A 144179-nucleotide genomic window follows, 5' to 3' on the forward strand; every position below is an offset into this window, starting at 1 on the left:
TCAACATCAGTCCTTCCAATGAACACCCAGGACTAATCTTTAGGATGGACTGGTTGCAATCTCCTTGTAGTCCAAGGGGCTCTCAAGAGTCTGCTCCAACACCAAAGTTCAAAAGAATCAATTCTTCAGTGCTCAGCTTTCTTTATAGTCCAACTCTCACATCCATACATAACCACTGGAAAAACCATAGCCTTGACTAGACAGACCTTTTTTCACAAAGTAATGTCCCTACTTTTTAATTTGCTGTCTAGGTTGGTTTTAACCTTCCTTCCAAGGAGTAAATGTCTTTTAAATATTGCCTTCAATAACCATCTGCAGTGATTTTGGAGACCAGAAAAATAAAGTCAGCCACTGTTTCCACCATTTCCCCACCTATTTGCCATGAGGTAATAGGATCGATGTTGTGATTTTAGTTTTCTGAACGTTGAGCTTTAACCCAACTTTACCACTAGGCCGTTTTTATAAAGCCCATGGCTCTGCTTTTATTATGATTTGAGATTTAAACCCTGAAAAAAGGAAATCTATTGTAGAGTTTGGATTACTAACCAGTAAATTAGCTGATGGAATAACAAAAGAACTAAAGATGATTACTTAATTGAGCTCAAAATTTTATATATTCATATTCATATACATATGAAGAGAGTTATTCACAAATAATTTTATTCTTGGCCCTTATGGTATTCTGAGAACTTTGATTGAAGTTATATATAAAAGAAATTCCTTTACTATTATAGTTAAACAACTGGCATAATTATGCATGCACATTCAGAATCCATTAGTCCAGTGGCCAAAAAAATGAGTGTCCTCAACCCTTGGGGAAGAAAATGTTAGCATTTCCATTTCTAGTTGTTTTTATCTCACTGTCATTTAGCTTATATTTTGTGTATATTTTTAAAATTTCATAATATATTAGACTAGAAATGCATACAAAATATTTTTACATAATATAATTAGGTCACTGACAGTGTGTTGTAAACTGGAAAATAATTTGGTGATTAGTTCTTCAGGGAACAGAAAATTATCAAAATTTGCTACATAAAATGTTACTTAATTTGGGGCAGTTTACCAAAAATTTGGTTATGAAACTAGTTCAACTGAAGAGAGGCAGAATATTCAGAATATCCATGTTTGCATGAGATTGCATAGAGCCTCAGAGACAGAAACATTTTGAAGTTGGGTAGAAGAAAGACCAAGAGACCTGACTGGACAGGGGAAAACTGGAATCCTGAATGCAAGAAAGGGTGTTTGCTCCCCTCAGTGTGGTCTAAGTTGTTTTTCTTTAAATCACCTACCTTTCTTCACATTCATTCCCTAAACCTCATCCTCTGCTTTACTATTTCTTTTCCCACAGTACAGATCACCTGTTAACATACCATATAATGGATTTGGATTCATGTTTATGGCAGATTATCTGTCTTCCCCCAGCTGTAATATCTGTTCCATGAGTGTAAATGTCTGCCTGCTTTGTTTATTAATGTAAACTAAGCACCTATAAGAGTTTCTGAGTCAAGGAGGAATTAAATCAATGATCATTGGTTAAATGACCAATAGCAGAGTACTGGGCAGGCATATAGGTTTCAAAATTTGTGATTTCAATTAGCTGTTGTAAATAAGCTGTTCTGCAGTTAATGTTACAAGTTTAAGACATGTTTCTGTTTCTTTTATCATCATAAACATAAACTACATATGAAGATAAAGTTTTAGACCCAACATGAGAGCTAAAATGCACATTTGAAAAATATATATATACTAGTTGATTTGATTTCTTTATCCAAAATAGAATTATATTCCTTTCCAAAACTTTTCCTTACATAGGTGTGTGTCCATATATGTTTATATATACAAATACACTTCCACCTAGTCAAAGCTATGGTTTTTCCAGTAGTCAGGATGGATGTGAGAGCTGGACCATAAGGAAACTGAGCACCGAGGAATTGATGCTTTTGAACTGCGGTGTTGGAGAAGACTCTTGAGAGTCTGCTGGACTGAAAGGAGATCAAACTGGTCAATACTAAAGGAAATCAGCCCTGAATATTCATTGAAAGGACTGACCCCGAAGCTGAGGCTCCAATAATTTTTCCACCTGATGCAAACAATTGACTCATTGTTAAAGACCCTGCTGCTGGGAAAGATGAATGTCAGGAGGAGAAGGAGATGGCAGAGGATGAGATGGTTGGATGGCATCACCAACACAATGGACATGAGTTTGAGTAAGCTCCAGAAGAAGTTGGAGGACAGGGGAGCCTGATGTGCTACAGTTCACGGGGTATCAAAGAGTTGGATATCACTGAGTGACAGAACTTGAAGGTATGCATATGTGTTATGTATATAACATAATAATTATATGATCATTATACATAGGTCACATTGACAAATAATGCTATTTTAGTTTCAAGTATCATTATATATAAATCATATTGACATATAAGGTTATTTTGGTTTCAGGGATACAGTGTAAATATTCGATATATATTGCTAAATGATCACCGCAATAAGTCTGGCAAATATCTGTCACTAGAAATTGTTACAATTTTCTTCTTGCGATGAGAACTTCTAAGAACCCTTAGCAGTGTTCAAATAGGCAATGAGTATATTCCAGTTTTGACTTAGTTCATTTGAATGAGACAAGTGGCTTTGAGTCTTAGAATCAAAGAATCATGTTGAAACAGTTGAGTTGAATCAAACTTCTCAGTGCCAACTCATATAGAGCTTTCTTGAAAAATCCATCCCTGATTAGGCCCCATCACACATGGTATGGTGTGCAGGCATAGATCGGTGTTTAAGGCTTCTGCTCTCTTTTCCACTTCTCCATGCAATTCTTTCTCGACAGATTTCTGTGCTTCATCCATCTCCTGTCTTCACTATCCAAACAGGTTATAATTATGGCAGAACATGTCTAAGTAGCTACACTCACAGTTGCTGCCCACTGGGCATTTTGGAAAGAGGCTGGGAAGGAGTCCTTCCAGTATTAGAGTTTTATTTTCAAGGGATTAGAAACCTTTTCAGTTTGAAGAGTCCATCAATACAACTATATTTCAGGAGAGAACACTGTGTAATTATTTATTTGATTAGTTACTAGCTGACCATCTGCTGAGAGTAAGGCAATGAAGGGTTAGTAAACAAGGGAGGATTCAGGCAAAAGGAATGAGGAACTCTTGGAGAAAGGGGACACATGATTAAGGAGACCATTACCTCTATTTTGGTTAGGTTTTAGGTTTTGTTTAGGCTAGCTCTGTAAAGGTATGGGTTGTTTCCAATTTGTTTCCATCCATCCTCTATGCTTTACAATGTATGTCTTATTTAAGTGTTGAAAGTGACTAGAGACTTACTGCTTGTTATCACTGGGTAGTCGTGCTTTGCTTCTGGTATTCCAGAGGGTCCATCAGAGGCTCCATAGAGCACTTATTTCTATCAATTGCTGTAGAACCTTAACATTTTTTGTTGATTTCTGGTACTAAGTTGATGAAATAACAGGAAAATAGAGCTCAGATGCTTTTGGATAAAACCTTAATTTATCTCCTCCCTTCTCTCTGACTTTTCACTGACTGACTCAACTAGTCCCATATTGTTTTATGCCTTTTTGGCTCTTATGTCTGCCTCATTCCTTGCATGTGGTCAAGGTCTATTTCATTTCCTGTATCTCTGACATCCTCTGTGTCTTTTCACTTGGCAAAGCCCTCTTTGATTTTTATTGTCATAATATTCCCAGCGCTTTCTGCTCTCTTTCTTATTGTCTACAAGTCCCAACAGCCACAACTCCTCAATGCACATTAAAGTTTCTCTTTTCTAATTCTGGACATTCTGCTCTCTTGGACTAAATGTTCTTGGTTTCCTGTTGTTTTGTAGAATAAAGACAGAGTCTCCAAATTGGCATATATGATTCTCCCTAATGAAAATTGGCATATGTGATTCTCCCAAAGTAGGTTTTGATAGATTGCTTTGGGGCAAAGTATTCTGTCATGTTCTGGAAGGTTTGGGTCATCCTAGGTAGAGACAGGGGCAGGTCTCAGGCAAGAATAACCCTAGATATGAGGGAAGATGTTGACTTTGCTGGAGAGTGTTCCTGTATGTGCCTAAAAGAACATAATTTGACTGGACTCTGCCCGGACGATTTGTCAGGCTTTGTTACTCTCAAGAAGTATGGCCTTTAGTAACAACATAAGAATACTCCTAATATAAAAGACAATTTAAGAAAAAGAGAGGACAGAAGAGAAAGTGGAAATAAAAGAGAATATGAGATATTTGCTCTTACAATATCATATATATATATATACATATATATGTATTAGGGTCCTTAAAAATACATTTTTCTAACATCTTTTCATCTTTCACTACCTAAGTCCTGGACTCACTTTCCTTTTGCTGCTTTTCCTTCCTTCTGTCTTTCTCTTCCTTCTCTCTAATTTATCCCCCTTTCCCATCTATCTTTTGATTTCCCATTTTCTGTTCACTAGGAATTACTGCTAAAGCCCTAGAGATGCTGCAAAACCAGCCCAGGATCATCACTGACTTCTTAGGAGAGCCAGTCAAGAGACTGGCCCTCATCCCAGGTTGCTGGAGGCTGTTGAACAAGCTGAGCAACCCTAATCCAGTCACACTGCTCCAGTCTCCGTAGAGACTCAGTCTATTGGGAGGATTTTTAAATCAGGGATCTACTAGGGCTTGTGTGGAAGGCCAAATAATTAATGAAAAGGATAGTTACTCCAAAAGGAAGAAAGAATGGTATCTCACTACTCAGATAAATGTGTTTTTAAATCCAGCGCTCTGATCGACTCGGTGTCTATGTGACCAGTTGAACAATTGCCCTCAGAGGACTCAGGTGGGTGCAGATGCACACGTGTGTTTCTGCCATTCAGTGGTTCAGAGTGTTTATGATACATGGGTTTCCTGTAGGTCAGCTAGTAGGCAGCTGACTGTGGGCTACTGAATTTTCTCCAGATGGTGCTTGCAGAGTGAGGGAAACAGAGAGGCTATGGTGACTACTGGAGGTGGTGAGCCATGGGTAACAGAATAATTCCCTGATTAAAAAGGAAACTATGGCGTTAGGGATACCCAACTAGTGAAAGCTCGGGATAATCACAAGGATCCCCCATAAGAGAAACACTTGTCAGTCAGGGAGATTTTCAGATCAGTCTGTCTGGACCAAGAGAAGGCTACAAGAGCACCATGTAAGTCAGTGATGTCAGAACTTTACCATCTCGTTTCCATCTACCCTGTTCTAACATGGCCCAAGGAATGAAGGTCCAGAGAGGGAGAGACAAGGAACCTTGCAGAAATGGACACTTCAGTGCTTCCTGGAAGGTCCTCTGGGCCTCAGCAGGGGACAGGGAAACATTGATTAGGCTGAATATGACATGGAGTTGACACGTGACTGACCTGGCTTTGTGAAACCCAGGGTGATAGAATATATGGAATGGCTGCAAGGTTGCAGAAAATGAGGATGCAGTGGAGTGTTGGTGAAGACAGCCACTGGAGGAGGATGGAGCCAGTTCATGTTTGTATCTGCTATGGTCTCAACATTTTTGTCCCCCAGAAATTTCACATGATGATATCCTGATTCCCATCATTATGGTGATAGAATATTAAGAATGGAGCCTCCTCAATGAGATGAGTGCTTTTATGCATAGAGACACACAGAGGTCCCAAGCCCTTCCCCCCATTTGAGGACACAATAAGAAATGTGTAACCAGAAAGGATCCTGCATGATTATGCTGTGGAAATCCATTTCCCTTGTTTATAAGTCTGTGATATTTTTTATAAAAACCCAGAAGGTTTAAGACAGCATCCTCACATATGTCACACAGTTCAGTAAACCTCATGCTATTTGTACAAAGGTGCGAAGCACTGATCCTGTCTGGTGTAACACTGTGACAGTGGGCTGACAATTCACGGCTGGCTTTCATAAACAGTCCTGAGGATTCAATCTTCTTGGTAGCATGACCAGAACCATGAACAATTGCCTGATACTTTGATTCTCATAACTTGACCCAGAATAATTTTCTGTGATTCTTACGTAATCTCTTAATGGTCTTCTTTGTAAGGCCAGCTTCTGCTATTTGTGACTAATTTTAATAGGAGCTTCATTCTCTCAATTGTAGGGGTGGCTTTTCTTTTGATTTTCAATTCAATGAAAATAAGAAATGTTAACAAATTGTCCTCTTAGATTCGAAATCTCTACAGAGTCTGTGTTTATTTTTTTAAGAGGAGACCCATTTCACAGAGCATGCATGAAAAAGCTGTAATTTCATAGACGCTTGCTATGGGATAACATTAGGACCATCTCACAGCTGGATGCCATAGATGTGGATTTAACACTGGTCGCTGATTCGGCATGCCAGGATCTTGGTGTACATATCAACTTTACAGGAATCCCTGTGCAGGCACTTGAGCAGGTTATAAAGTGCAGAATGACGTGCATCTTCATCCCTGGACAACAGGGATTGGTATCCTGACCAGTACATGTTATCCTCGGACAACTTCTGCCTGAATGGTCGAATCATCTGAATACCGAAAAGATAATGATTTCTTATGTGTTTTATTAGAATTTCCTTATCTTTGTCCCTTGTAATTATCAAATTATGATTTGGGGAACACATACAAAAGTAAAACTCTCTAGATATGCATTTTGGAGCCAGCCTATGAGAAAACAATTAGGAATCTAAAAAGTAGAAACATAACTCAAGTTTAGTTTTAACTTTCTCCTTTCTTCCTTCCCACTCTCATCCTTTGATTTGAGAAGAACAGAGAAAGAAGACAAGTGGACTTCAATAGCAGATGTCCTGGGATACTTCGAGGAAAATGCTGATCTTGGAAATCCTGTTCTCTAGTTCTCTTACTCTTGAAAATATTTCAACCACCAGTGCCCAGGAAGAGGCAAGCTTTTGGTGGAATCGTGTGCAATGTAGGGAAGGTTGTACATGTCAAAAATTGCAGTGAAATTCTGATTTGCTTACAGTGGAATCTATAACTTTAAATGACTGGGCTCCTGTTTTATGTAGTAGCAGTCTAGCATATAGAATTCATGAATCTTTTTCTTATAAAATGAGATATTTCAACACTCCTTATGCATTACAGAGGTCAACTCTGTCATTCATGAACAAAGCAAGAAAGCCCTCTGCAGGATGCTCACCTGGCTGAATCGCCTCTCTAAGATTCTTCGAAGTCTGTATGATTTTTTAATATTCTTTAAGACACTTGATATGATAGTCTTTGAGAGGTCTTTCTTAATTCGATGGTCAGTGCCTAGGTCAAACATAGGAGTAGTCCAGAGGTACTGTAACATGAGTATCCACTTAGTAAGGTCTTCATTCTAAGCAAATATAAGAAACAGTCTCATTGAAATAATCATAATTCAGTGGTTTTGGTTACATGTGATGTTTGCTCAGAGCAGCTGACCTGAAAGACTTTTGGTAATTCCTATGTATATGCAGAGATTTTTAAGGTAGTAAAAGTTGCAAAACTATAAAATGTAAGCTATTAGTTCACACTTCACTGAATTATTAAAAATCTGAGTTATTTTAGGAATTAATCCTTTTGATGAGTTCTAATTTATAACATGAATTTTCTTTTTCCTCTGAAATTCTACCACCCACTCAGTGAGTTCTTTGTTTGTCTATTTGCATTATATAAATCTAAGTATTTTATGACAAGTCAGTATGTGCCTGCAGTACCTGACCCAGGAAAGAGGAATTCTACCTGTGCCCACATCATTGTCACCCAGTGATTCTCTCATATTTATGAATCAGATGAGTCATTTGTATTGATTTTTGATTGGTAATTTGTTTCGTAATGTTACAACAAATAGACAATAAAGAAGACATGCCATTCCTAAACAGGCTTTCTTTCCTCATTTGATCCCAACACCAGCACCCATGCTGGTATCAGAAGAGTCTGACTTGTTGACATGTGTCCAGGCAGAAAATGGCACAGCGTTATCTTTAGTAACAGCGTCCGTGGGATTCACAATGGAGGGTTTCCCCCCCAGGTTCACTACTACTAACAGAATTGAGCATGAAAATCCTGGGGGCTGAAGATCTCTAGTTAATATGCTTGATTTCTTTACAGCCAAGAACTCTTTAGTGGTAAAGAACAGAGAACTGAGTAGGATGAAATATAGTAACGCACATAAAGGGCTTAGTAAAATATATGGCCATGTAGTAATTCTCAATAAACTTTAAATTCAAGCTTATTGAAAAATCCCTCATTCCTTTTTGAATGTTCCCTTTACTTGATCATCCTAATTATTAATGAGCTTAACAGAGGAAAGAATGTTGATATCATTAAGAAAGTTGTAGAGAGAAAAGATAGAATTTTAAGGCGGGATGCATGTGAAAATATTTTAAATAATGTTAGGATTAAGGATAACGCAGGAAATCAGAAAGGAGAGATTATAATGGTGAAAATATGGAGTTGTCATTAATCATTGAGGCTTGATATGTAAACTGTGTTGTCCTCAGAACAGAGCCAATTGTTGCAGCCATGAGAAGCAAAGCAATGTTACATAGGCCTTTGTGGGGGAAACATACAAATTAAAAATAAAAGGTGACGGAGGAGTCATTGAGAGTGACGAATGAAGGAGGTGTCAGAGAAGTAGAAGCAGAATCAGGAGAGCCTTGAAAGGCAGATGCACTGGCTCGAGTGGTGCAGAATAGGACTCCCATGCATGAGTCACTAGTAACAGGAAGTATTCAAAACTGGGGTGTGTTTCTTACCTATTCATGTATTTTGCAGTCTTATATTTTACACATGGAAGCTCCCATTCATTTCCTGTTTTTGTACAGAATAACAGCTGCAATCCTGTGTCTAATGCATTGCTTGAACTAAACTTGTCTGCATGGACAATTTATAGATCTGTTGCTTATTTTGATACTATAAATCTTTAGTTATCCCTTGATTTTGCTCATGTTTCATCAACTGCATAATATAATGTCTCTTCAACTGCTTACAATTCCTCCACAGTTTTCTTCATGTACAGTTTCCATTACCTCTCATAATCTGAAGCCTGTTAAGCTACACACTGCCTCACTTGATCTGGTGAAAAACCCAGGTGAAATACTCACATTCATCTCTGTGGCCATTTCTCTTTCTTCAGGAGCATGGAGGGAACTGGTGTGGCAGTCATTGATGGTATTGATATACTCCAATTTACTCTGGGGATACTTTTCTACCTAAAGGGATCATGCAATTAGTTAGGGTTGTTGGGTATTCAGTAGATGAGCCCATTACCAGAACATTAACATGTTTGAAAGACGTGTAATTTTTTAATGGGGAGGCATCACAAAATTTGAAAGTCATTCTTTTCCTACTTTTTCTATATAATGTCTCTATAAAAATGATTTAAAAAAATGATTTTACATCTAACTTTCCTAAGTTCAAACTTTTCCCTTCTCTATTTTATCATTATCTTTTTCTTTTTTTTTTATTTTTTAGTATTTGAACCAAATATAGTACTTTTGTACCAATACTTGGTGCCTCCCAGGTGACGGTAGTGGTAAAGAACATTCCTGCCAATGCAGGAGATATAAGAAGACTCAGGTTTGATCCCTAGGTGAGGAGAATCCCTTGCACAAGGGTACAGCAGCACACTCCTATACTCTTGCCTGGCAAATCTATAGATAGAGGAGCCTGTTGGGCTACAGTCAGTAGGGTTGCAAAGCGTTGGACACAACTGAAGTGACTTAGAATGCATGCATGCGCCTATATTTAACCATTTAATCTTGTTTACTGTGGGTTAGAGCCAATATATTCCCTTATTAGGAGTAATACAGTAATGACTCTGACCTATCTCTGAACATGCTCACCAAAAAGCTTAGTGTTCATCCCAGTTGCAGAATACAATATTGTTTATGGTGACAAAATGGTACATCAGAAAAACATGACGTACAGTTATAGGAAATACTAAGCAATGGACTGAGAATAATAAGAGTAGAAAAATCTAACTAACACTTTGACAGAGAAAAACTAATCTTTAACGGAAGTTATGAACATTTGAAGAGATTACTTGGAGGAGTTGGAAAAAAATGGACAGTCAAAAATGGAGGATGAAACAAAAACTAGTGAGTACACAGAAGTACTTAAATTTAATAGAAATCTTTAGCACCGCCTTTTATTAGCTGTCTGCTCTATTGTGTGCTGTTTGAATGACCTAAAAGAATTAACGTACAACTTTCATATACCTTCATCAGAAAGAGAATAATTGTTTCCAATTGTAAACTCCGCTTCTATTGTGGCTGGAAACCTATCCACTGCAAATCTTAAAACAATAATTTGTAGCATTAAAGAAACTACCAGTATTCATGTTTGTGACTGGGATCCAGCTTTGTTTAACATGTTCCATCCACCCAGTTCACTGCAGAGCAGTTCTCATTTATTGGCTATTTACACTGAGCCTGGAGAAGAAAGCCCACAGAGACACTGAAGGACCAGAATATCACCATGCTTCATTTTCCCCATTCCCACCCAAAACTGCTTTCTGTCAGGTGGTATTATGGACTGAATGCATGTTCTTCAAATTCATGTGTTAGAGCATGAACTGCCAAAGTACTGTGTTTTGAAAAGGCTTCTGACGTTTTTGGCATGCCATGGTCTATAGCCCACCAGACTCCTCTGTCCATGGGATTTCTCAGGCAAGAATACTGGTGTGGCTTGCCGTTCCCTTCTCCAGGGAATCTTCCAGACCCAGGGATAGAACCCAGGTCTCTCCCATTGCAGGGAGATTCTTTACCATCTGAGCCACGAGCAAAGCCCATTAAGGTTAAATGAGCTCTTAGGGAGCAACACTCATCCAATAGGTTTAGTGTCTCCATTAAGAGAAACACCAGAGAATTTTCTATTCTGTCTCTGTGTCTGTGTGTCCTTTCCTCTGTCTCTCTTCCCCACCCCACACCCTGTGTGAGGACGCACGGAAAACGATCCTGGGAAGAAAGAGTTCTCAGCAGAGCCTCACCTTGCTGGTGCCCTGATTTGGGACTTCTAGCCCCCAGAGCTTGAGGAAATAAATTTCTGGTGTTTATTCCCTGGGTCTGTTGTATTATTTTATGGCACTCCTAGCTGACAAATACAAAATCATTTATTTTGGAAATTTAAAAAAGAAAATGAATGTAAGGAAATTGAAAAAGTTAATGCACTTCTTAGGAATCTTTCAGATTTCACAAAATTGGTCCTTTCTTTGATTTCCACATCTTATGAGCTGACGGCGTCTTTAACCTAGAGAGTGTGTTATTTGAAGTTTGGCTGATGCAGCCCTCATGTTTAAAGGACAGTATGGCCCAGTCATTTATGTGAAGGTACCTTCTGGGAGCCTGGTGGGCTAGAGTCCATGGGGTCGCAAGAATCAAACACAACTAAGCAAATAAACCACCATCACAGTACTTACAAACTTATTTAACATTATTGTGGAAAGGTTACGAATGTCATGGGACAGGCTGGAGGCACGGCTAAACGTTTTTCTAAGGAACTTCAGGGGGACGCCAAACACGTCAGGACCGCAGGACGGGCATACGTTGCCTTGGCACAGGAGCAGATGTGACATGACCAGCAGCAGAAGCAGGCAGGGCCCTGCTAAAATAAAAACATGAGCCATTCTGAGATGATCTAGTCACCTGAGGTTATCGAATCCATCCTGTGGAGGGAAGCCTTCTCTTTCCCTGTTGCTCTGAGCAGGAATTGGAGCTGTAGTAGCTGGGGTGGGGAAGAAGGAGCGCCTTCTGTGTGAATTTAGATGGATGATGATATTTGCACAGATGAATATTTGGAGAAGTAGGTTACTCCCTGCATTTTTTTATTGTTCCCTGAAGTACTTCTGTGCTCTGCAAACATTTGGAACTTAATTCTGAGCCAGAGTATTTAGGCCATTCTTTTAAGACAGTTTAATGTTGGGACTCTGCAGAATTGGAGCAGCGAGGCCCTATAAGAGTGTGTTATTTTTTCACTCTACATTGACTAATGCTTGAATTTTAGACACGGAAATGACAAGAAGTATACAGTTGATCTGTGTGGTTCACCATCATGCTGGGGTAAGAGTAAACACATGACTGACTGACTGCTACTATTGAGTACAGAGAGAATACTATGAGAAAAAGGATACTGTACCTTGGATCTGCTAACTCACCTATGTAACCCCATGCATGTCTTTGACACTTTCCCAAAAGCTTTAAAACATCTTAAAATTTGTGTGTTCACAGTAACCCTGGGAGATACCTTCATCTTCACTATGATCATCAAGTTATGTTAAGGAAGATGCAATGACTTGGAGAGGGCAAGTAATTTCCCCAGGTCCCATTATTAGCAGGTGGAGGAGACTGGGCACCAATACAGTCATTTGTTCACTTCCTGATGTCACATCACACATGCCTGTGGGCTCTCGGTCTGCATGTTTGTAACCAGGACCACATCAGGAGCTGTGATGGCTCTGTTTAAGGTGAAAAATATTTTGTCTTTGACTGCAAAACAGCAGTGACCATTGAACACTGGTTTCATCTACTTGTTCTGCTCTGTCTATAAAACATTCAGTGTTTGACAATTATCAGTGTGGGGGCCTGGTTCTCCTGGTCAGCCTTGCTTCTAGGCAACTTGACAACTCCGCTACTTTTATGCATCCTTAATCTTCTCATTACATTTGTTTCTTCAAGAAAATGGCAGGTAAATCTCCAAATGGTAACAAGAATATTACCTGGTCAGCACCTAAGATAACGTCATTGGCTCTGTGAACAAAGGCCTGACTTTGATGTTTTAGGGAGTAAATTCATCTGTCTGGTCGGGAGTATATCCTGACAACCCATGGGGCTTAGTTTTTGAACCATCTCCAAACATCACCGCTTGATAGGAGAACTAGACCTTCATGTTTCCATTATGTATTTTAATATTTCAGAAATTACTTCTGGCCCTACTTTTGGCCAACAGAAGCATAAAATCATAGACTCTTGCAAGCTTGATTTTAATATTACTTTCCCTGTTCATCCTTTGTAAGTAAGTTAGAATTTAAGACTGAAGTGAGGAAGAATAGAGTTTGGACAAGGAACTGATTAAACAGGAATTCTATCCTTCTGAATGACATCTGAACATGATTCTTTTTCCAATTTACCAGAATAGTGGTAATTTAATGAAGGATAAGATATCAGCATTTACAAGGTTTTCTCTGCTCTTAGTTACTTTAAAGGGGCATGTCTAAAAATAAAATGGCTATTTAAAATTAGATGATGATAATCAAAGAAGTGTTTTGCAAAAAGAAGACATAAGTTGGAGAAATTTGGGATAATCTCTCTCATCAACTAAAGAGCTTATTGTGACAGGCAAGGAGAATAATGACTTGTATAACATAGATGTATTTCTGTGTATATATCTGTGCATGTAAAAATGTGTTATGAATAAATATATGCTTAATTCCTACATGGAACTTTGGACTTTATAAAATTCAATTTTCTAAGTGACATAAATATAACAGAATACCTTAATTCTTAATGTAATTGATCATTTGTTGGTAGATGACTAACTATATAATTTTTTTTCTGCTAAATTGTTATTTGTGTGCTTCCTTTGGTAGCATATATATTAAAAAATTGGAATAATACTGAGAAGATTAGAATGGCCCCAGCCCAAGGATAACACACAAATTTATGAAGCCTTCCATATTTTTCTCTAACAGTTTTGAGGGCTGCGATGGGAAGGACAGTAGGAAGAAGGTTCAAGAACGATTGGACACAGGTTAAAATATGGCGATTTATGTTGATGTTTGGCCAAAAGCAGTACAGTATTGTAAAGCAATTAGCTTTCAATTAAACATCAATAAATTTAATGATTAAAACTGTTATTGGGGATCATATAACAGGTTCAGATGTCCATTCTATGACTAAAGGGGATCTGACTGCAAACTGATGGTGTCAATTATCATTGGTTCATGATTCATTAACTTTATAGTTGAATGAGAAAAGTAAACTAACCAACAATATTGTCAGTGATTCAGTGTGATAGCAAGTTATAATCTTTGTCTGCGATCGCTTTTAGGTGGTATAGTGCACAAACTTTGAAACTAAGGCTGTTCCAGAACTGAACAGTCATGAGTCCTGCCCAGGATTTCTGTTCCTGATGCTGGAGGCTTCTGTTCGCTGGTCCACTATGTCTGAAACTTTCTTTCCTGAGCATTCTCTGGTTCTGTGATGTGCACAAGTCTTTCTATTTTGGTTGTCTAATTTGATTTTCTTATTATTTTGATCAGACTACCAAGTCTCTTTACGATTTACTTTTCAGACCCTTTTGTGCTTTGATTTTTCTGATGCTCATTAGTGTATTTGCTTCCATGTCTACCTCTCTGAGTAGTTTTCAGTATCTACATATACCCTACCCTATTTACTTACCTTCTGGATTTTGACATTCCACATCACCATATTTTATGAACTTCATTTTCCTTCTGGTGAAGTTTCTGGTATACAGTTTAAGCTGGTTGGCTCCCATCTGGCTTGTTCATGTTTTCTCCAAAAAATTAGAGAACTCTGCTTTCTTTCTAGGAAATACTGCCCCTTCATTGGATACCATTGCTAATTTTCTGTGATTTCACCTCCTGCCTCTTAAACTTTGTCTTTCTCAGTCTACTGTAACTTGAGTGCTATGTGTCTCTATGTTGGTGTTACTGTTTTATTTTATATTGTTAATTTTAATTGGAGACTAATTGCTTTATAATATTGTATTGGTTTTGCCATACATTGACAGGAATCCGCCATGGGTATACATGTGTTCCCAATGCTGAACTGTCTTCCCCCCTCTCTCCCCATCCCATACTTCTGGATCATCCCAGTGCACCAACCCCAAGCACCCTGGATCATGCATCAATCCTGGACTGATGATTCATGTCACATGTGATAATATACATGGTTCAATCCCATTCTCCCAAGTCAACCCACCCTCACCCTCTCCCACAGAGTCCAAAAGACTTCTATACATCTTTGTGTCTTTTGCTGTCTCGCATACAGTGTTATCGTTACCATATTTCTAAAGTCCATATATATATATATATATATGTTAGTGTGCTCTATTGGTGTTTTTCTTTCTGGCTTATTTCACTCTGTATAATAAGCTCCAGTTTCATCCACCTCATTAGAACTGGTTCAAATCTATTATTTTTAATGGCTGAGTAATATTCCATTGTGTATATGTACAACAGCTTTCTCATCCATTCATCTGCTGATGGGCATCTAGGTTTCACTTATCAATGTCTTAGGGGAGTCACTCAGTCATGCCCGACTCTTTGGGACCCCATGGACAGTAGCCTGCACAAGCTCCTCCGTCCATGGGATTTTCTAGGCAAGAATACTGGAGTGGGTTGCTGTTTCCTTCTCCAGATCAATGTCTTAAAGGTTTTCCATAAAAAATTTCAACACTTTGCTTAAGTTTATTCAGAAGTGTTTTATCTATTTGTGATGTAATAGTAAATTGGCTTGTTTTATTTCTTCAACTTTCTCATAGTTCATTGTTAATATATATAGGTACACAACAGAGTTTCATATACAGGAATATAGTAAACATAATGTATGCTACATCTTTAAAGAATAGACATTTTCCCACAAATAAGACATATAGATGGTCAAGAGGTATGTGAAAAGATGCTCAACATAGCTAATATCAAAGGGAATGCAGATATAAAGCAAAAGAGATATCACTTCGTGCCTGTTTGAATGGTTAGTACCAAAAATGTAAGAAATGACAAATCTTGTTGAAGATGTGGAGAAAAAGGAGTGCTCATGCTCTGTTGGTATACCAGTGCAAATCCCACAGAAAAATTCAGTGGAGGTTCCTCAAGAAATTTAAAAGAGAACTGTTATGTGATCCATTATCCCCCTTCTGGATATATAGTCAAAGAAAATTAAATCATTTTCTCAAAGAAAGATCTGTATTCCCACGTTCATTGCAGCATTATTCACAATAGCCTTGGTATAGGAACAACCTTAGTATCTTTCAACAGGCATTAAATAATGTGAGGTAACATATATAGGTAAATATTATTTAGCTATTAGAAAAAGAAAGAAATCCTTCCAATTACTGCAACATGGGTGAAACTGGAGGGCATTACACTATGCAAACTAAGTCAGACAAAGAAAAATACAATATGATCTCAATTATAAGGAATCTCAAAAAAAAATAATCTCTGAGAGACTGGACATCATCGACTGGCATACCGACTCAACAGACATGAGTTTGAGTAAGCTCTGGGTGTCGAGGATGGACAGCGAAGCCTGGCGTGCTGCAGTCCATTGGGTCACAAAGATTCAGACACGACTGAATGACTCAACTGAAGAGAGTGGAACTTACCTGTGTTCTCCTCAAAAAGCAAAAGTTAAACATGTGTGGTGATGGCAATGTTACCTAAAAGAAAGGGAAACTCATTTCTAATACATGCACAAATGGGGGTGGACAGGATGATGGAGGGTTAGGTGGAAGTGGGTGCACCTCTCTCCACCGATGCATCAAAAAGGTCTAAAGACGCAGCAGTTCTCACAGAAGATCAGGTGAATACTGGCAGGAATCCCTGACTACTGAGAAGGAATATCTGGATCCACACAGAACTCGGTAGGACAAAGGAAGAACGGGAAAGAAGGAGTGAGCAGGTGGGACCAGCCTGCACCTGGGGCTGAGGGAGCTGAAGCGCAGGGGAGAGATCCCTGCCTCCATGACCGTCCTCTGGAATAGGGGAGTCATTTGAAACTGTTGGGGAGTGAACTAACTAATCAGCGACCGTCTGAATGGAATGAGAACCACATAGACAAGCAGCCTTTCATACCTCGGACAGGGTTGTAAGTCCACTGGTGTCCACGGAAGCTGAGAACTGGAGCCATGGAGATTGCAGAACGATCCCAGGGTGAGGAGTCCTGTTGACCGTGCGGAGTCAGCCGGACGGGATGGGATGGAGAAAATCTGCTTCATCGAATGCTTCTTAAGCAAAACCACGAGGCCATAAAAGTAGGGTTCCACTACCTGTGGAGTAGAGCTATTCTTTCTCCATGCTGGTACCTGTAGGTTGAGCTATAGAGAGACTTCAGTGAGGGTGGTCCTTAAGTGCCTGATATACTAAGCGATGAAGAGTTTTGAATGTCTATATACTACCCTACCTGTTCTCTGTCCAAATTGTGCATATTAACATCGTAATATTTTTATGAACTTAAATTTCTTCTGGTAGAGTTTCTGGTTTACAAATTAAGCTAATTCCTCACATCTGGCTCATTCTTGGTGTTTCAAGAAACTTTGAGAACCTTCCTTCCTCTCAAGGCAATACTTTACTTACTTTACTACCATTGCTGACTTCCCATACTTTCACTTCTTCCTACTATATTCTATGTCTTTCTCTATTCACTATAACTTCAGTACTCTGTGTCCCTATGTTGGTATTAATATTTATAAAAAATTATTAACCTGATGCAGTAGAGAATCAAAAGGACTCCAGTTTCAACACTAGTAATAAATTACCCCCAAATTATAATCCATTAATGCTCCCATTTGAAACTGATTTTCTATCGATATATTAGTGAGGTCTCTGAACTCATTTTCCTTATTAGGTGGCTCAGTTTTAAAACGAAATATAGAAAAAAATGGAAGGGTAAACTCTAGAACTTACCTTCCTTTTGATATGCCTCATTAGTTAGTATGCAAATATTAGTTTTGCTTTTTTATCCCCTGTAAGGGGGAGGGGGGATAGTGCATATTCTAGCTCACTGTGGGGTGATTTCTATTGACTGAAGAATGTACACTGTGGACTGTAATTGTCAAACAAGCGAATGGAGATGAAGAAAGTAATGCCAGGAAGGCACAGGCTTTTGTTGCTCTAGCAGGAAAACCTTGCTGTGTCTCTCATCTACAGTCTAATCTTCAGATTTATTGACACTCCTACTTTTCTTATGCTCCATTAAATTTTGAATTATTTGGGGTTTTTTTGCCCTCGAGTTGTATGTCTCATGTATTTTTGGATATTAAGCCCTTATGAAATATGTGATTTGGTCTTCTTTCAATCTGTAAATTTCCATTTGATTTTGTTGATGTTCCTTTCTTTGGAGTTTGATGTGGTCCCACTTGTTTGTTTTTGCAATTGTTGCCTTTGTTTTTAGTGTGAAACCCAAAGACTCATTGCAAAGACCAATGGCAAGAAGATTACCTCAATGATTTCTTCTAGCTGTTTAATCACTTAAAGTCTTATGTTCAACTTTTTAATCCATTTTTAGTTGACTTTTGTGTATGCTAAAAGACAGGGGCACTGTTTCACTTTTTTTATAACACTATCTAGTTTTTCCAGTACTGTTTTTTGAAAAGCTTCTCCTTTCCCCACTGGATATTCTTGGCTCCTTTTTCATAAGCTAACCAACAATATATGGGTGTGCAGTCCTTTCTGGCTTTGTTGTTCTGCTCTGTTGATCTATGGGTCTGTTTCCATGCCAGTCAATAAATATGAAACATATTTCCTTTTGTGTCTTTTAAACATTTCTTTCATGAATGTCTTGAATATTTTCATACATAGATCTTTCAACACCTTGCTTAAATTTATTTCTAACTACTTTATTTTTTGATGCAATTATAAATGGAATTATTTATATTTCTGTAAGTTTTTTGGTGTATGGAAAGGTACCTGAGTTTTATGTATTCAAATGCAATAAACAAAATGCATGCTACTTTTTACATAATAGACAATTTTTCCCCCAAAAAGACATACAGAATCCCAAGAAGTATATGACAACATCATATATGCTCAACATCATGTCAGGGAAGTGCAAATCAAAAGTATAACACATACTACCTCACTCCTATCTAAATGGCTTTTATCAAAAAGTAGAAATAAATGTGATTGAGGATGTGTAGAAAACGGAGGTCTTAATGGATTCTTGGTAGGAATGCATATTGGTGCAACTCCCATGGAATACCCTCAAGAAGTTTCTCACGAAATTTCACACTTTTGGATATATATTCATTCCTGAATATATATTCTAAGGAAATGAAGTAATTATCTCAAAGAGAAATCTATACTCCCATATTCACTTCATCAATATTGACAGTAGCCTGAGGCTGCTGCTGCTGCTAAGTCACTTCAGTCATGCCCGACTCTGTGCGACCCCATAGACGGCAACTCACCTGGCTCCCCCACCCTGGGATTCTCCAGGCAAGAACACTAGAGTAGGTTGCCATTTCTTTTCATGATGCATGAAAGTGAGAAGTACAAGTGAAGTCCTGTCCAACTTTTAGAGACCCCATGGACTGCAGCCTACCAGGCTCTTCCATCCATGGGATTTTCCAGGCAAGAATACTGGAATGGTTGTCATTTCCTTCTCCATCACATTAGCCTAGAAACAAACTGTTGTAAAAAAAAAAAAAAAAAATTAAGTATCTGTCATCATGTGAAGAGATTAAAGCAATGTAGTGTGTTATATTGCCATTAAAAAAGAAAGAAATTCTTCCATTTGTGGCAGCATGGAGGAAATTGGAGGGTCTTATGCTAAGTGAAATAAGTTAGAGAAAGACAGATACTGTATGAGGTATTTGTAAGAAATCTAAAAAAAAAAAAAAAAAGTGGAACTCAGAAACAGCATAGGAAAGTGATTGCCAGGGCTTGGAGAGTGGAGGAAATAGGAACGGGTTTGTAAAAGGTTATACATTTTAACATATGAAAATTATAAGGTCTGAGGATCTAATGTGTAGCATGATGACTATAACTGATAAAATTGTATTGTATAATTGGAGATGTCTAAGAGAATGGAACTTACCTGTGTTCTCTTCAAAAAATAAAAGGTAAACATGTCAGATGATAACTATGTTCCTTAAGTTAGTAGAAAGGGAAGCTTTTTTCTAATACATATGTAAATGAGAGTCAGCACTATGGCAGAGGTGTAGGGGAAAATGGCATTTGGAGTGGCTTGCCATTTCCTCCTCCAGAGAAGCTTCCTGAACCAAGGATTGAACCATACCCTGTGTCTCCTACATTGCAGGCAGATTCTTTAGCTGCTGAGCCATCAGGGAAGTCCTAACAACTCTACCGTATGACCTAGAAATTCTACTATTGGGCATATACCCTGAGAAAACCATAATTCAAACACACACATGTGCCGGGAGCCAACTCACAAGATCCCACCCATGACAAGGTCATGAGGAGAAAACCTGATGGGCAAAGCGGATCAGGTTTTCAGGGATTCCAAAAAGCTGCCCCTGGCACTCACCTTAAAGATGATCTGTCTTTCTGATGCTTGCTTCAATAGAGTACTCCCTAATTTCTGTGACACAGGCAGAAGGCCTTCCCTGATCTCTTCCCAAATAAGAATCAATTTAGAACTTTAATCAATAAATTTCCTGGGTGGTGGTATCTTATGAGATTATCCAGGATGAAAGGAGTATTTCAATTTAAACTCCTTTGCTGGCATTCTAGTTTGATTAGCAAATGCCTCTATGCCCTTGGTACTAATATGCATGACTGCTTACAATACCCTAATCATAAAACAACATAAAGAACCTGATCATATAAAGGCCCTAATGACATAGAGCCCTTCGGGGAGTGAGGAAGCCCTATTAGAAAACACAAGAAAAATTATTCTAAAAGTGACTATTGGGTTAATATTTGCTTGCTGTGTTTCTGCTCTTAATGTGCTAAGGTTAAGTTATGGAAACCATTGTTAATATAGTTAAAAGATCTAGAAAAATAAGAGCTTAGTCCTAGTGTGGTAACAATGAGATGGTTGTTAATTGTCAGCCAGGAGGGCTAGGCAGAGGCTGCCTCACTGAAGCCACAGAGTGTATGGGGTAATCCTCTTATATAAATTCAACTGACAACTTCTGCAGAGGAATTGATTTTGTGTTAACAAGGTTATACTTCTACTATGTTGTGACATGCTGTACTGTGGCCCTAAGAGACTGAAACTTTTCTGTTAAGATCACCACAGAAATGAAAAATAGGTTTACATTCACCTGACTTGCATAATGTGTCAATAGGCCCGAAGGCCAGAAGATAATGTACAAGACCCTCATAGACAAAGAAGTATGCAGAAAACACCCTGGTTTCGTGAAGGACAAGCTGATGTAATGTTAAACTATCTTCCCCTTAGAAATGTACTAACTTAGGGTATGAACGCTACGATAAAAATAAAGCATTGCCAGACTCTGCTGCACACGCCCAGTCTGGTCTGTCTCTCTTTCTCTCTCTCTTTCTTTCTCTCTCTCCCTCGCCGACGCTGTTCATCCTGAGGGAACCCCTGGTTCTTGTTGGGGCTGGAGCCCGGCACAAGTGTACCCCAAAATTCATTGCAACAGTGTTTACAATAGCTGGGACATGGAAGCAATCTAGATGTGCACTGAGAGAGGAGTGGATAAAGAAGTTGTGGTACATCTATACAAGGGAATTTTAATTAACCTCAAAAAGAAGTGAATTTGGGTCACTTGAGCTGAGGTGGATGAACCTACAGCCTGTTATGGAGAGTGAAGTAAGTCACAAAGAGAAAACCAAATATTGTATGTTAATGTATATATGGAATCCAGAAAAACGGCACTGGTTAACCTATTTTCAGGGCAGGAAGAGAGGCACAGACGGAGAACATGTTTTTGGGCCCAACATGGGAGGAGGAGAGGGCAAGTTGAATTGAGAGAGTAGTATTGAACCATAGTACATTACCATATATAAAATAATAACAGACAGCTGGCGGGCAGTGGCTGTGTGACACAGGAAGCTCACCCCGTCTGTGTGACCACCTGGAGAAGCTGGGCGGGGTGCGAGTGGGGGACTCAGGAGCGGGGGGGGGGGTATGTACACTTCTGGCTGATTCACAGCACTGCACAACACATTTTAAAGACATTATACTCCAATTAAAAAATAAATTAAGAAAATAAGATATATCTTTATCAAATTCTCATTTTATATACTTTAAATTATTGACAGTTTTATGCCAATTCTACTGCGAACAATAATCTGCTTCCTAGTCACTATTCATGACATTTGATTTACGTATCTTGTTGTCTACATAGGAAAAAGAAAAACTTTGCAGTACTACAGAGAAAGGCAAGATGGAGACTTCTTTTGATGCTTAAATATCACTTAATCAAGAGGATTAATAATTAAGTACTTATCAGTGGACGAATAGCCCCTCAGCCTCACAACCAAAAAAATAAAACTGCTAAAAAAAATAGCCCCTCAGCAACACAACCAAAAAAAAAAAAAAAAAAAGACTAAAAAAAGAATTGTTGCTATCTTTCAACTTAGTGGCTTTAAGTATGAACCTTGGAGTCCTCTAGACCTTATACATACTCCCAGTCCACCACTCACTAGCTCTGAATCTTTAGGCAAGCCTTATTTTACTTCTCTCCATTATGCCATTCAAACAAGTGTCTACCTCATGGAGTTGCATTAGAATTAATGACGATAATGCAAGAAATAAAAAATATTCAGAGAAAGATCAGAAGAAGATAAATGCTTGACTGATGTTTGTAACTTCACATTTTCTTATTGTGAAGCTACAACAGGGGAGCCTTCTCAAGCAAAACTACCCATCCACAGGGCTGTGTAGTGAAGGGCTCAGCCTCAGCCAAGTGGAAGTCTGGACTTTGCCCTTGTTTCCTGGGAGCTCCTCTCTAAACCCTTAGGCTGTTTCCTCTGAGAAAGGGTGATTAAAGGTGTCAAAGGTTAATACTGAGAAAAGTGCTTTTGTTTTTGTGAGGGTCTTGGGCCAGCCTGACAGGGATGTCAATGTGACTTAGAGCAAGAAGTTTGACCCACAAGAATGATGTGAATCCTAATGAGGGTTTTAGTCATGCAGTATCAGCTACACCTCTAGAGAGGTTTGAGCCTGAGATCAGCTGTATGGACCCTCAGTCATTCCTCGCCTTGGAGCCCCAGTAAAAACTCTGGACACGGAGCCTGGAGTGAGCTCCCATGTCTGCAAGTGCTCACTGCTGGCACATCGGTGCTGGGAACACAGAGCTGCCCATGACACCCTGGGAAGACGAAACCAAATTTCCATGTTTCACTTTTCCTTTGACTCTGCCCTATATGCCTTTTCCTGGGCAGTTTTTTATCTATATCTTTTAAAAAGCTACAATCCTCTGGGTGTGTACCAAGAGAAAATCATACTTTCTAAAGATACATGCACCTCAGTGTTCCTTGCTTCATCAGGGCTTCCCTGATGGCTCAGATGGTAAAAATTCTGCCTGCAGGATGGGAGACCTGGGTTCAACTCCTGCATTGGGAAGATCCCCTGGAGGAGGGAATGGCAATCCACTTCAATCTTCTTGCGTATTATTGTCCACGGGGTCTACCCCTATGGACAGAGATGCCTGGCAGACTACAATCCATGGGTTCGCAAAGGGTCAGGCACAATTAAGTGACTAAGCATAGCGGTGTTCATTGCAGCACCGTTTATAATAGCCAGAACATGGAAGCAACCTAAATGTCCATCAACAGAGAAATGGGCAAAGAAGATGTAGTGCAGATATAGAATGTGATGTTACTCAGCCATAAGAAGGAATAAAGTAATGCTAACAGTAGCAATATTGATGGACCTCGATATTGTCATACCAAGTGAAGTAAGTCAGACAGAGAAAGACAAAAGAGTATGATATCACTGATATCTGGGATGTTAAAAAATGGTACAAATGAACTTATTTACAAACAGGAAGAGAGTCACAATGTAGAAAATTATTTTATGGTTCCAGGGGAGAAGGGAGGGATGAATTGTGACACTTGGATTGACGTGTACACACTAATATACATAAGATAGATAACTAATAAGGAACTAGTGTATGGAACAGAAAACTCTACTCAACTCTCTGAAATGACCTACTTGAGTTCAGTTCAGTTCAGTCGCTCAGTCGTGTCTGACTCCTTGCAACCCCATGAATCGCAGCACGCCAGGCCTCCCTGTCCATCACCAATTCCCAGAATCTGCCCAAACTCATGTCCACTGAGTCGGTGATGCCAGTAACCATTTTACCCTCTGTCATCCCCCTTCTTCTCCTGCCTTCAATCTTTTGCAACATCAGGGTCTTTTCAAATAAGTCAGCTCTTCTCATCAGGTGGCCAAAATATTGGAGTTTCAGCTTCAACATCAGTTCTTCAATGAACACCCAGGACTGATCTCCTTCAGGGTGGACTAGTTGCATCTCCTTGCAGTCCAACAGACTAAAGAGTAGGCTCCAACACCACAGTTCAAAAGCATCAATTCTTCAGTACTCAGCTTTCTTTATAATCCAAGTGTTACATCCAGGCATGACTACTAGAAAAAATATAGCCTTGACTAGACAGACCTTTGTTGACAAAGTAATGTCTCTGATTCTTAATATGCTATCTAGGTTGGTCATAACTTTCCTTCCAAGGAGTAAGCGTGTTTTAATTTCATGGCTGTAATCACCATCTGCAGTGGTTTTGGAGCCCCAAACAATAAAGTCAGCCACTATCCAGTTTCCCCATGTTCGTGTCATGAAGTGATGGACGGGATGCCGTGACCTTAATTTTCTGAAAGTTGAGCTTAAGCCAAGTTTTTCACTCTCCTCTTTCACTTTCATCAAGAGGCTCTTTAGTTCTTCTTCACTTTCTGCCATAAGGGTGGTGGTGTCTGTATATTTGAGGTTATTGATATTTCTCCCGGCAATCTTGACTGCAGTTTGTGCTTCATCTTGCCCAGCATTTCTCATGATGTATTCTGTATATGAGTTAAATAAGCAGGGCGAGAATATACAATTTTGACATACTCCTATTCCTTTTTGAAACCTGTCTGTTGCTCCATGAGAAAAAAATCTAAACAAAAGTGGATATCCACATATATACATACAAGTTCTTCACTGTTCAACAAAAGCTGACATTTATAGCATTGAAAATAAAAAATGAATTAGAACTAAACAGACATTTCTCCAAAGAAGACACACAGATGGCTAACAAACACATGAAAAGATGCTCCACATCACTCATCATCAGAGAAATGCAAATCAAAACCACAATGAGGTACCATTACACGCCAGTCAGGATGGCTGCTATTCAAAAGTCTACAAGCAATAAATGCTGGAGAGGGTGTGGAGAAAAGGGAACCCTCTTACACTGTTGGTGGGAATGCAAACTAGTACAGCCACTATGGAAAACAGTGTGGAGATTTCTTAAAAAACTGGAAATAGAACTGCCATATGACCCAGCAATACCACTTCTGGGCATACACACTGAGGAATCTAGATCTGAAAGAGACACGTGCACCCCAATGTTCATCGCAGCACTGTTTATAATAGCCAGGACATGGAAACAACCTAGATGCCCATCAGCAGATGAATGGATAAGGAAGCTATGGTACATATACACCATGGAATATTACTCAGCCGTTAAAAAGAATTCATTTGAATCAGTTCTAATGAGATGGATGAAACTGGAGCCCATTATACAGAGTGAGGTGAGCCAGAAAGATAAAGAACATTACAGTATACTAACACATATATACGGAATTTAGAAAGATGGTAACGATGGCCCTATATGCAGGGCAGAAGAAGAGACGCAGAAGTACAGAACAGACTTTTGAACTCTGTGGGAGAAGGGGAGGGTGGGATGTTTCGAAAGAACAGCATGTATATTTTCTGTGGTGAAACAGACCACCAGCCCAGGTGGGAGGCATGAGTCAAGTGCTCGGGCCTGTTGGGCTGGGAAGATCCAGAGGAATCGGGTGGAGAGGGAGGTGGGATGGTAGACCGGGATGGGGAATTCGTGTAACTCTATGGCTGATTCACATCAATGTATAACAAAACCCACTGAAAAATAAAAAAATTTAAAAAAATAAAAATAAAATAAATCAAAGATCTGAAGTAAACCATAACCACGTCTATAACAGCTTTCAGTGAGCTCTTGGAACCCAGCCTGATTAGGAACCCAAGAATGGTCTTGGGAGGTCCCCAAACTTGTAATTGCTACCTGAAGTGAATAAAGTCTTGAGGACTTTCCACTCTGAAATTTGTATCTGTCAAAGGCCCTTTTCTTCATATGTATAGTCATGATGTTATCATGTTGATCCAATGGTACTGTGTCTAGGAACTCAATAATTAACTCATATATCATATAGGAACATGTATAGGAGGGGGGGATTCCTCAATGACTGATGGCCAAGGAAGACGCTGGAGACACTTACATATCATTGTGAAGTCCATCAAGGAGTTTGCCATCTCAGACCCTCCCCCTGGGGCTGCTGGTCCTCACTCAGCTCCCTTAGTCCTCGGCTCCCTATCAGCACACAGAGCATTCAGTGGCATGAGGCACTGGGTCACCTCAGACCAGTCAGTCTCCTCGTTGGGTGCCGTGGTCTAATGCTGTGTTCTTCCAAAATTCATGTGTGGAAAACCTAATCCCCAAAGTGATGATTTCAGGAGGTGGGACCATTGGAAAATGGTTTGGTCATGAGGGCAAAGCCCACATGAATGGGATTAGGGCTCTTGTGAATGAGGCCTGAAATACTGGCTCATCCCTTCTATTCAGTGTTACGTCCTGGAAGAAGCCCACACTCACTCCACCATGCTGGCACCCTGATCTTAGACTTCTAGCCTCCAGAACAGAGATAAATAACATGGTTTATAAACCACCCTGCCCCTGGCATTTTGTAACAGCAGCCTGCATGCACTAAAACACTGGACATGATCAAATGGGAAAAAAAAACTTGTCAATCTTGTTTTCCCTTCCAAGGTCATGAATGTGGAACACATAGCACAGATATTCAATTCTAAATAAAGTGGCACAAGGTAACATATTCCATAGAATTGTACATTTCTTTCAAATTGTAGTTTTTTGACATGCTCACCTGGGAGCATATTTTCTTAGAGGTAATTAACATTTAAACCTATAGATTGTGGATTTTATGTGATCAGTTGAGGGCATTAAGAGCAAAGAAAGAAGTTTCTAAAAATTAGAGAAATTCAGTCTGAAGACAGAACCAATACTGGTAGCCCAACTCCAGCCTGTCACCCTAGAGATGAAGCAACTGAACCGTAAGGCCTGTCACCAGCCTCTCATCAGAATCCTAACATAACTACTCTTTCACTTGGAAAACCTATCTTCAGTGCTCTAGGGCTTGGTTTTCTTCACTGGAAAAGAAAAATTAGAGTAGAAAATCCTTTACCTTTCCAAAGATTATGCAAATCTCTATATAAAACATGATTCTAAACTGAGGTGTGTTCTTTTTTCTGAAAAGAAAATTATCATTTGGTTGAGCAGCTTCCCTGTTTGGATCTCTTATACTTCTCATTATCTGCTCTTTCTCACAATGTATTTTGCTAGGTTAGCTTTAAGAACAAATATTTGATAGAAAAAATTACTTGACTGTTATGGAATATTACTTTTATCTTTGATCTTCCATTGAAAATCAAGAGTTGTAGTTAAGCACACTAGTGAGAGAAACTGTTTCTAAATGTCAGTATGAGAACTTGTGAAGTTTGCTGTGTGTAGTTGCTCCACAGTGTCCAACACTTTACGACCCCATGGACTGATGACCCCTTGGACTGCAGCCCGCAAGGCTCCTCTGTCCATGGGGATTCCCTAAGCAAGAATACTAGAGTGGTTTGACATGCTCTCTTCCAGGGATCTTCCTGGCCATGGATGGAGCCCAGGTCTCCTGTACTGCAGGCGGACTCTTTATTGTCTGAGCTGCCAGCTCCTAATAAAATGGGTCTTAAAATATACAGAAGATGAGTGATTTGTCTACTTTTGTTTCCTGCAACAGTGGGTTTATTTTCCAGCTAACATATAAGTCCCGTTTCTATTTACCTGAACTCTCTGTAGAATGGAAGTTCTATCTAAAGGAAAGACATTAACACAAAGGGAAATTTTATCTGGAATAGCAGTTAACATTTTGTCCAGTTGTCAGTTTATCCTAAATATCAGAGGCTGGCTCTTTGTTTTTAATTATATTTACCTCAAAAAGAACAAATGGCTGGCCAGCTTCTGCCATGCTTGCTGTTGCTGCTGCTGCTGCTAAGTCGCTTCAGTCGTGTCCGACTCTGTGTGACCCCATAGACGGCAGCCCACCAGGCTCCACCGTCCCTGCGATTCTCCAGGCAAGAACACTGGAGTGGGTTGCCGTTTCCTTCTCCAATGCATGAAAGTGAAAAGTGAAAGTGAAGTCGGTCGGCCGTGTCTGACTCTTTGCGACCCCGTGGACTGCAGCCCACCAGGCTCCTCCGTCCATGGGATTTTCCAGGCAAGAGTACTGGAGAGGGGTGCCGGGCAGTTGGCCTACCTATGTAGACCCAGGGGAACTGAATTAAGGAGTGGGGATTGGTGTTGCTCAGATAATTAACTATAAGTCAGAATGTGGTCAGGTAGATAAAAAAGGTGAGAATGAAATTAGGAAGCCCTAAAGAGGAAAACGGTACATTCATCTAGGAAAAGTAGGTGACAATTCATCAAGGAGGTAATTTCATTTGTAACTTCAAACAGAGATTAGGTGTTTGTGTACAATGTAAGAATATTTGATTTGTAGGCTCTCCTTAAATTATTTTTATCTGTCATGATCAGAGAGTACAGCTAAGAAAGTGAACTCCTCTAGTGATGTTAAGAATCCTATGGTAAAAAGTAGACTCAAGTGGCAGGTTCAGAGCACTGTCTCTAGTTCTGTCCTCTTCAGTCTTTTAGTCAGTGACTCAGTTATCACACTATCTGAGGACAGGAAGCTGTGAGGGCGAGTGTGTGTGGGATAAAGACCGGACATCCAGTGCTCTCTGTCTAATGGGGCAAAGACTAAAAGCAAATGCATCCACAGTTCTGTGAAAGAAAGTCGCTCAGTCGTGTCAGACTTGTGACCCATGGACTATACAGTCCATGGAATTCTCCAGGCCAGAATACTGGAGTGGGTAGCCTTTCCTTTCTCCAAGGAATCTTTCCAAACCAGGGATCAAACCCAGATCTCCCACATTGCAGGCAGATATTTTACCAGCTGAGCCACAAGGGAGGCCTCTGCACTTCTACTTCTGTCATTATGTCCAAATAATCAGGATATGAGGGTTTGGGTGGAAGAAAAGACCTCAATGGTTATATGGCTCTCACTGTATGCTGTGAGAGCAGCATGGAAATTCAGTGGAATTTAACTCTGCAAGAATAAAAGTGTTTCATTCACCAAACACCTAATGAAGCCCTGGTGGATGCAAAGAATGGACAATAGTCAAGAGCACATATGTGGACTTTGTAAAGTAGGACTTAAAATTTAATAGAAAAAGAGAAATGAAGAAAATTCAAAGTTAAATATTGAACCATAATTGGGACACGTGTCAAGAGGGAAAAGCACAGAATGCCATATGTCCACATAACAAGGAGACCTGTGTTCTCTTAGAATCACAAAAGGCTGCTTTATGGAAGCGGTTTTTACTGAGACCTGAAAGATGTCGGGAAAGCATGAGGTGAAAGAGCGAGGGTCTTCCAGTGAGAAGAAATGGCATTGATAAAGAGCTTTAGCCATAAGTGAGAATATAGAGTGAGAAGAACAGGCATGCCAGGATTGAAACTTCAAATAATTTAATTTAGTTGGTTAGACTTATGCTAACTGGACAATGAATACAAAGTAGAATATGATTACTTCTGTGAAAGAGATAAGAATCAAGATTTGCAGAGCATAGGAGATATTTCCATTTGCCAGATAATTCGATAAAGAGTTCCCTAAACAGAGAAAACCTGGTTGCTATTGCTACTTTTGCATCGAGTTTTATAAGTTTAGATAAGTGACTTAATCATTCTTGGATTACTTACAGATCCTTAATATGGGAGGAATGTCTAGATAATTTCCAACGTTTCTTCCATTTCTGAATATCCAGTGTATCCCACAGGTTATTATCTGGAATAAAGAAAACCCTTTTACATACCAAGAGTAATGGCTGAAATATCTACAATATTATATAAAAAGCATTAAAATTCTTGGTTTTTTTTTTCCTTTGTTCAGTTTTTTAAAATATAATTTCCAGATAAAATGGCAAGATGTTTAAAATATACATGGCAGTTTAAATGGGTATACATGATTAATGGATTCCCTCATTGATTTAATTAACATATCTATTAATATCACCTCACATATTTACCTTAAAGATTTTCTTGGTGAGAACTTTTAAGTTTTTCTCTCTTACATGTGTGCTAAGTGACTTCAGTCATGTCCAACTCTGTGACACCATGGACTTTATAGCCTGCAAGGGTCCTCTGTCCATGGGGATTCCCCAGGAAAGAATACTAGAGTGGGTTGCCATGCCCTCCTCCAGGGGATCTTCCTGACCTAGGGATTCACCCCATATCTCTTATACATCCTGCACTCGCAGGAGGGTTCTTTACCACTAACATCACCTGGGAAACCCCACAAATGTCAATAACACATTACAAACCATAGTCACCATGTTACACATTAGACCCTGAGATCTCATTCATCATCTTACAGCTTAAAGTTTGTGCACTTTTACCAAATTCATTTTTAAATCATTGATTTCTCAGTGTTTATTTTTACACGACCTGTGACATGTTTTTGTATTTATGATTTTGGATTCAGGAAAAAAGATGCCCCCCTCTTGTTGTAACAGTTTAGCATTAGGTCATTGAGGGACCATCTTTTTCTATCAGCTCCATACCCACCCCTATCATTGTCAGAAATCAAGATGATTTACACAGATAAGGAAAATAAAGGAAACTGGCTTCCCTGGTGGTGCAGATGACAGAGAATCTCCTTGCAATGTGGGAGCCCTGGGTTACTCCCCTGGGTCAGTGAAGATCTATTCAGAAGGGAATGGTTACCCTCTCCACTATTCTTGTCTGAAGAATCCTTTGGACAGAGAAGCCTTGTAGGCTACAGTCCATGGGGATCACAAAATGTCAGACATGCCTGAGTGACTAACACACAATGGGCTTTAAGGATTTGGAAGCTGTAGCAGAGCTAAGGAAAGCTTAAAAGGAAAAGTAAAACTCTTTGAGACATGCAAGAACAGGGGTGCATGAACACTTTTAGGGCCACGGGGCAAAGAAGAGAATGGATATTGCAGTCTCTAAAGTGTCTTGTACATGACTGCAGCTAAAAGCGAGGACCTCTGACTAGACCTCTGGGCTTCAGTGGAGAGATTTGGCCACTGTCCAGGAAGAAAGGAGTCAGAGGAAAGAATCAATCCACGAATCTTTTTCTCCACTGACTCAACAATTTCTTTTGTCAACCACTGGCCAAACTCAAGTCGAAGTCAGAAGCCAAGAGAGCTAAAGGGATAAAGTCTGACCTTCTCAGCCTCTAAAGGTTCATAACATAATAGAAAATGATCAACACAGTTCCAGAGAGACTAATAAAGAATATCAAACACACCCACCATTTCTATGTAGTAGATATGTTTTCTTTATCTTATGAATCTAGTTGCAGTGATTTTTTCTAGACATTTAAAATGACTGGGTCGGATTAACTTTAATGGGAGAGGTCAGTTTCTGATTTGACCTAGACTCGAGGATTTGTCACTGTATTTCTGGTATGATGATATTCTTACTGGGACCCTTACTGTGATGCTGGGAGGGACTGGGGACAGGAGGAGAAGGGGATGACAGAGGATAAGATAGCTGGATGGCATCACCAGCTCGATGGGCATGAGTTTGTGTAAACTCCGGGAGTTTGTGAAGGACAGAGAGGCCTGGTGTGCTGCGATTCATGGGGTCACAAAGAGTCAGACACGACTGTGCGACTGAACTGAACTGAACTGAACTGTCTGTACACTTGATTCACTTAAACACTTTGAAGAGATAGGTAATGTGACCAGACTTAGGAAGGGATCAGAAAATATCAAGAGATGTTTTTATACATAGTTGAATTCATTTGGTTGATTTGTATGTGTGAGAGTGAAAACTTTTAATTCCAAATTTGTCAGAGACGATAGTCTGAAAGTTTCCTTTTGTACTGCCTTTGTGTGTGTTTCATATAGAGTAATACTGGCCCCATTTAATTAGTTGGGAATGTTTTCCTACTCTTTCATTTTCCTGAAGAGATTATGTCAAATTGATCTTAATTTTAAACATATTTGTTAGGATTCTCTGGTCAATCTATCTTGGATTGATGATTTCTTTTTCAAAAGTTTTATGTCACAGTTTCAATCTCAGTGAAGTGTATAGGAGTATTTATATGATGTATCGAATTTTGCTTCAAGTATTTTGAGATTATCTTGTTAGATGTATACATATTTAGGACTACTATGTGTTCCTGCTGGATTGCCTCTTTTTTTCCTCATGTAAGGTCCTTCTACTCTTTGTCCTTAGATATTTTCTTTGCTCTAAAGTCTACTTTATCTAATATTCACATGTGTTTCTATCCTTTTAATTTCCAAATATCCATGCCATTATTAAATTTCTCGGGCTTTCCTGGTGACTCAGACTGGAAAGAATCCACTTGCCTTGTGAAGACCTGGCTTCAATCCCTGAGTTGGGAAGATCCCCTGGAGGAGGACATGGGAATCTGTATTCTTGTCTGGAGAATTCCATGGACAGAGGAACCTGGTGGGTTACCGTCCATGGGGTCACAATGAATCAGACACAGCTTAGCAACTACACCACCACCTGGTGTTCCTTCACATTTACTCCTTGGGAGGAACAGCCCCACTCAGGCTGCCTTCTGATGCCAGGTTGGAGGTCAGGAATGCTGGGCCTGGCTGTCTTCTGTCATGTGCTGCTGTGTTTCTCTTCCTTTCTTCAGGCCCCAAACTAGTTCCCCTTCTTCTTGTCAACTATAAAAGGTCTCCTTTAGTGGTCTCTTCTTATTTTCAGAATAAACAGAGGAGTGGGCACAAAGAGATCAAGTCATCGTGTCTGAACCAGAAGCCCAAAGTGTGTTTTATAACCTGGGGAAGAGATTTTCTGGAGGGAAGTTGAGGAGGGAAAGGAGTCCACAGTGGGCTGGAGATGAATATCATGGAGTCCCTTTCTTTAGAAGTCATCAGAAGCTAAGAAAGTATTTTTTCTATATTATATGTATATTCAGCTCTGAGTGAGTACACTTTCTGTTTCAGCAAACTGTAAGTCTTCTGTATTTTTTCATTAATTTTCTTTACAAATGCATATGTATATATATACATACATATATATATATATATATATATATAATGATATCCATACAACATTTTTTTCGGTTCAATTTGGTTCAGTTGCTCAGTCGCGTCCGACTCTTTGTGACCCCATGAACTGCAGCATGCCAGGCCTCCCTGTCCATCACCAACTCCCGGAGGGCACCTAAATCCATGTCCATTCAGCCGGTGATGCCATCCAACCATCTCATCCTCTGTTGCCCACTTCTCCTGCCCTTAATCTTTCCTAGCATCAGGGTCTTTTCAAATGAGTCATCGCTTCACATCACATGGCCAAAGTATTAGAGTTTTAGCTTCAACATCAGTCCTTCCAATGAATACCCAGCACTGATCTCCTTTAAGCTGGACTGGTTGGATCTCCTTGCAGTCCAAGGGACTCTCTATCCCCATCTACTTGCCATGATATAATAGGACCAGATGCCATGATTTTAGTTTTCTGAATGTTGAACTTTAACTCAACTTTTTCATTAGACCATTTTTTTTCAAGGCCATTGCTCTACTTTTATTATGAAAAAAAAAAAAAATCAATTGTAAAGTTTGAATTATTTACCAGTAGGTGAATTGACGGAATAACAGAGGAACTAAAGATGATTACTTAATTGAACTCAAACTTTTATATATGTATATGAAGAAAGTTATTCAAATATAATTTTATTCTTGCCCCCTTTTGGTATTCTGCAAACTTTGATTGAAGCTATACATAAGAGAAATCAGTTTATTATTATAGTTAAACAAATGGTATAATTATGAGTGTACATTCAGAATCCATTAGTCCAGTGGCCAAAAAATGAGTACCTCATCCACTGGGGAAGAAAATGTTAGCATTTCCATTTCTATTTATTTTTATCTCACTGTCATTTAATTTACATTTTGTATATATTTTTAACTGTCATAACATATTAGAATAGCAATGTATATATAATATTTTTTACATATTATTAGGCCACTGACAGTGTGTTTTAAAATGAAAAATAATTTGGAGATTAGTGCTGGGAGCCGGCACACGAGATTCCACCCATGACAAGGTCATGAGGGAGAAAACCTGACGGGCAAGGCGGATCAGGTTTTCAGGGATTCCGAAAAGCTACCCCTGGCGCTCACCTTAAAGATGATATCTGTCTTTCTGATGCTTGCTTCAGTAGACTACTCCCTAATTTCTGTGACACAGGCAGAAGGCCTTCCCCGATCTCTTTCCAAAGAAGAATCAGTTTAGAACTTTAATCAATAAGTTTCCTGGGTGGTGGTATTTTATGAGATTATCCAGGGTGAAAGGAGTGTTTTAATTTAAACTTCTTTGCTGGTATTTTAATTTGTTTGGCAAGTGGCACCATGAACAGGGAACCCGAAGGTAATCCCCCCCATTGTTCAGTCTTCAGGACGGCTAGAACTCCACTAGAGCGCCTGGGCCCCCCTGCATAAGACAGGTAGGGTGAAGAAAGTGGGTAGGTTTTAGGTTTTAGACCCCACTAGGGCGCTACAGACCCCCCTACATAAGAAAGGTAGGGTGAGAAAGGTGGGTACGTTTCAGGTTCTTTCCTTCTTCTCTAAATTAAGCCTCTTCCTTTCTTCTCTTTTTTTCTTCTTCTAATTAGTAACAAAAATGGGTAACAGTGAGTCAAAAGAAAGTCAGCTTTTTATTGGAATCATAATGCAACTCCTTAACCGCAGAGGAATTAAAGTTTAAAAGACCAGTATTCAGTCCTTTTCTACCTTTGTCCAAGAGCAATGTCCTTGTTTTCCAGAAGAGAGCAGTTCTCCTGGGTTCCCTTCCCCTCCTGCCCTCCACCCCGGTGCTCTTTCCAATGAGATCTCTTGCTATGTCAGCACATGTGTCTCCAACAATTCATTTATAAGAGGTCAGTTTCGAGCCCTGGAAGGGGTCCCCCTTCCTGCAACAAATGGCGACTCTGGTGGGGACTCTTCTTCACTGAGACTGACATCCTGACCACTCGGGGTACTCAGGCGCCAGCTTGCCTGCCAATGGACCAGACCCAGCGGCCGCAACGGGGACCCTTTTGTCCCTGGTCTCCTCCTGACACAGACAACTGGCCAGAGTGCCCCGACCGGTAAGGAACAAGAGACTTTATTGACCTCTCTTCCCTTCCCTCTCTCTGTCCTCTCCTTAGCTCTTCCTATCCTTCCCATTTTTCTAATCCCCCGGTCCTGGACGCAGGAATTTGGTCAAAGGGCCTCAGCTTGAGCTGAGGATTGGAGACTGATCACCTCCTCGTGGCAGAGAACTCAAATTCCGGTAGGGCCGAATTCCAGTCCTCCCTTCTCTAGAAGCCCAGGAAAAAGTCCCGTAACGCCTGGGTGTCTGCAGGTGGCAGGAGACGTCTGTAAGGCCACCCCTTTTGCTCCCCTTTCCTGCCTCTTCCTCCTCCTTCTTTTCCTTTCCTCCTCTTAAAACCTTTGAAGACATCTAAAGTTCTGTGTCTCTATAGAAGGTTTTCTGAGAGACTGTATTCTTGTATTTAAGGGAGTGTCTGATGAGGACTGCCAGGTTTATATGTGTGTGTTTTAACTCTTGTGTTCTGTGTTGTGATTTTTGATGACCATTTTGCTTTTTGTTAGAACCTAATTTTCTTTCCCTGTGCCTTGAGACCAGGGCTCTCAGGAACACTTATCTAGACCATCTCTAAATCCTGAGACTGAAGGGAAAAGGGAAAAAGCCTTTAAATTTTTTATTTATTTCAACTTTTTTATAAACTAGTAAATTTTATATTGTAATATCTAATTCATGACCAAACTTAAAAAATGAAGCTAGATCTTGCACTGTGTCTGTCTAAATATGTTTTGGTATGTCTTTGTCTCTGGGTGATATTTTTTAGGTTAATTGGTAAATGAGCTCTATTTAATTGACTTAAAAGAAAAGGTAAGTGTTTACAAATCAAATAATTCTAAATTAAACAATAAATTCCAGGTTCAGGTAAACTGGAAAATATTCAGTATTAAATACCTGATATTAATGTTTGTTTGTTGACCTATCTAATATAGACATGTCTTAGAGTAATTAACATCAAGTAAAATATTTTCATTATGCTTAGGTTTATTATAAGTTAAATATTGTTATATTGTAATATCTGTTACAAGTTTGTCAACAAGGAAAGTACCTCAAGTAAAGAAACTTCAAAAAAAAAATGTAAATGAGATAGGAGTTTTTAGATAAACTATTAAAAATCATCATACTTTTAAAATGTCTCTCTAAAACAGTCCCTTTAGATTTTGGTAACCTGAATTTCTAGGGTTGTGCTAAATTAAGTGATTGATTTATTGAATAGCTAGATCATTAAAATAATAATAATAATAAGATTCTGAAACATTCACTACTAAACACTGATTTCCCTTTACAGAAAAATTAAAGAGATTTGGGACTACAAATGAATAATGTTTGATGCCATCCTGAGATGTTTGCTAGAATTTTTTTAGAAATTATCACTGGTATTTATGTTCACCAATCTATAGAATGCAAATATAAAGGTAAATTCTTGGTTGCTTAAGGAAAGTAAGATGTGTGTCTTCAGTAAAGAAAGTATGAAAAATGAAGTTACATTTTATTAAAAAAAAGGGGGGGGGGAGTAAGTTTGACTTACAGGTGGTTGTTTCAGGATGGAAGAACAAAGTAATGGGTACAGAAAGTGTTAAAAGATTTGCTGAAAAGTGCAAATATATTATTTCACAGTGATCTATATGATTCTACCTGACAAAGTACTATAAACCCTTTTGATGTTTATTGACAAAACTGCCTAAATAGCTTGACTTCTAGCTGACTTTGGGATGCTTCAGAGGGCCCCTGAGACATCCCAAAGAGCTATTAAACTACCTGAGTTCATTTGACATGCTAATTTCATGGGAATTATTGTTGGAGGAGTGATAAATCTTCTCAGGTTATATTGTATGGTTGATGTTACTTATATAGATATCCTAGGAATTATGTGAAATTCATGAAAATCTGATATGTCCTGATAAAATGTCAGTTATAATTTTAGTTATCACGTTAAAAGTGTTACAAGTCACAACAATGACCAGGCTACTTTGTCAATTACAATTTAATTAGATTTTAAATATGCCTTGTATGGTTTTACTCTCATGGCTTTAAAAAAAATACTGCTAGTTCTTCAAGATTTATAAAAAGACTTTTCTAAGATTAACTGAAAAATTTTGTTTGTTTGCTATCCGGTAAATTGGTAACAGACTGGAATTTAGTCTACTCTCTATGTTAAGAGAACAAAGTTTTCTTAGAATGAATCTTTCAATAACAAATTATGAATTTCTTTGCCTTTAAGTGATTTATATTTGTTTTTAAAATCTTTTGATACTTTAGTAAATAAGTGTTATTTAAGATTATGGCACATATAAAAGCTCATTTTGCTTCTACCAAAAATAACCCCTCACTGTTAGACTTGTGCTATCTTAATGTCTTAAAACTGACAACGCCCCTGCTTACACTTCTAAATCTTTTCAAGGCTTTTGTACAAGGTTTCATATAAAACATAGCACAGGTATCCCTTATAACCCACAGGGACAAGCCATCGTAAAAAGAGCACATCAGACCCTAAAAACTCAAATTTTAAAACTACATAAAGGTGAATTTAAGTATAGTTCCCCTCACCAGATTCTACAACACGCTGTTTTTGTGATATACAATCTAAACACTGATTCATTTGGGGTTACTGCAATGCTCCGACATTGGAGTCCAGAGCAGCAGAGTATAAAACCTCTGGTTAAATGGAAAAACCTTCTTTCAGAACAATGGAGGGGTCCTGACCCATTACTAACCAGCGGCCGAGGGTGTGCTTGTATTTTCCCCCAGGGTGCTGAGTAGCCAATTTGGACCCCGGACAAACTGATTCGCCATGTCGCAGTCCCCCAGACATCCGGTTCCCCCATTGCTTAGACCACAAAAGAAGAAGGACACTCCTCTGCCCCTGCCTCCACCGCCCACCTGGAAGGGCCAGCAGACTCTGAAACAACAGGCAGTGGAGATCCCGGAAGAACAAGTGGAAACCACCAGGACGTCCTGGCAACTCAACAAGCCTCCATAGCCACATGGGGGCAAATTAAGTCACTTTGCCATTTAGCATAGGGAATAGCTTCTCTACAGGGATCCTCAGCCCCTCCTGAAAGGGTTTTTATTGCTATGCTTGCTTTACTGTCTTGCCAGGCAAGTGCTACCTCTTCTACATCAGAAAAATACTGGGCATATTTCCTGATCCCCTGACCTTCCAAGTAGTTACTTGGAACAATGACCCTATACGGGTCAACACAGACCAGCCTCATCTCTTGGGAGGATCTTATACTTCTCATCATAAAGATCACTACCCCATCAATTTTAACTATACTCTTAGGGGATTAACAGACGACCTTCCCCTTTGCTTTAACTTCCCCCATAGTCATACAAGTGATCTTATCACTCCCTCTAAGGAGGGGTGTGTTGGAGCCTCCAAGAAAGCAATTTTGACAGATTCTCCAGCATCAAAATTTTCAGACAAAACAGGAGATCGGCTGGTTTGGATATTACAGGCCCATATGCCCGGGGTCCTTGACCCCTATAAATCCTTGTTCCTTAATGCTCCACCAAAATATCTAAATTGTATTCATGTTGCTCAGTCAGATATCATATAGAAAACTATAGACAACTGGCTTGGATATCCAGTATGGAAATCTTGTACTTATAATTCAAAAATAGATTATAGAATACCGGTAGGTGGAAACTATTTGGTACAAGACTGGAGCAATCCAAATCCAAGTCAGAATCTAGGAGCTGTTTCTGACCATGTCAGTAGGTTTAGCAATTGGAAAAATGATTCCCTCCCTTGGCCATTAGTGCCCAGCAGATGGCATTATAATCAATTTGTTACCACTATGTTGTCCTATACTACTAAGGGCAAAACCTTTTGGCAGCCAGAAATTTGGAGAGCCCTTGCTGCCACCTCCATTGTTACTTTAACTGGGCCAGAAAACGATTCCACCTATTCTGTGCTGGCTTGTTTACCCTCCCCTTACATTTCTTTGTTTACTAATGATTCAAAAAGGCTTCATATACAAATGAATTATTCAGGTGAACCAGATATAGTCTACTGTGAACAATGCATGCTTTCATCCTGTTTAACCCCTCAATATAATATTTGTTCTTTTGTGATGTTGCAACGTCCACCTTATCTTATGGTGCCTGTCACAGTGAATGCCTATTGGTATGACAATTACGGTTTAGCCGTTCTGCAACAACTGCAAGATTTAATGCATTCCGACGGTTTATTGGATTACTTATCTTAGGGATTTCAGTTTTGATAACAGCAATTACCTCTGTCACTATGGCAGCGATATCATTGACTCAACAGGTACATCCTGTTCAATATGTCAATGCTATGTCAAAAAATGTTTCTTTAGCTCTAGCTACGCAAGAATTTATAGAAAAAAATTAGAAGTAAAAATAGACGCCCTAAAAGAAGCAGTCATGCATATTGGAACCGAGTTGCAGGCTTTAAGGGTAAAGTTAGCACTATCCTGTCACGCCGACCATTGATGGATCTGTGTAACGCCCCTGAAAGTAAATGATACAGATTACAATTGGGAAAGGATTAAAAATCATATTTCAGGTGTATGGAATAGCTCCAGCATTAGTTTAGATCTTGGAAAGCTTCACAGTCAGATAAAAACCTTAGAACATTCCCACCTGGACTTTACTGCTGCAGGAGCTGCTAATGAATTTTTTCATACCTTTTCTAACTTTATTACTGGAAAAGATATCCTATCAACTATCTTCAATATGCTGCTGTAGCAGCTCTAATTTTACTTCTCATTATAATCCTTCCTTGCATTGTCAGAACTCTCCAGCAGAGCACTCAAAAGCTCGCGACTGAGATCCATCTGGCTGTCTTAAAAAATAAAAAATGGGGAGATGCCGGGAGCTGGCACACGAGATCCCACCCATGACAAGGTCATGAGGAGAAAGCCTGAAAGGAAGGTGGATCAGGTTTTCAGGGATTCCGAAAAGCTGCCCCCGGTGCTCACCTTAAAGATGATATCTGTCTTTCTGATGCTTGCTTCAATAAGACTACTCCCTAATTTCTGTGACACAGGCAGAAGGCCTTCCCCGATCTCTTTCCAAATAAAAACCAATTTAAAACTTAAATCAATAAGTTTCCCGGGTGGTGATATCTTATGAGATTATCCAGGGTGAAAGGAGTGTTTTAATTTAAACTCCTTTGCTGGTATTTTAGTTTGTTTGGCAAATGTATTTATGCCCTTGGGACTAATATGCATGATTGCTTATAATACCCTAATCATAAAACAGCATAAAGAACCTGATCACATAAAGGCCCTAATAGGCACAGAGCCCTTCGGGGGTGAGGAAGCCCTATTAGAGAACATAGAAATATTATTCTAAAAGGGTTATAGTTAAAGATTTAGAAAAATAAGAGTTTAAAATTGTTAATTTTAACCAGGAATGCTAAACAGGGGCTGCATCATTGGAGCTGCAGAGTCTTTGTGTGGTAAACCTTTTAGATAAATTTAACTGATAACTTCTGCAAAAGGACTGACCTTTGTGTTCATTAAAGAATAGATTACGGAAAACAACTTTGCATTCACCTCGGTCATAAAATGTCAATAGGCCCCAAGGCCAGAAGATAATGTACAAGACCCTCATAAACAAAGAAGTATGCAGAAAACACCCTGGTTTCGTGAAGAACAAGCTGATGTAATGTTAAACTATCTTCCCCTTAGAAATGTACTAACTTAGGGTATAAAAGCCACGGTAAACAATAAAGCATTGCCAGACTCTGCCAGACCCTGAAATCACCCCCGTCTGGTCATTCTCTCTCTCTCTCTCTCTCTCTCTCTCTGTCTCTCTCTTTCTCGCAGACTTGGCCCTATCAAGGCTGGTTTCACGTGTCTTCTCTCTCTCTCTCACCGATGTTGTTCATCCTGAGGGTATCCCCTGGATCCTGCTGAGGCTGGACACTGGCATATTTTTAAATGTCATAATATATTAGAATAGCAATGCATATATAATATTTTTATTATTATTAGGTCACTGACAGTGTGTTTTAAAATGAAAAATATCAATGTATGACAAAACCCACTGAAATGTTGTGAAGTGATTGGCCTCCAACTAATAAAATAATATTTTTAAAAAATGAAAAATAATTTGGAGATTAGTTCTTCAGCAAACAGAAAATTATCAAATTTTGCTTCATAAAACGTTACTTAACATTTTATGTTAAGGGGAGTTTATCAAAAATATTTTTCTGGAACCAGTTCAACTAAAGAGAGGCAGAATGTTCAGAACATCCATGTTTGCATGAGTTTGCATAGAGCCTCAGAGACAGAAACATTTTGAAGCTGGGTAGAGGACCAAGAGACCTGACTGGACAGGGGAAAACTTGAATCTTGAATGAAAGAAAGCATGTTTGCTCCCTTCAGTGTGGTCTAAGTTGTTTTTCTTTAAATCACCTCCCTTTCTTCACATACAATCCCTAAACCCCATCCTCTGCTTTACCATTTCTTTTCCCATAATACAGATCACCTGTTAACATACCATGTTATATACTTGGATTCATGATTATTACAGTTTATCTGTCTTACTCCAGCTCGAATTTCAGTTCCATGAGGACAAATGTCTGCCTGCTTTGATTACTGATATAAACTAAGCACCTATGAGAGTTTCTGAGTCAAGGAGGAATTGAGTCAATGATTGGTTAAATGACCAATACCAGATACTGGGCAGACCTATAGGTTTCAAAATTTTGTGGTTTCGATTAGCTATTGTAAATAAGCTCTTCTGCAGTTGATGTTACAAGATTAAGACATGTTTGTTTCTTTTATCAGCATAAATATAAATTACATTGAAGGTAAGGTTTTAGATCCAACATGAGAGCTAAAATGCACATTAAAAAAAAATAGTTGATTTGTTTTCTTCATCCAAATTAGAATTATATTCCTTTTCAAAACTTTTCTTTACATAGGTGTGTTTACATATATGTTTATATATATATAAATACAATTCCATCTGGTCAATGCCATGGTTTGTGCTTCTTCCAGTCCAGCGTTTCTCATGAATTACTCTGCATATAAGTTAAACAAGCAGGGTTACAATATACAGCCTTGATGTATTCCTTTCCTATTTGGAATCAGTCTGTTGGTCTATGTCCAGTTCTAACTGTTGCTTCCTGACCTGCATATAGGTTTCTCAAGAGGCAGATCAGGTGGTCTGGTATGGCCATCTCAGAATTTTCCACAGTTTATTGTGATCCACACAAAGGCTTTGGCATAGTCAATAAAGTAGAAATAGATGTTCCTGGAATTCTCTTGCTTTTTCGATGATCCTTCAGATGTTGGCAAATTGACCTCTGGTTCCTCTGCCTTTTCTAAAACCAGCTTGAACATCTGGAAGTTCAGGATTCACATATTGCTAAAGCCTGGCTTGGAAAATTTTGAGGATTACTTTACTAGCCTGTGAGATGAGTGCAAATGTGTGATAGTTTGAGATATTTTGGCATTGCCTTTCTTTGGGATTGGAGTGAAAACTGACCTTTTCCAGTCCTGTGGCCACTGTTGAGTTTTCCAAATTTGCTGGCATATTGAGTGCAGCACTTTCACAGCACCATCTTTTAGGATTTGAAATAGCTCAACTGCAATTCCATCAGCTCCATTAACTTTTTTCCTACTGATGCTTTCTAAGGCCCACTTGACTTCACATTCCAGGATGTCTGGCTCTAGGTGAGTGATCGCACCATCATGATTATCTGGGTCGTGAAGATCTTTTTTGTACAGTTCTTCTGTATATTCTTCCCACCGCTTCTAAATATCTTTTACTTCTGTTACGTCCATAAAATTTCTGTCGTTTATCGAAAACATCTTTGCATGAAATGTCCCTTAGTACCTCTAATTTTCCTGAAGAGATCTCTAGTATTTCCCATTCTGTTGTTTTCCTCTATTTCTTTGCATTGTTCGCTGAGGAAGGCTTTCTTATCTCTCCTGACTATTCTTTGGAATTCTGCATTCAAATGGGAATATCTTTGCTTTTCTCCTTTGCTTTTCCCTTCTCTTCTTTTCACAGCTATTTGTAAGGCCTCCTCAGACAGCCATTTTGCTTTTTTGCATTGCTTTTCAAGGGTGATGGTCTTTTTTTTTTTTTTTTTTTTCATTTATTTTTATTAGTTTGAGGCTAATTACTTTACAATATTGTAGTGGCTTTTGCCATACATTGACATGAATCAGCCATGGATTTACATGAGGATGGTCTTGATCTCTGTCTCCTGTACAATGTCACAGACCTCCGTCCATAGTTCATCAGGCACTCTGTCTATCAGATCTAGTCCCTTAAATCTATTTCTCACTTCCACTGTATAATCATAAGGGATTTGATTTAGGTCATACCTGAATGGTCTAGTGGTTTTCCCTACTTTCTTCAATTTAAGTCTGAATTTTGCCATAAGGACTTCATGATCTGAGCCAAAGTCAGCTCCTGGTCTTGGTTTTGCTGACTGTATAGAGTTTCTCCATCTTTGGCTGCAAAGAATGTAATCAATCTGATTTCGGTGTTGACCATCTAGTGATGTCCATGTGTAGAGTCCTCTCTTGTGTTGTTGGAATAGTGTGTTTGCTGTGACGAGTGTGTTTTCTGGGCAAAACTCTATTAACCTTTGTCATGCTTCATTCCGTACTCCAAGGCCATATTTGCCTGTTACTCCAGGTGTTTCTTGACTTCCTACTTTTGCATTCCAGTCCCCTGTAATGAAAAGGACATCTTTTTTGGGTGTTAGTTCTAGAAGGTCTTGCAGGTCTTCATAGAACCTTTCTTTTTATTTTTCAATTTATTTTTATTAGTTGGAGGCTAATTACTTTACAATATTGTAGTGGCTTTTGCCATACACTGACATGAATTAGCCATGGATTTGAATGTGTTTCCTATCCTGATCCCCCCTACAGCCTCCCTCTCCATCCCATCCCTTTGCGTCTACCCCATGCACCAGGCCTGAGCACTTGTCTCATGCATCCAACCTGGGCTGGTGATCTGTTTCACCCTTGATTGTATACTTGTTTCAATGTTATTCTCTCAGAACATTCCACCTTTCAACTTCAGCTTCTTCAGCATTACTGGTTGGGGCATAGGCTTGGATTACCGTGATATTGAATGGCTGCCTTGGAAACAAACTAAGATCATACTGTCATTTTTGCGATTGCATCCAAGTACTGCACGGGTTCTTTCGTTGACCATGATGGCTACTCCATTTCTTCTAAGGGATTCCTGCACACAGTAGTAGATATAATGGTCATCTGAGTTCAATTCACCCATTCCAGTGCATTTTAGTTCACTGATTCCTAGAATGTCAACATTCATCTTTACCATCTCCTGTTTGACCACTTCCAATTTGCCTTGATTCAGGGACCTTACATTCCAGGTTCTTACGCAATATTGCTCTTTACAGTACTGGACCTTGTTTCTATCACCAGTCAAATCTACAACTGGGTATTGTTTTGCATTGGCTCCATCCCTTCATTCTTTCTGGAGTTATTTCTCCACTGATCTCAAGTAGCGTATTGGGCACCTGCCAACCTGGGGAGTTCCTCTTTCAGTATCCTATCATGTTGCCTTCTCATACTGTTCATGGGGTTCTCAAGGCAAGAAAAATGAAGTGGTTTTCCACTCCCTTCTCCAGTGGACCTCATTCTGTCAGACCTCTCCACCATGACCCATCTGTCTTGGGTGGCCCCACACGGCATGGCTAGGTTTCATTGAGTTAGACAAGACTGTGGTCCATGTGATCAGATTGGCTAGTTTTCTGTGATTATGTGATTTCTGTGATTATTTGGTGTGTCTGCCCTTTGAATCCTTCTCAGAACACCTACCATCTTACTTGGGTTTCTCCTACCTTGGCAGTTTCAAATAGCCAATAAGTATATTCCTGTTTTGACTTAGTGCCATTAAATGAGACAAGTGGCTTTGAGTCTTAGAATCAAAGAATCATGTTGAAACAGTTGAGTTGAAACAAACTTCTCAGTGCCAAATCATAGAGAGCTTTCTTGAAAAACCCATCCCTGATTAGGCCCACCTGGCTCCCATCACGCAAGGTATGTTGTGCAGGCATTGATCAGTGTTTAAGCCTTCTGCTCTCTTTTCCACTTGTCCATGCATTTCTTTCTTGACATCTTTAGGTGCTTCATCCATTTCCTGTATTCAATCCAAACATGTTATAATTATGGCAGAACATGGCTAAGTAGCCACACTCACAGCTACTGCCCACTGGGCATTTTGGAAAGAGGCTGGGGAGGAATCCTTCCAGTATTAGAGTTTTACTTTCAGGGGATTAGAAAGCTTTTCAGTTTGAAGAGTCCATCAATACAACTATATTTCAGGAGTGAACACTGTTTAATTATTTATTGTTTTAGTGATTAGCTGACCGTCTACTGAGAGTAAGGCAATGAAGGGTTAGTAAACAAGGGAGGATTCAGCAAAAGGAATGAGGAACTCTTGGAGAAAGTAGGCACATGACTAGGGAGACCATTACTTCTATTCTGTTTAGGTTTTAGGTTTTCTTTAGGCTGGCTCTTAAATTTGTAAGGGATGATTCCATTTTATTTCCATTCATCCTCTATTCTTTACAATGTATGTCTTACTTAGGTGTTGAAAGTGACTAGAGACTTACTGCTTGCTATCACTGGGTAGTTATGCTTTGCTTCTGGTATTCCAGAGAGTCTAGCAGAGGCTCTGTAGAGTACTTACTTCCAAATTTGCTGCAGAACCTTAACGTTTTTTGGTGATTTCTGGTACTAAGTTGATGAAATACAGGAAAATAGAGCTCAGATGCTTTTGGATAAAACCTTAATTTATCTCCTCCCTTCTCTCTGACGTTTCATTGATTGACTCAACTAGTCCCATATTGTTGGATGCCTTTTTTCGCTCTTACGTCTGCCTCATTCCTTGCATATGGTAAGGTCCTTTTCACTTCCTGTATCTCTCACATCCTTTGCGTCTTTTCACTTGGCAGAGCCCTCTTTGATTTTTAGTGTCATAATATTCCCAGCCCTTTCTGGTCTCTCTCTTATTCTCCACCATCACCAACAACCACAACTCATTCCACATTAAAGTTTCTCTTTTCTAATTCTGGACATTCTTCTCTCTTGAACCTAATGTTCTTGGTTTCCTGTTGTTTTGTAGAATAAAGACAAACTCTCCAAATTGGCATATATGATTCTCCCAAATGCATAAAAATCCATACAAGTATTTCTCCATTCTAACTCTACAATAATATATACAGTATATCATGGGAGCATAATCATTACTGATACAACATGAATAGTAAAAAATGAACATTTGTTGTGTTTTCATCAGACTTGATTATTCACTGATACCTTATAATGCTATACGTATTAATATCTCAGTGGTCTAGGATGTTGGAGATCCTTACTTCATAAGATGATCCTAAATGAATTGACAGATATACTGTTTTCCTATTTTTCCACATCAATATCCCAACAACCTTTCAAAAGTCCATCATAAAGTCATCCCATTTGCATCACTCCTATGACACACTCAGATGGCTCCTAGCTTCACCTCAATCTACTGTAGCACCATGTTGGCACAACGTCTTAATGTTCTTCACTCTACCATGCAATATAAGTAATTTATTTGTTTGTAACACCCTCTCCTTTGCCACAACTTGAGGGTCTGCTTCTGGAAAATAGAGACTTTTTCAAACCTCAGTTGAAGTCCTCACTGTACCCATGATATGTGACTTACTAATCTATAAGGTCAGTGAACTTCAAAGGTTCTTCATTTGTTTGTTTCCCTTCAGTAACCACTGCTGCTATCCTTGATATAGCAGGGCCATTTCTTCAAATGTAATCTTACATGAAAATCTGTAAAAGAGGGGAAAATCAATGCTTTCTGGATGGCAAGGGAGTGATTGTTAAATCCTGTCCAAATATCCCCCCTTGGCTATTCCTGACTGACACTATAGAATACCTATGGCTCTGTTCAATATTGTCTGAAATCTACAGGATTCACGTTATATGTCACTGTCAAGCAAGGAGAGCATTCTCAATGTCATCACCTCTGTTCTTGATGTAAAGTCCTAAATTTATGCTTGAAGTAAATTTTATAATAGACAAATACATGAAGATGTGTGTGGTCTATTAATGAGTGTATGATTCCTCCAATTGAATTGGCCCTTCATTGACAAATTTTCCCTCTAAGAGATACCATCCTCCCTTCTGGAAATATCTAGATACTGAAGGAAAGAAAGTAAGCAAGTAACACAATAGAATTAGATATTTTGGGCAGTAAATGACTTAGAAAGTGCTTGCAGGGTTTTTTCAGGGTGTTTTACATTTTGGAAAAAGAAAGTGAAAATAGAAGAAAGCTGACACTTTATATGCATGAAGGAGCCAAAGGAGAGTCGATAGATTGCTTTGTGGTAGAGTATTCTGTTATGTTCTGAAAGGACTGGGTTATCCCAGGTAAAGGGAGGAGCAGGACTCAGTCAAGAATAACCTTGGCTATGAGGGAAGAGGTTGGTTTTGCTGGACAGTGTTCCTGTATGTCGGTGAAAGGTGTCTTTGCCTAAAAGAAGATAATTTGGCTGGATTCTGCCCTGAAGACTTGCCAGGCTTTGTTCATCTCTAGAACTATAGCCTTTAGTGACAACAAAAGAATACTCTTAATATAAAGAACATTTTCAGAAAAAAGAGGAGGGAAGAGAAAATGGAAATAAATGGGAATATGAGATATTTGCTCTTACAATATTAAAAAGAGAACATATATATTTTGGTTCTTAAAAATAAAGTGTTTTAACATCTATTCCCCTTCACTACCCAAGTCTTTGACTCACATTCCTTTTGCTGCTTTTCCTTCCTTCTTTCTCTTTGTTCTCTCTTATTTATCCCCATTTCCCTTCTATCTTTTGATTTCCCAATTTTTGTTTTCTAGGAATTACTGGCAAAGCCCTAAAGATGCTGCACAACCAGCCCAGCAACATCACTGACTTCTTAAGAGAGCCAGTCAAGAGAAGGCCCTCATTCCAGGTTGTCTGAAGGCTGTGGAACAAGCTGAACAACCCTTTTCAGTCACATCGCTCCAGTCTCAGTAGAGACTCAGTCTATTTGGAGGATTTTATAATTCAGAGACCTACTAGGGCATGTTTGTAAGGCCAAATAATTAATGACAAGGATAGTTACTCTAAAAGGAAGAGAGAATGGTCTCACTTCTCAGATAAATGTGATTTGAATCCAGCTTTCAGATATGCCTGGTGTCTATGTGACAAGTTGGACAATTGTCCAGATTCCCCAGGAGGGGGACAGATGCACACCAATATTTCTGCCATTCACTTGTTCAGAGTGTTTATGATACATGGGTTTCCTGTGGGTCAGCTAGTAGGCAGCTGACTGTGGGCTACTGAATTTTCTCCAGATGGTGCTTGCAGAGTGAGGGAAACAGAGAGGCTGTGGTGATGACTGCAGGTGGTGAGCTGTGGGTGCCAGAATATTTCCCCTGATTAAAAAGGAAACTATGATGTTGGGGATCCCCAACTTGTGAATGTCCGGGATAATCACAAGGATCCCACACAAGAGAAGCATTTGTCAGTCAGGGGGTATTATGACCAGTCCGTGTGGACCAAGAGAAGGCTACAAGAGCACCATGTAAGTCAGTGATGTCAGAACTTTCCCATCTCGTTACCATCTACCCTGTTCCAATATGGCCCAAGGAATGAAGATCCAGAGAAGGAGAGACAAGGAACCTTACAGAAATGGACATATCAATGCTTCCTGGAAGGTCCCTTGGGCCTCAGCAGGGGAGAGGGAAACATTGAATAGGCTGAATATGAGGTGGTGTTGACACTTGACTGACCTGGCCTTATGAAACCCAGAGTGATAGAATGTATGGAATGGTTGCAAGATGATGCAGAAAATGAGGGTGCAGTGGAGTGTAAGTGAAGACAGCCAGTAGAGGAGGATGGAGCCAGTTCACGTTTCTATCTGTTATGGTCTCAGCCTTTGTGTCCCCCAGAAATATTATATGATGAAATCCTGATTCCCATGGTTATGGTATCCATAGGTGGTGCCTTTGTCAGCTGATGGAGTTTTAAGGATTGAGCCTCTTCAATGAGATGAATGCTTTTATGTATAAGAGACACACAGAGTTCCCGAGCCCTTCCCCCTGTTTGAGGATACAATAAGAAGTGTGTGACCAGAAAGGACCCTGCATGACCACACTGTGGAAATAAATTTCCATTGTTATAAGTCTGTGATATTTTGTTATAGCAACCCAGAAGGACTAAGACAGCATCCTAACAATCTTTAGACAGTTCAGTAAACCTCATGCTATTTGTACAAAGGTGCGAAGCACTGATCCTGTCTGGTGTAACACTGTGATAGTTGGCTGACAGTTCGCGGCTGGCTTTCATAAAGGATCCTAAGGATTCAGTCTTCTTGGTAGCATGGCCAAAACCATGAAAATTGTCTAATACTTTTATTCTAATAACTTGACCCAAAATAATTTTCTGTGATTCTATGTAATCTCTTAATGGTCTTCTTTGTAATGCCAGCTTCTGATATTTGTGACAAATTTTAATAGGAGCTTCATTCTCTCAATTGTAGGGGTAGAATTTCTTTTGATTTTCAATTAAATGAAAATAAGAAATGTTAACAAATTACCCTCTTAGATTTGACATCTCTGCAGAGTCTGTGTTTATTTTTTTTTTAAGAGGAGACCCATTTCACAGAGCATGCATGAAAAAGCTGTAAATTTCAAAGAAGCTTGGTATGGAACAGATCATTAGGACCATCTCAGAGCTGGATGGAATGGATGTGGATTTAGCACTCGTCACTGATTCAGCATGCCAGGATCTTGGTGTACATGTCAACTGTACGGGAATCCCTGCTCAGGCATTGAACACTTTATAAAATGTAGAATGAAGCACATCTTCCTTGCTGGACACCATTGCTGGGAATCCTGACCAGTACATGCAATCCTCAGACAATTTCCACCTGACTGGAAGAACCATCTGCATACCCAAAAAATAATGACTTCTTATGCGCTTTATTAGTATTTGCTTATCTTTGCCTCTTATAATTATCAAATTAAGATTTGGGGAAGACATACAAATATAAAACTCTCTAGATATGGATTTTGGAGCCACCTTTTGAGAAAACAATTAGGAATCTAAAAAGTAGAAGCATAACTCAAGTTTAGTTTTACCTTCCTCTTTTCTTCCTTCCCACTCTCATCCTTTGATTTGAGGAGAACAGAGAAAGAAGACAAGGGGAACTTCAATAGCAGATGTCCTGGGATACTTTGAGAAAAATGCTGAGCTTGGAAATTCTGTTCTCTAGTTCTCTTACTCTTGAAAATATTTCAACCACCTGTGCTCAGGAAGAGGCAAACTTTTGGTGGAATTGTGTGCAATGCAGGGAAGGATGCACATGTCAAAAATTGCAATGAAATTCTGATTCCTTACAGTAGAATCTATCACTCTGAATGACCAGGCTCCTGCTTTATGTAGTAGCAGTCTAGCATATAGAATTCATGAATCTTTTTCTTACAAAATGAAAGACTTCAAAACTCCTTATGCATTACAGAGGTCACCTCTTTCATTCATGAACAAATCAAGAAAGCCCTCGGCAGGATGCTCACCTGGCTGAATCGCCTCTCTAAGATTGTTTGAACTTTGTTTGACTTTTTAATATACTCTTTGGCATGTGATAGGATAGCATCTGGGATTTAATTCTTAATCCGCTGGTCCACAATTAGATAATACAGAGGACTATTCCAGAGGTAGTGAAACATGAGTATCCACCTAGTAAGGTCTTCATTCTAAGCAAACGTAAGAAACAGTCTTATTAAAATAATCATAATTCAGTGGTTTTGGTAACATGTGATCTTTGGTCAGAGCAGTTGACCTAAAAGACTTTTGCTTATTCCTATGTGTATGCAGAGATTTTTGAAGGTAGTAAAAGTTGCAAAATTATAAAATGTAAGCTATTAGTTCACACTTTGCTGAATTAATAAAATTCTGGATTATTTTAGGAACCAGTTCTTCTGATGAGTTCTAATTTATAACATGAAGAATGTTCTTTTTTCCTCTGAAATTCTACCACCCACTCAGTGAGTTCTTTGATGTTTTTATATTTGCATGAGAGAAATCTAGGTATATTAAGACAAGTCAGTATGTGCCTGCAGTACCTGACCCAGGAAAGAGGCATTCTACCTGTGCCCACTTCATTGTCACCCCGTGATTCTTTCGTATTAATGAATCAAATAAGTCATTCGTATTGATTTTCGATTGGTAATTTGTTTTATGATATTGCAACAAAGAGACAATGAAGAAGACATGACATTCCTAAACAGGCTTTCTTTCCTCAGTTGATCCCAACACCAGCCCCCATGCTGGTATCAGAAGAGTCTGTCTTGTTGACATGTGTCCGGGCAGAAAATGGCACAGCGTTGTCTTTAGTAACAGCATCCGTGGGATTCACAATGGAGGGTTTTCCCCCTAGTTCACCTAACTAGTAGAATTGAGCATGAAAATGCCAGGGAGCTGAAGATCTCTAGTTAATATGCTTGATTTCTTTGCAGCCATGAACTGTTTTAGAGGTAAAGTATAGAGAACTGAATAGGATGAAATATAGTAATGCACATAAAGTGCTTAGTAAAACATATGGACATGTAGTAACTCTCAAAAACATTTAAATTCAAGCTTATTGAAAAATCCCTCCTCCTCCTCCTTTTTGAACTTTTTCTTTACTTGATCATCCTCATTATTAATGAGCTTAACAGAGGAAAAGATTGCTGGTATCATTAAGAAAATTGTAGAGAGAGAAGATAGTATTTAAGGGGGGATTGATGTGAAAATATTTTAAACAATATTAGGACAAAGGATAATGCAGGAACTCAGTAAGGGAGATTATAACGTTGAAATATTGGAACTGCCATAAATGATTGAGGCTGGATATGTAAACTGTGCTATGCTCAGAACAGAGACAATTGTTGTGGCCATGAGAAGCAAAGGAATGTTATATAGGCCATTGTGGGCGAGACTTACAAATTAAAAATATAAGGTGACAGAGGAGTCATTGAGAATGACGAATGCAAGAGGTGTCAGAGAGCAGAAGCAGAATCAGGAGAGCCTTGAAAGGCAGACGTGCTGGCTCAAGTGGTGCAGTATAGGACTTCCACGTATGAGTCACTAGTAACAATGAGTACTCAAAACTGTGGTGTGTTTCTTACATATTCATGAATTTTATAATCTTATATTTTACACATGGACATTCCCATTCATTTCCTATTTTCGTACAGTATAAAGGCTGCAATCCTGTGTCTCATGCATTGGTTGAACTAACCTTGTCTGCATGGACAATTTATAGATCTGGTATTTATTTTGCTACTACAGATCACCCCATGATTTCATTCATTCTTCATCAACTGCATAATATAATTTCTCTTCAACTGCTTACAGTTCTTCCACCGTATTTGCATGTACAGTTACCATTAATTATGTCTAAAAATCTGGAGCTTGGTAAGCTACATACTGTCTCAACTGATCCAATGAAAAACCCAGGTGAAAGACTCACGTTCATTTGCTGGGCTTTTTCGCTTTCTTCAGAAGCTTGGAGGGAATTGGTGTGGCAGATGTTGGTGGCATTGATATACTCCGGTTTACTCTGGGAATACTTTTCATCCTGAAAATGATTAGGCAATTAGTTAAGATTGTTGGGCATTCAGTAGATGAACCCATTACCAGAACACTAACATGTCTGATAGATATGTAATTTTCTTAACAGGGGAGCATCACAAAGTTTGAAAGTCATTCTTTTCCTACTTTTTCTATATATTCTTTATAAAAATTATTTTACATCTAACTTTTCTAAGTTCCAACTTTTCCCATCTCTATTTTATCATTATCTTTTTTTTTAGTATTTGAACCAAATATAGTACTTTTTACCAATAGTTGGTGCTTCCCAGCTTATGGTAGTGGTAAAGAACATTTCTGCCAATGCAGGAGATAAAGTATACTCAGGTTTGATCCCCTGGTGAGGAGCATCCCTTGTGAGAGTGTACAGCAGCACACTCCTGGACTCTCGCCTGGCGAATCCTATGGACAGAGCAGCCTGTTGGGCTACAGTCAGTAGGGTTGCAAACAGTTGGACACAACTGAAGTGACTTAGAATGCATGCATGCACCTATATTTAACTATTTAATCTCGGTTACAGTGGGTTAGAGCCAATATATTCCCTTGTAAGGAGTAATACAGTAATGATTCTGACTTATCTCTGAACATGCTCACCAAAAAGCTTAGTGTTCATCCCAGGTGCAGAATACAATGTTGTTTATGGTGACAAAATGGTACGTCAGAAAAACATGGCATAAAGTTATAGGAAATACTAAGGAATGAACTGAGAATAATGAATAGAAAAATCTACCTAACATTTTGATAGAGAAAAACTAGTCTTTAGTGGAAATTATGAACATTTGAAGAGATTACTTGGAAGAGATGCAAAAAAATGGACAGCCAAAAATGGAGGATGAAACAAAAACTAGTGAGTAAAAAGAACTTCAAGAATTTAAATAGAAACCTTTAGCAGTGCCTGTTATTATCTATCTGCTCTACTGTGTGCTCCTTGATTGGCCTAAAAGAATTAACATACAACTTTCAAATACCTTCATCAGAAAGAGAATAGTTGTTTCCAATTGTCAACTCCCCTTCTACTATAATTCTAAACCTATTCACTGCAAATCTTAAAACAATAATTTGTAGCATTAAAAAAATCACCAGTATTCGTTTTTGTGACCAGGATTCAGCTTTGTTTAACATGTTCCATCCATGCAGCTCACTGCAGAACAGTTCTCATTTATTGGCTATCTACTCTGAGCCTGTAGAAGAAAGCCCAGAGAGACACTGAAGGACCTGATAGTCAACATGCTTCCTTTTCCGCATTTCCACCTAAAACTGCTTTATGTCAGGTAGTATTATGGACTGAATGTGTGTTCTTCAAATTCATGTGTTAGAGCCCGAACTGCCAAAGTACACTGTTTTGAAAAGGATTCCGACTTATTGGCATGCCATGGTTTATAGCCCACCAGACTCCTCTTTCAATGGGATTTCTCAGGCAAGAATACTGGTGGGGCTTGCCGTTCCCTTCTCCAGGGAATCTTCCAGAACCAGGAATAGAACCCATGTCTCTCCCATTGTGGGCAGATTCTTTATCATCTGAGCCACCAGCAAAGTCCATTAAGGTTAAATGAGCTCTTAGGGAGCAACACTCATCCAATAGGTTTAGTGTCTCCATGAAGTGAAACACCAGAGAATTTTCTCTTCTGTCTCTGTGTCTGTGTGTCCTTTCCTCTGTCTCTCTTCCCCACTCCCTACCCTCTGTGAGGATGCATGGAGAAGCCATCCTGGGAAGAAAGAGTTCTTACCAGAACCTCACCTTGATGGTGCCCTGATTTGGGACTTCTAGCCCCCAGAGCTGTGAGGAAACAAATTTCTGTTGTTTATTCCACTGAGTCTATTGTATTATTTTATGATATTCCTAGCTGACAAACACAAAATCATTTATTTTGGTAATTTAAAAAAGAAAATGAATGAAAGGAAATTGAAAAAGTTATTGCACTTCTTAGGAATCTTTCAGATTTCACAAAACTGGTCCTTTCTTCAATTTCCACACCTTATGAGCTGACGGCGTCTTTAACCTAGAGAGTGTGTTAGTTAAAGTTTGGCTGGTGTAGCCCTCTTGTTTAAAGGATAGCATGGCCCAGTCACTTACAGGAAGGTACCTTCTGGGAGCCTGGTGGGCTAGAGTCCATGGGGTCCCAGGAGTTGGAACCGACTTAGCAACTAAACCACCACCACCACAGTACTTACAAACTCATTGAACATTATTGTGGAAAGGTTATGCATGTCATGGGACAGCCTGGAGGCATGGCTAAACACTTTTCTAAGGAATTTCAGGGGGACGCCAAACACGTCAAGACCACAGGCAGGCATACGTTGCCTTGGCACAGAGGCAGATTTGACATGACCAGCAGCAGGAGCAGGCAGGACCCTCCTTAAATAAAAACATGAGCCATTCTGAGATGATCTAGTCACCTGAGGTTATCAAATCCATCCTGTGGAGGGAAGCCTTCTCTTTCCCTGTTGCTCTGAGCAGGAGTTGGTGCTGTAGTAGCTGGGGTGGGGAAGAAGGAGCGCCTTTTGTGTGAATTTAGATGGATGATGATATCTGCACAGATAGATAGTTGGAGAAGTAGGTTACTCTCTGCTTTTTTTATTTTCCCAGAAGTACTTCTGTGGTCTGCAAACGTTTGGAACTTAATCTGAGCCAGAGTATTTAGGCCATTCTTTTAAGACAGTTTAAACGAACCCAGGTTTGCTGCATTGCAAGCAGTCTTTACTCTCTGAGACTCCAGGGAAGCATCATTCCAACATTAACAGAGAGAATACTATTCAGATGATGACCTGTACATCATACTGTGACACTTCAGGAAGTATCACTGTTTGTGTAACCATTTGTAATTAAGTGTCAAAATTTTGCATGACTGCTTTGTTTGCTATCAAGATGTTAATAAATATTGATAAACATTAAAAAAAAAAAAAAAAACATTTAATGTTAGGACTCTGCAGACTCTGACCAGAGAGGCCCTCTAGGGGTTTCTAATTTTTTCACTCTGCAGTGACTAATGCTTGAATTTTAGACACTGAAATGGCAAGAAGTGTACAGTTGTTCTGTGTGGTTTACCATCATGCTGGGTAAATACATGACTGACTGATTGCTACTATTGAGTACAGAGAAAATACTATGAGAAAAAGGATACTGAACGTTGGATCTGCTATCTCACCTTTGTAACCTCATGCATGTCTTTGATACTTTCCCAAATACTTTAACACATTTTAAAATTTGCGTTTCACAGTAACGCTGTGAGATAGCCTTCATCTCCACTATGATCATCAAGTTATGTTAATGAAAATGAATGACTTGGAGAGGGCAAAATTTTCCCTGGTCCCGTTTTTAGCAGATGGAGGTGACTGGGCACCAATGCAGTCATCTGTTCTCTTCCTGATGTCACATCACACATGCCTGTGGGCTCTCGGTCTGCATGTGTGTAACCAGGACCACATCAAGGAGCTGTGGTGACTCAGCTTAACAGGAAAAACATTTTGTCTTTGACTGAAAAACAGCAGTGACCCTAGAGCACTCGTTTTATCCACTTGTCTATTCTGTCTATAAAACACTTACTATTAACGTCTTTGACAGTTATCAGTGTGGGGGCCTGGTTCTCCGGTCTAGGTGTTCTTCTAGGCAACATGACATCTCTTCTACTTTTATGTATCCTTAATCTTCTCATTATATTTGTTTCTTCGAGACAATGGCAGGTAAATCTCCAGATGGTCATCCAAGAATCTTACCTGCTCAGCACCCAGACCCTGTCACTGGCTCTGCGGACACGGCCTGGACTTTCCTGACTGTGACGTTTCAGGGAGAAAATCCATCTGTCTGGTCGGGATCACATCCTGACAACCATGGGGCTGAGTTTTCGAACCATCTCCAAACATCTCCTCTTTGATAGGAGAACTAGACCTTCATGCTTCCTTGATGTGTTGTAATATTTCAGAAATGATTCCTGGCCTTACCTTTGGCCAACGGAAGCATAAAATCATAGACTCTTGCAAGCGTGATTTTAATATTAACTTTCCTGTCCGTCCTTTGTAAGTAAGCAGAATTTAAGACTGAAGTAAACAAGAATTGAGTCTGGACAAGAGAACTGATAGAATACGGATTTTATCCTGGTGAATGAGATCTGAACATGATTCTTTTTCCAATTTACTAGAAGAGTGGTAATTTAATGAAGGATACGATATCAGCATTTACTAGGTTTTCTCTGCTCTTAGTTACTTTAAATGGGCATGTTATCTGAGAATAAAATGGTTATTTAAAATTAGGTGATGAAAATCAAAGCAGTTGTTCTCAAAAAGAAGACATACAAGTTGGAGATTTTTGGGACTGTCTCTCATCAGCTAAAGATCCTATTGTAATAGGCAAGGAGAATAATAGCTTGTATAACATAGATGTATTTGTGTGCATATATTTCTGTGCATATATACATGTGTAATGAATAAATATATGCTTAATTCCTACATGGAACTTTGGACCTTATAAAATCAATTTTATTAGTGGCAGTAAATATAACAGAATACCCTAATTCTTAATGTAATTGATCATTTGTTGGTAGATGACTAACCATATGATTACTTTTTCTGTTAAAATGTTATTTGTGTGTTTATTTGGTAGCATATATATTAAAAAATTGGAATAATACTGAGAAGACTAGCATGGCCCCTGCCCAAGGATGACACACAAATATGTGAACCCTTCCATATTTTTCTGTAACAGCTTCAAGGGGTCCGATGGGAATCAAGGTGGGAAGGAGGTTCAAGACTGAGGCAACATAGGGAAACCCATGGCTGACTCATGTTGATGTTTGGCCGAAAGCAGTACAGTATTGTAAAGCAATTAGCCTTCAATTAAACATCAATAAATTTAATGATTAAAACTGTTATTGGGGATCATATAACAGGTTCAGATGTCCATTCTATGACTAAAGAGGATCTGACTGCAAACTGATGGTGTCAATTATCCTTGGTTAGTGATTCATTGACTTTATAGTTGAATGAGAAAAGCAAGCTAACAAACACTTTTGTCTGTGACTCAGTGTCACAGCAAGCTATAATCCTTGTCTGCGTTCACTTTTAGGAGGTATAGCGCCCAAACTTTGAAACTAAGGCTGTTCCCAGAAGCGCACAGTCATGAGTTCTGTTCAGGGTTTCTGTTCCTGATGCTGGAGGCTTCTGTTCACTGGTCCACTAGGTCCGAAACTTTCTCTCCTGAGCATTCTCTGGTTCTATCATGTGCACAAGTCTCTATTTTGGTTGTCTAATTTGATTCTCTTATTCTTTGATCAGACTTCCAAGTCTCTTTACGGTTAACTTTTCAGACCCTTTTGAGCTTTCATTTTTCTGATGCTCATTAGCATATTTGCTTCCATGTCTAAATCTCTGAGTAGTTTTCAGTATCTACTATTCGCTTACTGTCTGGATTTTGGCGTTCAGCATCAGCATACTTTTATGAACTTCATTTTCCTTCTGGTGAAGTTTCTGGTATACAGTTTAAGCTGGTGGGCTCCCATCTGGCTTTTTCATGTTGTCTCCAAAAAAGGAGAGAACTCTGCTTTCTTTCTAGGCAATACTGCCCCTTCATTTAATACCATTTCTAATTTTCTGTGATTTCACCTCCTGCCTCATAAGCTTTGTCTTTCTCAATCTACTCTGACTTGAGGGCTATGTGTCTCTATGTTGGTATTACTATTTTATTTTGTTTTCTTATTTTAACTGGAGACTAATTACTTTACAATATTGTATTGGTTTTGCCATACATTGACAGGAATAAACCATGGGTGTACATGTGCTCCCCATTCTGAACTCCACTCCCACCTCCCTTCTCATCCCATCCTTCTGGGTCATCCCAGTGCACCAGCCCCAGGCACCCTTGATCATGCATCGAACCTGGACTCGTGATTTGTGTCACATGTGATAATATACATGGTTCAATGCCATTCTCCCTAGTCAGCCCACCCTCGCCTCTACCACCGAATCCAAAAGACTCTTCTATACATCTTTGTGTCTTTTGCTGTCTCACATACAGGCTTATCATTAACATCTTTCTAAAGTCCATATATATATGCCAGTATACTGTATTGGTGTTGTTCTTCCTGGCTTAATTCACTGTGTAAAATAGGCTCCAGTTTCATCTTTCTCTTTAGAATTGATTTAAATATATTCTTTTCACAGGCTGAGTAATAAGCCGTTGTGTATATGTTCCACAGATTTCTCATCATTTGTCTGCTGATGGGAATCTGGGTTGTTTCCATGTCCTGGCTATTATAAACAGTGCAGCAATGAACATTGGGGTGCACGTGTCTCTTTCAGTCAGGTTTCCTCGGTGTGTATGCCCAGCAGTGGGATTGCTTGGTCATATGGCAGTTATATTTCTAGTTTTTTAAGGAATCTTCACCCTGTTCTCCATAGTGGCTATATTACTATTTTAAATAAATATCAACCTAGTATATCAGAGAATTAAAGGGAACAAAATTACAATAGTATTAGTAAAAATACAGTCCACCAAATTGTAATCCAGTAATGTTCCCAGTTTTAAATGACTTTCTACTCATGTATTATCGAGGTCCCCTACTCACTCCTTAGTAGGTGTTTCAATTTTGAAATAGAGTGTAGAAAACAATGGAGTGGAAAACTCTGAAAATCACCTTAGATTTTAGATGCCTCAGATTAAGTAAGCAATGATTAGTTTTTTATAGTTAGTAGGGCTATTCTGAGCACACATAGCTCAGTGTACAGTGATTGGTATTGAGTGAAGGATGTATACGGTGAACTTTAATCACCAAACAGGTAATTGGAAATAAAGGAAGCACTGCCAGGAAGACGTAGAGTTTTGTTCTGGAAGGAAAAACTTAGTGTCTCCCATCTACTATCTAATTTTCAGATTTTTCAAAACACTTACTCTTCCTTTCCCCATTTAATAATTTGAGTTGTTTGATTTTTTTCCTACTGAGTTGCATGAGTCTCTTACATAAATTTGATATGAAGTCCTTACCAAATATCTAATTTGCAAATTTTTTTTTCATTCTATAGGTTGCCATTTAATTTTACTGATGGCTTCTTTTACTATGCAGAAGATTTTGAGTTTGATGTGGTCTCACTAGTTTATTTTTGCAGCTCTTGCCTTTGCTTTTGATGACTGACTTGTTGAGCTGCTTGTATTTTGGAAAGTGATCCTTTATCAGCTGTTTTACTTGCTATTATCTTCTCCCATTCTTATCAAAGACACAGACTGGATGAATGGATACAAAAACAAGACTCATATATATGCTGTCTACAAGAGACCAACTTCAGTCCTAGAGACATATACAGACTCAAAGTGAGAGGATGGAAAAAGATATTCCATGGAAATGGAAATCAAAAGAAAGGTGGGTTGGCAATTCTCATATTAGAAAAGATAGATCTTAAAATAAGAACTATTATAAGAGAGAAAAAAGGACACTACCAACTGATCAAGGGTCAGTCCAAGAAAAAGGCAAAACAATTTTAAGTATTTATGTAGCCAACATAGGAGCACCTCAATACATGAGGAAAACACTAACTGACACAAAAGAGGAAATTGACAGTAACACACAAATATTAGGACATGTCAACACCGCACCTATACCAATGGGCAGATCAACAAAACAGAAAATTAATAAGGAAAATAAGCCTATAAGGAAACATTAGAGCAAACAGACCTAACTGATATCTTCAGTATATTCCATGAAATGCAGAATATACTTTCTTCTCAAGTGCACATGAAACATTTTCCTCATTTTGAGTCATAAATCAAATCTCAGTAAATTTAAGGAAATTGAAATTATATCAAGCATTTTCTCTGACCACAACACTAGGAGACTAGATATAGATTATAGGGGAAAAAAAACTTTAAAAAACACAAACATATGGAGGTTCAGCAACACATTTCTGAATAGTAAACAGGTTACTGAAGAAATAAGGGAAATCTAAACATTCCTAGAAACAGATTACAATGAAAACATGATGATCTAAATCCTATAGTATGTAACAAGAGCAGTTCTAAGAGGGAAGGTTATAGTACAAATCCTACCTCAAGAAACACATTGAAGAGACAACCTAACTTTACATATCTTTAGCTCTTTTTAAATTTCTCTTATCAATGTATTAGGGAACAGAAGTTGCTCAGTCATGCCCGACACTTTGCGACCCCATGGACAGTAGTCTGCTCAAGCTCCTTTGTCCATGGGATTTTCTAGGCAAGAATACTGGAGTGGGTTGCCATTTCATTCTCCAGATCAATATCTTAAAGTTTGTATAAAATCTTTCAACACATTTCTTAAGTTTATTTTGAAGTGTTTTATCTTTTTGTGATGCAATAGTAATTGGGCTTGTTTTCTTTATTCAACTTTCTGATAGTTCATTGTTGATATATAGGTAGGCAACAGAGTTTTGTATATTGGAATATAGTAAACACTTGTATGCTACAACTTTAAAGAATAGACATTTTCCCACTAATAAGACATATAGATGGTCAAGAGGTATATGACAAGATGCTCAGCATTGCTAATAATCAAAGGGAATGCAGATCAAAAGCACAAGAGATATCACCTCTTCCATGTTTGAATGGCTAGTACCAATAATGTAAGAAATGACAAATCTTGTTGAGGATGTGGAGAAAAAGGAATGCTTATGCACTGTTGATAAGGACGTATACCGGTGCAACTCCCAGGGAAAAATACTGTGGAGGTTCCTCAAGAAATTTCAAAAAGAACTTTTATATGATCCATTATCCCACTTTTGGATATATAGTCAAAGGAAATGAAATCATTGTCTCAAAGAGAGATCTGTATTCCCATGTTCATTGCAGCATCATTCACAGTAGCCTTGGTATAGGAACAACCTGAGTATCTTTCAACAGGTGAATGGATTAAAACAATGTGATATGACATATATAGGTAAATATGATTTAGCCATTAGATAAAGAAAGAAATCCTTCCAATTATTGCAACATGGATGAAACTAGAGGGCATTAAACCACATAAACTAAGTCAGACAAAGAAAAATACAATACGATCTCAATTATAAGAAATCTAAAAAAAAAAATAATGTCTGAGAGACTGGACATCTTTGAGTGGCATACCGACTCACGGACATGAGTTTGAGTAAGCTCTGGGTGTCGGCAATGTACAGGGAAGCCTAGCGTGCCGCACTCCATGGGGTCACAAATATTCGGACATGACTGAATGACTGACTCAACTGAAGAGAATGGAACTTACCTGTGTTCTCCTCAAAAAGCAAAAGTTAAAGATGTGTGTTGATGACAATGTTACTTAATAGAAAGGGAAACTGGTTTCTAATACATCCACAAAAGGGGTGGACAAGATGACAGAGGGGTAGGTGGAAGTGGGTACACCTCTCTCCTCCAATGCATCAAGAACTTCTTTCTTTTTTTTTTTTTCATCAAGACTTCTAAAGACGTAGCAGTTCTCACAGAAGACCAGGTGAATACTGGCAGGACGGCCTGACTACTGAGGTGGAATATTCGGATCCACACAAAACTCAGTAGGAGAAAGGAAAGAAGGGACAAGGAGGAAGGGGAAAGAAGGAGAAAAGCATGTGGGACCAGCCTGCACCTGGGACTGAGGGAGTTGATGCGCAGGGGAGAGATCCCACGTCCATGGGCGTCCACTGGAATTGGGGAGTCATTTGAAGCTGTTGGGGAGTGAACTAACTAACCTGTGACCGTCTGAACGGAGTGAGATCCACATAGACAAGCCATGCTGCTGCCTTTCATACCTCGGACAGGGTTGTAAGTCCACTGGTGTCCACGGAAGCTGGGAGCTAGAGCCATGGGGATTGCAGAATGATCCCAGGGTGAGGACTCCTGTTGACCGTGGGGAGTCAGCCAGATGGAGTGGGATGGAGGAAACCTGCTGCATCGAATGCTTCTTAAGGAAAGCCACGAGGCCATAAAAGTAGGGTTCAACTGCCTGTGGAGTAGAGCTATCTCTTTCTCCACGCTGGGGCCTGTAGGTTGAGCAATAGAGAAAAACTTCCGTGAAGGTGTTCCTTGAGTGCCTGATGCATTAAACAATGATGAGTTTTGAATGTCTATATATCCTACCCTATCCTATTCTCTGTCTAAACTGTGGGTTTTAGCATCATAATATTTTTAGGAACTTAAATTTTCTGGTAGTCTCTGGTATACAAATTAAGCTAATTCCTCACATCTGGCTCCTTCTTAGTATTACAAGAAACTTTGACAACCTTGCTTCCTCACAATGCAATACTGCCCATTACTTTACTACCATTGCTGACTTCCCATACTTTCACTTCTTCCTACTATATTCTATGTCTTTCTCTATTCACTATAACTTTAGTAGTATGTGTCCCTATGTTGCTATTAATATTTATCAGTCAGTTCAGTTCAGTCACTCAGTAATGTCCAACCTTTGCGATCCCATGAATCGCAGCATGCCAGGCCTCCTTGTCCATCACCAACTCCCGGAGTTTACTCAAATTCATGCACATCACGTTGGTGATGCCATCCAGCCATCTCATCCTCTGTTGTCCCCTTCTCCTCCTGCCCCCAATCCCTCCCATTATCAGGGTCATTTTCAATGAGTCAACTCTTCACATGAGGTGGTCAAAGGACTGGAGTCTCAGCTTCAGCATCAGTCCTTCCAATGAACACCCAGCACTGATCTCCTTTAGGATGGACTGGTTGGATCTCCTTGTAGTCCAAGGGACTCTCAAGAGTCATCTCCAACACCACAGTTCAAAAGCATCGATTTTTCAGTGCTCAGCTTTCTTCACAGTCCAACTCTCACATCCATACATGACCACTGGAAAAACCATTGCCTTGACCAGATGGACTTTTGTTGGCAAAATAATGTCTCTGCTTTTTAATATGGTATCTATGTTGGTCATAACTTTCCTTCCAAGCAGTAAGCGTCTTTTAATTTCATGGCTGCAGTCACCATCCACAGTGATTCTGGAGCCGCCAAAAATAAAGTCTGACACTGTTTCCACTGTTTCCCCGTCTCTTTTCCATGAGGTGATGGGACCACATGCCATGATCTTAGTTTTCTGAATCTTGAGCTTCAAGCCAACTTTTTCACTCTCCTCTTTCACTTTCATCAAGAGATTTTTTAGTTCCTCTTCACTTTCTGCCATAAGAGTGGTGTCATCTGCAAATCTATGATTATTGATCTTTCTCCCGGCAATCTTGATTCCAACTTGTGTTTCTTTTAGCCCAGTGTTTCTCATGATGTACTCTGCATCTAAGATAAATAAGCAGGGTGACGATATACAGCCTTGACATACTCCTTTTCTTATTTGGAACCAGTCTGTTTTTCCCTGTCCAGTTCTAACTGCTGCTTCCTTACCTGCATACAGGTTTCTCAAGAGGCAGGTCAGGTGGACTGTTATTCCCATCTCTTTCAGAATTTTCCTCAGTTTATTGTGATCCACATAGTCGAAGGCTTTGGCATAGTCAATGAAGCAGAAATATATTTTTCTGGAACTCTCTTGCTTTTTCAAAGATCCAGTGGATTTTGGAAATTTGATCTCTGGTCCCTCTGCATTTTTAAAACAAGCTTGAACATCTGGAATTTCACGGTTCACATATTGCTGAAGCCTTGCTTGGAGAATTTTGAGAACTACTTTACTACCCTGTGAGATGAGTGCAATCGTGAGGTAGTAATCTTTAGGCAAGCCTTATTTCACTTCTCTCCATAATGTCATTCAAACTAGTGTCTACCTCATGGAGTTGCATTAGAATTAATGAAGATAATGCAAAAAAGAAAAAAAAAATCAGAGAGAGACCAGAAGAAGATAAATGCTTTACAAATGTTTGTCACTTCACATTTTCTTATTGTGAAGTTACAACGAGGGAGCCTGGTCAAGGAAAACCAGCCACCCGGCTGTGTAGTGAAGGGCTCGGCCTCATTCAAAGAGAAGTCTGGACTTTGTCCTTGTTTCCTGGGAGCCCCTCTCTAAACACATAGGCTGTTTCCTCTGAGTAAGGGTGATTAAAGGTGTCAAAGGTTAATGCTGAGAAAAGTCCTTTTGTTTTTGTGAGGGTCTTGGGCCAGCCTGATAGAGATGTCAACAGTGTGATTTAGAGAAAAAACTTTGGGCCACAAGAATGATGTGATTCAGGATGGGGGTTTTGGTCATGCAATATCTGCTACACCTCTAGAGAGGTTTGAGCCTGAGATCAGCTGTATGGACCCTCAGTCATTCCTCGGCGATGGAGCCCCACTAAAAACTCTGGGCATGGAGCCTGGAGTGAGCTCCTGTGTATGCAAGTGCTCACTGCATACACATCGGTGCTGGGAACACAGAGCTGCCCATGACACCCTGGGAAGAGGAAACCAAAGTTCCATGTCTCACATTTCCTTTGACTCTGCCCTATATGCCTTTTCCTGGGCAGTTTTTTATCTGTATCTTTTAAAAAGCTGCAATCCCCTGGATATATAAAAGAGAAAATCATACTTTGTAAAGATACATGCACCTCAGGGTTCCTTGCTTCATCAGGGCTTCCCTGGTGGCTCAGATGGTAAAGAATCCGCCTGCAGTGTTGAGTCCTGGGTCCGATGCTTGGGTTGGGAAGATCCCCTGGAGGAGGGAATGGCAATCCACTCCAATCTTCTTGCCTATTATTGTCCACGGGGTCTACCCCCATGGACAGAGGTGCCTGACATGCTACAATCCATGTGGTCGCAAAGAGTCAGGCAGGATTAAGCAACTAAGCATAGCAGTGTTCATTGCAGCACCATTTACGATAGCCGTTTACAACATGGAAGTAACCTAAATGTCCATCAACAGAGAAATGGGCAAAGATGTAGTGCAGATATAGAATGTAATGTTACTCAGCCATAGGAAGGAACAAAATAATGCTACCAGAAGGAATATGGATGGACCTGGATATTGTCATACCAAGTGAAGTACATTGACAGAGAAAGACAAAAACATATGATATTACTGATATGTGGAATATCAAAAAATAGTACACATGAACTTATTTACAAACAGGAAGAGAGTCACAATGTAGAAAATTATCTTATGGTTCCAGGGGGTAGATGGGACGGATGAATTGTGACACTGGGATTGATGTGTACACACTAATATATATAAGATAGATAACTACTAAGGACCTATTGTATAGAAGAGGAAATTCTACTCAACTCTCTGAAATGACCTATTTGAGTTCAGTTCAATTCAGTCGCTCAGTCGTGTCTGACTATTTTCGACCCCATGAACCGCAGCACGCCAGGCCTCCCTGTCCATCATCAACTCCCGGAGTCTGCCCAAACTCATGTCCATTGAGTTGGTGATGCCACCTAACCATTTCACCCTCTGTCATCCCCTTTTCCTGCCTTCAATCTTTTGCAACATCAGGGTCTTTTCAAATGAGTCAGCTCTTTGAATCCGGTGGCCAAAATATTGGATTTTCAGCTTCAACATCAGTCCTTCCAATGAACACCCAAGACTGATCTCCTTTAGGATGGACTGGTTGCATCTCCTTGCAGTCCAAGGGAGTCAAGAGTCTGCTCCAATGCCACAGTTCAAAAGCATCAATTCTTCGGCGCTCAGCTTCCTTTATAGTCCAACTGTCACACCACACATGACTACTGGAAAAAACATAACCTTGACTAGACGGATCTTTGTTGACAAAGTAATGCTTCTGCTTCTTACTATGCTGTCTAGTTTGGTCATAACTTTCCTTCCAAGGAGTAAGCATCTTTAATTTCATGCCTGCAATCACCATCTGCAGCGATTTTGGAGCCCAAACCAATAAAGTCAGCCACTGTCCACTTTCCCCATCTACTTGCCATGAAGTGATGGGATGGGATGCCATGACCTTAGTTTTCTGAGTGTTGAACTTTAAACCAAGTTTTTCACTCTCTTCTTTCACTTTCATCAACAGGCTCTTTAGTTCTTCTTCACTTTCTGCCACAAAGGTGGTTTTGTCTGCATATCTGGGGTTTTAATATTTCTCCCAGCAATTTTGATCCAGATTGTGCTTCATCCAGCCCAGCGTTTCTCATGATGTACTCTGTATATAAGCTAAATAAGCAGGGCGACCATATACAGCCTTGACATACTCCTTTTCCTTTTTGGAACCTGTGTATTGCTCAAGGAGAAAACAATCTAAACAAGTAAACAAGAGTGGATATACATACATATATATACAAGTTATACACTGTTCAACAAAAATGGATATTTATAGCACTGTAAATCAATTATACTTCACTAAAAATAAAAAAAATGAATTAAAAATAAATCAAAGATCTGAAGTAAACCATAACCACATCTATAACAGCTTTCAGTGGGCTTTTGGAGTCCTGGCTCATTATGGAACCCAAGAATGGTCTTGGGAGATCCCCAAACTTGTAATTGCTATCTAAAGTGGATAAAGTCTTCAGGACATTCCACTCTGAAATTTGTATCTGTCAAAGGCCCTTTTCTTCATATGCATAGCCATGATATTATCATGTGGGTCAAATGGTACTTTGTCTATGAACTAAGTAACAACTCATATTTCACATAGGAACATGTATAAGACGGGAGGATTGTTCAATGACTGATAACCAAGGAAGACACTGGAGACACTCATATACTGTTGTGAAGTCCATCAAGGAGTTTGCCATCTCAGGCCCTCCCCCCGGGGCTGCTGGTCCTTACTCAGCTCCCTTAGTCCTCGGCTCCCTAGCAGCACACAGAGCATTCAGTGGCATGAGGCACTGGGTCACCTCAGACCAGTCAGTCTCCTCGTTGGGTGCCATGGTCTAAATGCTGTGTTCTTCCAAAATTCATATATTAAAAACCTAATCCCCAAAGTGATGATTTCAGGAGGTGGGACCATTGGAAAATGTTGAGGCCATGAGGGCAAAGCCCACATGAATGGGATTAGGGCTCTTGTGAAAGAGGCCTGAAATACTTGCTCATCCCTTCTATTTAGGGATATGTCCTGGAAGAGGCCCTCACTCACTCAGCCATGCTGGCACCCTGATCTTGGACTTCTAGCCTCCAGAACAGTGATAAATAACATGGTTTATAAACCACCCAGCCCCTGGCATTTTGTAACAGCAGCCTGCATGCACTAAAACACTGGACACGATTAAATGGGAAAAAAAAAAGTTGTCAATCTTGATTTCCCTTCCAAGGTCATGAATGTGGAACAGGTAGCATAGCTGTTCAATTCCAAATAATGTGGCACATGGTAACATATTCCATAGAATTGCACATTTCTTTCAAATTGTAGTTTTTTGACATTCTCAACTGGGAACATATTTTCTTAGAGGAAATTAATATTTAAACCTATAGATTGTGGATTTTATGCAATCAGTTGAGGACCTAAGAGCAAAGAAAGAATTTTCTCAAAATAAAAGCAATTTGGCCTGAAGACTGCACCATTACTGGTACCCCAATTTCCAGTCTGTCTAAAGATGAAGCACTGGACCCTAAGGCCTGTCACCGGGCTCTCATCAGAATCCTAACATAACTACACTTTGACTTGGAAAACCTATCTTCACTTCCCTAGGGCTTGGTTTTCTCAACTGGAAAAGGAAAATTAGAGTAGAAAGTCCTTTACCTTTCCAAAGATTATGCAAATCTCTGATAAAACATGATTCCAAATAGGTTTATTCTTTTTCCCGAAAAGAAAATTTATCGATTGGTAGACCAGCTTCCCTGTTTGGTTCTCTTATACTTCTCATTATCTGCTCTATGTCACAATGTATATCTCTAGCTTAACTTTAAGAAAAAATCATTGATAGAAATAATTACTTGACTGTTGTGGAATATTACTTTTATCTTTGATTTCCATTGAAAAGCAGGAGTTGTAGTTAAGCACACTAGTGAGAGGAACTGTTTCTAAATGTCAGTATGTCACCTTGAGAAATTTGCTGCGTGTAGTTTCTCCATCGTGTCCAACACTTTACGACCCCATGGACTGACGACCCCTTGGACTGCAGTCAGTCAGGCTCCTCTGTCCATGGGGATTCTCTAAGCAGGATTACTGGAGTGGTATGACATGCCCTCTTCCAGGGATCTTCCTGACCATGGATGGAGCCCAGGTCCCCTGTACTGTAGCCCGACTCTTTACCGTCTGACCCAAAAGCTCCTAATAAAATGGGTATTGAAGTATACAGAAGATGAGTTATTAGTCTACTTTTGTTTCCTGCAACAGTGGATTTTTTTCCAGCTAACATATAAATCCTGTCTCTATTTACCTGAACGCTATCTAGAATGCAAGTTCTCTCTAAAAGAAAGACATTAACACAAAGGGAACTTTTATCTGGAATAGCAGTTATGATTTTGTCCTGTTTTCATTTTATTCAAAATACAAGAGGCTGTCTATTTGTTTTTAATTTTAATATTTACCTCAGAAAGAACAAATGGCTGGACAGTTTCTGCCATATTTGATACTCAATAAAAAGTAACTTCAGAGCAGTTGGTGTACCCATGTAACCTAAGTGGAACTGAAATAAAGAAGTGGGGATTGGTGTTGTTCAGATAATTAACTATAATATAATATAAGTCGGAATGTGGTCAGGGAGATAAAAATGGTGAGAATGAAATTAGGAAGCCATAAGGAGGATGATGGTACTTTCATCTAGGAAAAGTAGGTAACAATTCATCAAGAAGGTGAATTTCTTTTGTACCTTCGAAGAAGGATTAGGTGTTTGTGTACAATGTAAGAATATTTTGTTTGTAGGTTCTCTTTAAAGTATTTTTATCTGTCATGATCAGAGAGTACAGCTAAGAAAGTGAACTCCTCTAGTGAAGTTAAGAATCCTATGGTAAAAAGAAGACTCAAGGGCAGGTTCAGAGCACTGTCTCTAGTTCTGTCCTATTCAGCCTTTTAGTCAGTGACTCGATTATCACATTATTATAGAACAGGAAGCTGTGAGGGCTAGTGTATGTGGAATGAAAGACCAAACATCGAGTGCTTTCCATCTAGTAGGGCAACAACTAAATGCAAATGCATCCACAGTTCTTTGAAAGAAAGTCACTCAGTCGTGTCCGACTTGTGACCCATGGACTATACAGTTCATGGAATTCTCCAGGTCAGAATACTGGAGTGGGTAGCTTTTCCCTTCTCCAGGGAATCTTCCCAACCCAGGGATCAAACCCAGATCTCCCACATTGCAGGCAGATATTTTACCAGCTGAGCCACAAGGGAAGCCCCCACAGTTCTAGTTCTGTAGTTATCTCCAAATATTTAGGGTATGAGGGTTTAGGTGGGAAGAAAAGAACTCAATGATTTTAGTTCACTGTATGCTGTGAGAGCAGCATCAAAAACTCTTTGGAATTTAACTCTGCACGAATAAAAGTGTTTCATTAAACAAATACCTAACGGAGGCCTGCTAGATGCAAAGAATGGACACTAGTGAAGATCACACATGTGGACTTTGTAAATTAGGATTTAATTTTTTTTTTTAGGACTTAAGTTTTAATAGAAAAATGGAAATGAGGTGAATTTCAAAGTTAAATGTTGCACCATAATTGGACACGTGTCAAGAGGGAAAAGCACAGAATGCCATATGTCCACATAACAAGGAGACCTGAGCTGTGTCAGAATCACGACAGGCTGCTTTGTGGAAGTGGTTTTTACTGAGATCTGAAAGATGTCAGGGAAGTCATGAGGTAAAAAAGCAAGGGTCTTCCAGGGAGAAGAAATGGCATTAATAAAGAGCTTTAGCCATGAGTGGGAATATAGAGTGAGATGACCAGATATGCCAGGATTGAACCTTCAAGGAATTTAATTTACTTAGTAAAACTTATGCTAACTGGACAATGAATACAAGGCAGAATATGATCACTTCTGTGAAAGAGATAAGAATCAAATTTTGCAGAGCATAGGAGATATTTCCCTTTGCCGGGTAATTCGGTAAATATTCCCCTAAACCTATGAAACCTGGTTCCTATTGCTACCTTTGCATCGAGGTTTATAAGTTTAGATAAGTGACTTAATCATTCTTGGATTTACTTATAAATCCTTAATATAAGAGGATTGTCTAGATAATTTCCAACATTTCTTCCATTTCTGAATATCCAGTGAATCCCACAGATTATTATCTGGAATAAAGAAAACCCTTTTACATACCAAGAGTAATGGATGAAATATCTACAATAATATTTAAAAAGCATTGACATTCTTTTTTTTTCTTTTTTCAGTATTTAAAAATATAATTTCCAGATAAAATGGCAAGATATTTAAATTATACATGACAATTTAAATAGGTATACATGGTTAATGGATTCCTTCATTGATTTAATTAACACATCTATTGATATCACCTCACGTATTTACCTTAAAGATCTTTTTGGTGAGAACTTTTAAGTTTTCCTCTCTTACATGTGTCCTAAGTGACTTCAGTCATGTCCAACTCTTTGTCACCCCATGGACATTATAGCCTACGATGGTCCTATGTCCATGGGGATTCCCCAAGAAAGAATCCTAGAGTGGGTTGCCATGCCCTCCTCCAGGGGATCTTCCTGACCCAGGATTCACCCCACATCTCTTATGCATCCTGCACTCTCAGGAGGGTTCTTTACCACTAACATCACCTGGAAAACCCCACAAATGTCAATAACACATTACAAACCATAGTCACCATGTTACACATTAGATCCTCAGATCTTATTCATCATCTTACAGCTTAAAGTTTGTGCACTTTTACCAAATTCATTCTTATGTCATTGATTTCTCAGCACTTATTTTTATACGACTTGAGACACGTTCTTGTATTTATGATTTTGGATTCAGGAAAAAAGATGTCCCCCTCCCATTGTAACAGTTTAGCATTAGATCTTTGAGGGACCATCTTTATCTAGCAGCTCCACAGCCACCTCTACATTGTCAGAAATCAAGATGGTTTACACAGATAAGGAAAACAAAGAAAACTGGCTTCCCTGGTGGCTCAGATGATAGAGAATCTGCCTGCAATGTGGGAGACCTGGGTTGCTCCCCTGGGTCAGGGAAGATCCATTCAGAAGGTAATGGTTACCCACTCCACTATTCTTGTCTGAAGAATCTTTTGGACAGAGAAGCCTTGTAGGCTACATTCCATTGGGATCACAAAATATCAGACATGCCTGAGCGGCTAACACAGGATGGATTTAAGAATTTGGAAGCTGTAGCAAAGCTAAGGAAAGCTTAAAAGGAAAAGCAAAACTCTTTCAGACATGGAAGAACAGGGGTGCATGAACACTTTTAGGGCCACAGGGCAAAGAGGAGAATGGATATTGCAGTCTCTAAAGAGTCTTGTACACAGCTGCAGCTAAAAGCAAGCACCTCTGAACAGAGCTCTGGGCTTCAGTGGAGAGATCTGGCCACTTCCCAGCAAGAAAGGTGTCAGTGGAAAGAATCAGTCCACGAATCTCTTTCTCCACTGACTCACCAATTTTTTTGTCCACCACTGGCCAAACTCAAGTAGAAGTTAGAGGCCAGGAGAGCTAGAGGGATAAAGTCTGGTTTTCTCAGCTTCCAAATGTTCATAACACAGTAGAAAATGTATACAGGGTTCCAGAGGGGCAAATAAAGAATATCAAGCACACCCACCATTTCTATGTAGTAGATATGTTTTATCTCATGAATCTAGTTGCAGTGATTTTTGCTAGACACTGAAAATGACTGGGTCGGATTAGCTTTAATGGGAGAGGTCAGCTTCTGATTTGACCTAGACTCAATGATTTGTCACTGTACTTCTGGTATGATAATATTCTTACTGGGACCCTAACTGTGATGCTGGGAGGGATTGGGGCAGGAGGAGAAGGGAACAACAGAGGATGAGTTGACTGGATGGCATCACCCGCTAGATGAACATGAGTTTGAGTAAACTCTGGGACTTTGTGAAGGACAGGGAGGCCTGGCGTGCCATGATTCATGGAGTCGCAGAGTCGGACACGACTGAATGACTGAACTGAACTGAACTGAAGTGTCTGTACACTTGATTCACTTAAACCCTTTGAAGAGATAGGTAATGTGACCAGATTTAGGCAGGGACCAGAAACTATCAAGAGATGTTTTTATCCATTGTTGAATTCATTTGGTTGATTCATATGTATGAGAGTGAAAACTTTTAATTCTAAGTTTGTCAGAGACGTTAGTCTAAAATTTCCTTTTTGTACTTCCTTTGTGTGAGTTTGATATAGAGCAATACTGGCTGCATCTAATTAGTTGAAAATGATTCTTACTCTTTCTTTTTTTGAAGAGATTATGTCAAATTGATCTTACCTTTTAAAATATTTGTTAGAAATCTCTAGTCAAATTATCTTGGACTGATGATTTCCTTTTCAAAAGTTTCATGTCACAGTTTCAATATCAGTAAAGTGTATAAGAGTATTTATATGATGTATAGAATTTCGCTTCAATAGTTTGAGATTATGTTGTTTGGTGTATACATATTTAGGACTACTATGTGTTCCTGCTGGATTGACTCTTTTTCCCTTATGTAATGTCCTTCTACTCCTTTGTACTTAGATATTTTCTTTGCTCTAAAGACTACTTTATCTAATATTCACATATGTTTTTATCCTTTTAATTTCCAAATATCCATGCCATTATTAAATTTCTCGGGCTTTCCTGATGGCTCAGAGAGTAAGGAATCCACTTGCCTTGTGAAGACCTGGGTTCAATCCCTGTGTTGGGAAAATCCTCTGGAGGAGGACATGGGAATCTGTATTCTTGCCTGGAGAATTCCATGGACAGAGGAAACTGGTGGGCTATAATCCATGGGGTCACAATGAATTAGACACAACTTAGCAACTACACCACCACCTGGTGTTCCTTCACATTTATCCCTTGGGAGGAACAGTTCCACTCAGGCTGCCTTCTGATGCCAGGTTGGAGGTCAGGAATGCTGGACCTGGCTGTCTTCTGTTAGGTGCTGCTGTGTTTCTCTTCCATTCTTCAGGCCCTAAACTAGTTCCCCTTCTTCTTGCCAAGTATAATAGGTCTCCTTTAGTGGTATCTTCTTATTTCCAGAATAAACAGAGGAGTGGCAACAAAGTGATCAGGGTCATCGTGTCTGAACCAGAAGCCCAAAGTGTGTTTTATAACCTAGGAAAGAGATTTCTTGGAGGGAAGTTGAGGAGGGAAGTGCAAAGGAGTCCACAGTAGGCTGGGGATGAAAGTCATGGGTCCCTTTCTTTTAGAAGTCATCAGAAGCTGAGAAAGTTTTTTTTTCTAGATTATATGTATAGTCAGCTGTGAGTGAGTACACTTTCTGTTTCAGCAAATTGTAAGTCTTCTGTATTTTTTCATTAATTTTCTTTACAAATGCATATATATATATATATGTAATAGAATGATATCCATACATTTTATTTATTCTTTTAGCCATTTCAGTTCTGTTTGGTTCAATTGCTCAGTCGTGTCCGACTCTTTGCAACCCCCTGAACTGCAGCATGCCAGGCGTCCCTGTCCATCACCAAATCTCGGAGGTCTCACAAATCCATCTCCATTGAGTTGGTGATGCCATCGAACCATCTCATCGTCTATGGTCCCCTACTCCTCCTGTCCTCAATCTTTCCCAGCATCAGGGTCTCTTCCAATGAGTCAATTATTCGCATCACATGGCCAAAATATTGGAGTTTCAGCTTCAACATCAGTCCTTCCAATGAACACACAGGACTGATCTCTTTTAGGATGTTTGGTTGCATCACCTTGCAGTTCAAGGGACTCTCAAGAATCTGCTCGAACAACAGAGTTCAAAAGCATCAATCTTCAGCGCTCAGCTTTCTTTATAGTCCAACTCTCACATCCATACATAACCACTGGAAAAATTGTAGCCTTGACTAGACAGCTATTTTTTCACAAATAATGTCTCTGCTTTTTAATTTGCTGTCTAGGTTGGTCATGTTTCCTTCCAAGGAGTAAGCGTCTTTTAATTTTTGGCTGCAGTCACCATCTGCAGTGATTTTGGAGACCAGAAAAATAGTCAGCACTGTTCCCACTGTTTCCCCATCTATTTGCCATGAGCTAATAGGACCGGATGCCATGATTTTAGATTTCTGAATGTTGAGCTAAAGCCAATTTTTTCACTAGGCCATTTTTTTAAGGCCATTGCTCTGCTTTTATTATGATTTGAGATCTAAACCCTGAAAAAAAGAAATCTATTGCAGAGTTTGGATTACTAACCAGTAAATAAGTTGACAGAATAACAAAAGAACTAAAGATGATTACTTATATTATTTATATAGCATATGAAGAGAGTTACTCACACATAATTTTAGTCTTGGCCCCTTGTGGTATTGTGAGAACTTTGATTGAAGGTATATATAAAAGAAATTTCTTTATTATTATAGTTAAACAACTAGCATAACTATGTGTATACATTCAGAATCAATTAGTCCAGTGGCCATAAAAATGAGTGCCCTCATCACCTGGGGAAGAATATGTTTGCATTTACATTACTAGTTCTTTTTATCTCACTGTCATTTAGGTTTTATTTTCTGTATTTTTTTTAATGCCATAATATATTAGAAGAGAAATGCATATATAATATTTTTACATAATATAATTAGGTCACTGACAGTGTGTTGTAAAATGGAAAATAATCTAGAGATTAGATCTTCAGGAAACAGAAAACTATCAAAATTTCCTGCATAAAATGTAACTTAATTTGGGACAGTATACCAAAAACTTTTTTATGAAAATAGTTCAACTGAAGAGAGACAGAATATTCAGAACAACCATGTTTGCATGAGATGCACAGAGCCTCAGAGGCGGAAACATTTTGAAGTGGGTAGAAGAAAGACCAAGAGACCTGACTGGACAGGGGAAAACTGGAATCCTGAATGCAAGAAAGGGTGTTTGCTCCCCTTAGTGTGGTCTAAGTTGTATTTCTTTAAATCATCTCCCTTTCTTCACATTCATTCCCTAAACCTCATCCTCTGCTTTACTATTTCTTTTCCCACAGTACAGATCACCTGTTAACATACCATAGAACGGACTTGGATTCATGTTTATGGCAGATTATCTGTCTGCCCCCAGCTGGAATATCTGTTCCACGAGGGTAAGTGTCTGCCTGCTTTGCTTACTGATGTAAACTAAGCACCTATAAGAGTTTCTGAGTCAAGGAGGAATTAAGTCAATGATCATTGGTTAAATGACCAATAGCAGAGTAGTAGGCAGGCCTATAGGTTTCAAAATTTTGTGGTTTCAATTAGCTATTGTAAATAAGCTGTTCCCCAGTTAATGTTACAAGGTGAAGACAAGTTTCTGTTTCTTTTATCAGCATAAACATAAACTACATTTCAAGGAGAGGTTTTAGACCCAACATGACAGCTAAAATGCACATTTGAAAAATATATATATACTAGTTGATTTGATTTCTTTATCCAAAATAGAAATACATTCCTTTTCAAAACTTTTCCTTACATAGGTGCGTGTACATACATGCTTATATACATAATTGCAATTCCATCTAGTCAAAGCTATCTATGGTTTTTCCAGTAGTCAGGATGGATGTGGGAGCTGGAGCATAAAGAAACTGAGCACTGTGATACTGATGCTTTTGAACAGAGGTGTTGGAGAAGACTCTTGAGAGTCCCCTGGACTGCAAGGAGATCAAACCGGTCAATACTAAAGGAAATCAGTCCTGAATATTTATTGAAAGGACTGATACTGAAGCTGAGGCTCCAATTATCTTTCCACCTGAGGCAAAGTACTGACTCACTGGAAAAGACCCTGCTGCTGGGAAAGACGAATGGCAGGAGAAGAAGGAGATGGCAGAGAATGAGATGGTTGGATGGCATCACCAACACGATGGACATGAGTTTGAGCAAGCCCCAGTTGATGGTGGAGGACAGGGGAGCCTGATGTGCTACAGGTCATGGGATCTCAAAGAGTTGGATATGACTGAGTGACTGAACTTAACTGAAGGTATGCATATGTGCTATGCATATAACATAATGATTATATGATCATTATACATACGCCAGAATGACAAATAATGCTATTTTAGTTTCAGGTATCATTATACATAGATAATACTGACATATAATGTTATTTTGGTTTCAGGTATACAGTGTAATTATTTGATATATATTGCAAAATGATCACCACAATAAGTCTGGTGAACATCTGTCACTCGATATAGTTACAATTTTCTTCTTGCCATGAGAACTTCTAAGATCTCTTAGCAGTGTTCAAACAGGCAATAAGTATATTCCCATTTTGACTTAGTGCAGTTAAATGAGACAAGTGGCTTTGAGTCTTAGAATCAAAGAATCAGGTTGAAACAGTTAAGTTGCATCAAACTTCTCAGTGCCAACTCATATAGAACTTTCTTGAAAAATCCATCCCTGATTAGGCCCACCTTGCTCACATCACACATGATATGGTGTCCAGGCATAGATCGGTGTTTAAGGCTTCTGCTCTCTTTTCCACTTGTCCATGCATTTCTTTCTTGACATCTTTAGGTGCTTCATCCATTTCCTGTATTCAGTCCAAACATGTTATAATTATGGCAGAACATGGCTAAGTAGCCACATTCACAGTTGCTGCCCACTGGACACTTTGGAAAGAGGCTGGAAGGAGTCCTTCCAGTATTAGAATTTTACTTTCAGGGGATTAGACACCTTTTCAGTTTGAAGAGTCCATCATACAACTATATTTCAGGAGTGAACAAGGTTTTATTATTTATTGATTAGTGACTAGCTGACTGTCTGCTGAGAGTAAGGCAATGAAGGGTTAGTAAACAAGGGAGGATTCAGCAAAAGGAATAAGGAACTCTTGGAGAAAGTGGACACATGATTAAGGAGGCCATTACCTCTATTTTGGTTAGGTTTTAGGTTTTGTTTAGGCTGGTTTTGTAAAGGTATGCGTTGTTTCCAATTTGTTTCCATTCATCCTCTATGCTTTACAATCTATGTCTTATCTAAGTGTTGAAAGTGCCTAGAGACTTACTGCTTGTTATCACTGGGTAGTCGTGCTTTGCTTCTGGTACTCCAGAGGGTCCAGCAGAGGATCTAGCAGAGGCTCCGTAGAGTACTTATTTCTATCATTTGCTGCAGAATCTTAACATTTTTGGTGATTTCTGGTACTAAGTTGATGAAATACAGGAAAATAGAGCTCAGATGCTTTTGGATAAAACCTTAATTTATATCCTCCCTTCTCTCTGACTTTTCATTGATTGACTCAACTAGTGCCATATTGTTGGATGCCTTTTTTGGCTCTTACGTCTGCCTCATTCCTTGCATGTGGTCAAGGTCCTTTCCATTTCCTATATCTCTCACATCCTTTGTGTCTTTTCACTTGGCAGAGCCCTCTTTGATTTTTAGTCTCATAATATTCCGAGCTCTTTCTGATCTCTTTCTTATTCTCTATGAGTCCCAACAGCCACAACTCCTCAATGCACATTGAAGTTTCTCTTTTCTAATTCTGGATATCCTGCTCTGTTGGACTAAATATTCTTGGTTTCCTGTTGTTTTGTAGAATAAACACACACTCTCCAAATTGGCATATGTGATTCTCTATAATGATAATTGGCATATGTGATTCTCCCAAAGGAGGGTTTGATAGATTCCTTTGGGGCAGAGTATTCTGTCATGTTCTGGAATGTTTGGGTCATCCCAGGTAGAGACAGGGGTAGGACTCAGGCCAGAATAACGCTGGCTATGAAGGAAGAAGTTGGTTTTGCTAGACAGTGTTCCTGTATGTGGGTGAATATGTCTTTGCCTAAAAGAAGATAATTTGGCTGGATTCTGCTCTGAAGACTTACTAGGCTTTGCTCATCTCTAGAAATATGACCTTTAGTAACAACTAAACAATACTCCTAATATAAAGGACAATTTCAGAAAAAAGAGGAGAGAAGAAAAAATGGAAATAAAAGAGAATATGAGATATTTGCTCTTACAATATTAAATATATATATATATGTATACATACATACATACCTATATATCTATATATTTGGGTCCTTAAAAATAAAGTGTTCTAACATCTTTTCTTCTTCACTACCCAAATCCTTGACTCACTTTCCTTTTGCTGCTCTTTCTTCCTTCTGTCTTTCCCTCCTTTCTCTCTTATCACCCCCTTTTCCCATCTACCTTTTGATTTCCCATTTTCTGTTTACTAGGAATTACTAGTAAAGCCTTAAAGATGCTACACAGCCAGCCCAACAACATCACTGACTTCTTAGGAGAGCCATTCAAAAGATTGGCCCTCATCCCTGGTTGTGCAGAGGCTGATGAGCAAGCTGAACAACCCTAATCCAGTCACACTGCTCCAGTCTCAGTAGAGACTCAGTCTATTTGGAGGATTTTATAATTCAGTGACCTACTAGGGCATGTATGTAAGGCCAAATAATTAAAGACAAGGATAGTTGCTCTAAATGGAAGAGAGAATGGTATCTCACTTCTCAGATGAATGTGTTTTTAAATCCAACTTTCTGATCTACTCAATATCTATATGAACAGTTGAATATTTGTCCTGAGGCCCCAGGCAGGGACAGATGCACACCTGTATTTCTGCCATTCAATGGTTCAGAGTGTTTATGATACATGGGTTTCCTGTGGGTCAGCTAGTAGGCAGCTGACTGTGGGCTACTGAATTTTCTCCAGATGGTGCTTGCAGAGTGAGGGAAACAGAGAGGCTGTGCTGACGACTGCAAGTGGTGAGCTGTGGGTACCAGAATATTTCCTCTAATTAAAAAGGAAACTCTGGCTTTGGGGATCCCCAACTTGTGAATGTCCTGGATAATCACAAGGACACCCCACAAGAGAAACTGTTGTCAGTCAGGGAGAATTTCAGATCAGTCCGTCTGGATCAAGAGAAGGCTAAAAGAGCACAATGTAAGCCAGTGATGTCAGAATTTTCCCACCTCATTTCCATCTACCCTGTTCCAACATGGCCCAAGGAGTGAAGATCCAGAGAGGGAGAGAGGAGGAACCTTGCAGAAATGGGCACATCGATGCTTCCTGGTAGGTACCCTGGGCCTCAGCAGGGGACAGGGAAACAACGAATAAGCTGAATATGAGATGAAGTTGACACTTGAGTGACCTAGCTTTGTGAAACCCAGAGTATAGAATGTATGGAATCGTTGCAAGTTTGCAGAAAATGAGGATGCAGTGAAATGTGAGTGAAGACAGCCACTGGAGGATGATGGACGCAGTTCATGTTTGTATCTGCTATGGTCTCAAACTTTGTGTCCCCCAGAGATTTCATATGATGAAAACCTGATTCCCATGCTTATGGTATTCATAGGTTGTGCCTTTCTGAGGTGATAGAATTATAAGGATGGAGCCTCCTCAATGAGATGAGTGTATTTATGCATAGAGACACACAGAGGTCCCAAGCCCTTCCCCCCGTTTGAGGATAAAATAAGAAGTGTGTAACCTGAAAGGACCCTGCATGACCACACTGTGGAAATCCATTTCCATTGTTTATAAGTCTGTGATATTTTTTATAAAAACCCAGAAGGTGTAAGACAGCATCCTCACGATCTTCACACAGTTCAGTAAACCTCATGCTATTTGTAAAAAGGTGCGAAGCACTGATCCTGTCTGGTGCAACACTGTGACAGTGGGCTGACAATTCACGGCTGGCTTTCATAAAGAATCCTGACGATTCAGTCTTCTTGGTAGCATGACCAGAACCATGAACAATTGCCTGATACTTTGATTCTCATAACTTGACCCAGAATAATTTTCCGTGATTCTTACGTAATCTCTTAATGGTCTTCTTTGTAATGCCAGCTTCTGCTATTTGTGACTAATTTTAATAGGAGTTTCATTCTCTCAATTGTAGGGGTGGCTTTTCTTTTGATTTTCAATTCAATGAAAATAAGAAATGCTAACAAATTGTCCTCTTAGATTCGAAATCTCTACAGAGTCTGTGTTTATTTTTTTAAGAGGAGACCCATTTCACAGAGCATGCATGTAAAAGCTGTAACTTTCAAAGAAGCTTGCTATGGGATAGATCATTAGGACCATCTCCGAGCTGGATGCCATAGATGTATATTTAGCACTCATCACTGATTCGGCATGCCAGGATCTTGCTGTACATGTCAACTTTACGTGAATCCCTGCGCAGGCACTTGAGCAGGTTATAAAGTGCAGAATGACGTGCATCTTCATCGCTGGACACAAGGTCTCGGTATCCTGACCAGTACATGCGAAATTCGGACACCTTCTCCCTGACTGGATGAATCATCTGAATACCCAAAAGATAATGATTTCTTATGCTTTTTATTGGTATTTCCTTATCTTTGTCCCTTGTAATTCGCAAATTAAGATTTGGGGAACACATGCAAAAGTAAAACTCTCTACATAAGGATTTTGGAGCCAGCCTATGAGAAAACAATTAGGAATCTAAAAAGTAGAAACAAAGCTCAAGTTGTTTTAACTTTCTCTTTTCTTCCTTCCCACTCTCATCCTTTGATTTGAGGAGAACAGAGAAAGAAGACAAGTGGAACTTCAATAGCAGATGTCCTGGGATACTTTGAGGAAAATGCTGATCTTGGAAATTCTGTTCTCTAGTTCTCTTACTCTTGAAAATATTTCAACCACCAGTGCCCAGGAAGAGGCAAGCTTTTGGTTGAATCGTGTGCAATACAGGAAAGGCTGCACATGTCAAAAACTGCAGTGAAATTCTGATTTGCTTACAGTGGAATCTATCACTTTAAATGACTAGGCTCCTGCTTTGTGTAGTAGCAGTCTAGCATATAGAATTCATGAATCTTTTTCTTACAAAATGAAATATTTCAAAACTCCTTATGCATTACAGAAGTCAACTCTTTCATTCATGAACAAAGCAAGAAAGCCCTCTGCAGGATGCTCACCTGGCTGAATCGCGTCTCTAAGATTTTTTGAAGTATTAATGATTTTTTAGCATTCTCTAAGGCATTTGTAGAGATAGTTTCTGTGAGGTCTTTCTCAATCTGCTTTTCACTGCCTGGATCAACCAGAGGAGTATTCCAGAGGTACTGTAACATGAGTATCCACTTAGTAAGGTCTTCATTCTAAGCAAACATAAGAAACAGTCTCATTGAAATAATCATAATTCAGTGGTTTTGGTTACATGTGATCTTTGCTCAGAGTAGCTGACCTAAAAGATTTTTGGTTATTCCTATGTGTATGCAGAGATTTTTGAAGGTAGTAAAAGTTGCAAAATTATAAAATGTAAGCTATTAGTTCACACTTCACTGAATTATTAAAAATCTGGGTTATTTTAGAAATTAATTCTTCTGATGAGTTCTAATTTATAACATAAATTTTCTTTTTCCCTTGAAATTCTACCACCCACTCAGTGAGTTCTTTTATGTTTGCATATTTTCATGAGAGAAATCTAAGTATTTTATGACAAGTCAGTATGTGCCTGCAGTACCTGACCCAGGAAAGAGGCATTCTGCCTGTGCCCACTTCATTATCACCCAGTGATTCTTTCATATTAATGAATCAGATGAGTCATTTGTATTGATTTTCGACTGGTAATTTGTTTTGTAATGTTACAACAAAGAGACAGTGAAGAAGACACGCCATTCCTAAACAGGCTTTCTTTCCGTAGTTGAATCCAACACCAGCCCCCATGCTGGTATCAGAAGAGTCTGTCTTGTTGACATGTGTCCAGGCAGAATATGGCACAGCGTTGTCTTTAGTAACAGCATCCGTGGGATTCACAATGGAGGGTTTTCCCCCAGGTTCACTACTACTAACAGAATTGAGCATGAAAATCCTGGGGTCTGAAGATCTCTAGTTAATATGCTTGATTTCTTTACAGCCATGAACTCTTTTAGTGGTAAAGAACTGAGAACTGAATAGGATGAAATACAGTAATGCACATAAAGTGCTTAGTAACATGTATGGCCATATAGTAACTCTCAATAAACTTTAAATTCAAGCTTATTGAAAAATCCCTCATCTTCCTCGTTTTTGAACTTTTCCTTTACTTAATCATCCTCATTATTAATGAGCTTAACAGAGGAAAAGAATGTTGATATCATTGAGAAAGTTGTAGAGAAAAGATAGAATTTAAAGGGAAAATGCATGTGAAAATATTTTAAATAATGTTAGGATGAAGGACAATGCAGGACATCAGAAAGGAGAGATTATAATGGTGAAAACATGGAGTTGTCATTAATTATTGAGCCTTGATATGTAAACTGTGTTATTCTCAAAACAAGGCAATTGTTGCGGCCATGAGAAGCAAAACAATATTATATAGGCCTTTGTGGGGGAAACTTACAAATTAAAAATAAAAGGTGACAGAGGAGTCATTGAGAGCGACAAATGAAGGAGGTGTCAGAGAAGTAGAAGCAGAATCAGAAGAACCTTGAAAGTCAGACACACTGGCTCGAGTGGTGCAGTGTAGGACTCCCACGTACAAGTCACTACTAGCAGGGAGTACTCAAAATTGGGGTGTGTTTCTTACATATTCATGACCTTTGCAAACTTCTTTTTACACATGGAAGTTCCCATTCATTTCCTATAATAGCTGCAATCCTGTGTCTAATGCATTACTTGAGCTAAACTTGTCTGCATGGACAATTTATAGATCTGTTGTTTATTTTGCTACTACAGATCTTTAGTTATCCCTTGATTTCCCTCATGCTTCATCAATTGCATAATATGATTTCTCTTCAAATGCTTACAATTCCTCTACCGTATTCTTCATGTACAGTTTCCATTACCTCTCATAATCTGAAGCCTGGTAAGCTACATACTTTCACATTAGATCTGGTGAAAAGTCAAGGTTAAATACTCACGTTCATCTGTTGGGCTTTTGCTCTTTTTCCAGGAGCATGGAGGAAATTGGTGTGGCAGTCACTGGTGGCATTGATATACTCTAATTTAATCTGGGGATACTTTTCTTCCTAAAGGGATCAGGCAATTAGTCAGGGTTGTTGGGTATTCAGTAGATGAGCCCTTTACCAGAACATTAACATGTTTGAAAGACGTGTAATTTTTTAATGGGGAGGCATCACAAAATTTGAAAGTCATTCTTTTCCTACTTTTTCTATATATTGTCTCTATAAAAATGATTTTACATCTAACTTTCCTAAGTTCAACTTTTCCCTTCTCTATTTTATCATTATCTTTTTTTAAAATTATTTTTTAGTTTTTGAACCAAATATAGTACTTTTGTACCAATACTTGGTGCCTTCCAGGTGACGGTAGTGATAAAAAACATTCCTGCCAATGCAAGAGATATAAGAATACTCAGGTTGGATCCCTAGGTGAGGAGCATCCCTTGCACGAGGGTACAGCGGTACACTCCTATACCCTTGCCTGGCAAATCTATAGACAGAGGAGCCTGTTGGGCTACAGTCAGTAGGGAGTTGGACACAAATGATATGACTTAGAATGCATGCATGCACCTATATTTAACCGTATAATCTCTTGTTTACTGTGGGTTAGAGCCAATATATTCCCTTATTAGGAGTAATAGAGTAATGACTGACTTCTCTCTGAACCAGCTCACCAAAAAGATTACTGTTCATCCCAGTTGCAGAATACAATATTGTTTATAGTGACAAAATGGTACAACAGAAAAACATGGCATAAAGATATAGGAAATACTAACGAATGGACTGAGAAAAAAAAGAGTAGAAAAATCTAACACTTTGATAGAGAAAAACTAATCTTTAACGGAAGTTATGAACATTTGATGAGATTACCTGGAAAGGCTGGAAAAAAATGGACAGTCAAAAATGGAGGATGAAACAAACACTAGTGAGTACACAGAACTACATGAATTTAATAGAAACCTTTAGCACCGCCTTTTATTAGCTGTCTGCTCTACTGTGTGCTCCTTGAATGACCTAAAAAAGTTAACATACAACTTTCAAATACCTTCATCACAAAGAGAATAATTGTTTCCAATTGTAAACTCCTCTTCTATTGTAGCACAACACCTATTCACTGCAAATCTTAAAACAATAATTTGTAGCATTAAAAAAACTACCAGTTTTCATTTTTGTGAACGGGATTCAGCTTTGTTTAACATGGTCCACCCACCCAGTTCACTGCAGAGCAGTTCTCATTTATTGGCTATTTATTCTGAGCCTGGAGAAAAAGCCCAGAGACACACTGAAGGACCAGAAAATCACCATGCTTCATTTTCCCCAATCCCACCTAAAACTGCTTTCTGTCAGGTAGCATTATGGACTGAATGTGTGTTCTTCAAATTCATGTGTTAGAGCCAGAATTGCCAAAGTACTGTATTTTGAAAAGGGTTCTGACTTTTTGGCATGTCATGGTCTATAGCCCACCAGACTCCTCTGTCCATGGGATTTCTCAGGCAAGAATACTGGAGTGGCTTGCCGTTCCATTCTCCAGGGAGTCTTCCAGACACAGGGATAGAACCTAGGACTCTCCCATTGCGGGTAGATTCTTTACCATCTGAGCCACCAGCAAAGCCCATTAAGGTTAAATGAGCTCTTAGGATACAACACTCATCCAATAGGTTTAGTGTCTCCATGAAGCGAAACACCAGAGAATTTTCCCTTCTGTCTCTGTGTCTGTGTCCTTTCCTCTGTCTCTCTTCCCCACCTCCACCCTGTGTGAGGACGCATGGAGAAGCCATCCTGGGAAGAAAGAGTTCTCAGCAGAACCTCACCTTGCTGGTGCCCTGATCTGGGACTTCTAGCCCCGAGAGCTGTGAGGAAATAAATTTCTGGTATTTTGCCCTGAATCTATTGTATTCTTTTATGGCATTCCTAGCTGACAAACACAAAATCATTTATTTTGGAAATTTAAAAAAGAAAATGAATGTAAGGAAATTGAAAAAGTTAATACACTTATTAGGAATCTTTCAGATTTCACAAAACTGCTCCTTTCTTCGATTTCCATGTCTTATGAGCTGATGGTGTCGTGTGTTATTTGAAGTTTGGCTGATGCAGCCCTCTTGTTGAAAGGACAGTATGGCCCAGTCATTTACACAATGGTACCTTCTGGGAGCCTGGCGGGCTACAGTCCATGGGGTCCCAGGAGTCGGAACCGACTTAGCAACTAAAGCACTACCACCACAGTACTTACAAACTCGTAGAATATTCTTGTGGAAAGGTTATGCATGTCGTGGGACAGCCTGGAGATACGGCTATACGTTTTTCTAAGAAACTTCAGGGGGACGCCAAACACATCAGGACCGCAGGACGGGCATGCATTGCCTTGGCACAGGAGCAGATCTGACAGGACCAGCAGCAGGAGCAGGCAGGACCTTGCTAAAATAAAAACATGAGCCATTCTGAGATGATCTAGTCACCTGAGGGTATCAAATCCATCCTGTGGAGGGAAGCCTTTTCTTTCCCTGTTGCTCTGAGCAGGAATTGGAGCTGTAGTAGTTGGGGTGGGGAAGAAGGAGCACCTTCTGTGTAAATTTAGATGGATGATGATACTTGCACAGATAGATATATGGAGAAGTAGGTTACTCCCTGCATTTTTGTATTGCTCCCAGAGGTACTTCTGTGCTCTGCAAACATTTGGAACTTAATTCTGAGCCAGAGTCTTTAGGCCATTCTTTTAAGACAGTTTAATGTTGGGACTCTGCAGACTCTGAGCAGAGAGGCCCTCTAGGAGTGTGTAATTTTTTCACTCTACACTGACCAGTGCTCGAATTTTAGACACGGAAATGACAAGAAGTGTACAGTTGATCTGTGTGGTTTACCATCACACTGGGGTAACAGTAAACACATGACTGACTAATCGCTACTATTGAGTACAGAGAGAATACTAAGAGAAAATGGACACTCTACCTTGGATCTGCTAACTCACCTTTGTAACCCCATGCGTGTCTTTGATACTTTCCCAAAAGCTCTAAAACATCTTAAAATTTGTGTTTCATAGTAGCCTTGTGAGATAGCCTTCATCTTCACTATGATCATCAAGTTATGTTAATGAAGATTCAATGACTTGGAGAGGGCAAGTAATTTTCCCCAGGACCCATTATTAGCAGATGGAGGTGACTGGGCACCAATGCAGTCATCTGTTCACTTCCTGATGCCACATCACACATGCCTGTGGGCTCTCGGCCTGCATGTGTGTAACCAGGACCACATCAGGAGCTGTGATGACTCTGCTTAACGCAACAAATATTTTGTCTTTGACTGCAAAATGAAGGGTCACGCTGACCGCAGGCGGGAAAGCGCCAGCCAGAAAATGCTGACAGAGAAGACCCCGCGGGAAAGTCCCGGATAAGTCCCAGGGACAGACATCCACCAATCAATGGCCCGTTGCCAGGCAGACTGATGGACACAAAGGCGCCAAGACTCCGGCCAATCAAAAACTGGCACGAGACCAGACAGTCCAACCAGCACCCTAGAGCCCGACCCTAACCGTATATGGAAAGGTCCCGCCAGGTCCGCAGGCGCCAGGGTATATAGGTGTCGCCCCTATATACCCTATGTCTGCAGGTTGCAGACTCCCGCTTTCTCCCTGCTCACGCCTGGGAGCTCTGCCCGGGAGCGATTGCCCAATAAAAGCCTCTAGATACTCCAGGGCTCTCTTTGTCTTGCCGCGGCGTTCTTACACAAAACAGCAGTAACCATAGGGCATTGGTTTTATCCACTTGTTCTGCTCTGTCTCTAAAACACTCACCGTTAAAGTCTTTGACAATTATCAGTGTAGGGGCCTGGTTTTCCTGCCCAACCTTGCTTCTAGGCAACTTGACAACTCTTCTACTTTTAAGCATCCTTAATCTTCTCATTACATTTGTTTCTTTGAGAAAATGGCAGGTAAATCTCCAAATAGTAATACAAGAATATTACCTAATCAGCACCCAAGACAGTGTCATTGACTCTGTGAACAAAGGCCTGACTTTGATGTTTTAGGGAGTAAATTCATCTGTCTGGTCAGGAGTATATCCTGACAACCCATGGGGCTTAGTTTTTGAACCATCTCCAAACATCACCGCTTGATAAGAGAACTAGACCTTCATATTTCCATTATGTATTTTAACATTTCACAAATTACTTCTGGCCCTACTTTTGGCCAACAGAAGCATAAAATCATAGACTCTTGCAAGCCTGATTTTAATATTACTTTTCCTGTCCGTCCTTTATAAGTCAGTAGAATTTAAGACTGAGGTGAGGAGAATAGAGTTTGGACAAGAAACTGATTAAAAAGGAATTTTATCCTCCTGAATGAGATCTGAACATGATTCTTTTTCCAATTTACCAGAAGAGTGGTAATTTAATGAAGGATAAGATATCAGTATTTACCAGGTTTTCTCTGCTCTTAGTTAGTTTAAAGTGGCATGGTATCTAAGAATAAAATGGTTATTTTAAATTAGGTGATAAAAATCAAAGAACTGGTTCTCAAAAAGAAGACATATAAGTTGGAGAAATTTGGGACAATCTCTCTCATCAACTAAAAAGCTTATTGTGACAGGTAAGGAGAATAATAGCTTGTATAACATAGATGTATTTCTGTGTATATATTCTGTGCATGTATACATGTGTTATGAATAAATATATGCTTAATTCCTACATGGAACTTTGGACCTTATAAAATTCAATTTTATAAGTGGCAGTAAATGTAACAGAATACCCTAATTCCTAATGTAATTGATCATTTGTTGGTGGATGACTAACTATATGATATATGATTTTTTTTCTGTTAAATTGTTATTTGTGTGTTTGCTTTGGTAGCATATATATTAGAAAATTGAAATAATACTGAGAAGATTAGCATGGCCCCAGCCCAAGGATAACCCACAAATTTATGAAGCCTTCCATATTTTTCTCTAACAGCTTCGAGGGGTCCGATGGGAATCAAGGTGGGAAGGAGATTCAAGACTGAGGCGACATAGGTAAACCCATGGCTGACTCATGTTGATGTTTGGCCGAAAGCAGTACGGTATTGTAAAGCAATTAGCCTTCAATTAAACATCAATAAATTTAATGATTAAAACTGTTACTGGGGATCATATAACAGGTTCAGATGTCCATTCTATGACTAAAGAGGATCTGATGCAAACTGATGGTGTCAATTATCCTTGGTTAGTGATTCATTAACTTTACAGTTGAATGAGAAAAGTAAGCTAACAAACACTACTGTCTGTGACTCAGTGTCACAGCAAGCTATAATCCTTGTCTGCGTTCGCCTTTAGGCGACATAGTGTCCAAACTTTGAAGCTGACACCGTTCCCAGAAGCACACAGTCATGAGTTCTGTTCACGGTTTCTGTTCCTGATGCTGGAGGCTTCTGTTCACTGGTCCACTAGGTCTGAAACTTTCTCTCCTGAGCATTCTCTGGTTCTATCATGTGCACAAGTGTCTATTTTGGTTGTCTAATTTGATTCTCTTATTCTTTGATCAGACTACCAAGTCTCTTTACGATTTACTTCTCAGACCCTTTTGTGCTTTGATTTTTCTGATGCTCATTAGCGTATTTGCTTCCATGTCTAAATCTCTGAGTAGTTTTCAGTATCTATGTACACCCTATCCTATTCGCTTATTGTCTGGATTTTGGTGTTCAGCATCAGCATACTTTTATGAACTTCATTTTCCTTCTGGTGAAGTTTCCAGTATACAGTTTAAGCTGGTGGACTCCCATCTGGCTTTTTCGTGTTGTCTCCAAAAATTGAGAGAACTCTGCTTTCTTTCTAGGCAATACTGCCCCTTCATTTAATACCATTGCTAATTTTCTGTGATTTCACCTCCTGCCTCATAAGCTTTGTCTTTCTCAGTCTACTCTAACTTGAGTGCTATGTGTCTCTATGTTGGTATTACTATTTTATTTTATTTTGTTAATTTTAATTGGAGGCTAGTTACTTTATAATATTGTATTGGTTTTGCCATACAATGACAAGAATCCACCGTGGGTGTACAAGTATCCCCATCCTGACCCTCTTCCCACCTCTCTCCCCATCCCATCCTTCTGGGTCATCCCAGTGCACCAGCCCCGAGTACCCTGGATCATGCAGCAAACCTGGACTGGCAATTCATGTCATATCTGATAATATACATGGTTCAATGCCATTCTCCCAAGTCAGCCCACCCTCGCCCTCTCCCACAGAGTCCAAAAGACTTCTATACATCTGTGTGTCTTTTGCTGTCTCGCATACAGGGTTATCGTTACCGTATTTCTAAAGTCCATATATTATGTTAGTATGCTGTATTGGTGTTTTACTTTCTGGCTTACTTCACTCTGTATAATAGGCTCCAGTCTCATCCATCTCATTAGAAATGATTTAAATTTATTCTTTTTAATGGCTGAGTAATATTCCATTGTGCATGCATACCACAAAAGTTAAAAGGTATGGTGATGACAATGTTACTTAATAGAAAGGGAAACTCATTTCTAATACATACACAAATGGGGGTTGACAAGATGATGATTGGGTAGTTGGAAGTGGGGTACACCTCTCTCCACCGATCCATCAAGAACATCTAAAGACACAGCAGTTCTCACAGAAGACCAGGTGAATACTGGCAGGACTCCATGACTACAGAGAAGGAATATCTGGATCCACACAGAACTCAGTAGGAGAAAGGAAAGAAGGGAGAAGGAGGAAGGGGAAAGAAGGAGTGAGCAGGTGGGACCAGCCTGCACCTGGGGCTGAGGGAGCTGAAGCGCAAGGGAGAGATCCCCGCCTCCATGACCATCCTCTGGATTAGGGGAGTCATTTGAAGGTGTTGGAGAGTGAACTAACTAATCAGCGACCATCTGAATGGAGTGTGAACCACATAGACAAGCCATGCTGCTGCCTTTCATACCTCGGACAGGGTTGTAAGTCCACTGGTGTCCACGGAAGTTAGGAGCTGGAGCCATGGGGACTGCAGAATGATCCCAGGGTGAGAAGTCCTGTTGACTGTGTGGAGTCAGCCAGATGGGATAGGATGGAGGAAATCTGCTGCATCGACTGCTACTTAAGGAAACCCACGAGGCTATAAAAGTAGGGTTCAACTGCCTGTGGAGTAGAGCTATCTCTTTCTCCATAGTGGTACCTGTAGGTTGAGCAATAGAGAAGACTTCAGTGAGGGTGTTCCTTGAGTGCCTGATGCACTAAGCAATGAAGAGTTTTGAATGTCTATATACACTACCCTACCCTGTTCTCTGTCTAAATTGTGGATATTAACATGGTAATATTTTTATGAACTTAAATTTCTTATGGTAGAATTTCTGGTTTACAAATTAAGCTAATTCCTCACATCTGACTCGTTCTTGGTGTTTCAAGAAACTTTGAGAACCTTCCTTCCTCTCAAGGCAATACTGCCCTTTACTTTATTACCATCGCTGACTTCCCATACTTTCACTTCTTCCTACTATATTCTATGTTTTTCTCTATTCACTATAACTTTAGTACTATGTGTTCCTAGGTTGCTATTAATATTTATAATAAATAATTAACCCAGTACAGTAGAGAATCAAAAGGACTTCAGTTTCAACACTAGTAATAAATTATCCCCAAATTATAATCCATTAGTGATCCCATTTGAAACTGATTTTCTATCGATATGTTAGTGAGGTCTCTGAACTCATTTTCTTTACTAGGTGCCTCCATTTTAAAAGGAAATATGGAAACAATGGACCTTCCTTTTTATATGTCTCATTAGTTAGTATGCAAATATTAGTTTTGCTTTTTTTCCCCCCTGTGAGGCTGTTCTTAGTACATATTATAGCTCACTCTGGGGTGATTTCTATTGACTGAAGAATGTACACTGTGGACTGTAATTGTCAAACAAGCGAGTGGAGATGAAGAAAGTAATGCCAGGAAGGCACAGGCTTTTGTTGCTCTAGAAGGAAAACCTTGTTGTGTCTCTCATCTACAGTCTGATCTTCAGATTTATTGAAACTTACTTTTCTTATGCTCCATTAAAAATTTGGATTATTTGGGGTTTTTTGCCCTTGAGTTGTATGTCTCATGTATTTTTGGATATTAAGCCCTTATGAAATATATGATTTGGAAATATCATTTGTCAATCTGTAAATTTCCATTTGATTTTGTTGATATTCCTTTCTTTGGAGTTTGATGTGGTCCCACTTGTTTGTTTTTGCAGTTGCTGCTTTTGCTTTTAGTGTGAGACCCAAAAACTCTTTGCAAAGACCAATGGCAAGAAGATTACCTCAATGATTTCTTCTAGCTGTTTAATCACTTAAAGTCTTACGTTCAATTTTTAATCCCTTTTTAGTTGACTTTTGTGTATGCTAAAAGATGGGAGCACAGTTTCACTTTTTCATAGCACTATCTAGTTTCCCCAGTGCCGTTTTTGAAAAACTTCTCCTTTCCCCACTAGATACTCTTGGCTCCTTTTTCATAAGCTAACAGACAATATATGGGTGTGCAGTTCTTTCTGGCTTTGTTGTTCTGCTCTGTTGATCTATGTGTCTGTTTTCATGCCATTCAACCAATATGAAACATGTTTCCATTTGTGTCTTTTAAACAATTCTTTCATGAGTGTCTTGAATATTTTCATACATAGATTTTCAACAATTTGCTTAAATTCATTTCTAACTATTTTAATTTTTTTGATGCAATTATAAATGGAATTATTTGTATTTCGGTAATTTTTTTGGTGTATGGAAAGGTACCTGAGTTTTATATATTCAAATGCAATATACAAAATATATTCTATTTTTTACAGAATAGACAATTTTTCCCCTAAATAAGACATACAGAATCTCAAGAAGTATATGACAAGATGCTCAACATCATATCAGGGAAGTGCAAATCAAAAGTATAACACCAACCACCTCTCTCTTATTTAAATGGCTTTTATCAAAAAGTAAGAAATAAGTGTGGCTGAGGATGTGTAGAAAATGGAGGTCTTCATGGATTCTTGGTAGGAATGTATATTGGTGCAACTCCCATGGAATACCTTTGGGAAGTTTCTCATGAAATTTCTTACTTTTGGATGTATATTCATTCCTGAATATATATAAAAGGAAATGAAGTAATTACCTCAAAGAGAAATCTATACTCCCATATTCACTGCATCAATATTGACAATAGCCTGCGGCGGCTGCTGCTGCTGCTAAGTCGCTTCAGTCATGCCCTACTCTGTGCGACCCCATAGACGTCATCCCACCAGGCTCCCCTGTCCCTGGGATTGTCCAGGCAAGAACACTAGAGTAGGTTGCCATTTCCTTTGCTGATGCATGAAAGTGAAAAGTGAAAGTGAAGTCGTGTCTGACTTTTAGTGACCCCAAGGACTGCAGCCTACCAGGGTCCTCCATCCATGGGATTTTCATATATATATATATATATATATTTCATATATATATATGATATATATATGAAATTTATTTAACCATTAAAAAAGAAAGAAATTCTTCCATTTGTGGCAGCATGGATGAAATTGGAGGGCCTTATGCTAAGTGAAATAAGTTAGAGAAAGACAGATACTGTATGATCTATTTGTAAGAAATCTAAAAAAGAAGTGGAACTCAGAATGGTGTAGGAAAGTGATTACCAGGGCTTGGAGAGTGGAGGAAATAGGAACCGGTTTGTAAAGGTTATACATGTTAGCGTATGAGAATTATAAGGTCTGAGGATCTAATGTGTAGCATGATGACTATAACTGATAAAATTGTGTTGTATAATTGGTGATGTCTAAGAGAATGGAATTTTTCTGTATTCTCTTCAAAAAATAAAAGGTAAACATGTCAGATGATAGCTATGTTACTTAAATTAGTAGAAAGGGAAACTCTTTTCTAATACATATGTAAATGAGGGTCAACACTATGGCAGAGGTGTAGGGGGAAATGACATTTGGAATGGCTTGCCATTTCCTCCTCCAGAGAAGCTTCCTGAACCAGGGATTGAACCATCTCCTGTGTCTCCTACATTGCAGGCAGATTCTTTAGCTGCTGAGCCATCAGGGAAGTCCTAACAACTCTACCGTATGACCTAGAAATTCTACTATTGGGCATGTACCCTGAGAAAACCATAATTCAAACACACACATGTGCCAGGAGCCAACTCACAAGATCCCACCCATGACAAGGTCATGAGGAGAAAACCTGATGGGCAAAGCGGATCAGGTTTTCAGGGATTCCAAAAAGCTGCCCCCAGCGCTCAACTTAAAGATGATATCTGTCTTTCTGATGCTTGCTTCAATAGAGTACTCCCTAATTTCTGTGACACAGGCAGAAGGCCTTCCCTGATCTCTTTCCAAATAAGAATCAATTTAGAACTTTAATCAATAAGTTTCCCGGGTGGTGGTATCTTATGAGATTATCCAGGATGAAAGGAGTGTTTCAATTTAAACTCCTTTGCTGGCATTCTAGTTTGATTAGCAAATGCCTCTATGCCCTTGGTACTAATATGCATGACTGCTTACAATACCCTAATCATAAAACAACATAAAGAACCTGATCATATAAAGGCCCTAATAGACATAGAGCCCTTCGGGGAGTGAGGAAGCCCTATTAGAAAACACAGGAAAAATTATTCTAAAAGTGGCTATTGGGTTAACATTTGCTTGCTGTCTCTGCTCTTAATGTGCTAAGGTTAAGTTATGGAAACCATTGTTAATATAGTTAAAAGATCGAGAAAAATAAGAGCTTAGCCCTAGTGTGGTAACAATGGGATGGTTGTTAATTGTCAGCCAGGAGTGCTAAGCAGAGGCTACCTCACTGAAGCCACAGAGTGTATGGGGTAATCCTCTTAGATAAATTCAACTGACACCTTCTGCAGAAGAATTGATCTTTGTGTTAACAAGGTTATACTTCTACTATGTTGTGACATGCTGTACTGTGGCCCTAAGAGACTGAAACTTTTCTGTTAAGATCACCACAGAAACGAAAAATAGGTTTACATTCACCTGACTTGCATAATGTGTCAATAGGCCCGAAGGCCAGAAGATAATGTACAAGACCCTCATAGACAAAGAAGTATGAGAAAACACCCTGGTTCGTGAAGGACAAGCTGATGTAATGTTAAACTATCTTCCCCTTAGAAATGTACTAACCTAGGGTATGAACACTACCGTAAAAATAAAGCATTGCCAGACTCTGCTGCACACGCCCAGTCTGGTCTTTCTCTCTTGCTCTCTTTCTTTCTCTCTCTCTCTCTTTCTTTTTCTCTTTCCCTCACCAACACCGTTCATCTGGAGGGAACCCCTGGTTCTTGCCAAGACTAGAGCCTGGCACACATGTACCCCAAAATTCATTGCAACAGTGTTTACAATAGCTGGGACATGGAAGCAATCTAGATGTGCACTGAGAGAGGATTGGATAAAGAAGTTGTGGTACATCTATACAAGGGAATTTTAACTAACCCTGAAAAGAAGCGAATTTGGGTCTCTTGAGCTGAGGTGGATGAACCTACAGCCTGTTATGTAGAGTTAAGTAGGTCACAAAGAGAAAACCAAATATTGTATGTTAATGTATATATGGAATCCAGAAAAATGGCACTGGTTAACCAATTTTCAGGGCAGGAACAGAGGCACAGACGGAGAACAGGTTTGTGGACATAACAGGGGAAGAGAGGGCAAGTTGAGTTGAGAGAGTCGCGTTGAAACACAGTACATTACCATGTGTAAAATGTTAACAGACAGCTGGCGGGCAGCGGCTGTGTGACACAGGAAGCTCACCCCGTATGTGTGACCACCTGGAGAAGCGGGGCGGGGTGCGCGTGGGGGACTCAAGAGGGAGGGGGATATGTACACTTCTGGCTGATTCACAGCACTGCACAACACATTTTAAAGAAATTATACTCCAATTAAAAAATAAATTAAGAAAATAAGATATATCTTTATCAAATTCTCATTTTATATACTTTAAATATTTTACAGTTTTCTTTGCCAATTCTGCTTCAAACAATAATCTGCTTGCTAGTCACTATTCATGACATTTGATTTATATATCTTGTTGTCTACATAGGAAAAAGAAAAACTTTGCAGTACTACAGAAAAGGCAAAATGGAGAATTTTTTGATGCTTAAATATCACTTAAGCAAAAGGATTAATAATTAAGTAGTATTCAGTGGACGAACAGCCCCTCAGCCTCACAAACAAAAAAACAAAACTGCTAAAAAAATAGCCCCTAAGCAACACAACCAAAAAAAAAAAACAAAACAAAACAAAAAACAAACGGCTAAAAAAGAATTGTCGCTATCTTTCAACTTAGTGGGTTTAAGTATGAACCTTGGAGTCCTCTAGAACTTATACATACTCCGACTCCACCACTCACAAGCCCTGAACATTTAGGCAAGCTTTATTTTACTTCTCTCCATAATGCCATTCAAACTAGTGTCTACCTCATAGAGTTGCATAAGAATTAATGAAAACAGTGCAAAAAAAAAATTCAGAGATAGATCAGAAAAAGATAAATGCTTGACTGATGTTTGTAACTTCACATTTTCTTATTGTGAAGCTACAACAAGGGAGCCTTCTCAAGCAAAACCATCCATCCACAGGGCTGTGTAGTGAAGGGCTCAACCTCACCCAAAGGGAAGTCTGGACTTTGCCCTTGATCATGGGAGCTCCTCTCTAAACACTGAGGCTGTTTCCTCTGAGAAAGGGTGACTAAAGGTGTCAAAGGTTAATACTGAGAAAAGTGCTATTGTTTTTGTGAGGGTCTTGGGCCAGCCTGACAGGGATGTCAACAGCGTGACTTAGAGTAAAAAGTTTGAGCCACAAAAATGATGTGAATCATGATGAGGGTTTTAGTCATGCAGTATCAGCTGTACCTCTAGAGAGGTTTGAGCCTGAGATCAGCTGTATGGACCCTCAGTCATTCCTTGGCGATGGAGCCCCAGTAAAAACTCTGGACACGGAGCCTGGAGTGAGCTCCCGTGTCTGCAAGTGCTCACTGCCGGCACATCGGTGCTGGGAACACAGAGCTGCCCATGACACCCTGGGAAGACGAAACCAAATTTCCATGTTTCACATTTCCTTTGACTCTGCCCTATATGCCTTTTCCTGGTCAGTTTTTTATCTGTATCTTTTAAAAAGCTGGTTCATCAGGGCTTCCCTGATGGCTCAGATGGTAAAAATTCTGCCTGCAGTGCAAGAGACCTGGGTTCGATCCCTGGGTTGGGAAGATCCCCTGGAGGAGGGGATAGCAACCGACTCCAATCTTCTTACCTATTATTGTCCATGGAGACTACCCCCATGGACAGAGGTTCCTGGCAGGTACAATCCATGGGGTCACAAAGAGTCAGGCACAAATAAGTGACTAAGCATAGCGGTGTTCATTGTAGCACCATTTATAATAGCCAGAACATGGAAGCAACCTACATGTCATCAACAGAGAAATGGGCAAAGAAGACGTAGTGCAGTAATACAATGTAATGTTACTCAGCTATAAGAAGGAATAAAGTAATGCTAACAGAAGCAATATGGATGGACCTGGATATTGTCATACCAAGTGAGGTAAGTCAGACAGAGAAAGACAAAAGGGTATGATATCACTGATATCTGGGATATTAAAAAATGGTACAAATGAACTTATTTACAAACAGGAAGAAAGTCACAATGTAGAAAGTTATCTTATGGTTCCAGGGGCAAGAATGGAGGGATGAATTGTGACATTGGGATTGATGTGTACACACTAATATATATAAGATAGATAACTAATAAGGACCTATTGTATGGAACAGGAAACTCTACTCAACTCTGAAATGACCTACTTGAGTTCAGTTCAGTTTAGTCGCTCAGTCGTGATCAACTCCTTGCAACTCCATGAACCAAGTACGCCAGGCCTCCCTGTCCATCACCAGCTCCCGGAGTCTGGCCAAACTCATGTCCACTGAGTTGGTGATACCACTAACCATTTCACCTTCTGTCATCCCCTTCTTCTCCTGCCTTCAATCCTTTGCAACGTCAGGGTCTTTTCAAATAAGTCAGTTCTTCTCATCAGGTGGCCAAACTACTGGAGTTTCAGCTTCAACATCAGTCCTTCAATGAACACCCAGGACTAATCTCCTTCAGGGTGGACTAGTTGCATCTCCTTGCAGTCCAACAGACTAAAGAATCGGCTCCAACACCACAGTTCAAAAGCATCAATTCTTCAGTGCTCAGCTTTCTTTATAATCCAAGTGTTACATCTAGACATGACTACTAGAAAAAATATAGCCTTGACTAGACAGAACTTTGTTGACAAAGTAATGTCTCTGATTCTTAATATGCTATCTAGGTTGGTCATAACTTTCCTTCCAAGGAGTAAGTGTGTTTTAATTTCATGGCTGTAATCACCATCTGCAGTGGTTTTGGAGCGCCAAACAATAAAGTCAGCCACTATCCAGTTTCCCCATGTTCGTGTCATGAAGTGATGGACGGGATGCCGTGACCTTAGTTTTCTGAAAGTTGAGCTTAAGCCAAGTTTTTCACTCTCCTCTTTCACTTTCATCAAGAGGCTCTTTAGTTCTTCACTTTCTGTCATAAGGGTGGTGGCGTCTGTATATCTGAGGTTATTGATATTTCTCCTGGCAATCTTGACTGCAGTTTGTGCTTCATCCTGCCCAGCATTTCTGATGATGTATTCTGTATATGAGTTAAATAAGCAAGGTCAGAATATACAATTTTGACATACTCCTATTCCATTTTGAAACCTGTCACTCCATGAGGAAAGAATTTAAACAAAAGTGGATATACTTATATACACACAAGTTATTCACTGTTCAACAACAACTAACATTGATAGCATTGAAAATAAAAAAATGAATTAAAAATAAATCAAAGATCTGAAATAAACCATAACCACATATATAAGAGCTTTCAGTGAGCTCTTGGAACCCAAGAATGGTCTTGGGAGGTCCCCAAACTTGTAATTGCTATCTGAAGTAAATAAAGTCTTGAAGACATTCCAGTCTGAAATTTGTATCTGTCAAAGGCCCATTTCTTCATATGTATAGTCGTGATATTATCATGTTGATCCAATGGTACTTTGTCTAAGAACTCAGTAATTAACTCATATTTCAAATAAGAACATGTATAGGAGGGGGGATTCCACGATGCCTGATAACCAAGGAAGACCCTGGAGATACTCATATACTGTTGTGAAGTCCATCAAGGAGTTTGCCATCTCAGGCCCTCCACCCGGGGCTGCTGGTCCTCACTCAGCTCCCTTAGTCCTCGGCTCCCTATCAGCAGCACAGAGCATTCAGTGGCATGAGGCACTGGGTCACCTCAGACCAGTCAGTCTCCTCGTTGGGTGCCGTGGTCTAATGCTGTGTTCTTCCAAAATTCATATGTTGAAAACCTAATCCCCAAAGTGATGATTTCAGGAGGTGGGACCATTGGAAAATGATTAGGCCATGAGGGCAGAGCCCATATGAAAGGGATTAGGGCTCTTGTGAAAGAGGCCTGAAATACTTGCTCATCCCTTCTATTCAGGGATATGTCCTGGAAGAGGCCCTCACTCACTCAACCATGCTGGCACCCTGATCTTGGACTTCTAGCCTCCAGAACAGAGATAAATAACATGGTTTATAAACCACCCAGCCTCTGGCATTTTGTAACAGCAGCCTTTATGCACTAAAACACTGGACATGATCAAATAAAAAAAAAAAAAACTTGTCCATCTTGTTTTCCCTTCCAAGGTCATGAATGTGGAACACATAGCACAGATATTCAATTCTAAATAAAGTGGCACAAGGTAACATATTCCATAAAATAGTACATTTCTTTCAAATTGTACTTCTTTGACATGCTCATCTGGGAGCATATTTTCTTAGAGGTAATTAACATTTAAGCCTATAGATTGTGGATTTTATGTGATCAGTTGAGGGCATTAAGAAAAAGAAAGAAGTTTCTCAAAATTAAAGATATCAGTGTTAAGACAGAACCAATACTGGTAGCCCAACTCCAGCCTGTCAGCTTAAAGATGAAGCAACTGGACCCTAAGCCCTGTCACCGGGCTCTCATCAGAATCCTAACATATTACTCTTTGCCTTGGAAAACCTATCTTCACTTCACTAGGGCTAGGTTTTCTTAAGTGGAAAAGGACAATTAGAGTAGAAAATCCTTTACCTTTCCAAAGATTATGCAAATCTCTGTATAAAACATGATTCCAAACTGAGGTTTGTTCTTTTTTCTGAAAAGAAAATTATCGATTGGTTGAGCAACTTCCCTGTTTGGATCTCTTATACATCTCATTATATGCTCTATCTCACAATGTATTTCTCTAGTTTAGCTATAAGAACAATTCATTGATAGAAATAATTACTTGACTGTTATGGAATATTACTTTTATCTTTAATCTTCCATTGAAAAGCAGGAGTTGTAGTTAAGCACACTAGTGAGAGAAACTATTTCTAAATGTCACTATGTCAACATGAGAAGTTACTGTGTGTAGTTGCTATGTTGTGTCCAACACTTTATGACTCCATGGACTGATGACCCCTTGGACTGCAGCCCGCAAGGCTCCTCTGTCCATGGGGATTCCCTAAGCAAGAATACTAGAGTGGTTTGACATGCTCTCTTCCAGGGATCTTCCTGACCATGGATGGAACCCGGGTCTCCTGTACTGCAGGCGGACTCTTTACAGTCTGAGCTGCCAGCTCCTAATAAAATGGGTCTTGAAGTATACAGAAGATGAGTGATTTGTCTACTTTTGTTTCCTACAACAGTGGGTTTATTTTGCAGCTAACATATAAGTCCCGTTTCCTTTTACCTGAACTCTATGTAGAATGGAAGTTCTCTCTAAAAGAAAGACATTAACACAAAGGGAACTTTTATCTGGAATAGCAGTTAACATTTTGTCCAATTGTCAGTTTATCCAAAATACCAGAGGCTGGCTATTTGTTTTTGATTATATTTACCTCAGAAAGAACAAATGGCTGGCCAGTTTCTGCCATGCTTGCTGCTGCTGCTGCTGCTAAGTTGTTTCAGCCGTGTGGACTCTATGTGACCCCATAGACGGCAGCCCACCAGGCTCCACCGTCCCTGTGATTCTCCAGGCAAGAACACTGGAGTGGGTTGCCATTTCCTTCTCCAATGTATGAAAGTGAAAAGTGAAAGTGAAGTCCCTCGGTCGTGTCTGACTCTTTGCAACCCCATGGACTGCAGGCTCCTCCATCCATGGGATTTTCCAGGCAAGAGCACTGGAGTGGGGTGCCGGGCAGTTGGCCTACCTATGTAGACCCAGGGGAACTGAATTAAGGAGTGGGGATTGGTGTTGCTCAGATAATTAACTATAACTCAGAATGTGGTCAGGGAGATAAAAATGGTGAGAATGAAATTAGGAAGCCCTAAGGAGGAAAATAATACATTCATCTAGGAAAAGTAGGTGACAACTCATCAAGGAGGTGAATTTCATTTGTAAGTTTGAAGAAAGATTAGGTGTTTGTGTACAATGTAAGAGTATTTGATTTGTAGGCTCTCCTTAAAGTATTTTTATCTGTCATGATCAGAGAGTACAGCTAAGAAAGTGAACTCCTCTAGTGAAGTTAGGAATCCTATGGCAAAAAGTAGACTCAAGTGGCAGGTTCAGAGCACTGTCTCTAGTTCTGTCCTCTTCAGCCTTTTAGTCAGTGATCAATTATCACATTATCATAGGACAGGAAGCTGTGAGGGCGAGTGTGTGTGGGATAAAAGACCAAGCATCCAGTACTTTCCATCTAATAGGGCAAAAACTGAAAGCAAATGCATCCACAGTTCTTTGAAAGAAAGTCACTAAGTTGCGTCCAACTTGTGACCCCATGGACTCTAGAATCCATGGAATTCTCCAGGCCAGACTACTGGAGTAGGTAGACTTTCCCTTCTCCAGGGAATCTTTCCAACCCAGGGATCAAACCCAGATCTCCCACATTGCATGCAGATATTTTACCAGCTGAGCCGCAAGGGAAGCCCCTGCACTTCTACTTCTGTTATTATGTCCAAATAATCAGGATATGAGGGTTTGGGTGGAAAGAAAAGACCTCAATGGTTGTATGACTCTCACTGTATGCTGTGAGAGCAGCATGAAAATTCACTGGAATTTAACTTTGCAGGAATAAAAGTCTTTCATTGACCAAACACCTAATGAAGCCCTGGTGGATGCAAAGAATGGACAATAGTCAGGAGCACACATGTGGACTTTGTAATGTAGGACTTAAAATTTAATAGAAAAAGAGAAATGAGGTAAATTTCAAAGTTAAATATTGAACCATAATTGGGACACGTGTCAAGAGGGAAAAGCACAGAATGCCATATGTCCACATAACAAGGAGACCTGGGCTGTGTTAGAATCACGACAGGCTGCTTTGTGGAAGTGGTTTTTACTGAGAGCTGAAAGATGTTGGGGAAGTCGTGAGGTAAAAGAGTGATGGTCTTCCAGGGAGAAGAAACGGCATTGATAAAGAGCTTTAGCCATAAGTGAGAATATAGAGTGAGAAGAACAGACATGCCAGGATTGAACCTTCAAGGAATTTTATTTACTTGGTAAAACTTATGCTAACTGGACAATGAATACAAAGCAGAATATGATCACTTCTGTGAAAGAGATAAGAATCAAGTTTTACAGAGCATAGGAGATATTTCCATTTGCCAGGTAATTTGGTAAATAGTTCCTTAAACCTAGGAAACTTGGTTGCTATTTTTACCTTTGTATCGACTTTATAAGTTTAGATAAGTGACTTAATCATTCTTGGATTCACTTACAGATCCTTAATATGGGAGGAATGTCTAGATAATTTCCAACATTTCTTCCATTTCTGAATATCCAGTGAATTCCACAGGTTATTGTCTGGAGTAAAGAAACCCCTTTTACACACCAAGAGTAATGGCTGAAATATCTACAATATTATATAAAAAGCATTGAAATTCTTGGCCTTTTTTTCCTTTGTTCAGTTTTTTAAAATATAATTTCCAGATAAAATGGCAAGATATTTAAAGTATACATGCCAATATAAATAGGTATACATGATTAATGGATTTCCTCATTGATTTAATTAACATATCTATTAATATCACCTCACATACTTACCTTTAAAGATCTTTTTGGTGAGAACTTTTAAGTTTTCCTCTCTTACATGTGTGCTAAGTGACTTCAGTCATGTCCAACTCTTTGTGACACCATGGACTTTATAGCCTGCAAGGGTCCTCTGTCCTTGGGGATTCCCCAGGAAAGAATCCTAGAGTGGGTCGCCATGCCTTCCTCCAGGGGATCTTCCTGACCCAGGGATTCACCCCACGTCTCTTATGCATCCTGCACTCTCAGGAGGGTTCTTTACCACTCACATCACCTGGGAAATCCCACAAATTTCAATAACACATTACAAACCATAGTCACCATGTTACACATTAGATCCTTAGATCTCATTCATCATCTTAAAGCTTAAAGTTTGTGCACTTTTACCAAATTCATTCCTAAATCATTGATTTCTCAGCATTTATTTTTACACGACCTGTGACATGTTTTTGTATTTATGATTTTGGAGCCAGGAAAAAAGATGTACCCCTCTTGTTGTAACAGTTTAGCATTAGATCATTGAAGGACCATCTTTATCTACCAGCTCCATAGCCACCCCTACCATTGTCAGAAATCAAGATGATTTACACAGGTAAGGGAAAAAAAGGAAACTGGCTTCCCTGGTGGTGCAGATGACAGAGAATCTCCCTGCAATGTGGGAGCCCTGGGTTACTCCCCTGGGTAGGGAAGATCCATTCAGAAGGGAATGGTTACCCTCTCCACTATTCTTGTCTGAAGAATCCTTTGGACAGAGAAGCCTTGTAGGCTACAGTCCATGGGGATCACAAAATATCACACATGCCTGAGCGACTAACACACAATGGACTTTAAGGATTTGGAAACTGTAGCAGAGCTAAGGAAAGCTTAAAAGGAAAAGTAAAACTCTTTGAGACATGCAAGAACAGGGGTGCATGAACTCTTTTAGGGCCACGGGGCAAAGAAGAGAATGGATATTGCAGTCTCTAAAGAGTCTTGTACATAGCTGCAGCTAAAAGCGAGGGCCTCTGACCAGAACTCTGGGCTTCAGTGGAGAGATCTGGCCACTGCCCAGTAAGAAAGGAGTCAGAGGAAAGAATCAAGCCATGAATCTCTTTCTCCACTGACTCAACAATTTCTTTTGTGCACCACTGGCCAAATTCTAGAAGCCAGAGGCCAGGAGAACTAGAGGGATAAAGTCTGGTCTTCTCATCCTCCAAAGGTTCATAACATAATAGAATATGATCAACAGTGTTCCAGAAAGGCTAATAAAGAATATCAAACTCACTCACAATTTCTATGTAGTAGATATGTTTTGTTTATCTTATGAATCTAGTTGCAGTGATTTTTGCTAGACATTTAAAATGACTGGGTAGGATTAACTTGAATGGGAGACGTCAGTTTCTGATTTGACCTAGACTCGATGATTTGTCCCTGTATTTCTGATATGATAATATTCTCACTGGGACACTAACTGATGTTGGGAGTGATTGAGAGCAGGAGGAGAAGGGGACGACAGAGGATGAAATTGCTAGATGGCATCACCAGCTCGATGGACATGAGTTTGAGTAAACTCTGGGAGTTTGTGATGGAAAGGGAGGCCTGGTGTGCTGTGATTCATGGGGTCACAAATAGTCAGATATGACTGAGCAACTGAACTGAACTGAACTGAAGTGTCTGTACACTTGATTCACTTAAACCCTTTGAAGAGATAGGTAATGTCACCAGACTTAGGAAGGGACCAGAAACTATCAAGAGATGCTTTTATACATAGTTGAATTCATTTGGTTGATTTGTATGTGTGAGAGTGAAAACTTTTAATTCCAAATTTGTCAGAGACGTTAGTCTGAAATTTCCTTTTTCTACTGCCTTTGTCTTATTTTGATATTGAGCAATACTGGCCCCATCTAATTAGTTGGGAATGGTTTTCTACTCTTTCTTGAAGAAATCATGTCAAATTGATCTTAATTTTTAAAATATTTGTTAGAATTCTATGGTCAAACTATCTTGGAATGATGATTTCTTTTTCAAAAGTTTCATGTCACAGTTTCAACCTCAAAAAGGGTATAGGATTATTCATATTATGTACCTAATTTTGCTTCAAGTATTTTGAGATTATGTAGTTAGATGTATACATATTTAGGACTACTATGTGTTCCTGCTGGATTGACTCTTTTTTCCTCATGTAATGTCCTTGTATTCCTTTGTCCTTAGATATTTTCTTTGCTCTAAAGTCTACTTTATCTAATATTCACATGTGTTTTTATCCTTTTAATTTCCAAATATCCATTCCATTATTAAATTTCTCGGGCTTTCCTGGTGGCTCAGAGAGTAAGGAATCCACTTGCCTTATGAAGACCTGGCTTCAATCCTTGGGTTGGGAAGATCCCCTGGAGAAGGACATGGGAATCTGTATTCTTGCCTGGAGAATTCCATGGACAGAGGAACCTGGTGGGTTACCGTCCATGGGGTCACAATGAATCAGACACAACTTAGCAACTAAACCACCACCTGGTGTTCCTTCACATTTATTCCTTTGAAGGAACAGCCCCACGCAGGCTGCCTTCTGATGCTAGGTTGGAGGTCAGGAATGCTGGGCCTGGGTTGTCTACTGTTACATGCTGCTGTGATTGTCTTCCATTCTTCAGTCCCCAAACTAGTTCCCCTTCTTGCCAACTATAATAGGTCTCCTTTAGTGGTCTCTTCTTATTTCCAGAATAAACAGAGGAGTGGGCACAAAGAGATCAAGGTCATTGTGTCTTAACCAGAAGCCCAAAGTGTGTTTTATAACCTGGGGAAGAACTCTCATGGAGGGACGTTGAGGAGGGACATGCAAAGGAGTCCACAGTAGGCTGGGGATGAAAGTCACGGAGTCCCTTTCTTTAAGAAGTCATCAGAAGCTGAGAAAGTTTTTTTTTCTAGATTATATGTATATTCAGCTCTGAGTGAGTACACTTTCTGTTTCAGCAAACTGTAAGTCTTCTGTATTTTTTCATTAATTTTCTTTAAAAATACATACATACACATATATGTATATATATGTAATATATATGTATATAATGTAATACATGTAATATATTGTAATATATGTAATAAAAATGTAATATATTGTCATATGTATATGTAATATATGTAATATATGTATGTAACATATTGATATCCATATGTATGTAATATGTAATATTACATGTATGTAATGTAATATAATGATGTATGTAATATAAAATATATAATTATATATGTAATATATATGTAATATATGTAATATAATGATATATGTAATATATGTATATATATGTATGGAATGTATGTATGTATATGTAATATAATGATATCCATACAACATTTTATTTATTCTTCTAGGCCATTTCAGTTCAGTTTGGTTCCACTTGCTCAGTCTTGTCCAACTCTTTGCAACCCCCTGAACTGCAGCATGCCAGGCCTTCCTGTCCATCACCAAATCTCAGAGGCCCCACAAATCCATCTCCATTGAGTCGGTGATACCATCAAAACATCTCATCGTCTGTGGTCCCCTACTCCTCCTGTACTCAATCTTTCCCAGCATCAGGGTCTTTCCAACGAGTTAACTATTCTCATCACATGGCTGAAACTGGAGTTTCAGCTTCAGCATCAGTCCTTCCAATGATCACCCAGGACTGATCTCTTTTAGGATGTTTGGTTGCATCTCCTTGCAGTCCAAGGGACTCTCAAGAATCTGCTCGAACAACAGAGTTCAAAAGCATCAATCTTCGGCACTCAGATTTCTTTATAGCCCAACTCTCACATCCATACATAACCACTGGAAAAACCCTAGCCTTGACTAGACAGACATTTTTTCACAAATTAATGTCTCTGCTTTTTAATTTGCTGTCTAGGTTGATCATGTTTCCTTCTAAGGAGTAAGCGTCTTTTAATTTTTGGCTTCAGTCACCATCTGCAGTGATTTTGGAGACCATAAAAATAAAGTCAGCACTGTTCCCACTGTTTCCCCATCATTTGCCATGAGCTAATAGGACCAGATGCCATGATTTTAGTTTTCTGAATGTTGAGCTTTAAGCCAACTTTTTCAATAGGCCATTTTTTTAAGGCCATTGCTCTGCTTTTATTATGATTTGAGATTTAAACCCTGAAAAAAAGAAATCTATTGTAGAGTTTGGATTACTAGACAGTAAATAAGTTGACGGAATAACAGAAAAACTAAAGATGATTACTTATATTACTCATATTGCATATGAAGAGAGTTATTCACATATAATTTTATTCTTGGCCCCTTGTGGTATTCTGAGAACTTTGATTGAAGCTATATGTAAAAGAAATTTATTATTATAGTTAAACAACTAGTATAATTATGTGTGTACATTCAGAATCAATTAGTCCAGTGGCCATAAAAATGAGTGTCCTCATCACCTGGGGAAGAAAATGTTACCATTTATGTTTCTAGTTCTTTTTATCTCACTGTCATTTAGGTTTTATTTTCTGTATATTTTTAAATGCCATTATATATTAGAAGAGAAATGCATATATAATATTTTTGCATAATATAATTAGGTCACTGACAGTGTGTTGTAAAATGGAAAATAATCTGGAGACTAGATCTTCAGGAAACAGAAAAGCATCAAAATTTGCTGCATAAAATGTTACTTAATTTGGGGCAGTATATCAAAAATTTTTTTATGAAAATAGTTCAACTGAAGAGAGGCAGAATATTCGGAACAACCATGTTTGCATGAGATGCACAGAGCCTCAGAGACGGAAACATTTTGAAATTGGGTAGAAGAAAGACCAAGAGACCTGCTGGACAGGGGAAAACTGGAATCCTGAATGCAAGAAAGGGTGTTTGTTCCCCTCAGTGTGGTCTAAGTTGTTTTTCTTTAAATCACCTTCCTTTCTTCACATTCATTCCCTAAACCCCATCCTCTGCTTTACTATTTCTTTTCCCACAGTACAGATCACCTGTTAACATACCATATAATATACCTGGATTCATGTTTATGGCAGGTTATCTGTCTGCCCCCAGCTGGAATATCTGTTCCATGAGGGTAAGTGTCTGCCTGCTTTGTTTATTGATGTAAACTAAGCACCTATAAGAGTTTCTGAGTCAGGGAAGAATTAAGTGAATGATCATTGGTTAAATGACCAATAGCAGAGTAACTGGGCAGGCCTATCGGCTTCAAAATTTTGTGGTTTTGATTAGCTATTGTAAATAAGCTGTTCTGCAGTTAATGTTACAATGTGAAGACATGTTTCTGTTTCTTTTATCAACATAAACATAAACTACATTTCAAGGAGAGGTTTTAGACCCAACATGATAGCTAACATGCACATTTGAAAAATATACATATATAATACTAGTTGATTTGATTTCTTTATCCAAAATAAAATTACATTCCTTTTCAAAACTTTTCTTTACATAGGTGTGTGTACATATATTTTTGTATATATAAATACAATTCCGTCTAGTCAAAGCTATGTATGGTTTTTCCAGTAGTCAGAATGGATGTGAGAGCTAGCCCATAAGGAAACTGAGCACCAAGGAAATGATGCTTTCGAACGGAGGTGTTGGATAAGACTCTTGAGAGTCCCCTGGGCTGCAAGGAGATCAAACCGGTCAATACTAAAGGAAATCAGTCCTGAATATTCATTGAAAGGACTGATACTGAAGCTGAGGCTCCAATTATCTTTCCACCTGAGGCAAAGAACTGACTCATTGGAAAAGACCCTGCTGCTGGGAAAGATGAATGGCAGGAGGAGAAGGAGATGGCAGAGGATGAGATGGTTGGATGGCATCACCAACACGATGGACATGAGTTTGAGCAAGCCCCAGGAGATGGTGGAGGACAGGGGAGCCTGATGAGCTACAGGTCATAGGATATCAAAGAGTTGGTTATGACTGAGTGACTGAACTTAACTGAAGATATGCATATGTGCTATGTATATAACATAATGATTATATGATCATTATACACAGGCCAGAATGACAAATAATGCTATTTTAGTTTCAGGTATCATTATACATGGATAATACTGATATATAATGTTATATTGGTTTCAGGTATACAGTGTAATTATTTGATATATATTGCAAAATGATCACCACAATAAGTTTGGTGAACATCTGTCACTCGATATAGTTACAATTTTCTTCTTATGATGAGAACTTCTAAGATCTCTTAGCAGTGTTCAAACAGGCAATAAGTATATTCCAGTTTTGACTTTGCAGTTAAATGAGACAAGTGGCTTTGAGTCTTAGAATCAAAGTATCATGTTGAAACAGTTGAGTTGAATCAAACTTCTCAGTGCCAACTCATATAGAGCTTTCTTGAAAAATCCATCCTTGATTAGGCCCACCTGGCTCCCATCACACATGGTATGGTGTGCAGGCATAGATCGGTGTTTAAGGCTTCTGCTCTCTTTTCCACTTCTCCATGCGATTCTTTCTCGACATCTTTCAGTGCTTCATCCATCTCCTGTCTTCACTATCCAAACAGGTTATAATTATGGCAGAACATTTCTAAGTAGCCACATTCACAGTTGCTGCCCACTGGGCATTTTAGAAAGAGGCTGGAAGGAGTCCTTCCAGTATTAGAGTTTTACTTTCAGGGGATTAGAAACCTTTTCAGTTTGAAGAGTCCATCAATACAACAATATTTCAGGAGTAAACATGGTTTAATTATTTATTTAATTAGGAATTACAAGATTGTCTTCTGAGAATAAGGAAATGAAGGGTTAGTAAACAAGGGAGGAGGATTCAGGCAAAAGGAATGAGGAACTCTTGGAGAAAGGGGACACATGATTAAGGAGGCCATTACCTCTATTTTGATTAAGTTTTAGCTTTTGTTTAGGCTGGCTCTGTAAAGCTATGGGTTGTTTCCAATTTATTTCCATCCATCCTCTATGCTTTACAATCTATGTTTTATTTAAGTGTTGAAAGTGACTAGAGACTTACTGCTTGTTATCACTGGATAGTCGTGCTTTGCTTCTGGTATTCCAGAGGGTCCAGCAGAGGCTCTGTAGTGTACTTATTTCTATCATTTGCTGCAGAACCTTAAACTTTTTTGGTTATTTCTGGTACTAAGTTGATGAAATACAGGAAAATAGAGCTCAGATGCTTTTGGATAAAACCTTAATTTATATCCTCCCTTCTCTCTGACTTTTCATTGATTGACTCAACTAGTCCCATATTGTTGGATGCCTTTCTTGGCTCTTATGTCTGCCTCATTCCTTGCATGTGGTCAAGGTCCTTTTCATTTCCTATATCTCTCACATCCTTTGTGTCTTTTCACTTGGCAGAGCCCTCTTTGATTTTCAGTGTCATAATATTCCAAGCTCTTTCTGCTCTCTTTCTTATTCTCTACGAGTCCCAATAGCCACAATTCCTCAATGCACATTGAAGTTTCTTTTCTCTAATTCTGGACATCCTGCTCTCTTGGACTAAATGTTCTTGGTTTCCTGTTATTTTGTAGAATAAAGACACGCTCTCCAAATTGTCATATGTGATTCTCCCTAATGATAACTGGCATATGTGATTTTCCCAGGGAGGGTTTGATAGATTCCTATGGGGCAGAGTATTTTGTCATGTTCTGGAAGGTTTGGGTCATCCCCAGTAGACAGGGGCAGGACTCAGGCCAGAATAATGCTGGCTATGAAGAAAGAGTTTGGTTTTGCTGGACAGTGTTCCTGTATGTGGGTGAAAATGTCTTTGCCTAAGAGAAGATAACTTGGCTGGATTCTGCCCTGAAGACTTACCAGTCTTGGTTCACCTCTAGAACTATGGCCTTTAGTAACAACAAAAGAATAGTCCTAATAAAAGGACAATTTCAGAAAAAAGAGGATAGAAGAAAAATGGAAATAAAGGGAATATCTACCTTTTGATTTCCCATTTTCCGTTTACTAGGAATTACTGGTAAAGCCCTAAAGATGCTACACAGTCATCCCAGCAACATCACTGACTTCTTAGGAGTGTCAGGCAAGAGACTGGCCCTCAACCCTGGTTGTCTGGAGGCCTTTGAACAAGCTAAGCAACCCTAATCCAGTCACACTGCTCCAGTCTCAGGAGAAATTCAGTCTATTTGGAGGATTTTATAATTCAGTGACCTACTAGGGCATGTTTGTAAGGCCAAATAATTAATGACAAGGATAGTTACTCTAAAAGGAAGAGAGAATGGTATCTCATTTCTCAGATAAATGTGTTTTTAAATCCAGCTTTCTGATCTACTCGGTATCTATTTGACCAGTAGGACATTTGTCCTGAGGCCCCAGGCAGGGACAAATGCACACCTGTATTTCTGCCAATCACTTGTTCAGAGTGTTTATGATACATGGGTTTCCTGTGGGTCAGCTAGTAGGCAGCTGACTGTGGGCTACTGAATTTTCTCCAGATGGTGCTTGCAGAGTGAGGGAAACAGAGAGGCTGTGCTGACGACTGCAGGTGGTGAGCTGTGGGGACCAGAACATTTCCCCTGATTAAAAAGGAAACTATGGCATTGGGGATCCCCAACTTGTGAATGTCCTGGAAAATCACAAGGACACCCCACAAGAGAAACAGTTGTTCAGTCAGGGAGAATTTCAGATCAGTCCGTCTGGACCAAGAGAAGGCTGCAAGAGCACCATGTAAGCCAGTGGTGTCAGAACTTTCCCACCTCGTTTCCATCTACCCTGTTCCAACATGGCCCAAGGAATGAAGATCCAGAGAGGGAGAGAGAAGGAACCTTGCAGAAATGGGCACATTGATGTTTCCGGTAGGTCCCCTGCGCCTCAGTAGGGGAGAGGGAAACATTGAATAGGCTGATTGTGAGATGGAGTTGACACTTGACTGACGTGGCCTTGTGAAACCCAGAGTGATAGAATGTATGGAATGGTTGCAAGGTGATGCAGAAAATGAGGGTGCAGTGGAGCGTGGGTGAAGAAGGCACTGGAGGAGGATAGAGGCAGTTCATGTTTGTATCTGCTATGGTCTCAACCTTTGTGTCCCTCAGAAATTTCATATGATGAAATCCTGATCCCCATGGTTATAGCATCCATCTGAGGAGCCTTGTGAGCTTATGGAATTATAAGGATGGAGCCCCCTCAATGAGATGAGTGCTTTTATGCATAAGAGATACACAGAGCTCCCTAGCCCTTCGCCTTGTTTGAGGATACAATAGAAGTGTGTGACCAGAAAAGACCCTGCATGACCACACTGTGGAAATCCATTTCCATTGTTTATAAGTCTGTGATATTTTGTTATAGCAACCCCAAAGGTCTAAGACAGCATCCGAACAATCTTTAGACAGTTCAGTAAACTTCATGCTATTTGTACAAAGTTGTGAAGCACTGATCCTGTCTGGTGTAACACTGTGACAGTGGGCTGACAGTTTGCAGCTGGCTTTCATAAAGAATCCCTAGAATTCAGTCTTCTTGGTAACATGACCAGAACCATGAACAATTGGCTAATTCTTTGATTCTAATAACTTGACCCAGCATAATTTTCTGTGATTCTTATGTAATCACTTAATGGTCTTCTTTGTAATGCTAGCTTCTGCTATTTGGACTAATTTTAATAGGAGCTTCATTCTCTCTATTTTAAGGGTGGATTTTGTTTTGATTTTCGATTAAATGAAAATAAGAAATGTTAACAAATTGCCCTCTTAGATTTTGAAATCTCTACAGAGTTTGCGTTTATTTTTTTAAGAGAAGAACCATTTCAAAGAGCATGCATTTAAAAGCTATAAATTTCAAACAAGATTGCTATGGGATAGATCTTTAGGACTATCTCCGAGCTGGATGGGATGGATGTGGATTTAGCACTCTTCGCTGATTCGGCACGCCAGGATCTTGCCATACATATCAGCTTTACGTAAATCCCGGTGCAGACACTTGAGCAGGTTATAAAGTACAGAACGACGTTCATCTTCATCGCTGGACAACAGGGATTCGTATCCTGACCAGTACATGCGTTCCTCGGACAATATCCGCCTCACTGGAAGAATAATCTGAATACCCAAAAGATAATGATTTCTTACGCGTTTTATTAGTATTTCCTTATCTTTGTCCCTTGTAATTCTCAAATTAAGATTTGGGGAACGCATACAAATAGAAAACTCTCTAGATATGGATTTTGGAGCCAGCCTATGAGAAAACAATTAGGAATCTAAAAAGTAGAAACATAACTCAAGTTGTTTTAACTTTCTCTTTTCTTCCTTCCCACTCTCATCCTTTGATTTGAGGAGAACAGAGAAAGAGGAAATGTGGAACTTCAAGAGCAGATGTCCTGGGATACTTTGAGGAAAATGCTGAGCTTGGAAAATCTGTTCTTTAGTTCTCTTACTCTTGAAAATATTTCAACCACCTGTGCCCAGGAAGAGGCAAGCTTTTGGTGGAATCATTGGAATGTAGGGAAGGCTCCATATGTCAAAAATTGCAGTGAAATTCTGATTCATTTACAGTGGAATCTATCACTATGAATGACTAGGCTCCTGCTTTATGTAGTAGCAGTCTAGCATATAGAATTCATGAATCTTTTTCTTACAAAATGAAATATTTAAAAATTCCTTGTGATTACAGAGGTCAACTCTTTCATTCATGAACAAAGCAAGAAAGCCCTCTGCAGCATGCTCACCTGGCTGAATCGCCTCTCGAAGATTACTTGAAGTTTGATACATCGATTAATATTCTCTAAGGCGCTTGATATGATAGTATCTGAGAGGTCTTTCTCAATCTGCTGACCACTGACTAGATCAACCATAGGAGCAGTCCAGAGGTACTGAAACATGAGTATCCACTTAGTAAGGTCTTCATTCTAAGAAAATATAAGAAACAGTCTCATTGAAATAATCATAATTCAATGGTTTTGGTTACAGATGATCATGCTCAGAGCAGCTGACCTAAAAGACTTTTGGTTATTTCTATGTGTATGCAGAGATTTTTAAGGTAGTAAAAGTTGCAAAATTATAAAATGTAAGCTATTAGTTCACACTTCACTGAATTATTTGGGTTATTATCTGGGTTATTTTAGGAATTAATTCTTCTGATGAGTTCTAATTTATAACATAAATTTTCTTTTTCCCTTGAAATTCTACCACCCATTCAGTGAGTTCTTTTATGTTTGCATATTTTCATGAGAGAAATCTAAGTGTTTTATGACAAGTCAGTATGTGCCTGCAGTACCCGACCCAGGAAAGAGGCATTCTGCCTATGCACACATCATTGTCACCCAGTGATTCTTTCATATTAATGAATCAGATGAGTCATTCGTATTGGTTTTCGATCGGTAATTTGTTTTATGTTGTTACAACAAAGAGACAATGAAGAAGACATGACATTCCTAAACAGGCTTTCTTTCCTCATTTGATCCCAACATCAGCCCCCATGTGGTATCAGAAGAGTCTGTCTGGTTGACACGTGTCTGGGCAAAACATGGCACAGTGTTGTCTTTAGTAACAGCATCAGTGGGCTTCACAATGGAGGCTTTTCCTTCCAGGTTCACTACTGCTAGCAGAATTGAGTTTGAAAATCCTGGGGTCTGAAGATCTCTAGTTAATAATCTTGATTTCTTTACAACCATGAACTCTTTTAGTGGTAAAGAACTTAGAATTAAGTAGGACTAACTATAGTAATGCACATAAAGTGCTTAGTAGAATGTATGGTCATGTAGAACCTCTCAATAAACTTTAAATTCAAGCTTATTAAAAAGCCCTCGTCCTCCTCCTTTTTGAACTTTTCCTTTATTTGATCATCCTCATTATTAATGAACTTAATAGAGGAAAACAATGCTGATATCATTAAGAAAGTTATACACCATGGAATATTACTCAGCCACTAAAAAGAATTAATTTGAATCAGTTCAAATGAGATGGATGAAACTGGAGCCCATTATACAGAGTGAAGTAAGCCAGAAAGATAAAGACCAATACAGTATACAAACGCATATATATGGAATGTAGAAAGATGGTAACAATAATCCTATTTGCAAAACAGAAAAAGAAACACAGATATACAGAACGGAATGTTGGATTCTGTGGGAACAGGTGAGGGTGGCATGTTTCAAGAGAACAGCATCAAAACGTATATTATCTAGGGTGAAACAGATCACCAGCCAAGGCTGGATGCATGAGACAAGTGCTCGGGCCTAATGCACTGGAAAGACCCAGAGGAATCGAGTGGGGAGGGATGTGGGAGGGGGATCGGGATGGGGAATACTTGTAAATATATGGCTGATTCATGTCAATGTATTACAAAAATCACTACAATATTGTAAAGTAATTAGCCTCCAACTAATAAAAATAAATGAAAAAAAAAGAAAGGTGTAGAGAGAAAAGATAGAATTTTAAGGGGGCATGCATGTGAAAATATTTTAAAATATGTTAGGATGAAGGACAATGCAGGAAATCAGAAAGGAGAGATTATAACGGTGAAAATTTGGAGCTGCCAGTAATCATTGAGGCTTGATATGTAAACTGTGCTGTCCTCAGTACGGATGCAATTGTTGTGGCCATGAGAAGCAAAGCAATGTTATACAGGCAAATGTGGGGGAAACTTACAAATTAAAAATAAAAGGTGACAGAGGAGTCATTGAGAATGACGAATGAAGGATGTGTCAGAGAAGGAGAAGCAGAATCAGGAGAGCCTTGAGAGGCAGATGCGCTGGCTCGAATGGTGCAGTATAGGACTCCCACGTATGAGTCACTAGTAACAGGGAGTACTCAAAACTGGGCTGTGTTTCTTACATATTCATGCATTTTGCAATCTTATATTTTACACATGGAAGTTCCCATTCATTTCCTGTTTTTGTACAGAATAATAGCTATAATCCTGTGTCTAATGCATTGGTTGAACTAAACTTGTCTGCATGGACCATTTATAGATCTGTTGTTTATTTTGCTACTACAGCTCTTTAGTCATCCCTTGATTTCACTCATGCTTCATCAACTGCAAAATATAATTTCTCTTCAAGTGCTTACAATTCCTCCACCGTTTTCTTCATGTACAGTTAACATTACCTCTAATAATCTGAAGCCTGGCAAGCTACACACTGTCTCACTAATCTGGTGAAAAACCCAGGCAGGTGAGAGACTCACGTTCTTCTGTTGGGCTTTTTCTCTTTCTTCAGGAGCCTGGAGGGGATTGGTGTGGCAGTCACTGATGGCATTGATATACTCTGGTTTACTCTGGGAATACTTTTCTTCCTGAAAGTGATCAGAAATCAGCGAGGGTTGTTGGGTATTCAGTGGATGAGCCCATTACCAGAACATTATCATGTTTGATAGTTGTGTAAATTTTTAACCGGGGGCATCACAAAATTTGAAAGTCATTCTTTTCCTACTTTTTCTATATATTGTCTCTATAAAAATGATTTTACATCTAACTTTCCTAAGTTCAAACTTTTCCTTCTCTATTATAACACTATCTTTTTAAATTTTTTTTAGTATTTGAGCCAAATATTGTACTTTTGTACCAATACTTGATGCCTCCCAGGTGACGGTAGTGGTAAAGAACACTCCTGCCAATGCAGGAGATATAAGAAGACTCAGGTTTGATCCCTAGGTGAGTAGCATCCCTTGCACGAGGGTACAGCGGTACACTCCTATACCCTTGCCTGGCAAATCTATAGACAGAGGAGCCTGTTGGGCTACAGTCAGTAGGGTTGCAAAGAGTTGGACACAACTGAAGTGACTTAGAATGCATGCATGCACCTATATTTAACCATATAATCTCTTCTTTACTGAGGTTTCGAGCCAATATATTCCTTTATACAGAGTAATACAGTAATGACTCTGACTTATCTCTGAACACGCACACCAAAAAGCTTAGTGTTCATGCCAGGTGCAGAATACAATATTGTTTATGGTGAAAAAAAGGTACATCAGAGAAAAAATGGCATAAAATTATAGGAAATACTAAGCAATGGACTGAGAATAATAAGAGTAGAAAAATCTTAACTAACATTTTGATAGAGAAAAACTAATCTTTAACAGAAGTTATGAACATTTGAAGAGATTACTTGGAAGAGTTGGGAAAAAATGGACAGTCAAAAATGGAGGATGAAACAAAAACTAGTGTTTACAAAGAACTACGTGAATTTAATAGAAACCTTTAGCACCGCCTTTTATTAGCTGTCTGCTCTACTGTGTGCTCCTTGATTGACCTAAAAGAATTAACATACAACTTTCAAATACCTTCATCAGAAAGAGAATAATTGTTTCCAATTGTAAACTCCCCTTCTATTGTGGCTGGAAACCTATTCACTGCAAATCTTAAAACAATAATTTGTAGCATTAAAAAAACTACCAGTGTTCGTTTTTGCGACCGGGATTCAGCTTTGTATAACATGTTCCGTCCACCTAGTTCACGGCAGAGCAGTTCTCATTTATTGGCTATTTACTCTGAGCCTGGAGAAGAAAGCCCAGAGAGACCCTTAAGGACCAGAAAATCAACATGCTTCCTTTTCCCCAGTCCCACCTAAAAGTGCTTTCTGTCAGGTAGTATTATGGACTGAATGTGTGTTCTTCAAATTCATGTGTTAGAGCCCGAACTGCCAAAGTACACTGTTTTTAAAAGGGTTCTGACTTTTTCTCACACCATTATATATAGCCCTCCAGACTCCTCTGTCCATGGTATTTCTCAGGCAAAAAAACTAGAGTGGCTTGCCATTCCCTTCTCCAGGCACTCTTCCAGACCCAGGGATAGAACCCAGTTCCCTCCCATTGTGGGCAGATTTGTTACCATCTGAGTCACCAGCAAAGCCCGTTTAGGTTAAATGAGCTCATCCAATAGGTTTAGTGTTTCCATGAAGCGAAACACCAGAGAATTTTCTCTTTTGTCTCTGTGACTGTGTGTCCTTTCCTCTGTCTGTCTGCCCCACTCCCCACCCTGTGTGAGGACGCACGGAGAAGCCATCCTGGGAAGAAAGAGTTCTCAGCAGAGCCTCACCTTGCTGGTGCCCTGATCTGGGACTTCTAGGCCCCAGAGCTGTGAGGAAATAAATTTCTGGTGTTTATTCCACTGAGTTTATTGTATTCTTTTATGGCATTCCTAGCTGACAAACACAAAATCATTTATTTTGGAAATTTAAAAAAGAAAATGAATGTAAGGAAATTGAAAAAGTTATTGCACTTCTTAGGAATGTTTCAGATTTCACAAAACTGGTCCGTTCTTCGATTTCCACATCTGATGAGCTGTTGGCATCTTTAACCTAGAGAGTGTGTTATTTGAACTTTGGCTGGTGCAGCCCTCTTGTTTAAAGGACGGTATGGCCCAGTCACTTACACGAAGGTCCCTTCTGGGAGCCTGGAGAGCTACAGTCCATGGGGTCGCAGGAGTCGGACACGACTTAGCAACTAAACCACCACCACCACAGTACTTACAAACTCATTGAATATCATTGTGGAAAGGTTATGCATGTCGTGGGACAGCCGGGAGATACGGCTATACGTTTTTCTAAGGAACTTCAGGGGGACGCCAAACACATCAGGACCGCAGGACGGGCATTCACTGCCTTGGCACAGGAGCAGATGTGACATGACCAGCAGCAGGAGCAGGCAGGACCCTGCTAAAATAAAATCATGAGCCATTCTGAGATGATCTAGTCACCTGAGGTTATCAAATCCATCCTGTGGAGGGAAGCCTTCTCTTTCCCTGTTGCTCTGAGCAGGAATTGGAGCTGTAGTAGCTGGGATGGGGAAGAAGGAGTGCCTTCTGTGTGAATTTAGGTGGATGATGATATTTGCACAGATGGATAGTTGGAGAAGTAGGTTACTCCCTGCATTTTTGTATTGCTCACAGAATTACTCTGTGCTCTGCAAACATTTGGAACTTAATTCTGAGTCAGAGTATTTAGGCCCTTCTTTAAGACCATTTAATGTGGGGACTCTGCAGACTCTGAGCAGCCAGGCCCTCTAGGAGTGTGTTATTTTTTCACTCTTCATTGACTAATGCTTGAATTTTAGACACGGAAATGACAAGAAGTGTACAGTTGATCTGTGTGGTTCACCATCACTCTGGGGTAAGAGTAAACACATGACTGACTGACCGCTACTATTGAGTACAGAGAGAATACTAAGAGAAAAAGGATACTGTACCTTGGATCTGCTAACTCACCTATGTAACCCCATGCATGTCTTTGATACTTTCCCAAAAGCTCTAAAACATCTTAAAATTTGTGTTTCACAATAGCCTTGTGAGATAGCCTTCATCTTCACTGTGATCATCAAGTTATGTTAATGAAGATGCAATGACTTGGAGAGGGCAAGTAATTTTCCCTGGTCCCATTATTAGCAGATGGAGGTGACTGGGCACCAATGCAGTCATCTGTTCACTTCCTGATGCCACATCACACATGCCTGTGGGCTCTTGGTCTGCATGTGTGTAACCAGGACCACATCAGGAGCTGTGAGGACTCTGTTTAACGTGAAAAATATTTTGTCTTTGACTGCAAAACAGTAGTGACCATAGGACACTGGTTTTATCCACTTGGTCTGCTCTGTCTATAAAACACTGACTGTTAAAATCTTTGACAATTATCAGTGTGGGGCCTGGTTCTCCTGGCTAGCCTTGCTTCTAGGCAACTTGACAACTCTGCTACTTTTATGCATCCTTAATCTTCTCATTACATTTGTTTCTTTGAGAAAACGGCAGGTAAATCTCCAAATGGTAATACAAGAATATTACCTGGTCAGCACCCAAGACAATCTCATTGGCTCTGCGAACAAAGGCCTGACTTTGATGCTTTAGGGAGTAAATTCAGCTATCTGGCGGGAGCACATCCTGACAACCCATGGGCCTAGTTTTTCTACCATCTCCAAACATCTCCTCTTTGATTGTAGAACTAGAACTTCATGCTTCCATGATGTATTTTAATATTTCAGAAATTACCTCTGAACCTAATTTTGGCCAACAGAAGCATAAAAGCATAGACTCTTGCTAGCGTGATTTTAATATTACTTTTCCTGTCCATGCTTTGTAAGTAAGTAGAATTTAAGACTGAAGTGAGCAAGAATTGAGTTTGGACAAGAGAACTGATAAAATAGAGATTTTATCCTCCTGAATGAGATCTGAACATGATTCTTTTTCCAGTTTACCGGAAGAGTGGTAATTTAATGAACAATAAATTAGCAGCATTTACTAGCTTTTCTCTGCTCGTAGTTTAAAGGGACATGATATCTAAGAATAAAATGGTTATGTAAAAGTAGGTGATGAAAATCAAAGAACTGGTTCTCAAAAAGAAGACATTTAAATTGGACAAATTTGGGACAATCTCTCTCATGAACTAAAAAACTTATTGGAAGACCCAGACGAATCAGGTGGAGAGGGAGGTGGGATGGGGGACCAGGATGGGGAATTCGTGTAACTCTATGACTGATTCATATCAATGCATGACAAAACCCACTGAAAAATAAAAAATTTAAAAAGAAAAAAAGTAAAAGTAGGAAAAAAATAAAAATAAAAAATAAAAAGCTTATTGTGAAAGGCAAGCAGAATAATACCTTGTATAACATAGACATATTTCTGTGTTTATATTCTGTGCATGTATACATGTGTTATGAATAAATATATGCATAATTCCTACATGGAACTTTAGACCTTATAAAATTCAATTTTATTAGTGGCAATAAATATAACAGAATACCCTAATTCCTAATGTAATTGATCATTTGTTGGTGGATGACTAACTATATGATTTTTTTTTTCTGTTAAAGTGTTATTTCTGTGTTTGCTTTGTAGCACACATATTAAAAAATTGGAATAATACTGAGAAGATTAGCATGGCCCCTGCCCAAGGATGACACACAAATATGTGAACCCTTCCATATTTTTCTGTAACAGCTTCGAGGGGTCCGATGGGAATCAAGGTGGGAAGGAGATTCAAGACTGAGGCGACATAGGTAAACCCATGGCTGACTCATGTTGATGTTTGGCCGAAAGCAGTACAGTATTGTAAAGCAATTAACCTTCAATTAAACATCAATAAATTTAATGATTAAAACTGTTACTGGGGATCATATAACAGGTTCAGATGTCCATTCTATGACTAAAGAGGATCTGATGCAAACTGAAGGTGTCAATTATCCTTGGTTAGTGATTCATTAACTTTACAGTTGAATGAGAAAAGTAAGCTAACAAACACTACTGTCTGTGACTCAGTGTCATAGCAAGCTATAATCCTTGTCTGCGTTCGCCTTTAGGTGGTATAGTGCTCAAACTTTCAAACTGAGGCTGATCCAAGAAACGCACAGTCATGAGTCCTACCCAGGGTTTTTGTTCCTGATGCTGGAGGCTTCTGTTCGCTGGTCCACTAGGTCTGAAACTTTCTCTCCTGAGCATTCTCTGGTTCTATCATGTGCACAAGTCTCTATTTTGGTTGTCTAATTTGATTCTCTTATTCTTTGATCAGACTACCAAGTCTCTTTACGATTTACTTCTCAGACCCTTTTGTGCTTTGATTTTTCTGATGCTCATTAGTGTATTTGCTTCCATGTCTACCTCTCTGAGTAGTTTTCAGTATCTATGTACACCCTACCCTATTCGCTTACTGTCTGGATTTTGGCATTCAGTATCAGCATACTTTTGTGAACTTCATTTTCCTTCTGGTGAAGTTTCCGGTATACAGTTTAAGCTAGTGGGCTCCCATCTGACTTTCTTGTGTTGTCTCCAAAAAATGAGAGAACTCTGCTTTCTTTCTAGGCAATACTGCCCCTTCATTTAATACCATTGCTAATTTTCTGTGGTTTCATCTCCTGCCTCATAAGCTTTGTCTTTCTCAGTCTACTCTAACTTGAGTGCTATGTGTCTCTATGTTTGTATTACTATTTTATTTTATTTTGTTAATTTTAATTGGAGGCTAGTTACTTTATAATACTGTATTGGTTTTGTCATACAATGACAGGAATCCGCCATGGGTATACAAGTGTTCCCCATCCTGAACCGTCTTCCCACCTCTCTCCCCATCCCATCCTTCTGGGTCATCCCAGTGCAGCAGCCCCAAGCACCCTGGATCATGCATCGAACCTGGACTGGTGATTCCTGTCACATGTGATAATATACATCTTTCAATGCCATTCTCCCAAGTCAGCCCACCCTCATCTCTCCCACAGAATCCTAAAGACTCTTCTATAAATCTGTGTGTCTTTCGCTGTCTCGCATACAAGGTCATCATTACCATCTCTCTGAGGTCCATATATATATGCTAGTATGCTGTATTGGTGTTTTTCTTTCTGGCTTACTTCACTCTGTATAATAAGCTCCAGTTTCATCCACCTCATTAGGACTGATTCAAAGGCATTCTTTTAACTGACTGAGTAATATTCCATTGTATATATGTACCACATTTTTCTCATCCATTCGTCTGCTTATGGGCATCTAGGTTGCTTCCATGTCTTGCCTATTATAAACATTGCCGCAATGAACATTGGGGTACACGTGTCTCTTTCAATTCTGGTTTCCTCGGTGCTTATGCCCTGTAATGGGATTCCTCGGTCCTATGGCAGTTCTATTTCTAGTTTTTTAAGGAATCTCCACCCTATTCTCCATAGTGGCTGTATTACTATTTTAAATAAATATCAACGAGGTATACCATAGAATTAAAGGGAATAAAATTACAATAGTCCTAGTAATGATACAGTCCCCCAAATTGTAATCCAATAATGCTCCCAGTTGTAAATGACTTTCTACCCATGTATTATTGTGGTCTCCTACTCACTCCTTACTATGTGTTTCAATTTTGAAGTAGATTGTAGAAAACAATGGAGTGGAAAATTCTGAAAATCACCTTGGATTTTAGATGCCTCAAGATTAGGTATGTAATGATTAGGTTTTATAGTTAGTAGGGCTATTCTGAGCACACACAGCTCAGTGTAGGGTGATGGCTACTGAGTGAAGGATGTATACTGTGAACTGCAATCACCAAACAGGTGACTGGAAATAAAGAAAGCACTGCCAGGAAGACAGAGGGTTCTGTTCTGGAAGGAAAAACTTACAGTTTCTCTCATCTACCGTCTAATCTTCAGATTTTTTCAAAACACTTACTCTTCCTTTGATCATTTAATAATTTGAGTTGTTTGATTTTTTTTCCTACTGAGGTGCATGAGTCTCTTATATAAACTTGATATGAAGCTTTTACCAAATATGTGATTTGATTTTTTTTTTTCATTCCATAGGTTGCCATTTAATTTTATTGATGGGTTCATTTACTCTGTAGAAGGTTTTGAGTTTGATGTGTTCTCACTAGTTTATTTTTGCAGCCCTTGCCTTTGCTTTTGATGACTGACTTATCTGAGCAGCTTGTATTTTGGAAAGCGATCCTTTATCAGTTGTTTTATTTGCTATTATCTTCTCCCATTCTTACCAAAAGACACAGACTGGATGAATGGATACAAAAACAAGATTCATATATATGCTGTCTACAAGAGACCCACTTCAGTCCTAGAGACACATACAGACTGAAAGTGAGAGGATGGAAAAAGATATTCCATGCAAATGGAAATCAAAAGAAAGCTGGATTGGCAATTCTCGTATCAGAAAAAAATAGACCTTAAAATAAAAACTATTATAAGAGATAAAGAAGGACACCACCTAATGATCAAGGGTCAGTCCAAGGAAAAGACAAAACAATTTTAAGTATCTATGTAGCCAACATAGGAGCACTTCAATACATAAGGGAAACCCTAACTGACACAAAAGGAGAAATTGACAGTAACACAGTAAGAGTAGGGCATGTCAACACTGCACCTATACCAATGGGCAGATCAACAAAACAGAAAATTAATAAGGAAACATAAGCTTAAAAGGAAATATTAGAGCAAACAGACCTAATTGATATCTTCAGCATATTCCATCCAAATGCAGAATACACTTTCTTCTCAAGAGCAATGGAACATTTTCCTCATCTTGGGTCACAAATCAAACCTCAGTAAATTTAAGGAAATTGAAATTATATCAAGCATTTTCTCTGACAACAACACTATGAGACTAGATATAGATTATAGGGGAAGAAAAAACAACTTTAAAGAACACAAACACATGGAGGTTCAGCAACACATTTCTAAATAATAAACAGATTACTTAAGAAATAAGGGAAATCAAAACATTCCTAGACACAGAGAACAATGAAAACATGATGATCTAAAACCTATAGGATGCAACAAGAGCAGTTCTAAAAGGGAAGGTTATTAGTAATACAAATCCTACCTGAAGATACACATTGAATAGAGAACCTAGCTTTACATATCTTTAGCTCTTTTTAAATTTCTCTTATAAATGTCTTAGGAAACGGAAATCACTGACTCTTTGCAACCCCATGGACAGTAGCCTGCACCAAGCTCCTCTGTCCATGGGATTTTCTAGGCTAGAATACTGAAGTGGGTTGCTGTTTCCTTCTCCAGATCAGTATCTTAAAGGTTTTTTATAAAATCTTTCAACACATTTCTTAAGTTTATTTCTAAGTGTTTTATCTTTTTGTGATGCAATAATAAATGTGCTTGTTTTCTTTATTCAACTTTCTGATAGACTTTTGTTAATATATATAGGTACACAACATAGTTTCATATATTGAAATATAGTAAACATAATGTATGCTACATCTTTAAAGAATAGACATTCTCCCACAAATAAGACACATAGATGGTCAAGACAATGACAAGATGCTCAGCACTGCTAATAATCAAAGGAAATGCAGATTAAAAGCACAAGAGATATCATTTCATACATATTTGATTGGCTAGAACCAAAAATGTAAGAAATGACAAAACTTGTTAGGGATGTGGAGAAAAAGGAGTGCTTATGCTCTGTTGGTAGGGATGTATACCAGTGCAACTCCCATGGAAAAATACTGTGGAGGTTCCTCAAGAAATTTCAAAGAGAACTGTTATGTGATCCATTATCCCACTTCTGGATATATAGTCAAAGGAAATGAAATCATTTTCTCAAAGAGAGATCTATATTCCCATGTTCATTGCAGCATCATTCACAGTAGCCTTGGTATAGGAACAACCTGAGTATCTTTCAATAGGTGAATGGATTAAACCAATGTGATGTGACATATATAGGTAAATATTATTTACCCATTAGAAAAAGAAAGAAATCCTACCAATCATTGCAACATGGATGAAACTGGAGGGCATTCCACTAAGTAAACTAAGTCAGACAAAGAAAAATACAATAAGATCTCAAATATAAGGAATTTCAAAAAACAATAATCTCTGAGCGAGTGGACATCATTGACTGGCATACTGACTCAACGGACATGAGTTTGAGTAAGCTCTGGGTGTCAGGGATGGACAGGGAAGCCTGGCGTGCTGCAGTCCACGGGGTCACAAAGATTCGGACACGACTGAATGAGTGACTCAACTGAAGAGAGTGGAACTAACCTGTGTTCTCCTCAAAAAGCAAAAGTTAAACATGTGTGGTGATGGCAATGTTACTTAATAGAAAGGAAAACTCATTTCTAATACATCCACAAATGGGGTGGACAAGATGACAGAGGGGTATGTGGAAGTGGGGTACACCTCTCTCCACCAATGCATCAAGAGCATCTATAGATGCAGCAGTTCTCACAGAAGACCAGGTGAATACTGGCAGGATGGCCTGACTACTGAGGTGGAATATCCTGATCCACACAAAGCTCAGTAGGACAAAGGAAAGAAGGGACAAGGAGGAAGGGGAAAGAAGGAGGAAAGCATGTGGGACCAGCCTGCACCTGGGGCTGAGGGAGCTAAAGCGCAGAGGAGTGATCCCCGCATCCATAGCCGTCCACTGGAATGGGAAAGTCATTTGAAGCTGTTGGGGAGTGAATTAACTAATCTGTCACCGTCTGAATGGAGTGAGAACCACATAGACAAGCCATGTTGCTGAGTTTCTTACCTCGGACAGGGTTGTAAGTCCACTGGTGTCCACGGAAGCTGAGAGCAGGAGCCATGGGGACTGCAGAATGATCCCAGTGTGAGGAGTCCTGTTGACCGTGTGGAGTCAGCTGGATGGGATGGGATGGAGGAAATCTGCTGCATCGAATGCTTCTTAAGGAAATCCAGAAGGCCATAAAAGTAGGGTTCAATTGCTTGTGGAGTCCAGTTATCTCTTTCGCCATGCTGGTACCTGTAGGTGGAGCAATAGAGAAAGACTTCATTGAGGGTGGTCCTTGAGTGCCTGATGCACTAAGCAATGAAGAGTTTTGAATGTCTGTGCCTACCCTATCCTATTGTCTGTCTAAATTGTGGATATTAACATCGTAATATTTTTATGAACTTAAATTTCTTATGGTAGAGTTTCTGGTTTACAAATTAAGCTAGTTCCTCACATCTGACTCATTCTTGGAGTTTCAAGAAATTTTGAGAATCTTCCTTCCTCTCAAGGCGATACTGCCCTTTACTTTACTACCATTGCTGACTTCCCATACTTTCACTTCTTTCTACTATACTCTATGTCTTTCTCTATTCACTATAATTTTAGTAGTATGTGTCCCTATGTTGCTATTAATATTTATAATAAATTATTAACCTGATGTAGTAGAGAATCAAAAGGACTCCAGTTTCAACACTAGTAATAAATTACCTCCAAATTATAATCCATTAATGCTCGCATTTGAAACTGATTTTCTATCGATATATTAGTGAGGTCTCTGAACTCCTTTTCCTTACTAGCTGACTCAATTTTGAAATGAATTATAGAAAACAATGGAATGGTAAACTCTGGAAATTACCTTCCTTTTGATATGCCTTATTAGTTAGTATGCAAATATTAGTTTCGCTTTTTATTCTCCCCTTGTGAAGCTGTTTCTAGTACATATTCTAGCTCATTGTGGGTGATTTCTATTGACTGGAGAATGTACACTGTGGACTGTAATTGTCAAACAAGCAAATGGAGATGAAGAAAGTAATGCCAGGAAGGCACAGGCTTTTGTTGTTCTAGAAGGAAAACTTGCTGTGTCTCTCATCTACAGTCTAATCTTCAGATTTATTGAAACTCTTATTTTTCTTATGTTCCATTAAAAATTTGGATTATTTGGGGTTTTTTGCCCTTGACTAGTATGTCTCATGTATTTTTGGATATTAAGCCCTTATGAAATATATGATTTGGAAATATCATTTGTCAATCTGTAAATTTCCATTTGATTTTGTTGATGTTCCTTTCTTTGGAGTTTGATGTGGTGGCACTGGTTTGTTTTTGCAGTTGTTACCTTTGCTTTTAGTGTGAAACCCAAAAACTCATTGCAACGACCGATGGAAAGAAGATTACCTCAATGTTTTCTTCTAGGGGTTTAATTGCTTAAAGTCTTATGTTCAACTTTTTAATCACTTTTTAGTTGATTTCTGTGTATGCTAAAAGACAGGGGCACAGTTTTATTTTTCCATAGAACTATCCAGTTTTCCCAGTGCCATTTTTGAAAAGCTTGTCCTTTCCCCACTGGATAATCTTGGCTCCTTTTTCATAAACTAACCGACAATATACAGGTGTGCAGTTCTTTCTGGCTTTGTTGTTCCACTCTGTTGACCTATGTGTCTGTTTTTGAGCCAGTCAATAAATATGAAACATGTTTCCTCTTGTATCTTTTAAACATTTCTTTCATGAATGTCTAGAATATTTTCATATACAGATCTTTCAATGCCTTGCTTAAATTTATTTCTAAGTATTTTATTTTTTTGATGCAATTATAAATGGAATTATTTGTATTTCTGTAATTTTTTTGGTGTATGGAAAGGTACCTGAGTTTTATATATTCAAATACAGTGTACAAAATGCATGCTATTTTTTATAAAGTAGACAAATTTCTCCCCAAATAAGACATACAGAATGCCAAGAAGTATATGACAAGATGCTCAACGTCATATCATGGAAGAGCAAATCAAAAGTACAACACATACCACCTCACTCCTGTTTAAATGGCTTTTACCAAAAAGTAAGAAATAAGTGTGATTGAGGATGTGTAGAAAATGGAAATCTTAATGGATTAATGGTAGGAATGTATATGGGTAGAACTCCTATGGAATACCTTCGGTAAATTTCTCATGAAATTTCACACTTCTGGATATATATTCACTCCTGAATATATATTCAAAGGAAATGAAATAATTATCTCAAAGAGAAATCTGTAATCCCATCTCACTGCATCAATATTGACAGTAGCCTTCTGCTGCTTCTGCAAAGTCGCTTCAGTCATGTCCGACTTTGTGCGACCCCATAGATGGCAGCCTACCAGGCTCCCCCGTCCCTGGGATTCTCCAGGCAAGAACACTAGAGTATGTTGTCGTTTCCGTCTCTGATGCATGAAAGTGAAAAGTGAAAGTGTAGTCATATCTGACTTTTACCGACCCCACGGACTGCAGCCTACCAGGCTCCTCCATCCATGGGATTTTCCAGGCAAGAGTACTGGAATGGGTTGCCATTTCCTTCTCCATCACAGTAGCCTAGAAACAACCTATTATAAAAACAATCTAAGTTTCTGTCAGCATGTGAAGAGATTAAAACAATGCGGTGTGATATAAATATATATATATATATATATATATATATATATATATATATATATATATATATATATATATATGTGAATTTTATTTAGCCATTAAAAAAGAAAGAAATTCTTCCATAGGTGGCAGCATGGATGAAATTGGAGGGCCTTATGGTAATTGAAATAAGTTAGAGAAACACAGATACTGTATGATCTATCAGTGAGAAATCGAAAAAAAAAAAAAAAAAAACTGGAAGTCACAAAGAGCATAGGAAAGTGATTGCAAGGGCTTGGAGAGTGGAAGAAATAGGAACAAGTTTGTAAAAAAGGTTATACATGCTAACATATGAAAATTATAAGGTCTGAGGATCTAATATGTAGCATGATGACTATAACTGATAAAATTGTGTTGCATAATTCGTGATGTCTAAGAGAATGGAACTTACCTGTGTTCTCTTCAAAAAATAAAAGGGAAACATGTCAGATGACAGCTATGTTACTTAAGTTAATAGAAAGGGAAACTCTTTCCTAATACATATGTAATTAAGGTCAGCACTATGGCAGAGGGGTAGGGGAAAATGGCATTTGGAGTGGGTTGCCATTTCGTCCTCCAGAGAAGCTTCCTGACCCAGGGATTGAACCATCTCCTGTGTCTCCTGCGTTGCAGGCAGATTTCTTAGCTGCTGAGCCATCAGGGAAGTCCTAGCAAAACTACCATATGACCTAGAAACTGTACTATTGGGCATATACCGTGAGAAAACTGTAATTCAAACAGACACGTGTACCCCAAAATTCATTGCAACAGTGTTTTCAATAGCTGGGACATGGAAGCCATCTAGATGTGCACTGAGAGAGGAATGGAGAAAGAAGTTGTGATACATCTCTACAAGGGAATTTTAATTAACCCCAAAAAGAAGCGAATATGGGTCACTTGAACTGAGGTGGATGAACCTACAGCCTGTTATGTAGAGTGAAGTAAGTCACAAAGCGAAAACCAAATATGGCATGTTAGTGTATATATGGAATCCAGTAAAATGGCACTGATTAGCCTATTTTTAGGGCAGGAACAGTGGCACAGATGGAGAACATGTTTGTGGACATAACAGGGAAGGTGAAGGCAAGTTGAATTGAGAGAGTAGCATTGAAACACAGTACATTACCACGTGTAAAATGTTAGCAGATAGCTAGTGGGCAGTGGCTGTGTGACACACGAAGCTCACCCCGTCTGTGTGACCACCTGGAGAAGCGGGATGTGGTGCGAGTGGGGGACTCAGGAGGGAGGGGGATATGTGCACTTAGGGCTGATTCACAGCACTGCACAACACATTTTAAAGAAATTATATTCCAATTAAAAAATAAATTTAAACAGTGCTGCGATGAACATTGGTAATGATAACCCTATATGCAAAACAGAAAAAGAGACACAGAAGTACAGAACAGACTTTTGAACTCTGGGGGAGAAGGTGAGGGTGGGATGTTTTGGAAGAACAGCATGTATATTATCTATGGTGAAACAGACCACCAGCCCAGGTGGGATGCATGAGTCAAGTGCTCGGGCCTGGTGGGCTGGGAAGACCCAGAGGAATCGGGTGGAGAGGGAGGTGGGTGGGGGGATAGGGATGGGGAATACGTGTAACTTTATGACTGATTCATATCAATGTATGACAAAACCCACTGGAAAAAAAATAAAATAAAATAATAAATTAAAATAAATAAATAAATAAATAATTTAAAAAATAGTATATACCTCTATCAAATTCTCATTTTATATACTTCAAATATTTTTACAGTTTTATTTGCCAGTTCTGCTTCAAACAATACTTTGCTTGCTAGTCACTATTCATGACATTTGATTTATATATGTTGTTGTCTACATAGGAAAAAGAAAAACTTTGCAGTATCTACTGAAAGAGGCAAAATGGAATTTTTGATGCTTAAATATCACTTAATCAAAAGGATTAATAATTAAATAGTTATCAGTGGACTATAGCCCCCACAGCCTCGAAACCAAAAAAATAAAACTGCTAAAAAAAATAGCCCCTCAGCAACACAACCAAAAAAAATGAAAAATGGCTAAAAAAAAAATTTCTGGTATCTTTCAACATTGTGGCTTCAGAAATGAACCTTGGAGTCCTGTTGACCTTGTACATACTTCCACTCCACCACTCACTAGCCCTGGATCTTTACGCAAGCCTTATTTTACTTCTCTCCATAATGCCATTCAAAATAGCATCTACCTCATGGAGTTGCATAAGAGTTAATGAAGATAATGCAAGAAAAAAAAAAAAAAAACATTTCAGACAAAGACCAGAAGATAAATCCTTGACTGATGTTTGTAACTTCACATTTTCTTATTGTGAAGCTACAAGGGAGTCTTCTCAAGCAAAACCGCCCACAGGGCTGTGTAGTGAAGGTCTCAGCCTCATCCAAAGAGAAGTCTGGACTTTGCCTTAGTTTCCTGGGAGCTCCTCTCTAAACACTGAGGCTGTTTCCTCTGAGAACGGGTGCTTAAAGGTGTCAAAGGTAAACAGTGAGAAAAGTGCGTTTGTTTTTGTGAGGGTCTTGGGCCAGCCTGACAGGGATGTCAACAGCGTGACTTAGAGTAAAAAGTTTGAGCCACAAGAATGATGTGATTCAGGATGGGGGTTTTGATCATGCAGTATCTGCTGCACCTCTAGAGAGGTTTGAGCCTGAGATCATCTGTATGGAAGCTCAGTCATTCTTCGGCGATGGAGCCCCAGTAAAAACTCTGGACACGGAGCCTGCAGTGAGCTCCCATGTCTGCAAGTGCTCACTGCTGGCACATCGGTGCTGGGAACACAACCTGCCCATGACACCCTGGGAAGAAAACCAAAGTTCATTGTCTCACATTTCCTTTGACTCTGCCCTATATGCCTTTTTCTGGGCAGATTTTTTTTATCTGTATCTTTTAAAAAGCTGCAATCCCCCGGATATATACCAAGAGAAAATCATACTTTGTAAAGATACACACACCTCAGTGTTCCTTGCTTCATCAGGGCTTCCCTGGGGGCTCAGATGGTAAAGAATCTGCCTGCAATGTGGGAGAACTGGGTTCGATCCCTTGGTTGGGAAGATCCTCTGGAGGAGGGGATAGCAACCCACTCCAATCTTCTTGCCTATTATTGTCCATAGAGACTACCCCCATGGACAGAGGTACCTGGCAGGCTATAATCCATGGCGTCACAAAGAGTTGGGCACAATTTAGTAACTAAGCATAGTGGTGTTCATTGCAGCACCGTTTACAATAGCCAGAACATGGAAGCAACCTAAATGTCCATCAACAGAGAAATGGGCAAAGAAGATGTAGTGCAGATATACATTGTAATATTACTCAACCGTAAGAAGGAATAAAGTAATGCTAACAGAAGCAATATGGATGTACCAGGATATTGTCATACCAAGTGAAGTAAGTCAGACAGAGAAAAACAAAGCATATGATATCACTAATAGGTGGGATATTAAAAAATGGTACAAATGAACTTATTTACAAACTGGAAGAGAGTCACAATGAAGAAAATTATCTTATGGTTCCAGGGGCAAGAAGGGAGGGATGAATTGTGACATTGGGATTGATGTGTACACACTAATATATATAAGATAGATAACTAATAAGGACCTATTGTATGGAACAGGAAACTCTACTCAACTCTCTGAAATGACCTACTTGAGTTCAGTTCAGTTCATTCACTCAGTCGTGTCCAACTATTTTCGACCCCATGAACCGCAGCACGCCAGGCCTCCCTGTCCATCACCAGCTCCCGGAGTCTGCCCAAACTCATGTCCACTGAGTCAGTGATGCCACTAACCATTTCACCCTGTCATCCCCTTCGTCTCCTGCCTTCAATCTTTCGCAACATTAGGGTCATTTCAAATGAGTCAACTCTTCACATCAGGTGGTCAAAATATTGGAATTTCAGCTTCAACATCAGTCCTTCAAATGAACACACAGGACTGATCTCCTTTAGGATGGACTGGTTGCATCTCCTTGCACTCCAACAGACTAAAGAGTCTGCTCCAATGCCACAGTTCAAAAGCATCAATTCTTCGGTGCTCAGCTTTCTTTATAGTCCAACTGTCACACCCAGACATGACTACTGGAAAAAACATAGTCTTGACTAGACAGACCTTGGTTGACAAAGCAATGTTTCTGCTTCTTACTATGCTGTCTATGTTGGTCATAACTCTCTTTACAAGGAGTAAACGTCCTTTAATTTCATGGCTGCAGTCACCATCTGCAGTGATTTTGGAGCCCCAAACAATAATGTCAGCCACTATCCAGTTTCCCCATGTTTGTGTCAAGAAGTGATGGACAAGATGCCGTGACCTTAGTTTTCTGAAAGTTGAGCTTACCCAAGTTTTTCACTCTCCTCTTTCACTTACATCAAGAGGCTCTTTAGTTTTTCTTCACTTTCTCCCATAAGGGTGGTGGCATCTGTATATTTGAGGTTATTGATATTTCTCCCAGCAAACTTGACTGCAGTTTGTGCTTCATCCTGCCCAGTGTTTCTCATGATGTACTCTGTATGTAACTTAAATAAGCATGGTGACAATATACAACATTGAATATTCCTTTTCCTTTTTGAAACATGTCTGTTGCTCCATGATAAAAGAAACTAAATAAAAGAGGATATACGTATATATGTATATACAAGTTATTCACTATTCAAAAAAAAATGACATTTATAGCATTGTAAATCAATTATACTTCACTAAAAATAAAAAATGAATTAAAAATCAATCAAAGGTCTTAAATAAACAAACCACATGTAAAACAGCTTTCAGTGAGCTCTTGGAGTCCTAGCAGATTATGGAACCCAAGAATGGTCTTGGGAGGTCCCCAAACTTGTATTGCTCTCTGAAGTGAATAAAGTCTTGAGGACTTTTCACTCTGAAATTTGTATCTGTCAAAAGCACTTTTCTTCATATGCATAGTCGTGATATTATCATGCCAGTCAAATGGCACTTTGTCTAGAAACTCAAAAATTAACTCATATTTCAAATAGGAGCATGTATAGGAGAGGGTGTTGCTCAATGACTGATAGCCAAGGAAGATGCTGGAGACACTCATACACTGTTGTGAAGTCCATCAAGGAATTTTTCATCAGGCCCTCCCCCTGGGGCTGCTGGTCCTTACTCAGCTCCCTTAGTCCTCGGCTCCCTATCAGTACCACAGAGCACTCAGTGGCATGAGGCACTGGGTCATCTCAGACCAGTCAGTCTCCTCGTTGGGTGCCGTGGTCTAAATGCTGTGTTCTTCCAAAATTCATATGTTGAAAACCTAATCCCCAAAGTGATGATTTTAGGAGGTGGGCCATTGGAAAATGATTAGGTCATGAGGGCAGAGCCCACATAAATGGGATTAGGGCTCTTGTGAAAGAGGTGAAATGCTTACTCATCCCTTCTATTCAGGGATATGTCCTGGAAGAGTCCCGCATTCACTGAACCATGCTGGCACCCTGATCTTGGACTTCTAGCCTCCAGAACAGAGATAAACAACATGGTTTATAAACCACCCAGCCTCTGGCATTTTGTAACAGCAGCCTGCATGCACTAAAACACTGGACATGATTAAATGAGAAAAAAAAAATTGTCAATCTTGTTTTCCCTTCCAAGGTCATGAATGTGGAACATGTAGCATAGATATTCAATTCCAAATAAAGTGGCATATGGTAATATATTCCATAGAATTGCACATTTCTTTCAAATTGTAGTTCTTTGACATGCTCATCTGGGAGCATATTTTCTTAGAGGTAATTAACATTTAAACCTATAGATTGTGGATTTTTTGTGATCAGTTCAGGGCCTTAAGAGCAACAAAAGAAGTTTCTCAAAATAAAAGCAATTCAGTCTGAAGACGGGACCATTACTGGTAGCCCAAATCCGGCCTGTCAGCCTAAAGATGAAGCAACTGGACCCTAAGGCCTGTCACCAGGCTCTCATCAGAATCCTAACATAACTACTCTTTGACTTGGAAAACCTATTTTCACTTCTCTAAGGCTTGGTTTTCTCAACTGGAAAAGGAAAATTAGAGTAGAAAATCCTTTACCTTTCCAAAGATTATGCAAATCTCTGTATAAAACATGATTCCAAACTGATATTTGTTCTTTTTTCTGAAAAGAATATTATCGATTGGTTGAGCAACTTCCCTGTTTGGATTTGTTATACATCTCATTATCTGCTTTATGTCACAATGTATATCTCTAGCTTAGCTTTAAGAACAAATCATTGATAGAAATAATTACTTGACTGCTATGGAATATTACTTTTATCTTTGATCTTCCATTGAAAAGCAGGAGTTGTAGTTAAGCACACTAGTGAGAGAAACTGTTTCTAAATGTCAGTATGAAAACTAGCGAGTTTGCTGTATGTAGTTGCTCTGAAATGTCCAACACTTTACAACCTCATGGACTGATGGCTCCATGGATTGCAGCCGCCAGGCTCCTCTGTCCATGGGGATTCTCTAAGCAAGAACACTGGAGTGTTTTGACATGCCCTCTTCCAGGGATCTTCCTGACCATGGATGGAGCCCAGGTCTCCTGTACTGCTGGCGGACTCTTTACTGTCTGAGCTGCCAGCTCCTAAAATATGTGCCTTGAAGTATACAAAAGATGAGTGATTTGTCTATTTTTATTTCCTGCAACAGTGGGTTTAATTTCCAGCTAACATATAAGTCCCATTGCTTATTACCTGAACTCTATGTAGAATGGAAGTTCTCTCTAAAAGAAAGACATTAACACAAAGGGAGGTTTTATCTGGAATAGCAGATAAGATTTTATTCTGTTGTCAGTTTATCCAAAATACCAGAGGCTAGCTATTTGTTTTTAATTATATTTACCTGAGAAAGAACAAATGACTGGCCAGTTTCTGCCATGTTTGATACTGAATAAAAAGTAACTTCAGGGCAGTTGGCATACCCATGTAGTCCCAGGGGAACTGAATTAAAGAAGTGGGGATTGGTGTTGTTCAGATAATAAAATATAATATAAGTTAGAATGTGGTCAGGGAGATAAAAATGGTGAGAATGAAATTAGGAAGCCATAAGGGGGAAGATGGTACTTTCATCTAGATCAATTAGGTAACAATTCATCAAGGAGGTGAATTTCATTTATAACTTTGAACAGAGATTAGGTGTTTGTGTACAAGGTAAGAACATTTGATTTGTAGGCTCTCCTTAAAGTATTTTCATCTGTCATAATCAGAGAGTACAGTTAAGAAGCTGAACTCCTCTAGTGAAGTTAAGAATCCTATGATAAAAAGTAGACTCAAGTGGCAGGTTCAGAGCACTGTCTCCAGTTCTGTTCTATTCAGCCTTTTTAGTCAGTGACTCAATTATCACATTATCTTAGGACAGGAAGCTGTGAGGACTAGTGTGTGTGGGATAAAAGACCAAACATCCAGGGATTTCCATCTAATAGGGCAACAATTAAATGCAAATGCATCCACAGTTCTTTGAAAGAAAGTTGCTCAGTCGTGTCCAATTTGTGACCCATGGACTGTAATTTCATGAAATTCTCCAGGCCAGAATACTGGAGTGGGTAGCCTTTCCCTTCTCCAGGGAATCTTAGCAACCCAGGGATCAAACCCAGACCTCCCACATTGCAGGCAGATATTTTACCAGCTGAGCCACAAGGGAAGCCCCCACACTTCTAGTTCTCTAATTATGTCCAAATAATCAGGGTAAGAGGGTTTGGGTGGGAAGAAAAGACCTCAATGGTTGTATGGCTCTCAGTGTATGCTTGAGAGCAGCATCAAAAATTCAGTGGAATTTAACTTTGCAGGAATAAAAGTTTTTCATTGACCAAACACCTAACGAAGATGAGAATCAACTTTTGCAGAGCATAGGAGATATTTCCATTTGCCGGGAAATTTGGTAAAGATTCGCCTAAACCTAGGAAACCTGGTTTATATTACTATTTTTGCATCGAGTTTTATAACTTTATAAAGTGACTTAGTCATTCTTGGATTTATTTATATATCCTCAATATGGGAGGACTGTCTAGATAATTTCCAACATTTCTTCTATTTCTGAATATCCAATGAATCCTTCATGTTATTATATGAAATAAAGAAAACCCTTCAACACACCAAGACTAATGGCTGAAATATCTAAACATGAAATAAAAAGCATTGAAATATTTGTTTTTTTCTTTGTTCAGTTTTTAAAAAAATAATTTCCAGATAAAATGGCAAGATATTTAAAATATACATGACAATTTAAATAGGTATACATGATTAATGGATTCCCTCATTGATTTAATTAACATATCTATTGATATCACCTCACATATTTAGCTTAAAGATCTTTTTGGTGAGAACTGTTAAGTTTTCCTCTTACATGTGTGCTAATTGACTTCAGTCATGTCCAACTCTTTGTGACCCCGTGGACTATATAGACTGCCAGGGTCCTCTGTCCATGGGGATTCTCCAGGAAAGAATACTAGAGTGGGTTGTCATGCCCTCCTCCAGGGGATCTTCCTGACCCAGGGATTCACCCCACGTCTCTTATGCATCCTGGACTCTCAGGAGGTTCTTTACCACTAACATCACATGGGAAACCCCACAAATGTCAAAGACACATTACAAACCATAGTCACCATGTTACACATTAGATCCTTAGATCTCATTCATCATCTTACAGCTTAAAGTTTGTGCACTTTTACCAAATTCATTCTTAAGTCATTGATTTCTCAGCATTTATTTTTAAACGACCTGAGACATGTTCTTGTATTTATGATTTTGGTGTCAGGAAGAAAGATGTCCCCCTCTTGTTGTAACAGTTTAGCGTTAGATCTTTGAGGGACCATCTTTATCTAGCAGATCCATAGCCACCCCTATCATTGTCAGAAGGCAAGATGATTTACACAGATAAGGAAAACAAAGAAAACTGGCTTCCCTGGTGGCGCAGATGACAGAGAATCTCCTTGCAATGTGGGAGCCCTGGGTCGCTTCCCTGGATCAGGGATGATCCATTCAGAAGGGAATGGTTACCCACTCCACTATTCTTGTCTGAAGAATCCTTTGGACAGAGAAGCCTTGTAGGCTACAGTCCATGGGGATCACAAAATGTCAGACATGCCTGAGCAACTAACACACAATGGGCTTTAAGGATTTGGAAGCTGTAGCAGAGCTAAGGAAAGCTTAAAAGGAAAAGCAAAACTCTTTGAGACATGCAAGAACAGGGGTGCATGAACACTTTTAGGGCCACGGGGCAAAGAGGAGAATGGATATTGCAGTCTCTAAAGAGTCTTGTACATAGCTGCAGCTAAAAGCGAGGGCCTCTGACCAGAACTCTGGGTTTCAGTGGAGAATCTGGCCACTGCCCAGTAAGAAAGGAGTCAGAGGAAAGAATCAAGCCACGAATCTCTTTGTCCACTGACTCAACAATTTCTTTTGTCCACCACTGGCCAAACTCAAGTAGAAGTCAGAAGCCAGGAGAACTAGAGGGATAAAGTCTGGTCCTCTCAGCCTCCAAAGGTTCATAACATAATAGAAAATGATCAACAGCGTTCCTCAGGGGCAAATAAAGAATATCAAACACACCCACCATTTCTATGTAGTAGATACGTTTTCTTTATCTTATGAATCTAGTTGCACTGATTTTTGCTAGACACTGAAAATGACTGCGTAAGATTAACTTGAAAGGGAGAAGTCAGTTTCTGATTTGACCTAGACTCAAGGGTCTGTCACTGTATTTCTGGTATGATAATATTCTTACTGGGACCCTAACTGTGATGCTGGGAGGGATTGGGGGCAGGAGGAGACGGGGACAACAGAGGATGAGATGGCTGGATGGCATCACCAGCTTGATAGGTATGAGTTTGAGTAACCTCAGGGAGTTTGTGAAGGACAGGGAGGCCTGGCATGCTGCGATTCATGGGGTCACAAATAGTCGGACACGACTGAGCGACTGAACTGAACTGAAATGAACTGTCTGTATACATGATTCACTTAACCCCTTTGAAGAGATAGATAATGTGACCAGACTTAGGAAGGGACCAGAAACTATCAAGAGATGTTTTTATCCATTGTTGAATTCATTTGGTTGATTTGTATGTGTGAGAGTGGAAACTTTTAATTCCAAATATGTGAGAGTCGTTAGTCTGAAATTTCCTTTTTGTACTGCATTTGTCTGATTTTGATATAGAGCAAAACTTTTAATTCCAAATATGTGAGAGTCCTTAGTCTGAAATTTCCTTTTTGTACTGCGTTTGTCTGATTTTGACATAGAGCAAAATCCCATCTAATTAGTTCAGAATGATTTCCTACTCTTACATTTTCTTGAAGAGATTATGTCAAATTGATCTTAATTTTTAAAATATTTGTTAGAATTTTCTGGTTAAACTATCTTGGATTGATGAATTCTTTTTCAAAAGTTTTATGTTATAGTTTCAATCTCAAAAAGTGTATAGGATATTCATATGATGTATCTAATTTTGCTTCAAGTATTTTGAGATTATGTTGTTTGATGTATACATATTTAGGACTAATATGTGTTCCTGCTGGATTCATTTTTTTTCCCTTATGTAATGTCCTTGTACTCCTTTGTCTTTAGATATTTTCTTTGCTCTAAAGTCTACTTTATCTAATATTCACATATGTTTCTATCCTTTTAATTTCCAAATATCCATGCCATTATTAAATTTCTTGGGCTTTCCTGGTGGCTCACACAGTAAGGAATGCACTTGCCTTGTGAAGACCTGGCTTCATTCCTTGGGTTGGGAAAATCCCCTGGAGGAGGACATGGGAATCTGTATTCTTGCCTGGAGAATTCCATGGACAGAGGAACCCGGTGGGCTACTGTCCACGGGGTCCCAATTAATCAGACACAACTTAGCAACTAAACCACCACCTGGTGTTCCTTCACATTTATCCCTTGGGAGGAACAGCCCCACTCAGGCTGCCTTCTGATGCTAGGTTGGAGGTCAGGAATGCTGGGCCTGGTTGTCTTCTGTTATGTGCTGCTGTGATTCTCTTCCATTCTTCAGGCCCTAAACTAGTTCCCCTTCTTCTGGCCAACTATAAAAGGTCCCTTAGTGATCTCTACTTATTTCCAGAATAAACAGAGGAGTGGGCACAAGGGATCAAGTTCATAATGTCTGAACCAGAAGCCCAAAGTGTGTTTTATAACCTGGGGAAGAGATTTCATGGAGGGAAGTTGAGGAGGGAAGTGGAAAGGAGTCCACAGTAGGCTGGAGATTAATGTCATAGAGTCCCTTTCTTCAGAAGTCCTCAGTAGGTGAAAAAGTATTTTTTCTAGATTTTATGTATATTCAGCTGTGAGTGAGTACATTTTCTATTTCAGCAAATTGTAAGTCTTCTGTATTTTTTCATTAATTTTCTTTACAAATGCATATATATATATGTATATATATATATATATACATGTATATATATATATATATATATATATATATATATATATATATATATATAATGATATCCATACAACATTTTATGTATTCTTCTAGGGCATTTCAGTTCAGTTTGGTTCAGTTGCTTGATCGTGTCCAACTCTCTTCCACCCCATGAACTGCAGCACACCAGGCCTCCCTGGCCATCATCAACTCTTGGAGGCCACCAAAACCCATGTCCATTGAGTCGGTGATACCATCCAAACATCTCATCCTCTGTTGTCCACTTCTCCTGCCCTTAATCTTTCCTAGCATCAGGTTCTTTTCAAATGAGTCAGCTCTTCACATCACATCGCCAAAGTATTGGAGTTTCAGTTTCAGCATCAGTCCTTCCAATGAACACCCACCCAGGACTGATCTCTTTTTGGACGGACTGGTTGGATCTCCTTGCAGTCCAAGGGACTCTCAAGAGTCTGCTCCAACACCACAGTTCAAAAGCATCAATTCTTTGGTGCTCAGCTTTCTTTATACCCCAACTCTCACATTCATACGTAACCACTAGAAAAACCATAGCCTTGACTAGACGGAACTTTTTGACAAAGTGATGTCTGTGCTTTTTAATATGCTGTCTATGCTGGTCATAACTTTCCTTCCAAGGAGTAAGTGTCTTTTAATTTTTGGCTTCAATCACCATCTGCAGTGATTTTGGAGACCCAAAAAATAAAGTCAGCCACTGTTTCCACTATTTCCCCATTTATTTACCATGAGGTAATAGGACCGGATTCCGTGATTTTAGTTTTCTGAATGTTGAACTTTAACCCAACATTTTCACTACGCCATTTTTTTTCAAGGCCATTGCTCTACTTTTATTATGATTTGAGATTCAAACCCTGAAAAAGAGAAATCTATTGTAAAGTTTCGACTATTTACCAGTAGATGAATTGACAGAATAACAAAAGAACTAAAGATGATTAATTAATTGAGCTCAAACTTTTATATATGCATATGAAGAAAGTTATCCCTGTACAATTTTATTTTTGCCCCCTTGTGGTATTAAGAACCAGGATTCTGGTTAAGAACCCCCTTGTGGTATTCTGAGAACTTTGATTGAAGCTCTACATAAAAGAAATCACTTTATTATTATAGTTAAACAACTGGTATAATTATTGTGTACATTCAGAATCCATTAGTCCAGTGGCCAAAAAAATGAATGCCCTCATCCACTGGGGAAGAAAATGTTAGCACTACCATTTCTATTTATTTTTATCTCACTGTCATTTAATTTACATTTTGTGTATATTTTTAAATGTCATAGTATATTAGAATAGCAAAGCATAAATAGTATTTTTACATAATATTATTAGGTCACTGAAAGTGTGTTGTAAAATGAAAAATAATTTGGAGATTAGCTCTTCAGGAAACAGAAAATTATCAAATTTTGCTGCTTAAAATGTTACTTGATTTGGGGGAGTTTATCAAAAATTTTTTCTGAAACCAGTTCAACTAAAGAGAGGCAGAATGTTCAGAACATCCATGTTTGCACGTGTTCACATAGAGCCTCAGAGACTGAAACATTTTTGAAGTTGGGTAGAAGACCAAGAGACCTGACTGGACAGGGAAAACTTGAATCTTGAACGCAAGAAAGGGTGTTTGCTCCCCTCAGTGTGATTTAAGTTGTTTTTCTTAAAATCACCTCCCTTTCTGCCCATACAATCCCTAAACCCCATTCTCCGCTTTACCATTTCTTTTCCCATAGTACAGATCGCTTGTTAACATACCATATAATGTACTTGGATTCATGTTTATTGCAGATTATCTGTCTTACCCCAGCTCGAATTTCAGTACCATGAGGACAAGTGTCTGCCTGCTTTGTTTACTGATGTAAACTAAGTACCTATAAGAGTTTCTGAGTCAAGGAGGAATTAAGTCAATGATCAGTTGGTTAAATGAACAATAGCGATACTGGGCAGGCCTATAAGTTTCAAAATTTTGTGGTTTCAATTAGGTATTGTAAATGAGCTCTTCTGCAGTTAATGTTACAAGATTAAGATGTGTTTCTGTTTCTTTTATCAGCATAAACATAAACTACATTTCAAGGAGAGGTTTAGACCCAACATGATAGCTAAAATGCACATTATTAAAAAAAAAAAAAATACTAGTTGATTTGTTTTCTTCATCCAGAACAGAATTATATTCCTTTTCAAAACTTTTCCTTACATAGGTGTGTGTACATATATGTTTAGATATATATATAAATACAATTACATCTAGTCAAGGCTATGGTTTTACTAGTAGTCAGGATGGATGTGAAAGCTGGACCATAAGGAAACTGAGCACTGAGGAATTGATTCTTTTGAACTGCGTATTGGAGAAGACCTTTGAGTGTCCCCTGGACTGCAAGGAGATCAAACCGGTCAATACTAAAGGAAATCAGCTTCAACATCAGTCCTTCCAATGAACACCCAGCACTGATCTCCTTTAGGATGGACTGGTTGGATCTCTCTGCAGTCCAAGGGACTCTCAAGGGTCTGATCCAAAACAGCAATACAAAAGCACCAATTTTTCAGTGCTCAGCTTTCTTCACAGTCCAATTCTCACATTCATACATGACCACTGGAAAAACCATAACCTTGACCTTATGGATCTGGTTGGTAAGTAATGTCTTCGCTCTTTAATATTCTGTCTAGGTTGGCCATAACTTTCGTTCCAAGGAGTAAGCACCTTTTTTTTTTTTCTCTCTCTTTGTTTTTTTGTTTTTTTTTTTTTCATTTATTTTTATTAGTTGGAGGCTAATTACTTTACAATATTGTAGTGGTTGTTGTCATACATTGACATGAATCAGCCATGGATTTACATGTATTCTCCATCCCTATCCCCCCACCCACCTCCCTCTCCACCCGATTCCCCTGGGTCTTCCCAGTGCACCAGGCCCGAGAATTGTCTCATGCATCCAGCCTGGGCTGGTGATCTGTTTCACCCTAGGTAATATACATTTTTTGATGCTGTTCCCACAAAACATCCCACCCTCGCCTTCTCCCACAGAGTCCAAAAGTCTGTTCTGTACATCTGTGTCTCTTTCTCTGTTTTGTTATCATTACCATCTTTCTAAATTCCATATATATGCGTTAGTATGCTGTATTGGTCTTTATCTTTCTGGCTTACTTCACTCTGTATAATGGGCTCCAGTTTCATCCATCTCATTAGAACTGATTCAAATGCATTCTTTTTAATGGCTGAGTAATATTCCATGGTGTATATGTACCACAGCTTCCTTATCCATTCGTCTGCTGATGGGCATCTAGGTTGTTTCCATGTCCTAGCTATTATAAACAGTGCTGCGATGAACATTGGGGTGCACGTGTCTCTTTCAGATCTAGTTTCCTCAGTGTGTATGCCCAGGAGTGGGATTGCTGGGTCATATGGCAGTTCTAATTACAGTTTTTTAAGAAATCTCCACACTGTTCTCCATAGCGGCTGTACTAGTTTGCATTCCCACCGACAGTGTAAGAGGGTTCCCTCTTCTCCACACCCTCTCCAGCATTTATTGCTTGTAGACTTTTGGATAGCAGCCATCCTGACTGGTGTGTAATGGTACCTCATTGGAAGCATCTTTTAATGTCATGGCTGCAATCACCATCTACAGTGATTTTGGAACCAAAAAAAATAAAGTATGACACTGTTTCCCCATCTATATCCCATGAATAGATGGGACCAGATGCCATGATCTTAGTTTTCTGAATGTTGAGTTTTAAGCCAAATTTTTCAATCTCCTCTTTCACTTTTATCAAGAGGCTTTTTAGTTCATTTCAATTTCTTTGATAAGGGTGGTGTCATCTGCACATCTGAGATTATTGATATTTCTCCTGGCAATCTTGATTCCAGGTTGTGCTTTTTCCAGCCTGGTGTTTCTCATGATGTCCTCTGCATATAAGTTAAATAAGCAGGGTGACAACATACAGTCTTGATGTACTCCTTTTCCTACTTGGAATCAGTCTGTTGATCCATGTTCAGTTCTAACTGTTGCTTCCTGACCTGCATGTAGGTTTCTCAAGGGACAGATCAGGTGGTCTCGTATGGCCATCTCTCTCAGAATTTTCCACAGTTTATTGTGATCCACACAAAGGCTTTGCTATAGTCAATAAAGCAGAAATAGATGTTTCTGGAATTCTCTTGCTGTTTCAATGAGCCGGCAGAAGTTGGCAAATTGATATCTGGTTCCTCTGCCTTTTCTAAAACCAGCTTGAACATCTGGAAGTTCAGGATTCACATATTGCTGAAGCCTGGCTTGGAAAATTTTGAGCATTACTTCACTAGCCTGTGAGATAAGTGGAAATGTATGATAGTTTGAGCATTCTTTGGCATTGCCTTTCTTTGGGATTGGAATGAAAACTGACCTTTTCCAGTCCTGTGGCCACTGCTGAGTTATCCAAATTTGCTGGTATATTGAATGCTGCACTTTAACAGCATCATCTTTCAGGATTTGAAATAGCTCAACTGCAATTCAGCTCCACTAGCTTTGTTGCTAGTGATGCTTTCTAAGGCCCACTTGACTTCATATTCCAGGATGTCTAGGTCTAGGTGAGTGATCATACCATCATGATTATCTGGGTTGTGAAGATCTTTTTTGTACAGTTCTTCTGTGTATTCTTGCCACCTCTTCTTAATATCTTCTCTTCTGCTGGTCCATACCATTTCTGTCCTTTATCGAAAACATCTTTGCATGAAATTTCCTCTAGGTATCTCTAATTTTCTTGAAGAGATGTCTAACCTTTCCCATTCTGTTGTTTTCCTCTGTTTCTTTGCATTGTTCACTGAGGAAGGCTTTCTTATCTCTCCTGGTTATTCTTTGGAATTCTGCATTCAAATGGAAATATCTTTGTTTTTCTGCTTTGCTTTTTACTTCTCTTTTTTTCACAGCTATTTGTAAGGCCTCCTCAGACAGCCATTTTGCTTTTA

The 144179-nt window shown here is 39.2% G+C and overlaps 2 protein-coding genes, 4 non-coding genes and 2 pseudogenes across 6 annotated transcripts; 4 read left to right on the top strand and 4 right to left on the bottom strand.

The window, feature by feature from the left end:
• Positions 1–6308: 6308 nt before the first annotated feature.
• LOC136151442 (placental prolactin-related protein 1-like) lies at positions 6309–16943 on the bottom strand (annotated as a pseudogene).
• Positions 13525–13633, top strand: LOC136151995 (U6 spliceosomal RNA). The gene has a single exon (XR_010660156.1). It is a non-coding gene; the product is annotated as a U6 spliceosomal RNA (small nuclear RNA).
• A 32923-nt stretch (positions 16944–49866) lies between the features above and the next one.
• Positions 49867–62634, bottom strand: LOC136151443 (chorionic somatomammotropin hormone 2-like; annotated as a pseudogene).
• LOC136151976 (U6 spliceosomal RNA) lies at positions 57313–57414 on the top strand. The gene has a single exon (XR_010660138.1). It is a non-coding gene; the product is annotated as a U6 spliceosomal RNA (small nuclear RNA).
• Positions 62635–80646: 18012 nt separating the features above from the next.
• LOC136151264 (chorionic somatomammotropin hormone 2-like) lies at positions 80647–90395 on the bottom strand. Its single transcript, XM_065912210.1, has 5 exons — positions 90341–90395; positions 85662–85846; positions 83390–83497; positions 81467–81646; positions 80647–80838 (listed from the first exon to the last, which is right to left on the bottom strand). The coding sequence occupies exons 1-5, from the start codon at positions 90393–90395 to the stop codon at positions 80647–80649; spliced, it is 720 nt and encodes a 239-aa protein (XP_065768282.1).
• LOC136151990 (U6 spliceosomal RNA) lies at positions 88257–88363 on the top strand. Its single transcript, XR_010660152.1, has one exon. It is a non-coding gene; the product is annotated as a U6 spliceosomal RNA (small nuclear RNA).
• A 21821-nt stretch (positions 90396–112216) lies between the features above and the next one.
• LOC136151263 (placental prolactin-related protein 1-like) lies at positions 112217–125442 on the bottom strand. The gene is made up of 5 exons (XM_065912209.1): positions 125268–125442; positions 117779–117960; positions 115493–115600; positions 113035–113214; positions 112217–112408 (listed from the first exon to the last, which is right to left on the bottom strand). The coding sequence occupies exons 1-5, from the start codon at positions 125440–125442 to the stop codon at positions 112217–112219; spliced, it is 837 nt and encodes a 278-aa protein (XP_065768281.1).
• On the top strand, positions 120122–120227 carry LOC136151971 (U6 spliceosomal RNA). The gene has a single exon (XR_010660133.1). It is a non-coding gene; the product is annotated as a U6 spliceosomal RNA (small nuclear RNA).
• Positions 125443–144179: the final 18737 nt, after the last annotated feature.

The sequence above is a fragment of the Muntiacus reevesi genome, chromosome 20, assembly GCF_963930625.1.
Source record: "Muntiacus reevesi chromosome 20, mMunRee1.1, whole genome shotgun sequence".
Taxonomy (NCBI): Eukaryota; Metazoa; Chordata; class Mammalia; order Artiodactyla; family Cervidae; genus Muntiacus; species Muntiacus reevesi.

Coding starts and splice junctions, on each gene's coding strand:
- LOC136151264 (XM_065912210.1), bottom strand. CDS start 90,395: ATGGCTCCAGCTCCTAACTTCCGTGGACACCAGTGGACTTACAACCCT. Junction 85,847..90,340: donor GACTTACAACCCTGTCCGAG/GTATGAAAGGCA, acceptor TTTTTATTTTAG/CAAGGTCCTGCCTGCTCCTG. Junction 80,839..81,466: donor TAGAGACGCGATTCAGCCAG/GTGAGCATCCTG, acceptor TTGGGTATTCAG/ATGATTCATCCAGTCAGGGA.
- LOC136151263 (XM_065912209.1), bottom strand. CDS start 125,442: ATGGCCTTCTGGATTTCCTTAAGAAGCATTCGATGCAGCAGATTTCCT. Junction 115,601..117,778: donor CAATGATATTCAATGAGTTT/GTAAGTACTGTG, acceptor GATCACTTTCAG/GAAGAAAAGTATTCCCAGAG. Junction 113,215..115,492: donor AAAAAGCCCAACAGAAGAAC/GTGAGTCTCTCA, acceptor ATATTTTCTTAG/AATGAAGACCTTACTAAGTG.